The following is a 120,099-nucleotide window of genomic DNA, read 5'->3' on the forward strand; positions in this document are numbered from 1 at the left end:
CCGCACGCTGTACATTGTCAACTGAGTTGATCCCCCCCACCCCCTTGTGTCCCCCCTCCAATCCACCCCCAGCCCATTGACGCACCTAAACCGTTGTCCCCCGCCCTCTCTCCATCTCGACACCCTCCACCTCCTTTCCCAATGCAACTTCCAGCTCCTACCCCTCCCGGAAGACATCTACCACTCCTACCAACTCTAACCCCTCCCCTCCCCTCCCCACTATGGGTTCTGGATAACCTGACTGTATTTGGTTACACATCCTGTTGTCAGGTTACACCCGAGGCAATGGGGAAAGTTATTTTCAAGGCCACCCCCACCCCTCTGGGACTCCCTCCCCCTTCCTTCCCTTCCCCCTTTCTGGACTGGTAAGATTCAGGCTCCCCCCTTCTCATACTTCGTAACTACATTAACTGTGTAGGATGCATCATTCAAGGTTTATCACCTTAATGAGGGGATCAGGTTTGTGTGGGATCAGGGCATGGGTATTTGTTGTAAATAATGATGATAAATTTATTATTATTCCAACTACACGAGTTTCTTCAAAATCATTGTTAACTTCCAGAGTTTCACTACATACTTTCGTTATTGTAATTTTTCTGTAGAAGGGGACATACAGTATTAACCGATTAACCCACTAATTAAAAATTTCATGTAATTATATTTGATTTCCAATATTGTACCTATTCATGTAAATGAGGGGAATCACAATGTACAAGAAAAATAGTGTCAATGGATTTTTGTAATTCCCAAGCACCATTATTTGCTGTAATCCAGAATTCTGTTAATTCTTGTAGGTCATCAAAAACAGTAAATTTCAATCTAGCCATTTTTTCAAAAACACTGTATATTTTTCAAAATAGCAATTTGTTCCTACACCAGAATCTATAAGTAATCTGACATGACCCAAAATAGTCACTGTGTGGTTTGAGAGCAAATGATTAACACCTCATTGTCTGACTTGTGTTTCCATTACAATTACACAGTTGGGTGAACAGCTCTCACATTAAGTAGAGCACCGTATTTGGAGCAGATCTTATGACATCGACTCAAGTTATCAATTGTTTTCTTGGGCATTGACACTGTAGACAGTGCCCCTTTCTCTCTGCCATCCAAACAACCTTTCAGCCATGTGCCAAAGCGTAAGCAATCCTTTTACAGCAGGTGGAGATGCTCAATGGCTGCCGCACTCTGCCGGTGTCCTGTGTCCACACTTATTTAATTATCTCTGCACATATATCAACACAAAGCACACACTCTTGAATGTTTATCTAGTGGCTAACATACATTTTCAACTTTAATGAACATATTTCATCAATTAAAGAGGGTAACAGTGAAACACGTTATTCCGGAGAATCTCAAGTTACGCTACAATACTAATCTTAACTTGTGATTGCTTCCAAAATACAAACCACAGTTTTGTAGTTGCCGTGGTGCGCACAGCCACACAAATGCAACGGTCGGCTACCGCGGCAGAGTTAAGCGGCGCCTGCAACTTAGTGCCGGTGCGTTCTGCCAGCCGGCGCTAGAGGCGTTCCCACCAAACATTCAATCAGCCGCGAACTACGCACGCGCACCTGCCTTTTTCCGGCGCGGATGGTCACACTATGATATTACTATCCACCAGTCAGGGATCGCCAATGGCTGCCAATAATCACTCTGGAATCTGCGGAGGAAGACTGGAGCCATGGAGCCACCGTGTTAAATAGCTGGAAGAAAAGGAAACAGGCGTCTTTCGACCCGCAGCGGACTGTCGCCAGGAAGATACTTCGACGCAGAAGGAAAGTCCAGGTGCCACGTCTTCACTACGCCGGCCATCGACCCCGAACTCTGCGCCCTTCTACTTCCTCGGCACCCGCCGGAAAGCGTAGAAAACCCGACAAAGGAATGTAAATTCAGTTCAGTTGCTAATATTTCAATTCGATAAGGTCACATAATCTTTGGCTTGTTATAAAATTTTGGTAGGAGAACAAGCCTTTTGTTTTCGAAGAAAGTTTATCTGTTTGTAAAATTAAGCAGTGGCCTTGCTCCACCTAATAAAAATTTTTGTTCGCACATGGGTGTTAATCTGTGGATATAACAGTAGTCCTAATTTTTCAGATTACAAAAATACCTCCCTTCATAAAATAAACTTGTTAATTCACTAATTATACAAATTAGGGAATTTCACCTTGTCAAAAATTTTTCCCAGGTTTCATGAATCCTAAAGTAAATCATTTTCATAAAATAACACCTATACTTTGTCATTTTTTATTTCTCCACACACAGTTACACTGATTTGCTTCTAATATGTTTGTGTCTTTATGTTCTCTAATATGTGTCAATATTTAGAACTAACAAATTTTGATATTTACTCTCATCCATATCTGTATAAGTAGGCATTTAGTATTGTGTGTCAGTCGCTAGTTTGCAACATGTATACGCTGCATCAGCCTGGGTTAGATAGTTAACTGTGAACATCTATGCGTAATTATCAGAATTTTACTTAGCAATGTGACTCATTTAGTACAGTAACTATAACCATCAAAGGCGAGAGGTTGAACAGTAAAAGTGTCAAACTACTATGCAACAAACTTGAATTTCATGTTACCTGTCTGTCACAACACAATGGTGAAAGTGTGCTGTAATTATGTTGGCGCACTCCTCTTTGCTCCAGACATCCAATCACATAGCAAATTTCATAGCTATTCATTTTATGGAATTGTAAGAGCAATTAGGTGTGAAGTCTTTGATGAATACTGCAACTGCCTAGCAAGCACATGCTTATATTGGTCTTTATAGTTTGAACTGGCAATACAAAAATACAAGGAAATTTGGAGACCATTTTGAACAAGTTTTTGACCTTCTACAAGCATGAAAAACTCTTTTGTAGCAAAAATTTGCATTAACTGATGTGGTATGAAGACTACTCTAATCTCTGGCTGTTGTCGCACTGCTTCTCTGGGACAGTAACCTGTGTCAGCTACTACAACTGTCGGCTGCTTTATAGAAATCATACACACACATCAAAAAAAAGTTCTCAGAACTCCTGAAGATAGACGTTGACTGTGGATACTGTATCACAGACACAGTCTCTCTGGCTGTTCAGAGGTGTCACTAACCCTGCCCCAAGATGTAAACAACCATGCATGAGCAGCGCCTATTAGACAGAGGGGTCCGACAGCTGCTCAGTTCCAGTCATTCCACGAGAAAGGAGGTATACGGCTCGTGTTGTCTGTAGTTCAACCATGTCTAGATGGTCAATACAGCAGATGATCACATCCGCATTGTTACTTTGTGCCAGGAAAGGCAATGAATGACCGCTACCTATGGATTATGGCTTGGAGGAACCCTGACAGCAATGCCACCATGTTGAGTAATGCTTTTCGTGCAGCCACAGGACGTCGTGTTATGACTCAAACTGTGTGCAATACGCTGCATGATGCGTAACTTTACTCCCGATGCCCATGGCGAGGTCCATCTTTGCAACCACGACACCACGCAGCGCGGTACAGATGGGCCCAACAACATGCCAAATAGATCATTCAGAATTAGCAACATGTTCTCTTCACCAACGAGTGTCGCATATGCCTTCAACCAGACAATCATCGGAATCGTGTTTGGAGACAATCTGAATGCTGAATGCCTTGGACACACTGTCCAGCGAGTGCAGCAAGTTAGAGGTTCCCTGCTGTTTTGGGGTGGCATTATGTGGGGCCGACGTACGCCACTGGTAGTCATGGAAGGCACTGTAACGGCTGTACGATATGTGAATGTCATCCTCCAACTAATAGTGCAACCATATTGGCAGCATATTGGGGAGGCATTCGTTTTCATGGATGACAATGCGCACCCCCATCATGCACATCTTGTGAATGACTTCCTTCAGGATAACACAATCGCTCAACTAGAGTGGCCAGCATGTTCTCCAGACGTGAACCCTATCAAACATGCTTGGGATAGATTGAAAAGGGCTGTTTATGGACGACGTGACCCACCAACCAGTCTGAGGGATCTACGCCAAATCACTGTTGAGGAATGGGATAATCCAGACCAACAGTGCCTTGATGAACTTGTGGATAGTATGCTACAACGAATACAGCACGCATCAATGCAAGAGGACATGCTACTGGGTACTAGAAGTACTGGTGTGTACAGCAATCTGGACCACGACCTCTGAAGGTCTCGCTGTACGGTGGTACAAGATGCAATGTGTGGTTTTCATGAAAAATAAAAAGGGCGGAAATGATGTTCATGTTATCCCCATTCCAATTTTCTGTACAGGTTCCAGAAGTCGCGGAACTGAGGTGATGCAAAACTTTTTTTGATGTGTGTGTTTAGATAATGCAGTCTTCACTACCCGAGTTTTCACACACTATGCTGTCACACAATCACATCACCAATAACTGGACACTGTCACTACATAACATTCCTGCTTTCACTTTCCAATGAACAGTGTCAGCAGAAGTTAGGGAAATGAAGGTGAACCTAGTATCATATGATTCAAATGGGCTGCAGAAGGTGATTTGATACTTATTCCCTACTGTGTATTTCACCTTAACACTTTTTTCTTCCCTCACACTATACCTTACTTCCAGATTTAAGTTTTCAATGTAGGCTGCATTCATCTTCGGAATTAAAGGCCCCTGTTTTTCTCATGCACAATGTTTCACCCTCATACCTTACAGTTATTAATGAGGAATACACAGAGCTTATTCTAATAGAAGACTGGTGGGAGTGACCGCTGCCACACTCAGAAACTCAAAGTTCAGCAACCCTGATCACAAATATTGTTGGCTGATGTCCCTGAAACGTTTGCTATTTGGTACAACCTATAGTAATTTATGGAAAGCCAAAGTATTTCAGTTATTATTCCAACACCCCCACTTCTACTTTCATGCTTGAGTGTTGTCTGGGACCATACATGATCACATTTACTGATGAAACTGAAACGGCTCGGAGAAAAGCCATATGATTTTTGAGAGGATTATTTTTTCGAGTTTTAGCTGAAATACACAGTTAATTCAAAGTGGATATCTTACAAGCAAGGGATCAAACAGCTGTTAAGATCTGCTCTTAAGATCTGAAGAATCTAGTGTCATTTACACGTTCGAAAACATAGTACACCCCTCTACCAGACATTATACAGGAACAGTAATGAAATACATAAGATAATTAGATTTCATATGGAGTTGAAGGTAAGTGCAACATACCTTAATGCAATGAAGTATGGCATAAATAATACTTAGACAAGGTATCCTACACTACAATCATGTAGATGTAGATATAACTCTGAATGGACACAGGGCAAGAGCACTATTCAAACAGAATATCAAAAGGGGTTGAGAACATTTGCAGAGTGAAACAAGCTAGCTTCAGCAAGAAACAATATCAAATAACATTATGTGATAGTAAAGAAAAATACAAATCAAAACATGTCAAAAAGTAGCAATGAAAATAGAGCTTACAGAAATTTGCAGAAACGGAATGTATGTAAAATTAGTGCTTATTTACCTCAAAAAAGAACGTCAGACCTTGACAGAGGTAAGGGAGTAGGGACCAGAGGGTTTACACTGAACATATTTCTTCACCAAAAAGAAAGACAAACAGAAATAAAGTAATATTTTTTGTAGAGGTCTACTAAGACTTTGTTACATCATGAGACAAGGCCAAAATAGCAAATTGTAATAAAATGTTCACCAGTTAAAACAGACACTGTCAAATTTATTTTGGTTAAAAATAAGTTTCATCACAATACAAACTTAATAATTCTTTATAACTATATCAAAATTATTTTGGACGATAAGGTTGTACAAGGTTCTCAGAAAATTCCTTTACTTGCTGCACCCCACGCACTTCATGGTCAAGAAGTGGAAGCTTTGTTACATGGAAGTCTTCATAAAGATCAGCTATCTGGAACAGAAAATAATCACTGTACCAATGATGGCTGCAATATTGTAATAGATAATTTATAGGAAGATGTGCTTTTGCACACATTATAGTACACTCATGAAGATGCTCTGTACCTTGTGTACACTGTAACTATGGGCTGGACACACACTATAGTCTTAGGGTAACATCACTGCCTTATAGGGGTTGGGGTTTCAAGGGCCACCTTCGACATTCAAGATGATTTTAAATGTTCTATTAAACGGGGTATCCACTGTAGTGATACCATTAAATGACATACATAACTACATATGCATGTGGGTTTTGAGTAAACTAAAGAAAGGGCACAGAATTACAGTACTCTCAAAACATGATTCCTGATTGTATGGGTAATTTATATTATTATTATTATTATTATTGTAAAGCTTTATAGATGGAATTCATAAATACTTTTTCTTACAAAATTCTGAGTCATCTGTACAAAGTTCTACATTTGCACAACCAAATTCTGGGGCTTCCCAGTTTTGTAAAATCTGCAGTGCTGCATTCATCAAGTCTGTTACATATACTGTGTTCTAGTGTTCTGAACAAAAATTTTATTGTGTGTATTGGATTTTTCTGAATGATCAATGATTCTCACTAATCCTTTGGCGGGGATGTGTGTTATACTGGTTTCCTCATTCTGCTCAACTCTCAAGCTTCTTACAACAAACTAAACTGTTTGTAATTATCTTATACCTCAGGAGAATCTTCACAAATTTTTTGAAGTCCTTTTTTCACATTATAACTTGTGAGCAGGAGGGACAGTTAAGGAAGGGTAGTTGACAGCTGTGGTGGCTGGGAGAGATAACAGGTGCATGGGATAGGAATGCTACAAGGAAAAGCAGAGTTGCATGGGACAGGAAAGCAACATGGCACCAGCAGTGGTACATTTGTGTAGCCCATGGTGACCATAATATGGAATCACATTGAAGACCCATAAAAATCATGTTGTATTGGTGCGATTTGTTGTAATTCAATTAATAAAATAATTCAGTTAATACAATATCAGAAATTAAAGCCTTCACGAGATGGTAACATTCAAGACATGGTCGTATGTTACAGAAGTGCAGTGTAGTGTAATGAACAGAGATGCGGAGTTACGAAGTGGTGTGTCGCTGGTTCCACCTCGCTCAGGAGTGAGTTTCTTCAATTGGCTATCTACAAGAGAGCTTGCACTACTAGCAGATATATATTTTTTAGTCTTTCCTGTTTTAAGTCTTATAATTCACTTGTTCTATAGAGTCTGCTACTGAATATAAAAGTTATCAACTAAGAATGACCTTGAAGTTTTACTAAAAAGTGAGAATGACAAAATACTTTTTATCTTCTGGATGTTCCTGTGCAGTTGGTTTTAGCATCTGCATCTACGTGGATGTCAGCTGCCTTGTTCCGTGTGAGGATGTCAAAGCTATCACAGCTAGTTTCAAGAACTTGTGGGCACTAGTCTTGTTTTCAGAGCATCACCTGCAGTCGTGAATTGCCACTTCAGTGCACTGCGGACACATATACAATGTTAAGGCACATGTGCCATATGCCCAATCCGGGTTTCTTCTGAATATTTAGCAGCACAGTGGAGGTCATCGCATTTCAAATTCCACAGCCCCTGTGACAAAGCTTTTACAGTCATTCCATGTAAACTCTCATATATTTTGGTAGATCCTAAGCTGACCATTTCAGAATTTACTCATACACTGAAGACCCAAATAAACTGGTACACCTGCTTAATATTGTGTAGGGTCCCCTGGAGCACGCAGAAGTGCTGCAACAAACATGGCATGACTCAACTAATATCTGAAGTAGTGCCAGAGAGAATTGACACCATGAATCCTGCAGGGCTGTACATAAATCCATAAGAGTACAAGCGGGTGGAGATCTCTTTTGAACAGCACATTGCAAAGCATCCCAGATGTGCTTAATAATGTTCATGTCTGGTGAGTTTGGTGGCCAGCAGAATTGCTTAAACTCAAAAGAGTGTTCCTAGAGCCACTCTGTAGCAATTCTGGATGTGTAGGGTGTAACATTGTACTGCTGGACTTGCCCCAGTCTGTCAGAATGCACAACTGACATGAATGGATGCAGATTATCAGACACGAGGCTTATGTACATGTCACCTCCCAGAGTTGCATCTAAATTTATCAGGTGTCCTATATCACTCCAACTGCACACGCCCCACACCATTACAGAGCCTCTACCAACTTGAACAGCCCCTTGCTGACATGCATGGTCCATGGATTCATGAGGTTGTCTCCATACTTCTACATGTCCATCCACTCGATACAATTTGAAATGAGACTCGACCAACCAGGCAACCTGTTTCCATGATCAACAGTCCAATGTCAAGGTTCAAGGCCCAAGAGAGTTGTAAAGCTTTGTGCTGTGCAGTCATCAAGGGTACACGAGTGGGCCTACAGCTCCAAAAGCCCATACTGATAATGTTTTGTTGAATGGTTCGCACGCTGACACTTGTTGATGGGCCAGCATCGAAATCTGCAGCACTTTGTGGAAGGGTTGCACTTCTGCCATGTTGAACGATTCCCTCCAGTCATCATCGGTCCAATTTTAGCAGGATCTTTTTCTGGCCACAGCAATGTCGGAGATTTGATGTTTTACCGTATTACTGATATTCACGGTACACTCGTGAAATGTTCGTATGGGAAAATCACCACATCATCACTACCTCAGAGATGCTGTGTCCCATCACTCTTGCACCAACGATTATGACAGCATGTTCAAACTCGCTTGAATCTTGATAACCTGCCACTGTAGAAGCAGTGACCAATGTAACAACTGCGCCTGGCAGTAGTTTTTTTATACAGGCGATTCCGACCGCAGCGCTTTATTCTGCCTGTTTACATATTTCTGTATTTGAATACGCATGCAACGGCCAAATAGCACTGTCTTAACTCCAACCATTGACGATAAATTCAGGTTTGAAAGCTCAAGGATGTGGATTCTTTCATTATTAAGGCACCAATTTCCCTATTTTCCGAGACGTACTACTTGGTAATGAGTTGTCCTACAGACCTCATTTTTTTATGGATCTAGTACGTAAGCTACTCAGTTGATATAATGCTTAAAACATAGGTTAGACCATGATGGGGGCACTGTTGCTATGGAAGTTCATGAAAATGCGTTGTGGGACCACCTGCAATTCAAGCAGTATTTGGCTTTCAAATACAATAAAAACTGGTGCAAAGCACACATTTCCCATGTATCATACAAATTCAAAGGTGTTCACATTAACTGCATGTCTCCTGCTGAATCACAATTCTTTTCATGGCACAATAGGAAAGATGATGTTTGGATTCCCTTAGGTGGGTGTTCCACCATTACAAAGTCACAGTGCACAATTGTATAAACTTGACAATAAGTGCTATGAAAAAATTGTATCCCTCACCTTCAAGTGAACTCATTTCATTTTTGGATCAAGATGTCAAGAAAAACGAAGTTGTACGAAAGGTGGAAGAGTTTTAAAAACACAATTTCCTTCTTTATATTTGAATTTACTTGTGAAACAATTTTTTGGAGAATTTTTATGTCTATATATAATGGCATAATTATATGTAAAAAGTTATTGATGTGTCTCATTTCTGCTTACATTTTGTGTTTTGATTTACTGGAGTTGTCTTTAATTTACAGTAACAGAGTAAGTGTAGATCACTACACTTGTGCACCCAGGCTTTTCAAGGAATGCACATCATTTTTATTCACCAATTCTCTGTAGTGGTGAATGTGGATGGTGTGTAAAAGTGGCATTTTTATTTCACTCTTTGACAATGAATAAAGTGAGTTAGGATATTCTTCTCTGCACCTAAGATTGCTACAAGATATGTAAACATTCAGAAAAAAAGTAAAGATTCAACCATCTATGTAACCCACTGACAGGTTGGCATACGAGGGAGCCGCATGGATGCCCGTGGTCGTGTTGTGGATTTATTTGTATACTTGCCTCCAGGATTAGTTGTTATGTGTGAAGATGTACTCTGTTAGATGTATAAGGAGTAAAGTGGTGTGGTTGTAGTCAGAAAAGATGTTGGGTGAGGTAGTGTTTGGCAATGGCAATGCTATGGATACGAGGGTGGTTGTTGGCATCAACAGTGACAAGTAGGGATCCAGGTAGTCAGCTCTCAGCCACACTACCCCAACTCATGTCCCATTTCTTGTCTCCTTCCTCCCCTCTACCAGTCCACCTGACAGAACCCTAAATCTTAGTCAAGCTACAAAACAGCTGTCCCAGGACAGTCTGTTCAGCTGGCACAATGTAGTTGTACAGGTTTTGTGTGTGTGTGTGTGTGTGTGTGTGTGTGTGTGTGTGTGTGTGTGTGTGTGTGTGTCTCTCCCTTTTCAAGTCAGGTACCTTATAGTGCATGGCTTTCTCTACCTCTGGAACTGTAAAACCACATGTAGGGTTTCCAGAACGAATTTTCACTTTGCATCAGAGTGTGCACCAATTTGAAACACCTGAACAGATTAAAACTGTGTGCTAGACAGAAGACTTGAAATCTGAGACCATGGCCTTTCATGAGCAAGTGCTATACCAACTGAGCTGTCTAAGCATGTCTTATGACCTGCCCTCACAGCTGGATGTCTGTCAGTATTGCATCTCTTATCTTCCAAACATTACAAAAGTTCTCCTACATACCTTGCAGGACTAGTACTGGAGGAAATGCTAATGCAGAGGCACGGCTTAGTCACAGCCTGGTGGATTGGTTCCAGAATGAATTTTCATTCTGCACTTCTGTGAAGTTTGGAAGGTAGAAGACGCGGTACTGACAGAAGTAAAGAAGTGAGTGTAGGTTGCATACAATAGTTCATCGAGCACTTGTCTGTGAAACGCCATGATTCCCAAGTTTGGGTCACAGTCCAGCACATAGTTTTAATCTGTTAGCAGTTAATGTGTGTGTCTCGTAAAACCCAAGGTTATTTTTCTTTCCTGTGTAAGTTTTAGACAGAGTTGTTTCCAATGGCTGAATTCTGTGTCATTTCTTCATATTTGTTTTATTTTCTGTTTTTTCTATTTTTATGTCAGATTGTCATAAGGGTCCAATATACCTCCATCTAAATACTTACTTGGCAAACCACTGCAAAGTGCGTAGCAAATAGTACTTAGCATTGTATAACATGTTAAGGTTTTACCCATCACATTCCTTGGGAAAAAGGCAGGGGATAGCTTGAGAAAAATTAAAAAGGAAGGCTATCTTACCCATGGATGATATAGACCCACCTCTTGTGAGGAGAAGAGTTTACAAAGATGAAGGGGGAGGTGTTAGAGAGAGAGAGAGAGAGAGAGAGAGAGAGAGAGAGAGAGAGAGAGAGAGAGAGAGTAGTGGTCAGATATGGTAAGCATTGTGCCAGCTTCAATCCAGAGAAAGAGAAAGATGAATTTTGAGGAAGAGAAACAGTAATATCAAGAACCAAAGGGTGAAAATAAAAATATGCGAAGCGAAAGTGGCAGGGAGGACAACAAAGATGAAAATGTAACAGTAAAAAAGAGGAAAATTAACCCTCCAGCCATGGGAAGTGCAGAAGTATGCGTTCAGCTCTAGTCTTTCCAGACAATTTTGCAGGCCCCACTTATCACACTGGACATAATTTTAGCACTGTTTGCATCTCAAAAGTTGAAATTTTCTATCAAACACTTTTCTGTTGCCCTGGATCATCATCATAGGTTGCCATTTCCTATGTCTCTTTCTGCAGCTCTGGAACATCAGAGGTCACTATTCTCCTGCTGAATATTGTATCTTTTGGTCTGAAACATGAGGAGTCACATTTTACATGATCTCCAGTTTCACTTGCATAGACCTTTTTGTGCCAGCAAGTTTGTAACCAAGTTCCCAAGCTCGTGTAGGGATCCTTAATTCAAAATATACGACACTCACAAAAAGTATCATTAAGTTTATTTTGCAACTCTAAATTAAGTTTCTTGTTTCCTAGTTACTTTCCTTTAATTTTATTCTTACAACTATTCTAATTATTGAATAAAAATGCCTTGCAATTCTTTCGGAAAAAATGGGAAAATTACCTGCAATTAGAGGGTTAGATGAGATACATGTATTAACATATGATTAAAAATGGCCATCATAAAGAAAAAGTAGAGGGGGTGTTGGAAGGCATGTTTCCATCTGCAGAGTTCAGGAAAATTAATATGGGATCAGAGGATCCAAAGAGCCCATTTGGTGTAGCAGGCACTCAGGTCCCTCAGAGCATGTGTAGTAACTGGGTACTGAACGTTTCCAAAGTTACCCAGCTTTTAGAATGAGATTTTCACTCTGCAGCGGAGTGTGGGCTGATATGAAACTTCCTGGCAGATTAAAACTGTGTGCCCGACCGAGACTCGAACTCGGGACCTTTGCCTTTCGCGGGCAAGTGCTCTACCATCTGAGCTACCGAAGCATGACTCACGCCCGGTCCTCACAGCTTTACTTCTGCCAGTATCTCGTCTCCTACCTTCCAAACTTTACAGAAGCTGCAGAGTGAAAATCTCATTCTGGAAACATCCCCCAGGCTGTGGCTAAGCCATGTCTCCGCAATATCCTTTCTTTCAGGAGTGCTAGTTCTGCAAGGTTCGCAGGAGAGCTTCTGTAAAGTTTGGAAGGTAGGAGACGAGATACTGGCAGAAGTAAAGCTGTGAGGACCGGGCGTGAGTCGTGCTTCAGTAGCTCAGATGGTAGAGCACTTGCTCGCGAAAGGCAAAGGTCCCGAGTTCGAGTCTCGGTCGGGCACACAGTTTTAATCTGCCAGGCAGTTTCTTTACCCAGTTTTGCAGTGGTCATTCCCATATAAAATGCTACGCAGTGGACACAAGTTAATTGATAAATATGCATGGTTTCGCAAGTTGGTCTGCCTTCAAATATGATGTACAACTTAATGGCAAGGATGGAGCACATTGTTATGAGTGGACGCACTGTGCAGGTTTTATATTGGGGACCATTGCAGAGATAGGAACCTTGCAACGGGGCAATGGTACGGGGAAAGTAATACTGTTTAACTAGGATACTACGGAGATTAGGAGGGTGAAGAAGGTGACAATGGATGGTGTGGGGAGGGTATCAGGGAGGAGGGCCACATCTGAGAAGATGACAGCCTTGACGGATTAACAATGAAGCATTCAAAGCGAGTACTGAGTGACAAAGAGGAGGCTCCTGAGGGTTTTGTAACTCGTAGTTGTTTGTGAATAAGATTTGTGGGGTAATTGCAGGGGAGGAAAGTCAAGGACAGGCTGTTGGCATCAGTATAGGTGGTTTGCTGCAGTTGTCTAGGGTGTAGGGAAGTGACAGTTTGATGTGGAAGGGGTGACAACTGTCGGAGTGTAGGTGCTGTTGCTTGGTTGTGTGTGGACTGACGTTTAGATATGGGCTTCAGTGGGATGGAGATCAATGTCAAGAAAGGTAGTTAGAATTAAGTGTGGCAGTAATTCTCTATCTTCCTATGTAAAGAAAAGTCTGCTGTGCTATCATCAGTTTATGTAGAGATATGGCCTTATTTTGAAACTACCTATATGTCATCTATTAGTAATCTATTTATCATTCTGCACAAATGGAGGATGGACATGTAAAAAGAAAAATTAGGTTGGGATGGAAGGATTAATACAGGAAGAAGAAAGACAGTGTAGCCACATTATTGGTATGGTGCAGTTTGGCACCACATTGGCAGGCTGGAAAGTTGTGTGTTCAATTCAATGGTCATATTACGTTTTCTGGTACTTAATTTGACACACACACACACACACACACACACACACACACACACACACACACACACACACACACCTCCATAAACAATACAACTTACACTGTTTTGTTAAATCAAGATTATCATTTTTACCTCTGAAAACTCCACCTGCATTTCTTGCTGTTACAATAAAAACTTTATAATAATTAAGGTCCCAATGTAACTCCCAAAAGGATGATATTAATTAAATTTGTTTTCAACTAATTGTGCTTTAAGGCAGCTCCTTTTAAGAAATAAATATGAAAGAGTCTATCAACACTCAGCTTTTGTGAAAGTCCTAACACAGAGTTTGTGGCTTTTGCTAATTTTTTGAACACATTGTGCTAATAAAAATAGGTCTGCAAATGATAAATGACAGCTGGTTATTTTAGTCAATGGTCTACCCAAAAAAGGTAGATAGTGTTTGTTGAAAATCAATATTACTGTGCTCCAAGTCATATCATCAAACAAATCAACTTTGTCATCAGGGTGAGGTCCTTATGCTAGATCCATTCGCACTTGGGGTTACAATACGTACCTGTCTTAACAGGACTTTGATAACATGTTGAGCAAAAGCTTGAACTAATCAGGAAGCAGAAATTGTGGCTGATGATTTCCATCCAAATATGATTAGCTGCCCTACGAAGACATCAATATGATAACTAACACTGCGTTAGTCAGTCAAGTGTTGAATTGAGTACTGCCAGTTACACCTAAAGAAAATTATGCCCTGAAAAAGGAGGAAACTTCCAGTTCAGCAGGAGCTGAATATTATTTACGACATCGAAGATAACTGACATTTTATTTACTGACATCTTCAAGAAAGGTCTTTTCGAGCTGAATATGGAGTAGCCGTTTTTACACAGGTCAATTTCATTTCTGAAGAGAAATTAAATAATGACCCTAATACGTTGCTCACTGGGATGCCGTGACACAACTGACTGCCCTGAACTGTTTTGTGAAGACTTGCTGTTATCCAGTATCACTCACTGTTGTTGAAGAAGTCACGTCCCTGAAGTAGGAGCAGCAAGTGTGCCACTTCAGAACTTCCATTTCTTTCAATGATGACACCCTCACTTCCACATCCGAGTTGTATGTGAGTAAGCTATGTTGAACGAGCACTCTGCACTAGATGATAGCGACAATAATAACAATGATGAGGAAGAGGGTGAGGAGTCACTTGCACTAAGTTTCGCTGCAGTTGTGCAAGGACTTGATATTGTTAGGGACTATTTTCCTCTTTCTGTGCAGATGATTCAGTCCTTACCAGCATCAACCTGTAGAAGTGATATCTGTCACTGCACTATGTTGGAAGAAAGAAGCAAACAACTCTTCTAAATAAAAAAAAAGACTATTTGTTGAAAGATAATGCTTTTGCATATGTTCAGTTTTGTGAAGGACAAGTTATATTAATGTTAAGATAGATTTTCGTCTCTAGTACCTGAGTTTTATTATTAAAAATTTCTTATCTTGCTTAATGTTAAAATTCAGGTTGTGGGTCACCACTTCCGTGTTCTTGGGCTAAAGCCCACTTTACGGAAATTTGCAGCTTAAGGGAAAAGTTATGGGTTCTCCGATGTTAATTGAAAACAGGTTTTACTATATTAGAATAGCGAAGAATACATGCTCACCTGATCCAAATATTTCTCCTGGACTTTGTGTCTTGCTGCACACATACGACATGGCACTTCTCCTGCAGAGGGAAACAGCAGCTGGTTCACAATAATATTGTGTGTGTCAATTCCACACTTTGTGAGTTCCTGTACAAGTCGCTCTGTTTCATATAGTGACAGGAATTCTGCTATGCACACACAAACAAATGTTGTCTGTTCCTGGAAGAAAAAATTTAAAATAAGAAAAAAACATTTTAAATCATTTACATAAGACAACATGCGCGGGCACACATGTGGTTACTGCAAGCATGCCATACTAACACAGATGAAACATGGCAAGAAAGAAAATTTCAGCTACAAATTGTAACATATTGAAATATAGTTGGATGGCCTTGTTAAGAAGGTGACAAGAAAATTAAAAATTGTAGAGAAACAAGAAACTAAATAACATCTCATCCACTCATTTATAAATTTTCTGCAGCTTTCACTGTCATTCCCATCTTACATCTCACTTGTCTCTCTCTGTTTCACATTTTGAGAACTGAAACTCCACCAGCCAATTTTAACAGTTAAAACAATATAAAAATATCTTCAGACAACTGTTTTATGCTATTTGTATTCCCATGTTCTTATGTATGTCTGAAGCATAAATACTATATGTTTACAGAAGTATGAGATTGTGATAAGTGTGAATGGCATCATATATATGGTTATTCTTTTGAATGGAGCCTCTACCCAGACATTCTAGATAACACAGGAGCTGGTAAAGAACTTTCATTGTATATGTCTAACTGCATTCCTATGCTACTTTTCAACATAGTTATTGAAAAACACAAAGCACATGAAGTAGATTATTAAACATCACCCAAAAAAAAGCCTAGTCATGAAATCCTGACGTTATCCCTATGCAGAATCGATGTTCTCTACTGATGGGACAACCGACTGGTTTTAACAACTGATTAGCCAGACAATTGTTTTTTTTGTTCAATCTGTTTTTCAGATTGCCACATCAGATATGTGACTTTTTTGCACTCTCCAGCAGACTGACGATTTCAACATTTTGATCCAGGCATAAGTAAATACACAGGCACAAAAAACTGAACTGAAAGTTACTTATTAATACTAAATACAAAACAAATATCTGAACAACAACAACAACAGTGAAGAGAATGACAATGGACATAAGTCAACAATAATTATTTAACAACATCAAAGCAATACAATTTTTTTGTTCAGAATTGAATGTGCTTGGGTCAGATGAGTCCAATTGCCACTTCCAACAGTTTAACTATGAAACTGAAGTTCCAATGAGTGAAAGTGAACAGCACTTCTTCATACACATTAAATACTAGATTTGCTACTTTTCAACAGGCTACGAAATGTAAAGAGGTTTGTGTGCCTGGATGTGATATGCATGTGTGCAGCCAGTGTCAAATTTTTGTACAATACATTTACCTCCCACACATCTAAATGGTGGAGTGAGTATTTAAGGGCTAGATTCATTTTTTTTTTTTTAATTTATGGAGGCCATCACACCTTTTCAGTAAAATGCATTTCAAACTTCCATTAAAATTTGGCACTGTTCCTTTTTTCTTCTCATACTCATAAGGGAACTTTCACACTAACTCTGTACTGCCAATAATATGTCAGCTTATTAGTTTTGTGTTAATTGCATCCAAAACAACTTAATCCACAGCAATAATCAATTTTAAATGACAAAAAATAATTAATCTATTCATTACACAATGAAATGAAGATCTATACTGCTTATTTTAACTTGGTTGCACCCTCAGATCTCTTCACATACCCGGGGGTAGTGTTACCTCCCGTGGCAATGCATACCCCAGTTTATACCACTGCTTTAGTTCAACCAACTACAGACAGGCTTTATTCAGAAGAATTATTGTGTAACTCAGTGAACTATATCACCAAAGAGCAGTTTGAACTGAAAGAATGAAGACATGGTTATAAAAACACTGGTTTTAATTGGGAAAAAAAATTCAGTCAATATGCTGAATTACACTGGACTGTGTCAACCATTTTCACAGTTTGATTTCATTGGAGAGAAATGAATAATAATACCAACAACACTTAAAACTACAACCGAATGAGTAGATTGTTTTCCAACAACTGACGGAATCAAATGTCTTCATTCAGCTATACTGACAAGTACGATAACAAACAGACTGATACTGGCATACACGCAACACAACACAGTAACGTGGAAGATAATCTTACCACACGGGAAGGACTTCCTTTAGCACTTGTACTCAAAAATAACTTAAGTTACTTCATTCAACTATGAAGAAAGACTATTTACCATTTCGCAACTTTATTATAAATTATCAATGTTTTCTAATTCCATTAATGTAAATTATGGTTAATGATGTGAGAGGTACTTACAGGATCTCTGAACTGCTCATTCACTTGACGGATGATTGCCAGCATTTCCTCCAGTTTCCCAGAAAACGAATCTGCATTGAAGTCAGACAAACCAAGGAGTGCACCAACCTATATGTATCATTAAGTGGCTATATATGTATACATATTCACAGTAACAGAATGTGTTATGTAACTGATAAAGAAACTCAATATAGCATGACGACAAGCATGTGGGGGAAGCACAAAAGAAAGAACATCAAAAGAATATGACTTGTCTAGGAAGCTTAATGAATCTCTACAATTACATCGCTAATACTTTATATTGAATGTTTATTTAGTCCTGTCTAAGTTACCATCCCCCAGTAATCTATACTGTGGAAACAACTATGTTTAACAATACAGTTTTATCTGCAAAATATGGAAAACATCTGTTCAGTCCTAATTTTGAAAACAGTTTGGATTAAGTATACATTCTTATTTCCTCTTTTCAAACACAATGATTGGCCAACAGATTTATACAGATACTAGTCTACTCATAAATCTACAACTGAGTATGCAACTGGAATCAGAACAATAACAGTTGCAAGTCAATTTATCTCAGCTTACGAACTACAGGCTTCAGCTTGAGAATTGCAAAATTTCTAGTTTAACCTTCAGCCAAGTGGTTTATCTTAATTACCTCACTATAAGACAACCTTGAATAAAAGATGATCCACTATTTGAAAATGGTTCTTGTGAATTTTGTTATTTGGACAAATCTTAGCTAATGAAGATTACAAACTGTTTTACTGATATAAAGATCCTCCAAAAAACTAACATTACTTACTGTAAACTTACACCATTTATTGACTGTCCACATTTTTGTACTGTAAGAAGAAATAAACAAAAAGAAATACTTTACTTGTATTTTACCTTCACAACCTCTGTTTTGCTTACTTTCTAAGCCAGTAACTAGTGTTATTATACAAGAGACATTTCAAGAATTAGAGAGACAAACTGATGTATTAATGAAACATTTGGGAGAAGTTTTGTACTTTCAAGACATTAGATTGGCAACAATGAGACGAAAAGAGACACGCTGACAGATAAAAATTGTTTTCTTTCTAACCTCAACATTGCATGTAATAATGGCATGTTCACTTGAAGTTTCCACATTTGTTGAACAATGTTTAGTGATCTGTTTTTTTGCTTTCTGAAGATGAAAAGCCACCTAAAATCTTTTCTAGAATAATTTTACAGTATGCTAAAAGTAGTATGAACTGCAAACCTTTTCATAAGTGAATATTACAGAGTTTAAAGATGGTCAAACGTCAGTGACAGAGCAAGATCCTGGCTGGCCAATTGATGTGTCAGCTCCTTTGCTTGACATCTGCATTGACAACAGTATTCATGAAGACCAACATATTACAGTTGCACATATAGCAAAAACAGCTGCAGCAAGTGTTAGTTGAGTTTCTAATGATTTTAAGTATGTACAGATTGGTTGTTGGTTGGTTGGTTTAGAGGCGGAAGAAGGGACCAAACTAGGAGGTCATCGGTCCCTTGTTCCCAATAAAACAATGCCACAAGTGTGAGAATAAAATGGGCGAAACGTATAAAACAAAACGGAAAGAAAGGAAAAGCCACAAGAACGAAGGGACGGCAACGAACACTCAAAGGAACAAAAGAGGACAAGAAAACAACAGAGAGACGCTAGAAACAGAAGAGAATAAAACATGAAAGCAGATTACAGTGGCTGGTCAACCACAAGAATAAAAAGGGAAAGCCAGCCACTCTGCAATACATTAAAACCTCCACCCTAAGAGCTCTAGGGAGAAGGGCACAGAGGGACAAAGGACATGCGCTAAAACCTACATAGAAGTATGAAACCCGCTCTCACGAATAAAACTTAAAACTAAAGCTGCTGTGGAGGCATTATCACCCAACACTGGAGGCAGGGTGCTGGGAAAGTTAAAAGTCTGCTGCAGAGCGGCTAAAAGTGGGCAGTCCATCAAGAGGTGGATGACTGTCATTTGGGAGCCACAGCAACACTGAGGTGGGGCCTCGCGACGGCGTAGGTAACCATACATTAGCCACATATGGCCAATTCAGGACTGGCAGAGGACAACTGATTCCCTGCGAGAGGCCTGCATGGAAAATTTCCACACATTCATAGTCTCCTAAATGACTTGCAGTTCGTTGTGTGTGCTGTTATGCCATTCCGTCTCCCAAAACCGGAAAACCCTGTAGTGTAAGACAGAACGCAGGTCAACTTCGGAGATCCACATCTTCAGTAACGGTTTCTGCGTCTCCTATTTGGCCAGCTTGTCGGCAAGTTCGTTGCCAGGGATTCCGATGTGTCCTGGCGTCCACACAAACACCACGGAACAGCGGGACTGTTCCAGGGCATAGATGGAGTCCTAAATGGATGCTATCAGAGGGTTGCGAGGGTAGCACTGATCGATAGCTTGTAGGCTGCTCAATGAGTCAGTACACAGGAGAAATGACTCCCCAGGGCATGAGCAGATGTACTCAAGAGCACGAGATATGGCCGCCAGTTCTGCAGTAAAAACACTGCAGCCAACTGGCAAGGAGTGCGGCTCAATATGTCCTCCATGAACATATGCAAGGCCTATGTGACCATCAGCCATTGAGCCATTGGTGTAAACCTCTTCAGAGCCCCGGAACATGTCAAGAATCTAGAGGAAGTGACAGCAGAGAGCAGCGGGGTTAAGGGAGTCCTTAGGGCCATGCAAAAGGCCCAGACGAAGCTGTGGCCGAGGCGTACACCATGGAGGCATATGTGAACAGACCACAAGCAGAGTTGGTAAAGGGAAGGACTCCAGTTCGGAGAGAAGGGACCGCACGCGAACCACAATCGTTAGCCCTGATCTGGGCCGCCAATGCGAGAGATGGACTGCCGCGGGTGGGAAAAGGAGACGGTAATTCGGATGCTCACGGGAACTATGAATGTGTGCTGCATAACTGGCGAGCAGTTGCGCATGTGTGATCTGCAGAGGAGGGACACCAGCCTCCACCAGTACAACGGTCACCGGACTCTGTTCTAAAAGATCCTGTCACTAACTGAACCCCACAGTGGTGCACAGGGTTGAGTAAATGCAATGCTGAAGGCGCTGCTGAACCATAAACCACCCTCTCATAGTCAATTAGGGGTTCGATAAGGGCTCTGTAGACCTGCAGCAGTGTAGATCAATCTGCAGCGCGATTGGTGTTGCTCATGCAACGGAGGGCACTGAGGTGCTGCCAGCACTTCTGCTTAAGCTGACGAAGATGAGGGAGCCAAGTCAATCAAGCTTCGAAAACCAGTCCTAGGAATTGATATGTCTTCATTACAGTGAGTGGATCGTCATTAAGGTAAAGTGCGGGTTCTGGACGAATGGCACGACGCCGACAGAAGTACATGAAACATGACTTTGCGGCTGAAAACTGGAAGCCATGGGCTAGAGCCCGTGACTGCGCCCTGTGCATGGCTCCCTGGAGGTGCTGCTCAGCAACAACAGTACTGGAGTAGCAGTACGAAATGCAGAAGTCGTCTGCATACAGAGAATGTGAGAGGGAGGGCCTGAAGCTGCTGCTAGACCGTTAATGGCCACTAAAAATAGACACACTCAATAAAGAGCCCTGCAGGACTCCATTCTTCTGGATATGGATGGAACTATGGGAGTCACCAACTTGGACACGGAAAGTATGGAGCGACAGGAAGTTTTGGATAAAAATCAGGAGTGGTCCCCGGAGACCCCACTCATACAATGTGGCATGGATATGATGTCACCAAGTCCTGTTGTATGCTTTACGTAAGTAAAAAAAGACAGCAATCAGGTGTTTCCATCTGGAAAAGGCTGTTCGGACGGCAGACTCGATGGACACAAGATTATCAGTCTTAGAGCGACCCTGGTGGAAGCCACCCTGACATGGAGCCAGCAAGCCATGTGACTCCAGGACCCATTCCATCTGCCAACATACCATATGTTCCAGCCGCTTACAAAGAACATTGGTGAGGCTGATGGGCCGATAGCTATCCACAACAAGCGGGTTTTTACCAGGTTTGAGCACCGGAATGATGGTGCTCTCCCACCATGGCGATGGAAAGACGCCATCGCACCAGATCCGGTTGAAGATGACAAGAAGATGTCGCTTGTAGTCAGATGATAGATGTTTAATTATCTGGCTGTGGATGCAATCAGGCCCAGGAGCTGTGTCGGAGCAATGTGCAAGGGCACTGACGAGCTCCCACTCCATAAATGGGGCGCTATAGGATTTACTGCAGCATGTAGTGAATGAGAGGACGTTCCCTTCCAGCTGCCGTTTGAGTGTGCGAAAGGCTGGGGGTAATTCTCTGATGCAGAGGCTCAAGCAAAGTGCTCTGCAATCGCGTTTGCATCGGTTCATAACTCGCCATTTATGGTAACACCGGGACAGCTGCTGGGGCCTGGTACCCGAAAAGATGTTTGATCTTTGCCCAGACTTGGGAAGGTGACGTGTGACACCCAATAGTGAAGATGTATTCTCCCAACACCACTCCTTCCATTGTTTGATATGGTAGCAAACACGGACACGAAGCCGTTTAAAGGCTATGAGGTGCTTCAGGGAAGGGTGCCGCTTATGTCGCTGTAGAGCTCGCGGGCACTTCTTAATTGCTTCAGCGACTTCCGGCGACCACCAAGGGACTGCCTTACGTCTCGGGCACCCTAGTGAGCGAGGGACCAAGTTTTCTGCCGCAGAAACAATTGTGCTAGTCACCTGCTCAACCATCACATCAATGTTACTGTGTGGGGGAGATTCAGCGGTGACAGCAGAGGTGAAAGTTCCCCAGTCCGCCCTGTTCAAAGCCCATCTGGGCAGGTGTCCGTGCGTCACCTGACGCTGAGGTAGTGACAGGAAGATGGGGAAGTGGTTACTACCACACAGGTCATCATGTGATCTCCAGTGGATAGATGGGAGAAGTCCTAGGCTGCAAATTGATAAATCAATGGCCGAGTAACTACCACGAGCCACACCGAAATGTGTGGCAGCCCCAGTATTTAAGTGGCAGAGGTCGAATTGCGACAGTAAAGTTTCGACACCTATGCCTCGGCCAGTAAGCATGGTACCACCCCACAGGGTGTTATGGGCATTAAAATCTCCCAGAAGTAGGAAAGGTTTAGGGAGTTGATCAATCAGTGCAGCTAATACATTCAGGGGTACTGCACCATCTGGAGGAAGATATACATTGCAGACAGTTACTACCTGTGTCATCCTTATTCTGACAGCCACAGCTTCAAGAGGGGTTTGAAGGGGCACATGTTCATTACAGGCCGAGTTTAGGACATAAATGCAAACTCTACCTGACACTCGATTATAGTCGCTACGGTTCCTGTAATATCCCTTATAGCCACGGAGGGCAGGGGTCTGAATTGCTGGGAACCAGGTTCCCTGGAAGGCACTGCAGATAGCAGGTGTAAAGCTTAACAGTTGCCGTAGCTCAGCCAGGCGGTGGAAAAAACCGCCGCAGTTCCACTGGAGGATGACATCGTGAGACTTGGAAGGCATGGAACATTCAATGAGGCAGTTTACACCTCAGAGTCACCTGCTGCCACCAATTTATTGCCTGAGCAGTCTATATCCATTATGTCTGAGGGTCTGGCGAGATCTAGGTCCTCAGCAGACGCCAAAACCTCCACCCCATCCTCAGACACAGAGCTTGTAGGTAGTGGTGGTGTGGGTGCCACCACAATTTCCTTGGTCTTAGGTTCCCCCCCCCCCCCCCCCCCTCCCCCTTGGGTTTCCCTGGCTGGGAGGACTTCACTGACTCAGTGTCCGGGACTGAGGATGTGCGCGACTGCTTTTGGACTCTTCAGCCACTGGCAGTTGTCATCTTTCCCACTAGAAGAAACCTGGGAAGGGAGTGACCCAAGGGACCCATACCTAGCAAGAGAAGCCGAAGAAGACTTTTGTTTCTTCAGTTTATAAGTGGGGACAGGCGTCCCCGATGGTTGGGGGGCGGTGGGGGGGGGGGGGGGCAGGGGGGGGGGCGTGTTGCTCCCAAAGTAGGTGGTGCAGGATCAACAGGGAGGGAAATGCCGCCCCCCCCCCTCACCACCACCACCACCACCACCACCATCAAGAGGGAGGTGTAGTCTTCTGGCTCTGAGAGGTGACCTGGGTTGACGGAGCTGATGGTGCCAGAACTGTTGTAGCGGCGGCATAAAACAATGTCAAACGCACTGGATGCAGGCGTTCAAATTTTCTCTTAGACTCAGTGTAGGTCAGTCTGTCCAGGGTCTTTTACGCCACAATTTTCCTTTCTTTCTGGAGAATCCTGCAGTCAGGCGAGCAAGGCAAATGGTGCTCTCCGCAACTGACACAGATGGGAGGCGGGGCACATGGGGTATTGGGATGTGACGGACATCCGCAGTCTCAGCATGTGACACTGGAAGTACAGCAGGAAGACATATGGCCGAACTTCCAGCACTTAAAGTACTGCATCGGGGGAGGGATATAGGGCTTTACATCGCACCAGTAGACCGTCACCTTGACCTCGGGCAATGAATCCCTCAAAGGTCAAGATGAAGGCACCGGTGGCAACCTGATTATTCTTCGGGCCCCAGTGGACACGCCGGATGAAATGTACACCTCACGTGTCTTCCACCCTGATGCCATGCACGCCAAACAGGGGCCCTCCCACGGACGCCACCCAGTTGCAGCAAAGGCCACCTGGCAGGATGGCCACTGCCGGGAGTCCCAATGCTCCAGGGGGATGGGCATCCACCCCTTGGTATACGTGGGGAGTTAACTGCACAGGCATCAGCAGAGTGGTCAGGGGGCTACAACCAACAGGGTACATGGCAGCCCCACCACAACGGACTGGCTACAGCGCTGGATATCAGGTGCAAAGAAGTCCGTGGTCATTGTCGATGCAGAAATCGACACTGCATAGAGCGTGGTGGAAAACGCACCCAGGAAGGTGTCCTTGCCCAAGAGATGGAAAATGGGCACAACTGCAATGCGACGACAAGAAAGTGGGCTAAAGATCTCAATGTACGATGGACACGATGCACATTGTAAGGCGCCCTTTCCCAATTTGCTCGCTCTTCGGGAAAATTTTGAAGAATGGAGGTCAAACCCTACAGGGGACCATCACATAAAGGCCAAAATGTGGAAACTCCTTTTAGTTGCCTTGTATGACAGGCTGCTGCATATGAATCTTGAAAGGCCTGTTCACAACAACATCCATTACTTGAAGTTGTGTGGTCATTGCACCAGTAATGGGTATTTGATCATTTTCTGGAAATTGTCTTAAATGGTTAATTATGTAATTTTATGGTCATAATATGCTTTTTCCCTCTTTTAAAGGAATGGAAATTAAATTCAAATGATTTGAAATGCCACTAAAATGCTCCTTTCAAGTCATGTGATGCACATGACGTCACTGGCTAACTCGCTGCTCCTACTGTCATGAAGCTATTTGTGTTGTTTTGGAATTTACATTACAGCAAACAGTTTACAAATAGTGTGTGGTACCACTCTGCACAAATACAGGTACAAAAACTCCTGAAAATTTGTTTTTAAATGTGCCAAAGAATGAGAAGATGCGTACAATGTGGTTGCACTGTACCAGCAAAATGCCACCACGTTGATGCAAAAATTCTTGTACTCTGAAGATAACATCAATTTACCTCCGAGAAATGCTTTCCCACTATTACATGGAAGGATAGAGTCATTCAACAAAATTAAACTGTTAATAAAAATTGTCATTATACCCACTATCTTGCACATCACTCGGGAGCTCAGTTGGTAAAGTGGTAGTCCATCAAAATTTATAAGGTGATAAATCGTTCACTCAAATACAACCCAAAAGAATGTTTTAACCTATTTGTAAAACGACTCAACAATCCTTTTATGTCAAAACCAAACCACTATTACAAAACTTCACCACACCAATCAGACATTTATTATGTTTTCCTTGCTGTTTGCATGTGTTTACATTTTCATTTTCTGTTCACACACGTCATGTCCAAAAATATATTTTTCGGTTGATTTTACCACACACTTTTTACCTTATTAGAAACAATGTTTTTATCTTTGTATGACCAGTTAGAGTCCTTATTGTTTAAACTTTTGAAGTTTCATGATCTTAAATAAAGATGAAGTAAGTCTGCTTCCGACACAAACATTAGTTTACATCACAAACATCACAGCCCTTACATTAGTGTTACCTGCATGTCGTGAACGCTTTACGTATCTCTTCAAACAAAACCTCATTGTCCTACACCTCGTTGTACTGTGGGCATGTGTTGATATCTTCACTACAAGCAATGCTTTTCAAAAAGGTGTATTGTTTGCATGCAAAGTAAATGCATTTATCCTCAGTTGTCCATTTCTCAGAGACAAAGATTAATGTGTAGCTATATATAATACATCCCACCATCGAAACAGTGGCTGCAGTGAATTCTTGCTAACAGTATTTTCATATTTTGCGTAACACTTCTAAAAAATATATGACCCTTCCAGTATTTGAACCTGTTTTCTCTTTAAGCATAGTCAGATACACTATCCACTGCGCCACAGAGCTGGACTTCTCCAGAGTTTGCTGTATAAGGAAATCAGCACTAATATTTGCTAAGGATAATTTTACTGTACTTTGAGTCATTTCATGACTGCTAGTCTACAATCTAGATACTAGATATGGACCCATTTGCAAAAGTTCTTATTTTGAGAGTTAAATGATGTTGCAGGAAGCAGGGAAAAGAATGTCTGTCCTTGCACATACCACCGCTGTAAATGGGTGGAACATAAACGCAGCAACTTTTGGAAGGTTTCCACTACCAGCATTCACAAAATTCCTTTCTATTGTAACTTAAAAATTGTAAATGCATTTTCCATCACTAAATAGCTAAACTATTTGCAGAAAAGTATGCAAGAATCTAGTAACTTTGGTTAACATTCCTATAACACATGTATAGCTTTGTCTTGCTTCTAATCTGTGACATCACCAGAGCTTCAGCCAGTAACGGAGCCTTTTTTATCATGTCAGCATATCTTTATACTTAATGATTTTTAAGCTTTAATCACATGAACAATATATTTTGTAGGAATCTTGGCCATAAATGCTATATGATTATAACAATCACTAATAATAATAATAATAACCACATTTTAACATAGGAAAACAGCCTATTATTACTAACACTCTGTTGTCTTTTGATATCAGAACCTTAGCTTCCCTGGGAAGGTGTTACCTGAAAGAATCCAGCACCACCATTCCCCTCCTCTTAATCAAGTAGACTAGTGTTCTGCTCCAAACAACCATCAACCAATTTGAGGTTTCTTTTTTGGTATGGTCCCCTGTGAATAACCACATAGTGGGGCGGCTGACCATCATCATCATCATCAGAGCTCCAATCATTACTGATCTTCTGGCCTTTTCATTGCCAGAACATCTTATAACAACAATATATCATTCTACATCGTGCCAAAATAAACAAGTGTCTGCTTATTGTTCCCTTAGGCCGATTCCATAATGTTGAAGTGCCAGTAGTTCTTCATTCTGTGAAGTGGGAACTCACTGAGCTCTATTTGGTCTTTACTGAAATGAAGCCCCATTCACTCTACCATTCTCATACAGCAGCCTACACTAATTTTGAATTCCATGCTGCCTGCTGTTGCAATCTTCCTGTCTCCACCACTTTCAGTTTGGAAATTTGAAGTAATCACGAAGCCTTCACTGTGTTTCTCACGTGCGTGGCACTAACTACTGCTTCAATTATGAATCCTTTCCTGGTTCAGTCTCCTGAAAGTTAGGAATTTACAACTGGTGTTCTTTAAGTTATTCTTCACCTAAGAACTTTCACTTCTTTCACAGTAAATTTTCTTCTTGTTTGTACTGTGATTAACTTAAAATTGGCATTATCTTGGAAAACTTAACAATAAAAATCATAAACTGTCTCTTTAATAGCATATTTAATTTGTTAATGTACATTTCAAACCACAGCTTTATCATTATGGTTTCAGTTAGTTATGAAAGGGCCTGCACTGTGATGTCAACACACCAGAAATGCATATCTGTAAATTTTGCTGATATCTGTGCAATGGCACTGCAGTGAAAAAGCTTCCCCAAGTTGTTAGAACGAGTATATAAACGTACACCATTTTCAATAACAACACTGATTAAGTTTTACTTCGAAGCGTACATTGGCAAATTAAATATGTATTGAAAACACAATATGCAGACTTTATTATTAATTTTTCCCTTCATTTCACCATGTCAGACTTGCCAAGAATAGTCATGATGGCTACCACGATGAAAATAGCATTATATTGTCTGTATGAACTAATTATAAAACTTGAACACTTACATCCATGTACCCCAACAAAGACACAGTTCTCATTTCAGTCATTATTGATCGCTTCAATTTACTGCTATTACAGCGTTGACAATGAAAGCACAGTGAATACTATTGTTACTTTTACTCTCACAAAATTTGCATGCTAACATGAACGTGATGGAAAATGCAACTAAATTCAGAATAAAAACAATAATATGTTGGTCTCTTGGCTCCCTGGTGTTGGAGCAGCACAAAATATGAACACATTGTGCCTGATTCAGCATTTGTTGCTAACCTTGGAAATATACCCTGAAGCAGTACAAGCCAAAGTGGCATTGTTGTACCCTGTGTTTTGTTTCTTGTGTCACCTTTAGACAAAAACAGTAAAAAGTTCAAGGTAGCAATTGACATTTTTTATGCCTAGTCAATTGTCTGTAGCAATGTGTACTACTGTTGAATATCTGCCCATTTGTACTACTCAATTCCAACTACATTATGATTCAGGAAAATGTCAGTTGTGTGGTAAAAGTTCACAAATATACTTAATACGATATGCATGGTCACTGTTGACAGCACGACTCAGTACGAAGCCTCCTCACTACTCCTCTCCCCATGCTTCTCCTAGTTTTTGTTCAAGCTGCTGCCTCCAGTCCCCTGCTCACATTTCTGAAATTGTTTGAACTTGTGCTTCATCACAATTACCAAGCCTTCATCTGCAAATGTAAGACAACTTTTATGTGTTGCTATAACATAATGTAAAAAAACATTGACTCAGCAACCAAGGCTTAATTTGTCAATGTAACTGCCCATATTTTTCGAATGACGAATTTGGGAAAAACTACTACTTACAGTCAGATAAATATTGCAGTTGATATTATATAACCTTCTATAAGTTCGCAAGCTTCTGAGGTCACTCTAAATATATGTCAATCTTTGGAGTGACTATGTCACACCATTTTTCCATTCTATTTCTTCAACAATGCCAAGTTTTGACCCCCCTCCTGGGTTGGTCTTCAGATGTCCACAGGTCAGTGTCATGTTCCATTACATAAAGGCATTCTTCCATGCTTTTTCTGAAGAAGAGGAATTAAGGGGTAAACATTTCTCAGGCTCTTATCGGTAGACCATAGCTACTGGCTAGATACTAATAGCAGGCATTCCAGAGAGAAAACAGAAAGAAAGAGCGTGTTTAGTACTGCTTGCTTCCGGGCTGGATGGTAGATCAAATTGGTGTCTAAATACCTATTTGTGCTACGACACACCCAGCATGCCCTGTTCTCAGAGTACTGTTAGATCTGTAAATCATACATCTACGGATTTAACATTTACAGAAGGAAAGTATGGGAACACTGTAGTGACCAAGTATGAGTATGAGAGGAAAAGAGATTATGGTTACATCTTGTTAATGTCAATTATTTCAGCAATCAAGACAGTGAATAATATGCTGTTAGGAATATAAACAATTCCAAGGAGGCCAATTTGGCAGCACAATAATAATTTTTCTGTTTTTTCTGACATTTTGGAAACATCCCTCCAACCCCATCTTGTACTGACTCCTATCAATACCTTTCTAAAAATAACGGGCCACCCATAACACCCCACCCTTCTTTAGAAAAAAAGTGGGAGAACATCCATTTACATATGAATGCATAACCAGCTTTCAACATTCTTGAGTCACTGGTAAACATCAGAACACACCTTAGAAGACCCCAGTAGAAGGTTTTGAAAGAGTGCATTGTTAAAGTACCAAAAGAGGAAAATGATGGACCTAATCATCCAGAAGATATTACTTTCACATAGCTTTCTCCTTTTATATTTTTTCATCCTGTACATGTGACGTTTTTCTGAAAGCGGTGATATTTGTATTCCATTTTAAACTGTATATTCCACTTCAGGGCATATTTCAGAAACTGCTAACCCGGTGCACTTTTCTGTCCAACAAAGTGATCATGTGAGGTGAATAGACAAAAAAAAGTTCTCAAGGTATCAATCGACATTTTTTATGCCTAGTCTGATTCATGAATGACGGAAGTTTATCCCAGTCAAGGCACAACAGAGTTCGCATCGTTGCTGGTTCTAAGCAACAAGTGTGGTATGCACATGCATGTGCTTTGCACCTGAAGAAGCATGTACCTTGCAAATAATATCTCTCGCTTGCTTATGTAGAATTTGTTGCTTACCACCACCACCACCAAAGACAACTCACAATGAACTGAATAAAACCTCACTAAATAACTAACTGCAATGATGTTTAATGCTTGCATTGGCTATGACAGAGTACTCAGAATCCTACTGAATGTTCACTGGCTGTCAGAGAATGCATTACGCAGGTGCACAGAACAAGCTTAAACTAACCCACAATTATTCATGACAGCATCTGTAGGATCCTACAGCACTCTTACCTTGCAGTAGAAAGAAACCAGTGCATGAAGAAAGTACAACAGCACTAAAATATCCTTGGGCTCTAAAACTCAAAAGATCTGGTTTCCAGTAAGAATGAGAAAATGGAACTGCAATAGCCTGCAATCATTCTTTGACAGTTCTATTTTTTTTTCTCACATTACTTTATTATCTTCAGACAAAATTAAGTAGCAGTGAGTGAAAGCTATAAAGAGTACTTAAAATGTAATTCACATCATTATATAAATTACATTAAGACATAATGCCTGCTGGCTTCTGTCTTTGATTCTTCTCTTGACATTTGTTTAGTGACTTTTCTGATCTTCCACCAGCATAAATGGCTGGCATTGTTAAAATTTCACACTCCATTGCTCATGATGGACTGGCAATATGCTTACGACCACAGATCATAAGTACCTATTGTGTCAACATCTGAGGGCTTTTCCCTGGTCATTACTGCTGTGTTCTCTCCTTGCTACCTGCAATGTTCGTTCACTGCAGTACAGGAACCCATGCTCCATTTAGCTTGAGGCATTCCTCTTTTTTGTTTAAGCTTTCATCATTTTTGTGGATTTCTATGGCTTCCCTGAACGAGCAGGCATGACAGCTCTTCTCCACCATGAGCAGTTCCATCCTGGTGAGTTTTATTATACTGTCAGCCTCACACAGCACATGCTTCACCATAGCCAATTTCTCGATATGTCGCAACCCACAGTACCACTTATGTTCTGTGATCCTGGTTTAGATGGATTTGTGGATTCGTCTTTCCCACATACACTCTTCCAAATGTACAGAGTATGCAGTATATTCCTGACATTGCAATTGGGCCCTGGGCCCTTTTGTCTTTTGTAGATCTGAGACACATTTTCATATTTGGTTTGTATGTAGTCCATACACTTTCTTTGAGCAATATGAAGTCAGAAAATGTCAAACAATCACTGGCCGAAGAACCCGAGACTGAAGCCAATAGGCAATATGTCAATAAGTGGCCACAAAAGCCACAACGATTTTGTAAATTAAACTATGTTCAACATTTGCTGCTGTTCATTTAAAATCTTGCCCATAATGGAGAAACTGACAAAGCTGACAGTAATTTTCTTCCACAGCTTTGGAATGAAAGGTTCTTCACTGTAGAGGGAAGCACAAAAAATACCATGAAATTGGCCTATTTGACAAGTTGTGTATCTGCCTATCGATGACTCAGAATAACTATCTGGTGAGTTGTTACCTTCACTCCTAAAATTATTTACTGACATGCATAAAGAAATTATCACAAACACATGGTGTACTCAAAAAGTAAGGGGCATTTTCTTTTATTTAAATGTTGGCAACATAGGTCAAAGTTGCCCAAATGCTCTTCTATCTATTGCTCATCTATAAAACCATGAAGTCATTTGTTTTAATTCAGTAGTCATTTGACTATGGGTAACTGAAACGGTGCCTTTTACAAAAATTCCTCCTGATACTTGTGAAATCCTTGCTATAACTGTATTTTCATGTGCATATGGATTTTCAGCTGCTTGAAACCATCAACAGTTGAGCTAAATTTCAATTCTTTTATCTTGGCGGTTTGTGCATGCCTGCCCAGACGCGGGAGATTGCTGTGTTGCCAGTTGTACGCGCCAAGAGAAGCAGCGCCATAGTATAGTTCGCAAACTTATGTTTAGGGGGCAGTGCGCAGTTTATGACGTAAAGCCACCACGGCCGGATTAACCCTTTTGCTGCTACAGAGACGTGCTCCCCACATTCCGCGATGTGCGTGCAATTTTGTCATCATTGCATTGCTCGCCTGTGCAGACACATGGTGTTTCGACTGCTTTGACACACTTTATCATTCGAGTTCATAAAAACTATTTGGCCCAAAAATTTGATTTTTACACATCTTCTTGACTGATCCCTTCCCCCCCCATAAATGACTTAAGTTTGTTTCGATGTTCAATGCAGTTATTGTGCAGCATTAGATGTAGTAAACCACTGCACGAAATTTTGAAGAGTTTGCAGAGGTAAAAGTCCATAGTGTATACTTTCCATATGGTCGATTTTAGTTGCCACTAGAAAGTTCAAAAAATTACATTCAAAAGAATAAAATTCATGAAGTAAGACACTTCGATATTGTTTTTAAATAAAGAAAATATTAAGCACCGAACAAGGTTTGAACTCAGAACCTTTGGCTTAGCAGTCATACACTTTCACCATTACGCTAACGCAGCTCGTCATTCAATGCATCCCCCGGAGGACTTTAAAATATCACACAAAATACCGACAAACACTGTTGGTATGACTATGAATTACGTTTCGTCGAAGTACAATAGGAAATAACAATTACCGCTGTTCTTTATCGCGAAAAAGCGGTTAGTGAGAATGATACAAACATCTTTCCTTGCTATCGCCTGAATTAGGAAGCTTATTGGTTGTTTGGTTTAATTAATAGAATATGAAGCAATTGGTACAAAGAATGCTTTTTCCAAACTTTCTATAAAAGAAAGTCTGCTATCAAGACATTGCTTTTGTTCAATTACTTGATTTATGACTGAACATTTCTAAAACTGAAGACACTCGTCCATGCTCTGCACTGCAGTCGAGCTCTGGCAACGTCATTCTCTGTTCATTGGCTGATTGTGTTTTGTGACGTCAGATGCGCAGAACGAACCTAAACTCGGCCGCCGTCATAAATGATGCACACTTTAGTTTCTGAGCCTACACTAATGATTGAAGAATACATTAGACAATGGTATCAAGACTTCAAAAGTTGCCGTACATATGTGTCCAATGGGGAGTGGTGTGGTAGGCCCAGTACCCAAACCAATGAAACTGTGGACCGAGTGGACCAAAAACTGATGGTTGGAGATGTGGCTGATGAATTTCCTGATGTTGGACACTCCACAATTTACACAACTGTCACAAAAAAGCTCGGACATCATAAATTGTGTAGAAACATAAACTTCCTTCATAAGAAGACATGTTTCCACTCCATTGTCCATACCAAGAATAAGATGCATCACTTTCATTGAGAACTTTTTGACCACTCTCCGTACAGTCAAAACTCCACACACAGCACCTATATGTCTTCCTGTACCTGAAACAATGGTTTGATGATCGAGGAACTCAAGACTACAGATGTACGTTGTTTCCATTTTCCAGGTGGAGAAGTTTTATGCGAATGGTTTGAAATATCTAGTAGATTAAAACTATGGAAAGAGCTTGGAAATGAACAGTGACTATGTGGAAAAGTGAAGTAAATCTTTGGGCACAAAAACAACAAAAAAAAACTGCTTCTATCTAATACCCTTTTTAATGACTGAAAGGCCCTTTCTTTTTCAATATGCTTTGTACCTCAGTACCTTTACACACATCTGAAAAAGACGACAACAACAACGACGACAATAATAATTATGATGATTAAAAAAAAAGCATCAAAAAATGTGAAAAGAAGTGAATGTATGAACCATGATCTATTTGCAGTTGCGTAACATGGAGACATACTGCACTGCAACCTACATTTACTTGTATTTGCTTCAGATCTCTGACTTTGTAAATGGTGTAAATAAAGCAAGTTTTTAAAATGTTGCAATAAATTTTATCATTATACAATGTTGCAAAATTACAGAAAAAGATGGGATCTTTGATGGTCATTCTGCTAAAAAATATGCTTAGTATGACACTAAATGCTACCAATATTATTGAAAGCATTCATATACACCTGTAATTTCACACCAATGTCGAAAAAAGGAACTGACATACTATGTATAAAAGCTGAAAAAAAAAAGAGCTGCTGTAGTGGATATATAATTTACATACATGTATTAAACTTTTCTTTCTGTTGTAGTTCTTAAATTTTCTTACTTTGCTACTGCTAACAACACATTCTTTTAATTACACATACCTGGGAAACGAAAGGGCTAATTTTCATTTTCAATCGTATAATCTTGCCAAGTCCTTTTTCAACAACTTGAGGGAATGACAACAATCTAAGTGTGTGGCCAGTTGGTGCAGTGTCAAACACAACTGCAGAGAAGTTCATACCCTTCACAAGCCTGTGCAGAAAAATCTCCATTATTGAACTTTTACAATAAATAACCACCTAAATTAATACTTGTCATCAATCATGATTCAGTACTTTTAACAAGAAATAATATTCAGAATAATTACACTAAATATTATCTGTTGTAACTACAGACTGTACAGACTGGCACTAGAGCAAAATAAAGATTAATATTGTAAATAAATTGCAGGACTCTAGGAGAGAAAGATAGGTTAATGACATTCGAAGAGGAGTCAAATAATCTCAAATGGTAAGAAGTAGCATTATCAGAAATGTGAGAAACAATTCTAATCAATTAATGTGTTTTATTACAAGGAGGAAATGCCTTACAGTAAATAAGAAAATCAGAAACAGCACTGCACATATTGGAAGAACAACAACATTAAATGATGGAACAGAAAACTCTGATGGAAAGCCGATCTTCTCCGCACTCGCTCAGCGAGTCTAGAACTGCCCACTGAACGGCCAGGCACTGGTTATCTAGATCCAGCGGAAAATTATTTCTGGCACTATTTGCACACATGTGATTGCCAGAAAATAGTTCGTTGATTGTAGCGTCCCCTTCTTCTGCTGCTGGTTGATGCCCTCTGATGGACTTTGGCCGCACGTATGTGTTTGTGCTCAACTGTGGTACTTGCTTGTGAACACTCAAACACTCTTCCATTAGCCAGACTTCGCAGCGGAGTCGGCAATTCGCATCGCTGGTCTGTCTGCGGTGTTCCCGCTGCAGTAGGCATCTGTGGTGACTTGCAGCTATGGTTTCAGCAAAGGACACAGTATGCAGTACCAAGAAGAATCAACCCAAGGATAAAATACCAAGAAGAAGCAAGTCCAGAAGATTGCAGCAGAGGAGTGGAGGAAACAGATGGGACAGTGAACAGAGGTGATAGAGGAAGACAGCAAAGACAACAGAAAATTGTTGTAAAGGATGATGAAGGGAAAGAGGAAAGGTGAGAGTAAAAACACCACTATGCTGGATGAAATGGAAAATAAGTAAACAATACAAAAAGTTGAAAGTAATGTGGGAATACCACTTCCCATCGCTCTTAAATTCGCATTGGATAACTGACTGGGAGAGGCCACACGGGGAGAGGCCAATTGAAAAGGATTTGATCTGGGCAGAACTAGAATCCAGCACTGGGCAGTATGAAAGGAGGAAAGGCACCAGATGTGTATATAAAGTCAGCAGAAATGGTACAAGAAGTTGGAATCACAGGGAAAACAGTGACTATACTCGTTATGAAGGTAGTTTGGAGGGAGAAAACAACCTCAAAACACTGGAACAAACAAATGATTGTCCCTGCCTTCAAAATACAGTATAACAACTAGAAGGGTGACACTGATGTGCTGGCAACTGTGCAAAAATATTTGAGAAAATACCAAGGAATAGAATAAGGGACAAAAAGTCAAGAAGAAAATGGAAGGAACGGCAACATATCTTATTTCTGCAGTATGGCAGCTGCAGGACAAACAATGAGCATCGACAAGATCTGTTGTTGATCTTCCCGAATCTTAAGGAGCTTGACAGTGTGTGCAATAGTAAGTTAAGGAAAGTCTTTGACAACAAAGGTGCACGAAACTGTGCAACTGACAAGGTGAAAGAAATATACCACAGACGTAGAAGATACATTAACATAGAATATGAGGAAACTGACTGGAAAAAAGAATTGTGCTTTAAAAAAATAGGAAGTGCACTTGCATAATTACATTTTCGTTGTTGTCCTGGGTGACAGAATGCACAAGATAGCAGACAGAATTACAGAGAATGATGAGAAGTCACTGGGCTTTGCTGAACTGAGGAAACAAGGAAGATGAAGTTCAACAGCAATAGATGGATGGGCAGGGTTGGTTGGATTGTGTGGAGAGTTCATGACCCTGACCAGGAAGAGGCAGGGATCTACAACAGAACTGAGTCTGGCAGGGGAACAGCTGAAAAAAGTTGATGTCTTCAAATATGTTGGAACCGTAGTGGAAACACACACAGAAGTGATTTCATTCCATATCAGATAAAAAGCTCCAACAGACAAAACAACACACTGGTTGGTGCACCACTTTCTGTGATACTGGCTGTCTGTGTGATGTGGGGAAAGCAGGCTGGCCAAGATTGTCTGTATATAAGGTGCAGTGTGTGTGTGCAGGAATCAAGTCAGGAGCCCGAAGAAGTTGTTGATACATGCGAGCAGAGAACGGCAGATACCATAGTCAACTGTCTGTAGCATTCTACGCACACATCTGCATGTAAAACCATACCAGCTGCAGTTGTTAATGCACTGGCAAGTCAGCGGACTGAGCTTTGTTCTGACTTTTATGATGATTTGCAGCTGCTACTGAAGAAAGACAGTTTCCGGCAGAAGTTGATTTTCAATGAACAAGTGTCTGAAAAGGTGACTCCTCATAACATGTTAGTCTGGAGCACAGAACACCCACACATGATCGTGATCACATTAGTGATTTATCTAAAAAAATTTTGTGCCAATTCCTCTTCACAAGTTTATGGATAATTTTTCTTTGTGGAGAGAAAAGTGGTTGATTTCGTGCACATGGGCATGCTTCAGCAATAGCTTACGCCACAGTTAACAGTAAGACAGTGGAGATTTAATTCTGCAACAAGCTCACACTCTATCACACTTTCTATCAGATTTTTCTGATTGCCTGAATACTGAATGTACTGCCTCAGTGTTGGATTGGATGTGCTTCCCATAATGGGCCCCCACAGTCACTTGACTTCAAGAGATTTCATCTTATGTGATTATCTCAACGATAATGTAGTTCAGTGTGTGTGTGTGTGTGTGTGTGTGTGTGTGTGTGTGTGTGTGGTGGGGAGGGAGGGGGGAGGGGGGGGCAGTATGCATTTTGCGCTCTAGCTCATCAAAGGATTTATTCTGAAAACTAACAAGTTCTCTTTGTGTTTTGTGTTTACCTGTCAGCGATTCAACACTTCTCTTGTAGTTTGCATGGTACATGTAAATAACCCTATATTGCTTAAAATTACTGCATTTTATTTTGCTATTAAGAATGTAACTGCTTTGTATTTCAACACTATTTAAAACCCTTCCTACAAAAGTCTTTAAGAAGGAGCTGTGCACAATGCGACAGTCAACTCAGTAATATGATAGTCAAGTTCATTCAGTCTGTTGTGTATTCCATGCATTCAGTTCCATTAAATCAATGGCCTGTATTAAGAGAAACTGTCATGTATTTAAGTTAGACTTCTTTACATCTTCGAGAATTGCTGACCAATTTTGAAATAATACTGCAACTTATTATCTGCAAGATGACCATTGTGGAACTGTCCTCTGACAATAAACGCCATTAACAGAAATTTAACTTCAACAGCATCACCTCGATTACTTAAAAGCATTTAAAGCACCTATTAAATCATTCACAAGGCACATGTGGAAACACTCATCTAGGCAACTAAGGTCAGTCAAGTCAGTCAGTCTCATTACCTCCCCTTACATGTTTTTCTATCGCTTCCACACAACAAATGGATCCATCTCGATTTGGACGTCAGCGTGTTCTGTCCCTCGTTTCCAACCATCCTCCATGAGAAAAGAACTACAGTGTTATGCATGTAAGAAATCATATGGTGGCACAATGCACAGTAACAAGGAGCAGTTTACTATGTGATGCTCCAACCAATCAAATCTTTCTGTTGTGTGTATGTAGTGTGGGCTTCAGGGCGCAAGTGGAGCATTTAGTATCGATTTTCATGTTAAGAACAGGTGTGGCGAGGGTACTTAGTTACTGTAGGGCTCATCGCAAGTGATATAAAGCATAGTATTACATTAAGAAATGGCAGTGAGAGATTTCTAGACATTTTAATTTTTTCTGGGGAAAGTCAGGAGCAGAAACAGTGGCACAATGTGGTGCTCCCCCAGACTTGCTAGTTACCAGGGTAAACAACTGCTGGAGTGTGAGGCATGGAACAGAGACAGAGCGCACAGTGGTGATGCTAAGCCATACTCCTCTGCAAAGAGCACACAATGCATGTGCGTATCACTATAACAATTCTGAAATCTAGGTATAGTTTTTGTCTTGGAATTTTGCTTCAGGGTAATTACTGAGCAATTTACTGATCAATAAGGTAATTTACTGCCAGGAATTCTGATAAATTACAATATGAACTGAGGATGTAACTTTGTTTGAATTTAGCTATGGCTTATGTTTAAACTAGTTAGTTAGTTAGTTAGTTAGTTAGTTACATGTTACATAAATCATCTGAATGATTGTTTCATTGAAACGATGTACATTTCATCCTTAATCAGTCACAATAGCAGTAACATTATCAATTTAGTTTACCTTCCACTTTTCTATCAATGCTGCAAGTGAGAATTACTCGTGTAATTCATGAACTGTTCACATGCATGTGAGCCAGTAAATAGCTAGCATTATACTAGTGAAATACAGGTATTTCAAACATGCAGCAAAAGAGACAACACAATAACAGAGGCCACTTTCAAGTACCATCATCTGTAAAAAGGAAGACAATGCTGCTCGCTTTCAATGGGAATGCTGTTTACAATATCACTGAGCAATAAGATTTTTGTAATTTTAGGGTTTTGTGTCTTTTGTCAGTAAAAATGGAACCCTTACAGGATCTTTTTGCTGTCCGGCTTGTCCGTACGACTGTTAAGAACCCTTTTTCATACAAATGGGTAAACGTATCAAGTTCAGATTTGTCATACACTAAGGTCTACATTTCCTTGGCAGTGTAATAAATTTAAGCCCCTGAATCAATGTATTGGAAAGATATAGCCATATCTGTAACATATTTTGATGCTCACTAAGTCACTCACCGAAACCTACAGGATACTTCACATTGGCCTAGATTCATGAAATTTAGCAAGAAAGGTTTCACAGTACAAATAACGAAAAATCTGAAAATTGCTAACTTGTCATCATGCTACTATACTCAAGAGGATTCTTAACACAGAAATGAAGAGTGGCATCACAAAGAATAAAATGAAAGGAGTTACTTCTACCTCTATCATTTTAATTTTAGTATTGTTAATAACGATACATTTAGTCATTGTAATGGTTGATTTACTGTTGCTGTTGTAAGAACTGGTGGTAATGCTACTGGTGCTGTTGAGTTGGAGAGTTTTGATTCTTGTAATGTGACTGCTTATCGCACTTACGAGGGTGGTTTGAAAAGTTTTTGGAACGGAACAGAAAAAAGTACTTGCATCACTGAAACGTTTTTATTTTTCGATGTAATCTCCTTGTAGGTTAATACACTTGGTCCAACAATATTCTAGTGCCTTGATCCCATTTCAAAAATGAGTTTCCTTCAGGCCCGCAAAATAGTTGTCAACTCCGGCTATCAATTCTTCGTTTGGTTAGTTGGATTGGAGAAGGGACCAAACTACGCGGTCATCAGTCCCTCTGACCTTGGAATAACTAAAACCAATAAAACCTGACACTGTAAGAGGGAACTAGAACGGCCCTAAAATTACAAGCTATTGACAGAGAAGGAAGGAAGAAGGCAGAATAAGAGAGGAGGGAAAGAAAGTGACTAATGACAGGGGCATGAAGGAAGAAGCACAGGTAGACAAGACAGACACTCAAGATAAAACAGACCCCATAAGGAAAGGAGTGGGAAGGCAGAGGGCGGGGGTGAACCATGAACCACCAAGCCCAGTCGAAGCTAGTCCAATGGGGGCAAAGGGGGAAGTAAGACAGCCTGCCATCCCCTCCACCCACTGATAAGGTTGAAGGTCCCACCCTTAAATAAAGCGATAGAAACCCCCATCACAAAGAAATCGTAAAACTAGATCAGCCACTGAGGCATTGTCAGCTAACGCCAGGGTTAGCAAGTTAGGAAAGCTAAAATTCCATTGCAAGGCAGCTAAGTTGGGACAGTCCAGTAGTAGGTGAACCACAGTCAACATTGATCTGCAATGACAGAGAGAGGGGTCCTCACAACGGAGGAGATAACCGTGAGTCAGCCAAGTAGGGCCGATGCGGAGTCAGCAGTGGTCGACAGAGGCCTTACGAGAAGCGCGTAAGGAGGACCGCCACATAGTTGTAGAATCCTTTATTGCCCTGAGATTGTTTGGCGAAGAAAGAGTGTGCCATTCTGCATTCCAAAGTTCCAAAACCTGATGATGTAATGCCAAGGGAAGGTCTATTTCTGGAACGCCAATAGCAAGAGATGGCCTGTTAGTAGCCAATTTAGCCAGTCGATCAGCAAATTCATGCCAGGGATGCCAATATGGCTTGGGGTTCAAATGAAAACCACGGAGCATCCACATCGATCAAGGAGAGAAAGGGAGTCCAGGATAGCTATGACCAACGGGTGGCGAGGGAAGCACTGGCCGATAGCTTACAAACTGCTCAAGGAGTCACTACAGATAGTGAAGGACAGTCCTGAGCAGAAGTGGACATGGTCCAATGTGCGCAGGATGGCTACCAACCCTGCAGTAAAAACAAGGAACGAAATTCCATGTGTCTCACAGAGCTGTAAGCATAACCAGTGTAACCAGCAACCATGAAGCCATCAGTATAAATCACTTCTGAAGCCTGGAATAAACAGAGGAGACAGTAGAATTTGTGGTGAAGGGCCTCCAGAGGGACAGAATCGTTTGAAATGACAGAGAAATCAAGACAGAGTTGTGGCTGAGAGACGCACCATGGAGTGATACGCGCGCGAGTGGAAAAAAGAGGTGGTAAAGGGATGTGCTGGAGCTCAGAAAAGAGTGACTGAATGCGGGCAGCCACGGTAACCCTGCATTGTGGCCGCCGCCTCAGGAGGGGGATCTCCGTGTCTGGATAAAGGAGACCATAATTAGGGTGCTCTGGGGTGCAGCGAATGTGGAGCGCATAAGATATCAGCTGTTGTTGGCGCAAAATTCGCAGCGGTGGAGAGGCTAATCACGGGGCTAGTCCAGAAGGCACCAGTTGCAAGTCGTACCCCACAATGGTGGATGGGGTCTAGTATCTGCAATGTCAAAAGCAGTACCATAGACAGGACTCCTGAAGTCTAAACGAGACTGGGCCAGCACTTTGTACAATTGCAGTAGAATAGAGCGGTCTGCACCCCAGGTGGTATTGCACAGACATCTAAGAACATTGAGATGTAACCAGCACGTCCTCTTCAGCTGGCGAAGATGAGGGAGCCAGGTCAACCAGGCACTGAAGACCAGACCCAAGAAGTGATGGGTGTCCACCACCTCGAGGGATTGGCCATCGAGGAACAGGTCCAGATTAGGATGGACTGTACGGGAATGGCAGAAATGCACAACATGACTTGGCCACCGAAAACTGAAAGCCATGGGAGAGAGCCCAAGATTGCACTCAGTAGACTGCCCCCTGTAGACGGCGTTCTGCAGCGCCCATGATGGAGGAAGCAACGTAGATACAAAAATCGTCAGTATACAAAGGGGGACGCTGTCAGCCCAGCAGCCACCACCCGTCCATTAATGGCTACGAGAAAGAGAGGGATGCTCAGCACGGAAACTTGTGGAACCCCATTTTCTTGCCGATGGGAAGTGCTGTAGGAGGAACCTACTTGGACCCGGAAAGAGCGACAAGAAAGGAAGTTATGGATAAAAACGAGCAGAGTGCCACGAAGGCCCCATTAGTGAAGAGTGGTGAGGATGGGGGGGGGGGGGGGGGCAGGTGGTGTCGTAGGCTTTGTGCAGGTCAAAGAAGACTGCAATGAGGTATTGCCGATGGGCAAAAGCTGACCGGATAGCGGACCCCAGGTGGACCACGTTATCTGGCGTAGAGCGGCCACAGCAAAAACCACCTTGAATCGATGACAAAAGGGTGCAGGATTCAAGGATCCAAAACAGCCACCAACTCACCATGCGCTCAAGGAGCTTGCTGAGGGTGCTGGTAAGGCAAATTGGATGGTAGCTATCCAACTGAAGAGGTGGCTTCCCAGGCTTCAACACCGGAATAACAATGCTTTCCTACCACTGGGTAGGAAATACCCCCTCACTCCGCAGACGGTTGGAAAGGGTCAGTGGCCAGCCACTGGTAAGTTTTGGAGCATTTGGTTACGTATCTGATCCAGTCCAGGAGCCGTGTCGGGACAAAGGGCAAGGGCGTTGGCGAATTCACACTTGCTACGTGGGACATTATAAGGCTCCAAGCAGCGAGAAACGAAAGACAAAGGCCTAGCGCTCTTTCAGGAGCAAGAATGTGGGCAGATACTAAGTCGATGCCAGCGCTTGAGCAAAGTGTTTAGCGAAATGTTCTACGACAAAGTCCGGATGGGTAAGGACAACACCATGCAAAGAAATTCCTGCAATGACCAAAAATTCGCCTGAGTTTCACCCAGACTTATGAAGAGGGTGTGGTCCTATGGCAGCCGCACATCGTTCCCAGCATATCCATTTCTGAAATTTGGTTAGGTAACGGGCCCGGGCACGGAATCGTTTAAAGACCAGAAGCAGAGCAGTAGAAGGGTGCTGCTTGAAGTGTTGAAGAGCATGGTGGCGGTCTTTTATGGCCACAGCAATTAATGGGGTCCACCAAGGGACCACCTTCCTACAGGGGGAACCCAAGGAAGAAGGGATGGCTGAAACAGTGGCAGAAAGAATGCTGGCAGTCAAAGTCTGTGTAGACTCATCAACACTGCTGTGTGGTAATAAAGGGGGGATGGTAGAAGAGAAAAGGGCACAACAATCAGCTTTAGAGAAGGCCCACCTGGGAGGGTGATGGAGAGAGAGACACTGAAGGAAGATCAGAACAATCAGGTAATGATCGCTGTCACATAAGTCATCCTGGACACCCCACTGAATGGAGGGAAAGAGGGGTGTGGGCATTAAAGTCCCCTAGAAGCAGGAAGGGAGAAGGGAGTTGTTGAAGGGTGGTTGGGCAAGGGATGTGGGTGGCCTGTCAGGCAGGAGGTAGAGATTACAGATTGTGATTGGAGTGGCCAGATCGACCCTAACAGCAATTGCTTCTGGAGTGGTATGGAGGGAAACCCATTTATAACAATGTCCTTGCAGACCAAGGTGCAAACACCATTACAAGACCGCAAGGGGCCAATTCGGTTCCGACAGAAAGCGTGGAACCCATGAAGGCTGGGTGAGTAAGAAGTGACAAAATGGGTCTAATAAAGAGCAAAGCAAGCAGCACAGGAGGAGGAAAGAAGGGGCTGCAACTCCAGGAGGTGACGCAAATATCCATTACAATTCCACTGGAGGATTCTCAAGCTGTAGTCCAAATGGGAAGCGAATGAACCAGAGCCAGTCACGCTGCTGAGTCGCCATCCATCACCAATAAGGATGGGGTAATGTCCATATAGGTGAGGTCAGACTCTGTTGGTTCATTGGCTGGAGGAGGGGAAGGTACTGGAGAGGCCTTGCCCTTGTTCTTGTGTTTGTGCTTCTTCTCTTGTAAAGGTAGAAAAGGGCAGACTGCAGTGAGGTCGGGCACAGAATCTTACCTAGCAATCTTAGTGCCCACCGGCCGTGGATCACGCGGCCGATGTGAAGCTGCAGATTGCCTTTCAGTGGGATGCCAGGAGGAGGAGTCCTGGGAGGCAGCTCCAGTGCCGGCAGTTGCCAAAGAAGGGGAGCGCTTCTCCAGTGGGGGAGGGGGAGCAGCACTCAAAGGGCACTGATGGGGAAGGGGAGGGGTAGTGAGAGAGTGAGGATGAGGCAGAAGGTGTGGGGCGAATGGGGCGGGGCTGGGAAGAGGAGGTGGTAGGAGGGGGAATGGACGTAACTCAAGCAAAAGTAGAAGTTGTACGCACGGGATGGAGCTGGTCACACTTTCAACAAGCCTTGCGGTAGCTAAGTCGATCTAATACATCGGGCATGCTGGCGAGCATGGAGAATGCTGTGCATTACAATTTACGCAAACTGGCAGGGGAGCACAGGCACTCCCCTCATGAAGGGGGTGCCCACAGTCACCACAGAGGGGATCATTGGTGCAGTGGGAAGACGTGTCCAAACCATAAACATTTAAAGCATCTCATCGGTGGTGGAATGTTGGAAAGTAAGGTTTTACATCACATTGATACACCAGCACCTTGACCTTCTCTGGGAGGGTATCCCCCTCGAAGGCCAGGATAAAGGCAACTGTATCGGCGCAATTGTTTTTAGGGCCTCGCTGTATATGGCGGATAAATCAAACTCCTCGCTGCTCGAGGTTTGCACGGAGCGCCTCATCAGTTTGGAGAAGAAGATCCCGGTGGAAAATGATGTCCTATACCGAGTTCAAAAATTGGTGGGGTGCGACGGAGACTGGGTTGTCACTGAGATGCTCACAAGCACGCAGAACTTAAGATTGGGCAGTAGAAGATGTCTTTATGAGCCGCATTTTACTCATGGATTCCACTTCACTATACTTATCTTCAATCATATCTACAAAAAACAAAGGCTTGGTCGTGGCAAAATTTTCGCCATATGTCCTGGAACAAACCAGGTACTGAGGGAAAGATTTCAACCCAAGCCGGCGAGTTTGACCCTCTTCCCAGGGGGTGGCCTGTGGAGGGAAGGTCGAAGGATCAGAAGAAAGAGTGTCATATCTTCTATCACTCTTAGAGATGACCACAGAATGGCCAGGATGGTGAAGCTTTTGTCGCTTCATGTACAAGGTGTCCGCCCTAGTACGATGCACTCCGACCAGGGGCTCACCCCGTGGGCACTATCCAGCCACGGCAAGGGCCGTCTGACACGGCAGCCATAGCTGGGAGTTCTGATGCCCCAAAGCGATGAGCACTGACTCCTTGGCATACACGAGGCGTTAACAGCTCAGGTACTAGCAGTGTGATCCCTGTGTTGCAAGAGGGCTCAGCCAAGTGGGTACTTAACTACCACACCACACGGACTGGCTGCTGTGCTGGTGACCTAGCAGGAAGGGGACCAGGTGCAAGGGGAAAAGGGAGGAGAGGGAAAGAGGATCCTGCACCATGGAAACTAGGTTGGGATTTCATCCCCAAATGGCTCACACTGAACGGAAAATGTTGTAAATGGTGAAAACGTTGGAAATGGAGGTCAAACTCCAAGGGGAGCAAAAACGCCAAAAAGGAGATAGAAACAGCAAACTAAACAATAGCACATACCAAAACAAAGCCGAGAGGATAGCCAGGTCAATATAAAGAAGTCCACCAAGGGGGAAAGGAGGAGGCAGGGAGAAAGGAGCAAGGATAGGGAGGGAGAGGAACAGGGATGGTAATGTAGTCTGCAAAAAGGAAGGAGACTGCAATAGCTCGGGGCCCCGTGTGTGCCACACACATACCCACAAAACAGACTGTGGGCCCTCTGGGGGTGAATTCTTCATTTGAAGTGATTCTTTGTCCACCAGGAAAAATTTTCAGTTTTGGGAAGAGATGGAAGTGGCAACAATTCATACATTAGTTTGTGTAATTTTGCCATGGCAACGGCACTTGTGGGCGGGCGCGCATTGTCTTGATGGAAGATGACTTTCTTCCTTTCTAAACTTGGCCTTTTTTTTGCATATCTTTTGTTGCAATTTGTCCAGGAAGTTAGCACAGTATCCTTCAGTAATTGTCTGGCAGTGGGGAGATAACCTACAAACATAATCCTCTTCGCATCCCAGAACACTGATGCCATGACCTTTCTCGCCGAAGGAATTGTCTTTGGTTTCTTTGGTGATGGAGAACGAGCATGTTTCCACTGCTTTGACTGTTTTGTCTCTGGGGTATAGTAGTGCACCCAAGTTTCATCTGTGGTCACAAACTGGCACAAAAAATCTTGTTTGTTTCTCCTAAAATGGGCCAAACATTGTTCCGATACATTCATTCTCATGTTTTTGATCCAGCGTCAAGAGTTGTGGCACCCGTCTTACAGATAATTTTTTTCATTTCTAATTCTTCAGTTAAAATGTGATATACCCTTTCGGATGACATCTGGCAAGTGTGAGCAATTTCACACACTTTCAATCGGCTATCCTCATTGACCATTTTGTGTGCTTTTGCAATGATTTATGGAGTAGTGACATCTTGGCCAACCACTGCACCGATCATCATCTAAGCTCTCCTGACCAAATTTAAATTCATTTGTCCACTTGGCAACAGTTGAAAATGGAGGAGCAGAGTCCCCTAGTGTATTCTGGAAATCAGCAAGAATGTCCTTTGCTTTCATACCTTTCTTTGTGAAGTGCTTAGTCACTGCTCGAATCTCTATTTTTTCCATCTTCACACATCACTACACGACAGCTCTCTTCCAAGAACATTGACATAGCTCGTGTTTACAAGCAACAGTCCAATGAATATCACATGAACAACTCGTTGCGCTAGCGCTGACCTCTCGTGGTGATTCCGAGAACTTTTCAAACCACCCTCATATGATATTGGTGAGGTAGCTAATAAAGATATTGGGTAGTCTCATTATTATTCTCTTATAAGGCTTTCACTGTGTGCCCATGGCAAATGCAGGGAAGAGAAAGGTTTTTATTTGGTTTAAGAGTCATGAATGTTGTGAAAATTTAACAGTAATTGGTGATTGTACTGTTTATCATCATCAATAACGGTGAAGTTGAACTCCATGACTTAAAAAACACTGAAACCCAAAAGCCGAGAAGCAATTCTTCTTGGTGTTTCAGTCCTCTGGGCTGCCCTGGAACAATCACAGTGTGTCCCTCAGTGACTCAATAGCTCCATGTTGTTCAATTACGCAACACAGAACTGCTATGAAGTCAGGTCCACTGCAGGCTGACTGCACATTTGCCCTAATATCACACGAAAAATATATTTTTTTGTCATGTTATCCATCTGCCAAGATCCCCTTTCCTCAGGATTAGGTAGACTTAAGAATTTTAAGTTTCCACATCAACACAATAAAACGAATACAGCCATTTATGTCACTTTTTGATATTTTGCCCGTACTGATATTGACAACAGAAAAAAACTGTCGAAATTCTAAACTCCCAGGATGGATGAACCACCCATATACATCATTAAGTCGTACAGAACCTTCCGTGCTTGAGTCCTACTTCACTTATCTGGATCTTATATATTTATAGTATGTGAAGTTCAGAACTCGAGTACCTATGACCTAAAGGTGTTTGATACACCTCTCAGATATTCAAGAAAACGAGACTGGAAGTTTTCTGAACAACATTAATGAACTGAAGTTAGGACAAGTCTTCAAGGGGTTGCGTGGCTTAATCAATGGGGCTCAAAACCGATAATCGCTGGATTTGCTCATTTTTCCTTTACCTCTGTACAACTCTATCACCAAGGTCATTTAAATATAAAATTCACCATACATTGCTAATTAACACATATATAATTATTGCTTTATATGACAAATGCATGTGAGTGCAAAGAAAATGCAATACTGGAGCACGCCTATAGAAAGAAAATTAACAATACTAATTTTTACCTCTGTGTGTAAAGAGTCTTTGCAGTACATATTTTACTATTAGCTGACAACGGTTGCCCTGACTACTTCACTTTATGATCAGTCCCAGCACAGTAACTCATGAGAGTAGCTGTGCGATACGCAATTAGAAATAAGATGACGCATTTTTCATATTAAATGATAATTAAAAATGTTAATTATCATATATTTGATGAGTTAAATTTCGACCATGTAAGTATCCAAATTGAACAAAATGAAAAAAAGAAAAAATAATCACCAAAAATGAGACTCAAACCAGTGATCTAACGATTACCAATCTTGAACACTACTGATTAAGCCACACAGTTCATCATAGAATCATCCTAAATTTGGTGAATTAACATTTCTTGGAACACTTCAAAGTCAATTTTCTCGAGAATTTTTTTAGACCTGCATTGAACTGCTCTGGCAGATTCATATGCGAGTTATGAACCTCACGAAATAGAGTGTGGTCTCCTTGTATGTTCTGAAAGTTTTTCAACTGAAAAGTAATTATAAAAAAATCTGAATTATAATTTGTTAATGGCTACCTGTGATCCATATCGACCCTACTATGTTTAATGTGAAACATCTCTTAACATCAAATTTTCTTTCTTAAACATGTTATTGAAGTTTCGTTGTTATTAATTTATTGGCACCATAACTATGAGGTGTATTTAATAAGTAATGCGACACTTCTTTTCTCAGACAACTTTAGGTGACAAAACACAGAATGTGATGTGGGACACACTGGAATGTTCCTGCTATAGTCTCTGTACCTTCATGAAGTTACAATAGGTGGTGGCACTATATGTATGGTGTCTGTAACGGAGGCGAGTTCCAAGCAGAGAGCTATCACCGAGTTTCTTTGGGTGGAAAACAAGAGCATTACAGTTATTCACAGGTGTACACACAGGTGCGTGCAGAATGTCTACAGAGACCTGGCAGTGAACAGATATATGGTGAGTCATTGCGTGAGGCATCTCATGGCAATAAGATCGTGCAACCTGACCTATATCCCGCATGCCCGCCGGCTGGCCGGCCACACACAGCTGTGAATCCTGCAATGTTTGAATGTGTGGACACACTCAGTTGATGTGATCAATGGGTCACAAACACCTTACTGCACAATGGACATCTCTGTTAGTAGTGCTAACACACTTGTCCACCAGTTCGGGTGCTCAAAGGTGTATGGTCACTGGGTTCCTTACCGCCTAACAGAAGGCCATGAGAGCAACAAAGGACTGTGTGGAATTGCTTGCACATTACAAGGCTGATAGTGACATTTGTCAAAGATTGTAATAAGCTATGAAACATGAGTTCATCTTTTTGAACCAGAAACAAAATGGCAATCCAAGGACAAGGAGTGGCTCCACACCATCTCTCCTCCAAAGAAAATGTTCAAAGCTGCAATCTCAACCATAAAGTCATGGTGACAGTCTTCTGGGACTCTGAAGGGGTTATTCTGTTTGATGTCCTCCAACATAGTGCAACAATCAACACTGAAGTGTATTGTGCTACCCTCAGAAAATTAGAGGGGAAGAAAAGAAAACGAGAGAGAGAGAGAGAGAGAGAGAGAGAGAGAGAGAGAGAGAGAGAGAGAGAGAGAGGGAGAGGGAGAGGGAGAGAGAGAGAGAGAGAGAGAGAGAGAGAGACTTCATAGTGTTTGTAGACACAAAAATGCAAACTAACATCTCTTTCTTCATGACAACACAAGGCCTCAAAAGTCTATGCACCTGAGAGAAGCTCACAAAACTTCACTGAAGTGTTCTTCCTCATCCACCTGTGTTGCAGTCACCACAGACACCTACTATAGCGGCAACACCGAAGACAGACCAGAGATGTGGGTTGCCGACTCCATTGGGAAGTCTGGCTGACACAAGAGTGTTTACAAGCAAGTACCACAGTTGACAACAAAAACATAGGTGCGGCCAACATCCATCAGAGGGCATCAACCAGCAGCAGAGGAACGGGGCACGAGGATCAACAAACTATTTCCTGGTGATCACGTGTGTGCAAATAGTCCCAGAAATATCCTTCCCCACAGGGCCAGATAAGCCAGCGTTCAGCCATTCAGTGGGCAGTCTCCATTCGCCGAGTACGGAGAAGATCGGCTGGTCCAGCAATGTGCCACCTCAACCATTCTCTCTTCCGCAACAATTGTGATATGTCGCTTCTGTCATGTTAGGTTATCTAACAGCTGCTAACAGCCGACTTTGACGAACAGTTGTACGGGTATAGAGTCAAATGGAACTCTCATTATAGGAATTAGTTGTTATTTGCTGGATCTGTAGAAGGGATCCTTATTGTTTTCGGATTTGAAGAGAGTGTTACTGTTGGTGGCTCATTATAGTTCCCTACATAAAAAGTTGACAAAACGAGTTGGTTCTTGTTCTGTAGATCTAGCAGTGAAGACGAGTTTGTTCGAATTCCTGCATTGCTCCATTGTTTGTTGACATGGCTGAAGGTATTCTGGGTTTAGATGTGCCATTGGCTTGTGTCCTTGAGCTGTTGGATCATATGCAATACACAAATGAACTTCTGATTCAGCGTCGGCAGGCTCTGACTAAAGTTCCCCTGGGGATTCTGGCATTAGCTGCTTCTGCCGCATTCCTGCTGTTTGCCAAGTCTATTGAACCATGGAGTGATTATGCAGCTCGCTTGGAACAACATTTCCTTGCACATGGAATCGTTGACACTGGCCAGCGTCGTGCATTTTTTCTTCCTGATGTGGGTTCTGACATTTATCGTTTAGTGCACTAGTTGCGTCTGGAGTTAGAAACCCATGCTCTCCCTTACGTACAGTTTACCGCCAGTTTAGCAGAGTATTTTGATGCTCAGGTCCACGTCGCAGCAGCTCACCACACATTCTTCAGCTGTCAGAAGCTTCCATCGCAGTCTTACAGGGAATGGATAGCTTGCCCAGGATTGTCAGTTCTCTTCAGCTTGCCCAGGATTGTCAGTTCTCTTGTCCCAATCTGGGATGCAAGCAGTCGTATGGTTCAGCCCTCATTCGCGAAATGATTCTAGTCCCTGCTCGTGCCAATGCCCTGCGAATGGATCTGTTAAAGCTGAAAGATCCCTCCTTGGGCACACGTCTTGACAGTCACTCATGCCCATGAACAGTCTTCCCGTTCGTCTGTAGCACTCCAGGCCTGACCACAGGTCTTTGCCACACTGCAGTCCTGTTGTTTCTTGGAGCTACGGTCGCCAGAGCAGTGGTCACGCCGACAGCAAGCGCCCCACCACTGCCTCCTCCTCCTCCTCCTCCAGAAAAGATTACAGGTTCTTGAGCTCAGCAATGTCAGAAGTTGCCCTACTGTCGTCAATGCTTCATTATGCATCAGCGCCGTGATTGTTGTATCCGGCAGGTGGTATGTTCTGCCTGCAGGACGAAGGGTCACTGGGCCAACATTTGCTGCTCCTTTGTCAATGGAACTGGACCTCATGGTGTTGGATCCTCCAGACTTGGTTTTAGAGGATTCTGACTAGCTCTCATGCATCTCCTTTGTCCAGATGGTCCTCCCACACACAGTGGGATCCATCTCTCTTAGGGTCCAGCTCAACAGGACTCCTCTGTTAATATTATTGACGGCGACTCACCGCCGCATGGGTGCTCCCATGCTCCATCTGTTAGTGACCCCCTTGAAGAGCTATAGTAATGACCTTAACCGCGTCCAGGGCTGGTTCCTGGTGCAGGTACGGTATCTCTCTCAAGTCCTCACCACCCAAGTTTTGGTCGTAGCTGCCCCCACAGCCACTAATCTGTTAGGGATGGATAATTCATTCTCTTGGCCTTGAGATCCATAATTCAGCCCTGGCGGTCCAAACTGTGTCTCCTTATGCTCCTTTACAGGAGCTTTGTGATCCTTTCCCTATCGTCTTCTCTGATTCTTGCCCGGGGATGTCCAGTTTTGAAGCGCACATCTAACTACCTTCCTCAGCAGTTCCGAAGTTTCATAAGGCTCGTCCATTGCCTTTTGCCCTGTGGGACACCCAACACAAGGAAAGGAGCTGCCTTGAGGAGGTGGGAGTTCTGACATCGGTTCACCACAGCTGCTGGACTTCGCCCATTGTCATCCTCGAAAAACCTAATGGCTCCCTCTGTGTGTGTGACAATTTTACACCCACTGTCAATACCTGGTCTGTTACTGACTCTTACCCTGTCCCGAAGGTCGATGATATTCTTTCCAAGTTGGCAGGTGGAAAGATCTTCGTCAAGATTGATCATAGGGAAGCATACCACCAACTGCCAGTCAAAACTTCCTTTTTAGAGGTTGTCATCATCAATACTCCCTTTGGGCTCTTCCGGTACAACCACCTGCCCTTCAGGATCGCCAGCACTCCAGCCATTTTTCAATGCTTTCTGGAGTCTGTGACTAAGAGGTCCCCGGCACTGCCAATTACTTAGACATCGTCTTAGTCACACGGATCTTGGCCCCCGACAGTGTGGAATCTTCGGAGACTTTTCGAGGTTCTGCAGGCTGCAGTGCAATAGGGCCAAATGTCAATTTTTTGTGTCACAAGTGACATATCTCGACCATGTCTTGAGTACCGCAGACATTCACCCAACACTGGATACTTCGAGGCCATTCAGCAGTTCCTGACACCGAAAAACATCTCCCAGCTAAAACTCTCCCAGCTAGGGTCAACTCACCTATTACCAGGATTTCATCCCACATGCTGGGCTCTGGCGGAGCCTCTACTTCGCAAGAATGTTCCCTGGACCTGATCACCGGAATGTGACCGGGTTTTTCAGCATCTCAAATCTGCTCCTCTCACTCCACCATGCCTCGTCCCACATGACGCTGCCAGGCCTCTTCTTTTGGCCGCCGATGCGTTGGATCACGGGCTGGGGGCTACATTGTCTCATATCGCTAATGGTGTTGAGTACCCAGTGGCTTTCGCCTCGAAAACCCTAGCACATGCACAGCGCAACTGTAGCCACATTGAGAAGGAGACCTTAGCCATCATATTTGGATTCAAGAAGTTCCACAACTTCATCTACTCCGCCGGTTCACGCTCTACACGGACCACAAGCACTTGGTCCCAGTGCTCGGTGCTACATCCGCCATCCCAGCCCAGACCGCTCGCCACCTGCAGTGCTGGGCATTGTTCCTTGCAGGGTACACCTACGACATCCATTAGTACACCATGGCCCTCCATGCCAACGTCAATCTCCTTTCTCGACTTCCTGTGGGGGCGGATTCCGGCTATGATGCTGATCTGGTTGCTCGTTTTCATCCAGATGACGCAGCCTCTGTCACCGTGTTGCCACTGAATGCCCAGCACGTCGCACAGCTCACGACCTCGGACCCGGTTCTCCAGAGGATTCTGCACCACGTTCAAATCGGGTGGTCCTCCAATCATCGTTAGGTGTTGGACCCAGAGGTTGGGGCTTACTGGCCTCGCTGCAATGACTTTGCCGTTTGCGACAGGGTGGTTCTTCTCTTAGGGGACACTGATCGTTTGAATGTTGTGATACTGTCCTCCCTCCATCAGCAGGTCCTCGCACTATTATTACTCTGACACTGTGGTATTGTCCTGATGAAGCACCTTGTCCGCCAACATGTCTATTGGTGTGGAATGGACAGCGAAACTACCCACATGGTATGTTCCTGCTCCTCTGGTCAGCGTCAGCAGTCTGCGCCATCACTGAGGCCTTCGATCGCTGCCCCGTGGTCCCAGCTCCAACTGGATTTTGCAGGTCCATTCCTAGGATCCTACCGGCTCATTTTGGTGGACGTCGGCACTTGTTTTCCGTATGTTGCACACATGTCCTTGATGACCACCGTTCACACCATTCAAGCCTCCCGTCATATTTTCCCCATCGTGGGTCTCCCGAAGATGACTGACGGACAACAGCCCACAGTTCACGTCGGCCCAGTTTACTTCCTTCTGTGCTACATCGGGCATCCAGCTGCTCCATACGGTGCCGTTCCATCCCACATCCAATGAGTTGGCTGAAAGGTTTGTCCGCACGTTTATATCACAGATGGCCAAACTGTGCCAGCATAACTCTCAGGCGGCTGCCCTCGACCTCTTCTTGTCTACTTATCATTCTTCTGGTCACAATGGGTCCTCTCCAGCGGAGAAGCTGCATGGTCACCCTCATTGGATGCCCTTGTTATTCCTGTTTTCTGCTTCTCCTTCTACAGTTGCTCCAGTCTCAGTGCAACTGCTGTTGTCTCCGCAGGATCCAGCCTGGGAGTTGGTGTTTCCCAAGGGGCCATCCCTGCTGGCATTCTGCCAAGGTCTCCATGCTTCTCGGCCGCACCATGATAACTGTCATCCTCGACGATGGTTCCCTGTGTCAGAAGCACCTTGACCAGCTACAGCACCATCGTGGGCCAGGCCCAGCACTAACATTATCTCCAGTGCTGCGCCTTCGATCTGAGGTCTTCCGGGAGGCCACCGGCTCATCGGATGTCTCTTTGCTACCACTGCCGTCATAGCAACTGCAATCGTCACCGCTGCCATGCCATCGCAGAGTCTCTGTCGACGGATCCATCGACTATGGATGTCGATGAGGTTCCCCCGCCACCAGCACTTCCGCCGCCACCCGTGGTCTTGTTCCACCAGTGGAACCTGGGACCAACATCGAGATGTGACTTCGCCTCAACCCTGGGAGAGTTGGGGGGAGGACTGCTGCAGTCACCACAGATGCCTACTGCAGCAGCAACACTGCAGACAAACCAGCAATGTGGGTTGCCTACAGCTGCGAAGTCTAGGCGACACAAGAGTGTTTACAAGCAAGTATCACAGTTGACAACAAACATGTAGGTACAGCCAATGTCCATCAGAGGGCATCAACCAGCAGCAGAGGAATGTGGCGCGACTATCAATGAACTATTTCCTGGTGATCACGTGTGTGCAAATAGTCTCGGAAATATCCTTCCCCTTGGGGCCAGATAAGCTGGTGCCCGGCTGTTCAGCGAGCAGTCCACAACTCACACCGAGTGCAGAGAAGATAGCCTGGTCAAGTAGTGTGCCACCTCAACCACCCTCTCTTCTGCAATGATTGGGATATGTCGCTTCATGTTAGGCTATCTACCAGCAGATAACAGCCGACTTTGACATGGAACAGCTGTACGGGTATAGAGTCAAAGGGAACTCTGATTATAGGAATTAGTTGTTATTTGCTTGATCTGCGGAAGGGATCCTTACTGTTTTTGGTTTTGAAGAGTGTGTTACTGTTGTTGGTTTTTTGTAGTTCCCTCGATAAAAAAAAGTTTGCGAAACGAGTTGGTTCATGCTCTATAGATTTAGCAACCTGGATCTCACACCTCACTTCCACCTGTTTGGCTCAATGAAGGATGCACTCTACAGGAAGTAGTACGTGGATGATTGGGAGGTCATTGATGCATCAAGACGTTGGCTCTGATGTCAACCAGTAGAATGGTGCCGTTTGGGCATACTGGCCTCCCCAGTAATGAAGAGTAAGGCCACCACATTGATTGGAGATTATGTTGGAAAAAAAATGGGTTTTGTAGCCAAATGAGTGGGGAACAATATGGTTATTAGAATCCTGAGTAAAACCAACTTGCTTTCAGCAAAATATGTGTTGATTACTAACTGAATGCCCTTCATATGTGAACTTTAGTGCTGTTTTGTACTCCGATTCGTATCTATATTAATGAAATTATGCAATGCTTTCAAACCCATTAAATTACAGAGAGACATTTAGCAGAAACAATAAAGGCGAACACACCTCAAATTACACAAGATTTGTAGAAAATCCACAACTGAGGAGCATGATTAACAGAATGACAACCGCTTTTGTTGTAATAATGATATATTCAATTTACAAACAGTTTTGGGATGTCAAAATCCCACCTTAAGGTGTATAAAAAATAACTGTACTTGGTCATGCATAATAAATGGTCAGGCATCTTAGGCAGAAACTGCCACCATCGAGAAGTGGCACACTACAGATGCCAGCAATGTTTCTAATTGTATTATGTTAACATACTGAAACACACACAGTTGTGGGCAAGTGGTAATGTACCAAAAATGCTGTTAAATGGGATACTAAACGCCATCACAGGCTCTGGAAGCTCAACACGTATTTATCAAATAAACACACAAAATTACAGCTAAACAGCTCAAAATTCTTTTGCTTCGACGTATGTGCATTAGATACTTCAACAAAAATCGTAACCAGTTTGTTCCTAAGGGTTGTCAGCAGCTCATGGTCTTGTGGACACCATTGCTGACTCTCAATCACGAGGTCCCAAGTTTGACTGCCACCTGGTCAGGAATTTGCTTTGCCCAGGACTCTCTCTCTCTGTGTGTGTGTGTGTGTGTGTGTGTGTGTGTGTGTGTGTGTGTGTTTTCCTCATCTTCTAGATGCGTAAGTCGCTGAAGTGGCGCCAAGTAAAGACTTGCACCAGGTGGTTGAACATCTCAGATGGGGTCTCATGGCCAATAGTGCCGTATACCTATTTCATTTCATGTAAGCGTTAACATGTAAATACATGAACCAATTCACAAGCTTGGAAAGATGGCCAAAATAAATTCTGGAATCAATCACAGGGGAAATATGTCCCTTTATAAATTAAAGTCTGTGCAGCATAAATTAAAACTGAACATGCCTGTATGCGAAATAACTGTAGCACTGTACATATAAATCATCGTCGATGGGCTTGGAGTGTAGTCTTACCTTCTTTTAGCCGAACGATTTGCTTCGCATTGATGTGAAAAACAAAGTGCGCAGTCTGCATTATAAATAATATTGCAGTAACATACTATGAATTTAAATAATACTAGTGCATCTCCAACATTACAGAAACTTACTTCATAACTTCTGCATAGCTCATGGCTTCATCAATTCCAGGAAATGCTCCAACTATTTCCTGCATAACACTCTTACTTAATTTCATGGCTTCATTGTCCCCCTCAAAATATTCTTCTGGGAGTTCATTGAAACCTACATTTGGGTCAATCTCCTGGAAAGCAAACAAGAAACACATAAATTAGGAAGAGTACAAGATCTTACTGAGCACCATACACATTATTTTCCAAACGTACAATATAAAATGGTGTCAGAACTAAATTAGTTACATAAGTAGCTTCTTTAAAAAAAATACAAAATTAACCACTGTTTTAAAAGGCTTCTGCTGAGTGCCTTCAATAATGGTAAGAAACAATTCTGAGCCAATGTTACTAATGTTTTGGCATGTACTTGAAGATAATTGCCAAATAGAGCTAGTGCATGCTCTGTGCATCGCCTAACAACATTGAGGTACTTTGTAATTAAAGTTGAAACAAATGACCCCTCTGTCACAATTTTTAGACTTATGAACCAGGTTTCAACATTTCTAAGAGTGCCTTAATCAGAATTTAAATGTTTAAAGTGGCCTATAACATCAATACAAATTTATGGGAAAAGAAATTTTTTATATAAAAGTGTAAGTACTGACTAACAATACAAGACAGAGGCAGTACTTACAAGTAACATATAAAATAAGTAACAGGCCAGAAGGGCTTTAGTCACAATTTAAAAAAGACTGCATGAAGGCCAGCCACTATGGGCTGCTCATATCCATAAAGCCACAGGTAGCAATGGGCTATAAGTAGGCTATTTAACATTTAAAATATAGACAGCTGAATGTTAAAATGAACAGTATTTAGTTGCCGCTGCCCCTGTACTGTGCACACGCAACTATTTGTCTGTGTGCTCCCACAATGTAATAAGGACTGCAGAGAAAATGGTGGGACATATAGCCATGTAGAACGAAGGGTGATGGATGGAGGAAGTTCCTTCTTGCATTACAAGATGGTGGTCGAGACCAGGGTGACAACCTAACGGAAAGCTGTTAGATGATATTACAAAACACAAAAGAGCAAGATGGATTAGCCTGGAACATGCATTTATATTGCACCAGGTGTCAAATGGCAAGTGCTGCTGCTGCTGCTAACAATGATGATGATGTACAATTGCATTTTAGTGTAAAAGTCTAACTTTGTATAATTATTGTCTTATTCTCTAGCTTTCTGAACTGTTTCCCCCCCCCCCCCCTCCCCAGACATGGACATGTATTAAGTACAGTGAAGGTGGAGGGGTCAAGGGGGAGAAAGGGAAGGAAAGTAATATTTGGTAAAGAACACACTAAGCATGACAAGAAGGTATTTCTGACACTTCCTGAACAGTATTTAGATTGAAACTGTGTGCAAACTGGGATTTGAACCTTGGACATTTGCCTTTCATGGACAGGTTATCTACCAACTGAACTATCCAAACATGGCTCATGACCCAGTAGGGAGACAGAGATTATGTCTGTCTTCACATCACATAGGTCCTTATCTTAAATTTCTGCATTACAACTATGGCCACTGTTTCACTATAGTACAGTGAACGTGGAGGGGGGAAGGGGGAGAAAGGGAAGGAAAATATTATTTGGTAAATAACAAATTGCGAAGGTGCCTTGTGAAGATAGGAAAGTTTGGTTTTCCCTTTCCCACAGCTTTCCTAGTTTTCTTTGAGGATGGTGCCACAGCATCGGTATGATGTTCCAAGTGTGTGGCATCAGCACATTCCTTTCAGCATGTGCAGGGCCAAAGGCTTGAGATTTCTGCCAACTAAAAGTTAGGATGAGAGCACAAGATGGGGAACATGCAGAAAAGGTGGAGAAGATATCTTCATTACCTGCCTTGGTTTATTGGGGGTTAAGGGACTAAACAGCAGATTGAACAGCCCCTCGGTCAAGAGATAGTTCATCTGGAATTAGTGACATTAGCCAGAAATTTGATCAAATTATTAGAATATGCGCAAGTGGAAAACTTGAGGACCTGAAAGCAATATTGATGTCAAACCCGAGGGATAATTTAGAAACAAGTAAAAGAATATGACTGAGGCCTTTACACAGGTCAGAGCAGACAAGGGGTCTCCCAGGGCTCATCTGTGGCAAGATAAAACCCACCTTCATCTGACCTCGGTACCAATTCAATTAAGGGTAAAGACAATACTACAATAAAGAAAAACTTTCTAACATACTGGATATCAGTTGGGCCACCAATAATACACTACTGACCATTAAAATTGCAACACCACGAAGATGATGTGCTACGGATGCGAAATTTAACCAACAGGAAGAAGATGTGTGATATGCAAATGATTAGCTCTTCAGAGCATTCCCACATGGTTGGCACCAGTGGAGACACCTGAAACGTGCTGAGTGAGGAAAGTTTCGAACCAATTTCTCATACACAAACAGCAGTTGACCGGCATTGCCTGGTGAAACGTTGTTGTGATGCCTCGTGTAAGGAGGAGAAATGCGTACCATCACGTTTCCGACTTGGATAAAGGTCGGATTGTAGCCTATCGCGATTGCGGTTTATCGTATCGCGACATTGCTGCTCGCATTGGTTGAGATCCAATGATTGTTAGCAGAATATGGAATCGGTGGGTTCAGGAGGGTAATACGGAATGGCGTGCTGGATCCCAACGGCCTCGTATCACTAGCAGTCGAGATAACAGGCATCTTATCTGCATGGCTGTAACGGATCGTGCAGCCACGTCTCAATCCCTGAATCAACAGATGGGGATGTTTGCAAGACAAAAACCATCTGCACAAACAGTTCGACCATGTTTGCAGCAGCATGGACTATCAGCTCGGAGACCATGGCTGCGGTTACCCTTGACGCTGCATCACAGACAGGAGCACCTGCGATGGTGTACTCAACGACGAACCTGGATGCATGAATGGCAAAACATCATTTTTTCGGATGAATCCAGGTATTGTTTACAGCATCATGATGGTTGCATCCATGTTTGGCGACAGCACGGTGAACGCACATCGGAAGCGTGTATTCGTCATCACCTGGCGTGATGGTATGGGGCGCCATTGGTTACACGTCTCCGTCACCTCTTGTTCGCATTGACAGCACTTTGAACAGTAGATGTTACATTTCAGATGTGTTACAGCCCACGGCTCTACCCTTCATTCGATCCCTGCGAAACCCTACATTGCAGCAGGATAATGCAAGACGACACGTTGCAGGTCCTGTACGGGCCTTTCTGGATACAGAAAATGTTCGACTGCTGCCCTGGCCAGCACATTCTCCAGATCTCTCACCAATTGAAACTGGTCAATGGTGGCCGAGCAACTGGATCGTCACAATACGCCAGTCACTCCTCTTCATGAACTGTGGTATTGTGTTGAAGCTGCATGGGCAGCTGTACCTGTACACACCATCCAAGCTCCGTTTGACTCAATGCCCAGGAGTATCAAGGCCGTCATTAAGGCCAGAGGTGGTTGTTCTGGGTACTGATTTCTCGGGATCTATGCACCCAAACTGCATGAAAATGTAATCACATGTCAGTTCTAGCATAATATATTTGTCCAATGAATACCCGTTTATCATCTGCATTTCTTCTTGGTGTAGCAATTTTAATGGCCAGTAGTGTAAAATAGGGCAAAAGAAATAATCAGGTCAATAGGTGGTTGGAGCCCAGGCGAGTCCCCTAGGGCTTTGCATACGACGAGGGCTGGCCCACCCTCGATCTGCTATAGATAAAGTGTTAAAGAGGGTAACAGCACCAATCATTCACTGGAGTGCTACCCCTTAAAAAGAAAATAGAGTTGCAGTAAAAAGGGACTAACACACCTAAAAGTAATTAAAACAGAATTAAAGAGGGATAACCTCATGTGAACACACACACACGCACGCACACAACCACGCAGACACTGACACTAGAACAGCTATGATAAGACTCATAAGTTGTATCTGAGAATAAAAACAATTTTTACAGAGAAAATGCAGAACAGTTCAACTTCACTCACTCCAATCATTCATTCTTACTGTGTCTGCTTAGATATCTTGCCTTAGCACGAAGTCACTTAAAAGTTATGAGGGTGGTCTGTGAAGGGTGTCACTTGAAGTGTTCCAGGGTCCTTCAGTGATCCTTAATAGCTATTGCAATATCTTTAGTGTACCACACTGGCCAGTGACAATGTGCCTGCACAGAAAGGGGAACAACAGACCGAGTGGCACAAGTGATCACGTCAGAAGTCTTCCACAATCTTGTTGATGCAATCTAGCAGAAAGTGAAGGTGGCAGCAGATGTAATACATCACTCAGCTGGCCCTTTGAAGTGCCCAAAGTGGTAAGGGTTCTTCGGACAGTGGCAATGAAGCAACAGGTTCATAGGAAAGTTGTTGCCGTTACAAAAATAGTTGTGCAGTGACCTTTGCAGTGAAGCCATTATACCAGGGAGATGATGATGATGATGATGATGATGATGATGATGATGATAGGTCGATAGCTGCTGTAGGCATCACCAGAATGGGTAGAGTACTGTCATTGGGAAGAGGAAGATCAAGATTAGAAAGAAGGTGGTCAATCAGAAGGCCTCTACCAAATGAAGTGTTACATCCCCACAGGAGGTGGTATGTATTCATACATCAAGTAGAAGAAAAGCAGAGAGGGGGCAAGGGGAAGTGGTTGCAATAAGATGATCATCTGAAGAAAATGCCCCCTGCCGGGAGGTAAATAAATAATACAAAAGGTGATTTCTGGGGTTGTCTGCAGTCACAATGCTATTGCTTCCAACATGGTATGGAGGAAAACCCACTTACTAATTACATCTGTACAACCCAATGTACAGACCCCTCTCCACATTCTCTCTCCGGTCTCTTGTCAATGGTGCATGTGGAACATCATCAATGAACATTTACCAAAGTAAAATGCCAAACAACCATATTAGTTGTCAAGTCTTCAAAGTAAACACTAAAAACTGAATTCATGGAATCCAGATGTTGATGGCTCCAGTTATGCAAGTATGATATATCTGATTATCTGTACATGGTGTGCATAGGGGTCTGAAGATGTTAATGGGATGCAGAAACTGGCTGCCTAAATAAACTAACTTCTCAAAACATATGGCTGTTTGGCAATTTCCCTTGGTAAGTATTTGACCAGCTGCTGTCCTAGATCAACAATGAATCAACTGAGTTTCAATGAAAATTGATTCCGAGTCCACCAACATGAGAGATCTGGTCCCTCTGGTGTCAGAGTAGCCTTCTCCCGAGATTTTTTTTCTTTCTCTTATTTACAACTTTTGACAGTTGACAATCTTATGATGGCTTATCGATTATGGGTGTCAGAATAAAAGGAGAGTGGGTAGCCCTGGGATCTTCCGCTATTGGCTGGTGTTGGGTTACTGATGTGTGTATTTCAGAGGAGAAAGTTCCCAAAAGGGAGCCCTGTCACCAGTAGACAATGGAGGATGATGCTGCTTCTCTTGCTGGACGTGGGAAGCAGTTCTCAAAGATCGTGCTGCAAGGACTGCAAGAGGCGAGGGCCTATCACCCCCCTGGACAAGTTTGTGTGACTAATAGAGATCGACATCAAGTGCGTAAATATGCGAAGTATTGCCATTGGTCTGACCGGAGTAGCAACAAAAGTCAATATCACTGAGAATGGATACAAAAGATAGTACACTTTCCAAGCTTCAAATTAGGAGAGGTGATCTCAGAGGTTTAATTCCTGGATTTTACATTCCTTAAATTAGGTGAGCACACTTCATGGGTAGAGAAGTGTAGTCATTCCCACACTGACAGTGGTGGTGGTAGCCCACAATACGAATTTTCATGAAATTGTTGGCCACAGTCTCCACAAATTGGATCACCTGTTCACTGGGAAGAAGAATTTTTTTCCATCAGTGTATTATCCACATACACAATCCTGTGCAACAAACACTTTCTTGTTCAATGAGAAGATACTCCCAAAATATGACGCCATAAGACATTAGGGGATGAGTTTGGAAGTATAAAAAGCTCTGCAGCATGTTACTTCCAGTTCAAATTCTTATCAATATGAACATGTAACAATCAGAAAATTTTGCTTCATTTACTGATTTACTCTTGTCCATTATTTCTAATGGTATGCTCAGCACTTGTGCAGTACAGAACTGTATATACAGTGTTTCATCTAAATGCAATGACAGTCCACTTATAGAGAATCAGTTATTACAAGAAAATTTTATTTATATTTTCCTGTGCTTGAGTTTTTCTATTATTTAAAATAGAATGCAGGGGCATACAGAGAAAATATGGAAGGATCCTTTAACAAACTCTCTTAATATTCCTTTAACTTCTCACTACGCAATAACACCACTGCCAATAAGCACTCACTCAACATCACAGTTCATCTCATAAATTCTATTTTTCAGCTGTAAACTATAAAGCCAACAGCTTTTTAAAGATCAAGTTGCACTCCAACATTCAGTCATACTTTCTCCCTTCACAATTTTCTCTGTAAATGTTTCCTATTTTTCTTTAAAGTTACGAACAGTTACTTAGTTATTATTGTGCATTGTTTGACAACGAAAGTTCTCTTCCCCCAGTGTTATCATAACTAATACAGTTGCACTAGAAGAATTTTACACAAACAAATATGTTTTGCTTCAGCTGAAAAGGTCTTTTGATGTTCTATCTGGAAATTATACCTCAGTTAAAGCATCATTTGCCTTGAAAAATTGTTGGAATAGTAAAACTGTCATGCAATATCAGAAGACAAAATCACATAAACCACATTCAATGAGATGCACATACTCTTGAATTATCTGTCCCATGGTGTTACATTTTCTTATTACCATTGCGAACAAGTTGTCAAATCCTTTAACCTTGGTGGGAACTTTAGAGAACTTCTGATCAAAAGCATCTGATATATTATGTGCAGGATCTGTAGATATGATGAGAACACTTTCTCGTACTTTGGAAAGCTGAACAGCCAGGCTGCAACTGCAACAAAAAATTGAAGTACATTCAGAGATGCTTGACATTTTATTACAGTTTTATTCCTAAAAACTGTATGTAGGACTGATAGTGCTACTATGGTAAGTCAAGTTAATAATCAGACAGCTAACAGTATCTCTTCGATGAATATGAATATAGGGAATCTAATGTCGGTCTATATAAAATAGAAACATTGCTCTGGTGAAGTCTGCTGTTAATAGCAATGACATGACACAAATACAATTTTCACAAGTTTTCTACAGACATTACAAGCAATAGAATGGAATCTTACACTGTGCAATAAAATATTTTAATAACTGAGACCACTATAAGGCACTAGAATAACAACTTGTAGGTATTTGAAGACTAACATTTTTACAGACAATACCTTTTACGAACTACACCATTTTTTAATGTTTTGTTGTTGAAAAAGACTAGAATATACTTCCCTCCAAGTTAATTTGAAGGTAACATGTTATTTGTGGAAAGTATATACTTCCCTCCAAGTTAATTTGAAGGTAACATGTTATTTGTGGAAAGTATAACACCAGCAAAACAAGAAGAAAAGCTAAAGGTCTGATGCTCAAATATACAATCAATTAGAAAAAGACGTGCCTCTCTAGTCTCACACAATGTTTATGTTTGTCATTAGTGTTCTGAATTCAGATTATGTGTCGATACAGTTGCAAAGTTGGAAATATCCAGTGACCACATTTAGGCTGGTGTGTACACAGACCACAGTAGTAGACAGACAAATAATACATTTTCCAAGAACACCAACTACATCAGAAAATGTGTCACCATTTTCTGCTGCCAAGGGCTCTTTGGACGTCAATTGCGTACAAACCAAAAAGAGTTCACTAAAGATCATAAGCAAAGATAATGAAACCCAAAATATGCTAAGATGTGATCAGTCCACTTCATCCAAACTGACGTATAAAATTATTTAATTGGATAGATAAAAAATCTACTCACCAAGCAGTAGCAGAACACACACATAAAAGACTGTTGTGATTAGCAAGCTTTCGGAACCAATGGCTCCTCCTTCAGGCAGAAGGGTTGAAGGGGAAGGAAGAAGGGTGAAGGAAAAGGACTGGATCTTGGGAAAGTCACCCAGAACTGCAGGTCAGGGGAGACTTACCATATGGGATGAGAAGGGAAGACTGATTGTTGGGGACTGCATCAGACGAGATTTGAAAACTTGAGAGCTTAAAGGTGGAAGACAGGGTAATAGGCAAGACAGAGATTACTTCTAAAACATCGTGCACGAGTTAATAAGAGTGAGAAGCTAAGTGCATTGTGCATAACAGAGGTGGGAGTGGGCGGTGAAAAATAGACAGGAAAAACAAAGATGCAGAAAACTAAAATGGAGTGAAGCAAAGAGTAGTTTACAGTGAAGAAAAGCTGAGACAGAAGAAATTAATGTAAATTACAGCCAGGTGGGTGGTGAGAACCAAGGACATGTTGTAGTGCTAGTTCCCACCCAGGGAGTTCTGAGAAACTGGTGTCTGGGGAAGAATCCAGATGGCACGTGTGGTGAAACAGGCGCCGAAGGTCACGAATGTCATGTTGTAGAGCATGCCCTGCAACAGGATATTGCGAGTTGCCAGTATATACACTCTGCCTATGCCCGTTCATCCTAATTGATAATTTGGTGGTAACCATGCCAATGTAGAAGGCTAAAAAGGACAGCAGAGACTGGTCAGCAATAACATTTTCCCTTTGTAAGGGAAGAGTGATTATTTGGCACTGAAATTGGGGGTAAAGGCACCAGCACACAAGGCAGTAATCACTTCTTTGCACCCCAACAGAACAGAGTCATTGCTCCAAACACAATATACAATGATGCCATGACTGATTATAAGGACACAAGGGTGCACACAGTGCAGCAACATAATGGTGGACCAGCAATTCAGCTCCTTACTTTTGACATCTGACGACTTCATTACAAACTATACCAATTAATGGATGTTTAGTATTTTTCCCAAAAAATCTCAACTAACTCCCATATTATTTGTGTCTTTCAAAGAGTAACACCAAATTCACAGCATTACACTTCAAATATCTACAAAGGAAAGATTTAATTGAGACAGAACTGCCTGTACAATGAGAAACACAGTAGAAAAAAAATGGTGATGCCTTTAGCAGTAAAACAGAAATTAGATATAAGATATTGTTGGTTAGCAGGAATATAACCTCAAGAAATTCACTGAAGGGAGTGGAACAAAACAAATATTACTTGTCGATGCGTAACACTCAGATTAGCTCATTGTGGTCATTTATGATTATGAGAACAATGAGGGAAAAAAGGGGGGGGGGGGGGTCTCTGAAACATCTGTGACATGGAGAAACTGTTGTCCAGCTGTTGGTCACACTGTTGTGATTCCTCCAATCCCAAATGACTCCCTGTTCACTTCACTTAGATGCTCTGTCTTGGCTGGGAAGCCCTTCAAAAGAGTTCACATTTATTGTTACCACCAAGTTTAAAGTTCGTGCAGTTATTTAATTTTTTTAACGCAAGGGGTATTAAACCAGTTGAAGTTCATTGCCAACAGACAGAAATGTATGGACAGATGTGTACAGCTGTCAAAAACATTCACAAGTGGTGTAGAGATTTTATAGTCAGTTGTACTGAAATTCATGATGAAGAAAGGAGTAGCAGGCTATCAATTTCCGACAAGACAGTCACAAAGGTTGAGGAAATAATGCATAAATATCAGAGGATCATCCCGGAGGCTCTCTGCATTTTACTCCCTGAGGCTCCCCGAAGCACCATCCACAGGTTTTTAACAGAAAAAATGTGATACGGCGAGGTGTGTGCAAGATGAGTACTTTGTATACTGACAGAAAACCAGAATCAGCAACAAGCTCATTCCTACCAGGAATTTCTTCACCGTTATTCGGACAAAAAGGACAACTACTTGGGCTATATTATTGCAGGCGACAGAAGCTGGGCATTCCACTTTACATGTGAGACAAAACAACAAGCACATGAATGACACCATCACTCTTCACCCAGGCAGCAAAAATTCAAACAAACACTGTCGGTCAGTAAAGTCATGGGAATTGTGCTTTTGGACCAGGAGGAGGACAACTTTTTGCCTGCTGGGACAAAAACAAATGCTGACAGGTACTGTGAAACATTGAAAAAACCCAGGACAATTCAGAACTGGAGAAGAGGCGCATTGAGCAAGGCCATAAGTATTCTCCACAACAACACTTGCCCACACGCTGCCGGTCAAACTGTATCTCCTGCAAAACTTTAGTTGGATCATCACCCACACATCACACAGTGTGGGCCTGGCACCGAGCAACTACCACTTGTTCCTTAACTTGAAGGAACATTTATCTAGATAGAGGAGGTGGTCCATATATGAGGTGAAAGGCAAGGTTCAACATTACCTGAGGGAAATGGCAGCAAGCTTGTATGACGTGGGCATTGTAAAAATGCCATAGCTGCCTAAAAAACTGCATCAACCAAAATGGGGATTGTATAAAAAATAAAGCATTCTTCAATCTTTAAAATGATGTAACTATTCTACAAAATTAATGGTTGTTTGTGCAATTAAAAATACAAGAGAGAGGGTGACAGAGTGCCCTCGGAGAATAATGGATGAACTAATGCCATAATTGGTGAGAACTGGTTTTGCCCAAGGAACTGAATGTCAGTGTTAGATCAACTCTTATCGCTGTCAGGAAGCTTTCCAATGCTGCAGATTACAAGTGTGCTGCGTACTGGATGCTAGCTCTGTGACAAAAGTGAGAGGATACATACACAAAATTGCATTACATAATGCTGAAAGAAGAATTCCTGAAATGTGTAATCAAAGCACATCATTATGGGACAAGAAACAAAAGACATACTTCAGATCCTTTTCACTATCCTCTGTGATAAGTAGGCCAATTTTGGAGCATTACCAGGAGAGATATGGCCAGTAAGTACATTGTTCAAGACGGATCTAAAGCCAGTAATACAATGTTGTTTCATTGGCTGTCTTGAGGTTGATCTCTGTCTTGTGCAACGCTTGATCCCATATGGCAGCTGCAGCTTTTGAGATAACTCAAACTTTAATTTCAGATTCTACAGCTTTCCACACACAGTTCTTACTCCTTCGGGTTATCTTGAGTTTAGATATATCAATGATGCTTCAGACAGACATCGATTTGAGGCCACTGATGAGATGTGAAAGCCTAAGCTGAAAATATAGTCTGTCGGTAAACTGAAGAGCGAGTGAGTCCCCACTCTGCCAACCCAGCTACGTCACAAGGCGCTTCTACAGGCTGGTTCACAACATAGTACCAACCCTGCCACGGTATGCGCTTCAAATCTGTGGCGATGCCATGTATAAGATGATCCTCTGATCTTTACGCATTATTTCTCAGCTGTGTTTATTTTCAAATGCATTACAACCATAAGGAATACAAAAAACGATAGCCTTCTATAGCCTTCATCTTGTTGAAGCTCACATCCACACCTCTGTCCACATCAAACCCACATACAAACAACAGTACCTTCGCTTTGATAGCTGCCATCCATTCCACATCAAACGCTCCCTTCCCTACAGCCTAGGTATTCATGGCAAACTTATCTGCTCCAGTGACGAATCCCTCAACAGTTACACCAATAACCTGACCAGTGCTTTCCTCGCAACTATCCTGCAGACCTTGTCCACAAACAGATCTCCAGAGCAATACATTCCTCCCCGTCCAACAACAATGTTCCTACCCCCAGACCTCACAGAAGCATCCCCCTCCCCTTGTCACACAATATTATCCTGGCCTCGAATACACCGACAAATTACTCCGCCAGGGATACGACTTTCTCAAGTCAAGCCCTGAAATGACATCATCCCTTGACAATATTCTCCCCACACCACCCAGAGTTGCCTTTCGTCGCCCCCTAACCTCTGTAACATCCTTGTCAAACCCTACAACACATGTCATTTATCAGCTAACATGCCTGCACTGCACAGCCTTTTACATCGGTATGACAACTACTAAACTGGCTGAGCGCATGAATGGGCACAGACGAAGTGTCCGCCTAGGAGATGTCCAATACCCAGTAGCACAGCATGCCGTCCAGCATAATTCTAGGGACCTAGGAACCTGCTACAACATACGTGCCATTTGGCTTCTCCCACCCAACACCAGTCCCTCGGAACTGCGGAGATGGAAACTTGCACTCCAACACATCCTTTCATCCTGCCATCCCCCTGGACTGAACCTTCATTAACCAACGTCACTCCCATTTACTCTCCAGACTTCTTCTTTTTCCCTCTCCTCTTTAGCCATTCACGCATCTTTTCATCCTACATAGTTGTGTTTATCTTTATACTATATACCTCTTTACTTATGTATGCATCCTCTTTGGTTTGAAGCTGGCACAGTACTTAACAGTAGAATATCTTTGGCTTCCCTCTGACAACCATGCCTCCATCCTTGCTACCCTCCCTGTTTACCTTTCCCTGTTGCTTCATATCCTGGGTTGTGAGTAACTAAATCCACTTTCCCTTCTTCCCCTTTTTCCCCCCTCTCCTCCCTGATGAAGGAACAAAGTTCCGAAAGCTAGGAATGTAAATTTTCTGTTCTGTTTTGTGTTATCTATCGGCTGTACTGAGCTCAGGTAAGCACTGGCTAGCCCCTCTATCTCTTTGTTAGTATTTGTTTCACATCTTTGTATGAGATTTTCCATTAATCATTTAGTATATCGATTATAGATGACAAATTTAACGGTGATTTAAATCTGTGATTTATTTGGCTACGAATACACAAGTAGTCACTTTTTTGGATTTTTGATATGATTTGTTGTTTCAGAAACCAGTTTTCAAGCCACTGCAGGCTAATGTGATGAAAGTGGTACAGGAATATTATATCATGGACTAAGTTTAACAACCCTATCTGATGAGCCTGCTGCAGCTTGAAAACTAGTTAACAAATGGTTCAAATGGCTCTGAGCACTATGGGACTCAACTGCTGAGGTCAGTAGTCCCCTAGAACTTAGAACTAGTTAAACCTAACTAACCTAAGGACATCACAAACATCCATGCCCGAGGCAGGCTTCGAACCTGCGACCGTAGCGGGCTTGCGGTTCCAGACTGCAGCGCCTTTAACCGCACGGCCACTTCGGCCGGCACTAGTTAACAGTACAACACACTGCATCAAAAATAAAAATAAAAATTGACTGATTACATACTTATATCCAAATCAATCGCTGATACTACAAACATGTTTTACCCATTCACTGGAAGATGCAACAAGGACAGCTTCCATACATTGTCATGGCAAATGATTTACAGAAATGTTTTGAGCAGAGGACTGCATAAATGATTTGTGTGGACTTTTTGAAGGCAGTCACCACTAAGTGACTGTGTTACTTAAATTGGCAGCATCAGGTTTGCTTCCTTTTACATAAGACATACACAACGAATTTTGGTAGATTGCACAAATATACCTGAAATCAACTGTTTATTCACTACCAATGACTATCAATTTTTATGAATAACAGTCTAATGATACAGTTCAAGATAAAAACAATTTCATAACGTCATGATAAACAGACTCTCAAACAGACTCAATCTTGTTTTTTAGTGTAGAAGTAGTGCATTTGAAAGGAGGACATTTATGTCAATAAATTATATAGTTTCCATTTTTCTAACTAAAATATGAATGTCAGTAAGTTTTAGCCTTATGCTATGCACTCAACTCAAAAAACACTGTTCATTCAATTTGGTACAAGGCATGATATATCAGCAAGAATAACAATACTGTACAGCATACGTGAGAGGAAATACGTAAAACTGACTGTCCAAAATTCCACAGTACGGATACTGTTCGGAACTGAATTGGAAATCAAATATCTCTTCATAAATACTTGATTTCAGAAATATTTGCTCTGTGCATAATTTCTGATATTGGTGATGAAATTATTAGAAAATTAGTTTACTCTGGATACTTCTGAAGAGTATTACGTGATCTGGGCTTCCATTCACTGTTGTCATATGGAATCATTTCCTGGGGCAATTCCACACACAGACAGAAAGCATTCGTGGTACAGAAATTTGCAGTAAGGATGATAATTTGTGTCCATCCCCAAACTTCCTGTAGCTATTAGGCACAACAACAACAACAGCTTTACAATATTTTTACTAATTCTTTATGAAGTTTACTGTGAAGAAATACAAAAAAAAAAAAATTAAGTCACAAAAATATCTGACCACTTCCATTGTTAATTAAAGGTGGTGGAAGATAGGCATACAGAAATAATTTGTGCCTGATGTATCCTTTCATTTTACTGGTGACCTTCTGAATAGATAGTATCTGTAGGGGGTTGGGGATTATATTTATAAAATTTTACTTTAGATTATGATTTTAAAAATCTAATTGTGTAAATGACAGAATTTAGTCACGTCCACACAAACAGAATTGATCTTATTTGTGAACCTATTGACATATTCCACATCATAGCAAGTTGTCACAAATATGGTCCACATCAGCACATGAAAAAAGAAGTACCTAAAACTGATATTTGCAACTGCTATGATACTTTCTCACTATCTTCTGTGACAATACTTCAGGGATTTCTGTATGTCTTATACAGTTTCAACATATTTCAGCTAATAAGAGCCTTTCAAATGTAGACACTAACAAAATAGTGTTAAGTCATACATATTTAAGGACATCCAAACATAATGTACATGTCCTAAATTTCTGTGACACCAGGAAAAGGATAGTGTATCTCACCTATGAAACAAATACTTGTGAAAACTAGTGCAGTTTTATAAATGGTCTAAACAATGAACCCTGGTCAGAAATGCTACCACAAGCCATTTCCAATAATTTAAAAATCTCTGCTGTCAAATTTGCTTTCCAGAGAAAATGAGCAAAGCCCAATCATGAGAGCCACTCAACGCAGTACCTGAATCACAACAAGCATTACAAATTACTGTGAAACCTTAAAATGACTCAGTCATCAACTAGAAAGATTGACAAAAGCTCAATCAATACAGGACTGGCCATTAACATTTCAACACTAGGAAGGATAGTATTTAACAAAATTTTACTTATATTGTGCACACAGCATAGTGTGAATAATATATAACTAAATTTGTATATAATTTGAAGGTGTACAGAATGCAAAATTTAGTACACAGATCAACCACCTCAGACATCAAACAGTGGTTCAAACCTGGCTGAGCATCGAGTTAAACCTAGCTTGGTAACAGATACAGGCAAATCATTTCCTAGGCCACCAGAGTTGACAAATTGTAGTGCCTGGTGAGCACTGCATGCTAGTCCCTCGGTAACCCATGGCCAGATGGTTTCAACAGCTGAGAGCTGGAGAATATGTTGGCCAGCTCAAGTCAAACACATTTTGCATCAAAGTAGGTCCAGAAATCATGAGAAACAAGTCGTATTGCAGTATCTTCAGAGAGAATGTAACGGGGACCTCAAAGATAAGAGACAACCATAGACATGAACTCACCAGGAAAGTAAGTGATATCCAAATTACCAGCTAAGTAAACCAGAGGCGATGCCTTTGTGTACCCAATGGCACTACACACTATCAGACCTGATGCTGTGCCTGTATGACAATGACAAATGCAGTATCGCAATGTTCATTCTCATCGGAGCCTCTACACAGGGATGTGTGTTATCGCGATGTGTTTGTAGAACTGGGACTTGTCCGGAAAGACAACAAGGTGCTACTTCTGTATGTACTTCTGTTGTCACTGTGCTAATGACTGTCAATGTACCTTTTTCTGCTGCTGCATCAAGAAAAGTCTTAACAATGGACACAGTGCTACCATTTCATGGTACTTCAGTGTCCATGTGGATACTTATTTCGATGCAAACGATGTGTCCTGGCTCAAGATATGTGATGTGACAGTACAATCTTGCATGGCTGAGCAAACTACGTCTGTCATCTCAAGTGCTACTCATATGGGGGCACTGACCATTGCCATTAACATTAATGTGGTATAGGATATGACCATGCTGCAGTCAACATCCGACACATAATGATGTTCATGCCTCTTTCACAAGGCATAAAACAATCTTCTCAACAAGCAACAAACATTCCAATGTTATTTCTGAAATAAGAGGTCTGTGTAATCTTGCATTACACACAGAATACAGATGGTGTTGTTCCTACAAATTTTATGCAATTGTGTTGAACTGCTGATCATGTGCATATCCAACCATGTAACACACTTTATGGGGATTTGACATTTGTTGCATGCGACTTTCATGGTGTTGCAAGTGTGAATGACATCAGAGTAAAATATGTAAAGATTTACAAGAAAAAATTTCAAAAAATTAAGAGCAAAGACAAAATTGCTTAGAAATGATCACTTAATGTGACTGTCAGGTAACTGGTCGAACTCTATAAGGGAAACTGTAAAAATGAAACTGCAGTGACAAAGAACAGGAAATCATACTAACAACATAGACACCATTGATTGTTTTTGTTTCTGTCCTCAGTCTGAAGACTGGTTTGATGCAACTCTCCACACCATTCAATCCTATGCCAACATCTTCACCTCCAAAGAAACACTGGTGAATCAGCTTACTGTATTCAACTCTTGGTCTCACTCTACAAGTTTTATCACTCAACAATTTTTATCGCTCACACTTCTCACGATTATCAAACTGATAATTCCTTTATGCGTCAGGATCTGTCCTACCAACTGATCCCATCTCTTAGTCAAGTTTTGCCATAAATTTCTTTTCTCCCACAATTCCATTCAGTGCCTCCTCATTAGTTACCCAGTCTACCCATCCAATCTTCAGCATTCTTCTGTAGCATCACATATCGAGACGCCTCTATTCTCTTCTTGTCTGAATTGCTTATCATCCACAATTCACTTCTGTATAAGGCTACATTCACAACATGCACTTCAGAAGAACTTCCTAAAACTTAAATTTATATTAGATGTTAACAAATTTCTCTTCTTTAGAAATACTATTCTTGCTATTCCAACAGTGTACATTTTATATTCTGTCTACAGTGTGATTCAAAAAGAAAAAATGAGACATTGGACATATCCCAGACAGAGAAAGGTTCAACGATTTTAGGTTCACACACACACTATACCATACACTCAATATGAGCACAGTGCGTTGCTCGAGAAACATCAAAACAGTAGTCCATTTCATACCACACATGAATCAACAGGTCTTTGTTTATGGAATCAACAGCTTTAACAACCTACTCTTCAAGAGTAGCAGCCATATGTAGGACAACAGCTATCTCACAAGATGTGAGGTCTGGTGACCTTGGAGGAATACTGCACTTGAACAATGGATGGACTTAACGCATATTCCAACGCACAAAACTATTTCTCTTGTGGTGTAGTCACCATGTCACTACAAACAAACTGCAGTGCAGCTGTGTCAAAACTTCGAACCTTCCTCTATCTTGTGATGCACCTAATGTGTTTATCTTTTATAGTTTGTCTGTATGTAATGAACAACTGAAATCTGTTCTTTATTTTTTAATCAACAGGTACTCCAGCAACCGTCTGACAAAATAGCGAAACCCACAGACTATTTTTAGTGTCTCGTTTCCTAATCTAATCCCATCAGTATCCCCTGATGCAATACAACTATTTTCTAGTCTCCTTGATTTACTACTGTCAATGTTCACCACCTTTTCCAGACACTACCAATTCCATTCAACTGCTCTCCCAAGTCATTTGCAATTTCTGACAGAATCATATCAACACCAAGCCTTAAAGTTTTTATTTTTTCTCTCACTACTTCAATTCATTCTCCAAATTTGTAATTGTATAGTAGGGTCAGGATGGCTTTAATGTTAATGACCAGGCTAAAGGCCACAATGCTGGTGCAGGATCGTCAGAGTGTAGAAGATACAATGAACGACATGGTCAGCCATCGTAAAGTCACAGGAGCAGTGAAAAAGCAATGGGCTATTCATCTCTATCAATACTTCAGTCAAGAGTATCTATTTGCTGCAGTCAGCTCCCAGCAGTGGGAGCCAAGCAAGGCGGCTGAGCTGACAGTGGCAAAACCAGGTGGTAGCCACAGTAGCCCCACTTACCAGGATGCAGTGGCACGGCCTTGTGTTGTAACCATGTCCCAGCAGTGCCCCATCAGATGCCACATCAACACAGCCAGCCCAGCCCTGGTCACATCAAATTGAAGCAAAGAGGAGAGGCACACAGCACCCTATGTAAGATGCAGGGACAACAGTCCACAGATGCAAGTGTGCCATAGCAGAGGGTGTGCATGCAGACAGGTAGTGGCTCAGCAGCAAGTCAGGTGCAGGTGCTAACCCTGGACCCCAAAGTAGGTGCCTTTAAGTCGGTTGAAGTCAGCCAGCAAATAGTCTCCTGTTGGAAGGCACCAATTCAGATCCTGGCAGCATCAGGACTAGTCACAGTCCATAAGACTTGCAGCTAGTGAAAGCTGAGTCTAGTAGCAGTGGATGACCCACATCAGATTGTGTAAGAGTCATGGAGTATGTGGTAACCCAAAGTGCTTTTGGTTTGCAGAACACTTCCATTTTATATTACAGACCATGCCACATGTAGACTCATCTATATAGTCTTCAATAAAGCGCGCACTTGCATCTCCCGTGATGCTTCACCAATCCAGTCTATCTCTCCACTGCTGATTCTTTTTAAGTATTACTGCTATACAGATAATACTGTGCAAAATCTTCTCTTATTTGATTTCAGTTTCTCATTAATAGCAAACAGAAAGGTTCTCTTGAAGAAGTAGTGTGACTGTGCTAAATATTGCACAATCTTCACATTATATGAGTTTTGTTATATTCCTGTGCCCCTGTTAACTGTGAATAGGTTAAATAATTCTTCAGATATCAAGTATGGTCATTAATCTACATAGAAGAGAACAGACCGTGTCACAAGGTTAATGCACGTCGCCGTTGAAGGGTAAAATTGTAAGCATTCCCTTAAGTACAATGACGGTTCACATCAGCAATGGAAAGAGCACAGATTCTGCTTAACAGAACTGCTTTATTCTTCCTCATTAATAGGTTTCAAAATACTTCTGAACATTAATACAGTTATCAGAAGCCATCCACAGATTTCCTGATTCATTGCAAACTTTATGTACACACAATTTTCTAAGATCAAATGGTTTGTGCACGATTAGTTTCAATTTCTAATTTGAATCTTGAACTGAATTACTTTTATGGGACTGACCACCGACTTACACCTACAAAAAGTAAATATCACTGCTTACAATGTCATTAATGCAACATAAGCACTTCATTCAATGCAATAAATCATAAGTCACTTCTAAAGAATCAATACACTTAACAATATTATTTGAAGTTCGTAACAGTTTGCAAATTAATATTTTCTCACTAGCAGTTTTTGAATGTTGATTGTTCACAGTAAGTTCCTGAATAAAGAAATGCCTTTTACAATCACTCACTGATACACTTGGGCCATATTAATCACTTCCAGTAAATACAAAAAATATTTATTTTCTTGCTCTACTCAAAGGACGTGCTTGACACAAATTAACGAAGGCATACTTGTATTATGCACACACTAATAAATACTACATAGATCATTACATAAGATTTTTTCAGAGCAGATATAAGATTGATACATAATTCACAATCTTTTTTGAGCATTTTGCTATCAATAGACAGCACAGTAGTTCTTGATAATGATTCCAAGCACTTCTCTCCATCAAGAACCTTTGGCACTCTTTTTTTAAGTGACCTGCACTGCTGATCACTGCATCGGTAAAACACCATTGGAGGACCTCGCCAAGAATTTGCTCATTCGACACGAAACCGACAAAAAGAAAGAGATGTTTTTAATATACATATCAAATACAATATATGTGAATGGACAATTAATGCTTTTTACTTATCACCAGTACCTCTCAAAGCTGCCTAATAACAATGGCAGATAATGCACTGCTACAATGGACAGTATTTACAGTTGCACAATCCAACCCTGTTGTGACAGGACAATGTAAGATCGTGTAGGCCATGGGAGTGGCATAGTGCCAGGCTCAGATGTACCATAATCTGGAGCACCTCGGCAACAGTCTGTCCTCATACTATTCCATATCCACAGTGTTCCAGTTATGGGGACTGGGTGTGTGGTAATTAGTCTCGCTTTAATTCCAAGGTGGCGACTCTACAGCATCTTGCACCAGAATGTGGGGACAGCTTTCTGTTTGCTGCATTGCAGGTTACAGATGCCAATCTGAAAGGCAGTCGAGTAACACTTTATGGTCTTTCACTGCTTGTTCAATGTACAGAGTGAACAACATAGTGTACAGGCTACAAGCCTACCTCACTGCCTTCATGACCACTGCTTCCCCTGTCTTTAGTCTAATCTTTTAAGATAGGTCATAGGGTCAAATATTGCCTGAAATGTTCCTAAACTTTTCCAGAATCCAACCCGATCTTTCTCAAAGTTGACCACAGTTTTTTATTCTTCTCTAAAAAATTTGTGTCAATGTTTTCCACACCAGTCTGCATCTGCCTTCTTTGGGATTGGAATTACCACCTTCTTGATGTCAGAAGGTATTTCATCTGTCTCCTGTATCTTGCACACAACGTCAAATAGTTTTGCCATGCCTGGCTCTCTTGAGGACCTCAATAATTTTGAAGGAATGTCATCTACTCCAGAGCCCTTGTTTCTACTTAGGTCTTTCAGTGCACTGTCAAATTCTTTTAACACTAACGTACCACCCAATTTATCTTCATCTACTTCCTCTTTTCTTTCTACAGTATTTTCTTCAAATTTTTTCCCCTTGCAGAGATCTTTTGTATACTCCTTCCACCTTTGCCTTTTTTGTTTTAATTGGTTTGCCATCTTGATATTCACACAACTGCTTCTCTTTTCTTCAAAGGGTTCTTTAATTTTTCTATAGGCGGTGTATATCTTTCACCTAGTTACACACGCTTCTACATTCATTTCTCCTATAGACATTTCGCTCTCCTGTCAGTCTCATTCTTTAGACTAGTGCATTTGCTTTCATCTGTTTCATTTGCTGCATTTTTACACTTTCTTTTCAGCAATTAATTTAATATCTTGTGTGTTACCCAAGGATTTCTACTGGACATGAAGCAACATAATGCTTTGACTGAGCATTCCATGCCCTACAGCACCAATCTTACTCTTTCTATAAGGGAATCCCTTCACTGGAATGTTGTCACCCTCAAGGATATTATAAAAGCTGTGGCAAGATTCTCCAACTCCAGAAGAATGGACATTTATCAGTTCCGAAATTGTGTAAAAGAAAACTAATCTGTCATTCTGACAATATTAAGAGAAGGATATATTGCTACTCACCATATAGTGGAGACATTGAGTCAGACAGGCACAACAAAAAGACTGCTAAACAAGTAGGCTTTCGGGCGAAAGGCCTTCTTCTGAATTCGACAACATACACACACACATTCACACAAACACAACTCACACACATATGGCCATTGTCTCTGGCTGTCAATCTGGCCTTGGCAACCAGAGTGAGTGGCCGTGGCCGTGTGTGTGTGTGTGTGTGTGTGTGTGTGTGTGTGTGTGTGGGCGCGCGCGCATGTGTGTGTACTTTGAAAAAAAGTCTTTTGGCCAAAAACTCAGTCTTTTTGTTGTGACTGTCTGAAACTCATCTCCACTACATGGTGAGTAGCAATCTATCCTTTTCATAATACTGCCATTATCCCATCCTGGATTTTCCATTGTTTAATCTGTCATTCTCTTTCTTTCATTTTTAGTACTTGTTTAGAATCTTGAGCTTTTCCTGGTGCACTATAAACTGCTACAGTTACACCAATCTTTCATCCATTTATGCCCATAGGGTTGACAATGACCCTGTTGTTACATGACAAGGTTGCTTGGATAACAGACTAACTTTACCATCAGGCAGGCGCATATAGCAACAGAAAAGGAATATAAACAAGAAGGATTGCAGCAATATGTGGCCTAATTCTGTATGCCAGGAATGTGACGGAAATAGCCCCAAGCTAGGGATCCTTGCCCCAACTGGGTACACAAATAACTTTGACTAATAGTTATTAGTGCAAGTTTGTACAAGTCCATTTTTGGAAAAAAATGTGTGACTGAGTGCATACAAAAGCAAGTATTCCACATATATTATGTTATTTCTTACTAAACTTTTAGCTGTAGTAAATTATTATGTGATTTAGAGAAATTCATACAAATTATTTTTATAAACTTTATTTTTCAATTGTATTTTTGTGGGTCAGCAATGATCCTGTGGGCATACATTATGCTCAATGTTCTTATGTGTATTATTTTCTTTTTGAGTTCCTGGTACGCACCTATTACTCATGAAATAACAGAATTAAGTGGGGTGTTTGGATGACAAACACATCCATGGTATCAGTATTTACATAGACTCACCTTGTGCCCATCATCAGATGGAGACTACAGAGAAAAGGATTGTGACACCATAAATAGGTTGAAAAGAAATCAATTAGTACTCAATCCCAGCTGAGGTGGTAGAACTACAATGCCAAAACAATTAAAAAACATCAAAGACGTCAGTCCTACTAGTACTTCTCATTACTGTGAACCTATTCCAATATCTGGATCAGCTCACACAGGTCGTGTCTACGACATCATCATATGGTGAACAGTCTCCCTCACTTCAGCAATCTGACAGGGCTGACAATGATTCTGGTGGTCCTTCTTTACAACATGGAAGACACGAGCAAAATCAGGCCATGCAAATGGATGAACAGTTTGCTTCCCCAGTAGGATGAACAGCCACTGCCAAGCCCCATGAGTAGCAGTTACACTCAAACATAGTGAACTAATCGAGTTCTTTGAGAGATTTCTCTACGATGATGTCATAAAACACATTGTAGGGCACAGCAGATGAGATGTACTGTTGCTCGGTATACCGATTCTCAGCAGCTACACACCCTTACCAAGACACTGCTTGTATTAGGAGGCCAATGAATATACCCAACAACATTTTAGTGACCAAATCAGTGCGATGTAACTGGTTCAAAGAGTTATTTAGATATTTTCATGTCATAGATATCAACAACTTATGCACAGGTGACAAAATGACTAAAATTCAGCCACTGTTCGATATCATGAACAAAAACTTTCTTATGTATGCTTTCACTGAAAGAAACTTTAGTAACCTACTGACGAATCAATGATATCCTCTTACGAACGTCATGGCTCTAAACAGCATATTCATGGAAGGCCAATTCATTTTGAATTCAATACACAGGCTGCAGCAACTCATTTAGTATATTGTTTGCAAGTTGACTTGTATGAGGGGTGACCTAAGTGCGAGATATAGGCCTTGGAGAAAATATTATACCAAAGTGACTAATACAATAAAGAATAACGTCCCCAGGATTAATAGTTACTTTGCAAAGAAACAATGTGAAAATTACTGGAATTATTCATCAAAACAGAGTGGACAACTCTCCACAAATGGATGTCAAATACTGCAAAACATAACCGAGAGGATTTTATGACTTCAGGTTGGACACAAACAATAACATATGCACCATACAATGGAATCACAGCTGCATGGTTACACTGTTGTCAAATGGATTTAGAGTATATCCCATTCAAAAAGTACACCAATACTCAATTGCTGCTAAAAAGAAAACGTATTAATAAGCCACACATTGTACATCAATACAACTGATTTATGAGTGGAGTAGACAGACTAGACGCTAATGATGGAACTTACCATATTGCTATAAGAGGCAAAAAATGGCATATTCCCATTTTGATTAGTCTAGTTGATGCCATAAAACTCTTCACTGCTTGGCTGATCACCGGGAAAGGACAGAAACACTGGAATTTGGCTAATCTATTGCAAGGTATTTACTCTGGAAATTTGGCAATGCTAAAACTGAGCCTGGGCCATAGCAGCAAATGACGACAGCTATCTGTTTCTGTAAGAAAACATTCAGCTCAACATATGAGGCATGTCCAGAAAGTAAGTACCATTTTGGAAAAATCTCATGAAAGCATTTTTTTTACAAATCAAAATTTATTTTTACAAGACAGAACACATCAAACTGTTTTTCTACATAGTTGTCACCATTGTTCCGACATGTGTCACTGCAGGAAACTACCTTTTCTTTGTCATCATCATAGGAACATGGCTCCAGTGAAGGTAGCCACTTCTGAACACAGTTTTTTTTGCATTGTCATCACTATCAAACTGCCTTCCTCCAAAATCGTGCTTCAAGTTTAAGGACAAGTGATAGAAAGAGTAAGATTGGTGCTGTAGGGCATGGAATGCTCAGTCAAAGCATTATGTTGCTTCATGACAATGCACATCCCCATTCTGCTGATCCCACTCAAAACCTTTTTCAACAATTCCATTGGGAGCAGTTCGGTCACCTGCCATACAGTCCCAATCTGATCACCAGTTCTTTAACATTACATGGATTTTGAAGGAAGACATCTTGACAGCGATGCCAATGCAAAAAAAGAAAATGGTGTTCAGCAGTCAGAAACATTGGTTTCCCATTATGACAATGTCTGAACAACAGTGGCAACTATGTAGAAAAGTGATTTTTAAAAAAATTCTGTTTCTTGTAAACATGAATTTTAGATTGAGAAAAATGTTTTATGAGGCATTTTTCAAAATGGTACCTACTTGTGGATATGCCTCATTACTATCACTAGTCAGGTCAGAAGACGATGAGCACTATGTAACAATAAGACTGCCAAAATGTGCTGCAAATTTAACACAAATTTGCATCTCAAATGCTTAGCAGAATTTCATGCATAATATTATGTTTCATGTTCCTTACCTACCTAACATGATTACTTAATAGCCCACAACTTGAACTAATGAAGACTGATTATCAAATTCCTAATAATAAATTGATTATTCCTGTTCCATTGTAGTGTACAAATTTATATACGCATGGGGTCATTATCAACCCACTGTGGAAAGAGGGAGGGGAGGGGAGGGAGAGCAAAAAAAAAAAAAAGAGAGGCCTTTCAGAACTGACAACTAAAAATTGTTTCAGTTGTTATCTGTGGTCACTAATGAATGGCATGTAACAAAAATTTGCATTAAAAAAGTTCTGGGAATATATGGGTTAGAAGGAAAATAAGGATATGCCTCAAAACTACTGAACAATTTCTGGCCTTTCAAACCTCTGACGTACAACCAGCTAAATAACTCTTTCAAACATTATCTCCTCTTCAACAGATAGTCTGGATTTCAATATTATAGAACTACTACTACTACTGCTGCTGTCACTGAAGATGTTAACTGAACTTGAAAATATGAATCTGGTATCTGATTTACTTCGCATCTCAGCAAAGCTGTTGTATATGCTCTAACACCCTTCTTGCACAACTGGAATTTGATGTTATGCGAAATCGACAACTACAATCACATCATACTCTGCAAGCAACCTAATGATGTGTGGCGGGGGGGGGGGAGGGGGGTACTTTCGGAACCACTATCTGATCCCTCATACCCTGTTTCACTCGCGTACGGCACAATAACCGGAAAAAGGAAGAACCAGAAGAATGACAGAAGGGCAACAACGACCACAAAAAAAAAAAAAAAAAAAAAAAAAAAAAAAAAAAAAAAAAAAAAAAAAAAAAAAAAAACCACAGACACACGCAAGAAACAGGGAGACAAGATTAAAAACAAGAAAGCAGATTAACAATGGCCAGCTGACCATGAGAATAAAAAAGGAGAAGCCAGCCACTCTGCAACACATGAAACCTCCACCCTAAAAGCCCTAGAGTGGGGGACACAGAGGGACAAAGGACATGCGCTAAAACTCAGATCAAATGATAAAACCCACCCTCACGAATAAAACGTAAATGTATATCTGCTGTTGAGGCATTGTCGCCCAACACCGAAGGTCGGGTGCTGGGAAAGTTAAAAGTCCACCGCAGAGCGGTGGAAAGTGGGTAGTCCAGCAAGAGGTGGACGACTGTCATTTGGGAACCACAGCGACACTGAGGTGGGTCCTCGCAAAGGAGGAGGTAACCATGTGTGAGACATGTATGCCCAATGTGGAGCTGACAAAAGACAAATGATTCCCTGTGAGAAGACCACAGGGAAGACTTCCACACATTCCTAGTCTCCTTCATGATAGTTTGTTGTGAACACTGTTATGCCACTCCGTTTCCCAAAGCCAAAAAGCCTTGCGGCGTAAGACAGCACGCAGGTCAGTTTCAGACATGCCCATCTCCAGGAGCGGTTTCCACGTAGGCTGTTTGGCCAGCCTGTCGGCAAGTTCGTTGCCTGGGATTCCAATGTGTCTTGGGGTCCACACAAAAACCCTGAATGACTGGACCATTACAGAGTAGAGATGAACTCCTGGATGTTCGCTATCAAAGGATGGCTAGGGTAGCACTAGTCTATAGCTTGTAAGCTGCTCAGGAGTCAGAACAGAGAAGAAACGACTCACCAGAACAGGAACAGATGTACTGAAGTGCACGAGATATGGCCACAAGCTCTGCAGTGAATATACTGCAGCCAGTGGGCAAGGAATTCTGTTCAATATGGCCTCTGTGGACATAGGTGAAGCCAACATTACCATCAGCCATAGAGTTGTCGGTGTAAACAACTTCAGAGTCCCGGGACACAACAAGAATTGAGAGGAAGTGACAGTGGAGAGCAGCGAGGTTGGCGTAGTCCTTAGGGCCATACAAAATGTCCAGACGAAGCTTTGTCTCCTCATGGTCAATACGCCAGATGTATGTGGGGGCAAGTACTCCTGAAAAGTGCTGCTCTGAAATTTGAATAGTAAATCTCTCCGCGATGCACAATGCCTCTCTTTTAACATCCGCAAGTGGAGTTTGTTTAGCATCTCTATAACGCACTCTCGCCAGTTGGACGATACCATGATGAAACATGCCACTCTTCCTTAGATGATCTCTATCGGTCCTACCTGATAAAGATCCCAGATGGATGAACAATACTCAAATATCAGGCGAACAAGCACTTTATAATCCATTTCTTTTGCTGTTATTAGCTCACAGTTAAGCAACAGAAGACAACCTGTCTCAATTAAAAACAGGCATTCAACATTTTAGGAAGTTAAGACTGTGGAATGCTGCAGAGCTCAGTCCTTTGTCCATTTCTGTTCTTCATTGCAATTCATGATTTACCATACCATATAGGAGCTAAATATATTAATCAGATGACACATCACAGTTCAGTAAACATAGTGACACGGCAGAATTGCATCTGCTAACATAGAAAAAATAGAACTAGTGATAAATTGGTTTTCTCCTAATGAATTCTTTGTAATCCTGATAAAACACATGAACTAATTCTGAAGCAAATTAAAGCCTGTGGGAAGCAGATGAGTGAAACTGTTAGGCTTTACACTGATTCCAAATTAAGCTGGAAGGACATTTTAGCCACGTGCGCAAGAAAGTAGCAAGAGTGTGCAACCTCACCTGGAAATTGACATGAATTCACTAATGAGTAGCCTATTTGAAAGTAATACCACATTATGGCATATTTCACTCACACATTTCCTATGGCATACTGATAAGGAACATTCTTGTTATGTTAATGATATATTTAAATTTAAAAGGAAAAAAAGTAATAATCAGAACAATAAGCAGAACTGAACCTAAAAGTAGCTAAAGTTACATATTGGAATCCCTCCACCTTTAGAAATCTTGGTTGCAATGACAGTGATTCGTAGTGCAGCCTGAGGTATAGGTTAGGTTGGAAGCTGACAATTTGGTTGAGTTGGGAAAGCCAACAAATGTGAAAGCAGAAGATATGACTGCGGTAAAAAATGGATCAGTAGCAAAGCCTCACGTTTATATCCACGTCGTATTGAAAAATGCAAGGGGGTGTCAATAAGTAACTTCTATCCCGAATGGATACTGTAGGGCCACTTTATCAAGCTCAAGATACTGACTGTTTTAAACCCTCACATTTGTACTGCATTACTTTATGTCAAAAACAACTTAAATTAATTCGACATCAGGAAGAACACAAGCAGATTAAACACTATTGTCCTATATCCACCCTCTCCACAAACCCATTGTATTTCACAGATTACTGACACAGCTGCCAAACCACTTAAATAACCACAAGCTGCTGAATAGCAATCAATAAAGTTGTCAATCAAGCAAAACTACACAAACATCAATAACAGTTAACACCGATGGCACAAGCAGAAACCTACAAAATATAATAAAAGTTTTATGAAAGTCAAATTACACACACTTTTCTTAAGTTTTTGTTACTGTTAGTTATGAAATTCTTTGAGATATAACTGAGAGCACAAAAAAGTGGTTTATATGTTATCTACAAAACGGATCGAGGCTCAGTCTAGTCAGCATCAGCTTGGAACCAGTATATGATGAAAACGAACTTGGCAGAGTATCATCAGCAAAAGTATCTGTGACAATCATACTGTGACGTATGCTAACGTATTGTTATTCTTACACTAGTGTTGCAAATTGCATGTATGCACTGTAATCCTATATGCCCCTAACTGTCACGAGTTACGAAATGCGGATATATTTTCGACAGGTACCATCGACCTTATTAACGTTGGTGTACAGGGTCGCCGGCGGACTGTCGAGTGTTGTAGTTACTATTAACTCTATTTGCTCTGTAAAATCGTACACATCTTAAACCACTCACTTGTAGCAACTGATGCAAAATATGATATTGGACTGTACTGCAGCTTGAAGCACTTTCTGAAATTCACAATGTTCTCCACGTTAGATCAGTTTACACAAATGGATATTTACTAATCTGCGCAGACACATGATCAACACCCAAATTATAAGGCACTGATATAGTTTTCTCTCAAGAAGACACAAGAAATGTACAGAGCTGTAACAATGACACTAAAAATCTGGGAGCCACCATCCAGTTTTTATACAAGAACCTCCGGTCACCAAACAACAACAAACAAATGGAATAACCAATAAATAACTAATCATAAACGTCTACAGTATCAACGTAACTTAATACCTGCAGGTAGTTTTTCCTACACCGCCTTTACCACCAACAAATATCCACCTCAAAGACTTCTGCTCCAGGATATTCTGAAGCGAAGGCTCAAGAGGCTCAAAGTCATCAGATTGCATGTTTACATCACCTTCGCTGGCCATCACACGCGCAGCCATTCTTCTCCAACCATACAGAAAACATCACATTCTCTGACGTCTACATCACAACCAAAGTTAAGTTATGAAGTCCGTCCAGCGAATCTCCTACGATTACAAATTATCAATGTTATATACAAAACCAAAGGAGCATTCAAAAGGGAGAATATAAAGTATTATACATTTTATAACGACCATTTAGCAATTAATAGCGCATGCTTAACAAAATTATAAGTAATCCTTTTTCTATATGACTTCTTCATCGGCCATTGCAAGAGACGTACTATGCAATTCGATTCGATTCGTAAAGGCCCGTCCACACGCAACGATCTGTCTGCGCAAATATCTGCGCACATCACATCTGCGCAGACAGATCGTTGCGTGAGGATAGAAGATTTGCACCAACCTGAGGTGTGTGCAAACCTGGAAGTTGGAGTTGGAGGTTTGAGCGAAACCTCTCAAATCTGTGGGTTCAAATCACATCTGCGCAGACAAGTTGGAGCGTGTGGACAGGAGATCGTCGCAAATCTGGCGCGAAACAGCTGTTAGCTCAATCTAGTGTTTGTATTTGAGCGCACAGGGCATTAAAATGGCTGATACTTGTCAGTGTTCTCGAGAGTTTGTAAGTGAATTCATGGAAATAAATAGAAACCACCCATGTTTGTGGAAGATTAAAAGTAAAGACTATAGTGACCGAGACAAAAAGACAGCAGCATACAATGTTCTAACTGAAAAATTGCGGGCAGTTGACGCCTCGGCAAACAGAGAAACAGTAATAAAAAAAAAATTCGTTGCGAACTGTTTACCGAAAAGAGTTATCCAAAGTTCAAAAATCTAGAAGATCTGGTGTAGGAGTATGTCAAGTATTTTGATCTGCTTGGCTTTCTTAGTGATCAAGAAACGCCAAGACCAAGCAGGAGTACAATTGAAGATGAAATTGGAGTGTCAATGTGCGAGGAAATGGAACACGAGGTAATGTAAAACAATACATTTCACATACGTTTATCAAAGGTTTATTCAAAATAATAAATTTGTGTGCAAACATAATAGAAAATTAACTGCTGTTATAAAAAGAAACATGAATATACTTGTCCATGTTTTAGGTTCGCCCTGCAACTCTCGCAGTAAATTTACGTGAGAAAACTGCTTTCGCTTTAGCAGCCACTGTCTACACTGTTTTGGCCGCTTTCTCTGCTTCCTGTGGTTGGTTTGAATGTTTCTTGCAACACAAGTTGCGAACACAGACCACAACAGAACTTCCTCCATTTCTATATTTCAAAATAACTTAATTAAATTTTTGACGTTTGCCACAGATATTTCTTTTCTATACCGACAGATGGCGGGCGAGTAGTAGATTGGGGTTTGGGGACTAGTGCAGCAGGGGATACAACCCGTCGGCTTTGAACAATGACGTCACAAGTCGCCAGAGAGCATGTATTACAGAGATGAAAGAGCTGAGGAGAATGTTGAGAAACAAAGGAATGCGAGAGAGATAAACATTGATCTTGTCAAAAGCATAAGTGTTTTTTGACTTTTTAAAAAAAAATCTCACGAGATAGAATAAACTGATCCTACTTTATTAAGCAATATCTTGTCAAAAGCCGAGAAGCGATTGTTCTTAATGTTCTAGCTCCCTTCAGTACGTAATAAGTGTTTTTTGACTTTAAAAAAAAAAATCTCAGGAGATAGAATAAACTGATCCTACTTTATTACGCAATAGTGTTTTTTTGGCTTTTTTAAAAAAAATCTCACGAGATAGAATAAACTGATCCTACTTTATTAAGCAATAGTGTTTTTTTGGCTTTTTTAAAAAAAATCTCACGAGATAGAATAAACTGATCCTACTTTATTAAGCAATAGTGTTTTTTTGGCTTTTTTTAAAAAAAATCTCACGAGGTAGAATAAACTGATCCTACTTTATTAAGCAATATCTTGTCAAAAACCGAGAAGCGATTCTTCTTAGTGTTGTAGCTCCCTTCAGTAGCTAATAAGTGTTTTTTGGCTTTTTAAAAAAAAAAAATTTCACGAGATAGAATAAACTGACCTACTTTATTAAGCAATAGTGTTTTTTTGACTTTTTTTTTTTAAAAAATCTCACGAGATAGAATAAACTGATCCTACTTTATTAAGCAATATCTTGTCAAAAGCCGAGAAGCGATTCTTCTAGTGTTGTAGCTGCCTTCAGTAGCTGATTAGTGTTTTTTGGCTTAAAAAAAATCTCACGAGATAGAATAAACTGATCCTACTTTATTAAGCAACCAGTAAAAAAACGAAATTGAAACATAACAGCAAAAGTTTATTAGAACACAGAACTGCTTTATTATCTATGCCTCGAAGTGAAGACATTTAGATCTATGACTAAGGAATGACGTCATTGTTCAAAGCCGACGGGTTGTATCCGCTGCTGCACTAGACCCGGGGTTTGTGTCGTGTGAACACACCACATTTGCAGCGATCTTTTGCATGTACAGACATCTACGCCGATGTCTGCGCAAACAGATCGTTGCGTGTGGACCGGGCTTAACACAAAATTTTAAGAAATATTTCTGTACTGGAGAAAATTAAGCAAGTTGTGTTTTTTGGTAGTCAATGAATGCTAGCTGTAGTGATCTCTTGTTGACATGCGCGTTTCGCCAGAGGCTGGCTTTACGCTGCCGATTCGAGTAAGATCATGACGTCTTCACAAATACAAGTAAAGGCCCTACATGCAACAATCTGTCTGCAGAAATATCTGTGCATAATAGATACGCACACACAGAGAGATGCAGTGGAAATCGGCACAGATATGAGATGTGTACAGCACTGGAAATTGGATGTTTGAGCGAAATTGCTAGAGCGCAGTTCATATATGTACAGACAAATCGTAGCTTGCAACTGGTAATTGCCGCAGATCTGGCAGAAGAAACGTATTTCAGTCAACTGTTTGTTCTGTCTAGTGCTTCTCGTCTGCGACCACAATGAATTCTTAAATGAATGATGCGTGTCTGCGCAGTTCATTTCTGAATTTATTGAAACTGCTGATCATGTTACATGTTAATGATCTTTCGGACAATAATAATAGGAATCACAGACATTTTGCAGCTGATGCAGTTATCTGTAAGAAGTATTGTCCGAAAGAAGCAGCACTGATATTCACTCATATTTCGTAAGATTTAAAATTGGTCCAAAGATTAGCAACTTGCTTTAAATGTGCAGAAATGTTAAGTTTTGCACTTCACAAAACGTGAAACCGTAGTATCGTATGACTAAATATCAGCGAATCACAGCAGGAATCGGCCAGCTCATACAAATACCTGGGTATAGCAAACACTTAGTAGGATATAAAATGAAATGATCACACAAACTCATTCGTGGGTGAAACAGGTGGCTGACTTTCGTTTATTGGTAGAATATTGTGAAAATGTAATCAGGTCACAAAGGAGATTGCTAACAAATCACTGCATCAAGCCATTCTAGAATATTGCTCAAGTGTGTGGTACCCCTACCAAACAAGACTAACAGGGATTATTGAATATAAGCATAAAAGAGTAGTACAAAAGTCACAGGTCACACTTCCTGTGGAAGAGTGTCACAGAGATGCTAAAGAACATGAACTGGCAGACTCTTCACAATAGATGTAAACTATCCCAAAAAGTCCTACTTGTAGAGATTCAACAACTGGCTCTAAATGATGATTCTAGGAATATGCTATAACCCCTACATATCACCCTCATAGGGATTGTGAGGATAAGATTAGATTAACAGCAGTGCATGCAGAGGCATTTAGACAGTAATTCTTCCTCACCTGATAAGTGAATGGAATAGGGAAAAACAATAACAGGTACAATGGGACATACCAGACCATTTCACAGTGGTTTGCAGATTGTAGATGTAAATGTAGAAATATACATAAAAAGTGCAGGGCCCATGTTACACTATGGAAACACAGAACGACTGGAGCACTCCTAGTGATCTGGCATCGAATATGGGAAAATACAGCATGACAGTCTGCAAAATATGGGTATTAGATGATAATAGTCTTCATTTATATTTTATGGGTGGCCTCCTAGTCTGGTGGTGCCGTGTGTGGCTGGAAAAGTTTGTGTGAGCTTGCAACTTAATACATTCGTGAAATTCCAGAAAAAAACGAATATCAGCTTTTCTTAGCTAGGGTTCACAGTCACGAAAAATTTGTAAATGACATCGTAGTCGCCTTTTGACTATAAAAATATTTATTTGCAAAACGCAGTATTCTAATTCCAATCACGTGGCCATTAGCAAGTTGAGTTAATTGCGCTTTAGCACATGTCAAAAGCTAAAAATCAATGACATGACATGACACAGAAGCTGGTTTCATCATAAGGTAGATAAAGGTACATAAAGAACCTATCAATCATAGAATAGAAACAGCATTAATTATTTACTTCATAGCTGGTCTTTGCCAACATCAGCACACTACTCTGTCGCTGCTGTAAGGAAATTTTTCCACATACTCTTATGTGTGTTGCACAATGAACTTTTTCAATTGCATTGCAAATACTTTGCTCATATTCTGTTTCATTTTTGCTCACATCTATAATATTGACTGTGATATATAATTCTATGTTTGTTTTGTTTCATATAAAACAGAAGCAGGTTATGTCACATCTTCTGTGGACTCATTTATGTTCGTCACAGGTTATGAATCTGTGTGTAAACTGCTTGGTTTAAGTACAGTATACGTATTTTGCTTGTACTCCACTTTACTTTTGTCCACATTTGTTTTTTGTACTTTCTCGCATTTAATGGAGAACTCCGAAATTTTTGTTGGAGTGGCAGGATGAAACTAATTGTGTCATTTGTAGTACCTGTTAATAACGTATGGGCACATTTGTGTAATTACTGTTGAATGTTTAGCATTTGCATGGAAGACTACTCTAGTCACTAAGACAACAAAGTGTACTCATCTACTCCTACATCCATATTCTGCAAACAACTGTGAAATGCGTCATGCTCAGTGGGAAGTTGCAACACCATTCAAAACCGAGTTACATACTCAATCTGTGACCAAATGTGATAAGTTGAATACTAATTCTGTCAAAAGCTGCTAACATTGAGCTCTCAACTAAAAAGTGAGAAAGTACAGAAAATGAATGTGAAAAATAGTAGAAGATGAGCAATGTACTTGCTGCACATTGAAATCGACCAGTTCACACAAGGATTTGTACGTAGTAACAAATACACATAAGTCCACAGAATACCATGTGATGACACCAACATTTGTTTTACATGAAACAAAAACAAATATTGAATCATTTACCTTGCCCAATATTATGAATACAAACAGAAATCAACAAAAACGTATTTAAAAAGCAATTCAAAGAGTGCAGTACACAGCAAGAAGATGTAATCACAAACACTGTGCAATGCAGCCTGGTTCTTTTCACTATGAAACGAAAACAAATTTGGAAGACGTCAAATCACCCAATAACGAACTAATACGTGGAAGAATTGGTGAACCTGTAGCATGTTGAATGGTCTGGCAGTGAACCAAGGTAGCATAACTGGAAGTCTCTATATGAGCCTTACCCTTGTGACACATTAGATTTGCACAGATAAATATGAGCATATTATTCGGAAATTGCTAGAAAATTCACCCATTGGACATGTCATATGTATATGGGCTGACTGTAGAGATTTTTTACTTTTTCAGAAACCACCCATATTACAGAAAGATGAATGAATTGAAAATATTGTAATTGTGGAATAATGGCTTTGCTAGAAATTCAGTACCTATAATTTAGCACAATGTTACAAGTTGAAGATGTAATTTTTAGTTAATTCAGACATATTACACTAAATTTTAATGTTTTACTTGATATAGACAGCTGATGCTGTTATCTCAAAATCAGTAAAATTGCATTATGGCTTAATATGAAGATATAAATAAAATCAGTATCATAGTATGGCAGTGTAAAGATGGGTACACACATGCAACAGAAGTTGCATCATTGAACTCCCAGTTTTCAGTGGCGCAACTTACAAGACGTAACTTTTGCAATGCCACAAAAAGCTCACTTGGTTCCAGTTTGTTACTCTACTGCCACTGCTCCCTGGTGACCATACATCAAAACGCTATCATTCTGTCGCAGTTGCTGTAGAATAATTACTGCTGTGGTCTATTCAGTTTCAACCTGTTTTCATTTTATTGCTGAAAAAAGTCAAAACAGTGGTTGGCAGGTACACTTTCGAAGCTTCTGGAACAACAAGAACAACAACCTATGTGTAATTTTATGTAACAGTGGTTGTGTGTGTTCAATATTTGCAAACCAATGATGTAGACCATCCCATAATCTTAAAAGACTTTTGGATGAATAAATAAATAAATGAACTTGATACTTTACCAAAAAAGAAGAGTGGTATAAGCTTCCTGACTTGTGAAACCAAGCACTGTAAAATCGTGGGTCATATGCAAGAAATGGGCCAGGAGTGTGATGTGGCAGCTGTTAAATTAATAGTTACTTATGATAAATGCATACATTAACGAACACAATAAGATTCTTGAAAGAATGATGGGTCTACAGATGATATTTGCGTGCCAGCTGTCATTTAGTTTGTCATAGCAGACAGCATTTTCAACTTTGAGTGTTACATCTTTTGTCAATGTGTTTGTGACCCGCTGCACGAAATATATTTTCAGGTATAATATCTTGATTTCTTCCTTGTATTTAACTCTAGTAACAGCTCTAATGCCATAACCTGAACTGTACCATAACACCCTCCCATATGTTTTCATTTGCCGCCATGTTGAAAGCTCTGCAACTACATAGATTTTGTGGCATTCTGTATGAACGGTAGCTCACGTTGCCACAACAGAAAGTCACAACCTGTGGCGTTGTTGCATTAGTTGCACATCTGAAGTCGGACTAAGAAAAATAACATCGACTTTTCTTTTTTTGAGTAGAGGTCGAATGACACTGGACGTAACAGAACAGAACATTAAAACATTAGACAACATTCCATACTGCATAGATTGCGGCAGCCACACATATCGTCAATGGAATGGAACATTAATTATTCTCAGGAAGGAAATTTTGTTGGAGATGTTCATGGGACAGGGGTGGCGTCGTCTCCTAATATCAGAAGGTAACAAATACTCGCCATGCTTTGTCACGTTACATTAATGGATTTTATGTCTTCTTGAACTTTATTTCATTAGGTGCTTTATTTTCCTTGCTAAGTACGAAGATTCCAAGAGGAACAGGTATTTTTCCTGTTGTGCTCTTCCACAAATTAGGCCAAATATCTGAGAGTGGTAAATGATTTAGATATTGCAATACCTTGACAAAGAAAACGTTTACACTCTCCATAAATAAGATCAACTACTGGAACAAATTTCATTAAATAACCCTCTTTGTACAGTGAAAAATAAGTTTTTTACGTTATTTGGTACTTCGAAAAACCACACAATGGGCAAGGCAAAAAGGTTCTATGTTTTGCAAACTAAATATTGTCTGCTATGTTTGTATGTAGATACTGGGTGGAGGAAACAAATGTCTATGTTTTGGAATAGTTGTACATTGTATCTTCTGTTGTATCACTCCTCAGCAGTGTGGTGAGTCTTCCAAAAATGTCCATTATGAATTATTCTTTGGCCAATTTAAAAAACTATCCTATTATTGTTAGCTCCATAATTCTGATACTACTGGGTAGTTATGATGAAAGTGCAGCTACTCATGGGGGTCCAATGTGGGTGAAACTTGGTAGATACACAGAAGAACTAATTTACACAAGAAAAATTAGTTTCAATTTTGGTCACCAAATGCAAATCTGTTGTTGAATGCTGTATGATGATATGACATCCATGCTGTTATTTGACAAGCCATAACGTGAGTGAACACTATGGCTATGGTCACAAGAAGCCCTACACTATTAGTGAAATTGTTTTAGGCGAATGGCAGCAAATATAGTGCTACATTGAAAGAGTATTGCTGACTGAAGTGTCTGAGGATAGGCCCAATGTCATTAAATGCTTCGAAGAAGATGATGAAATTCGAAAACACGGTTGAGCTTTGTGTGGCACCTGGAAGAGGAAGGCATCCTGTCCCACAGGAAATTATTGACGAGGTTGCTGTTGCTTGCTCAGGCAGTGTCACATGAATTGTGCACAGCATGGTCAACAGTACACTGGCACCTGTACAACATCCAGATGGTGAAGCAACTGAAATGTCATTGTTTGCAGTAACATAGTAACATTCTGAATTTGATCCTCGGTTTCAGGTATGGATCGAAGTTGATGGCATGTGGCCAGGCCATATTCTATGGGGTGACGAGGCAAAGGGTGCAGTGAACATAGAGGGATGCTTGTAAACTGCGTGTTGTTCACGAAGACCCATTGCACTCGCCATATGTGGCTGTGTGGTGTGGATTCACAAACAGCTTCATTGTTAGTCCATTGTTCTTTGAAGATAATACACCCAGAGGGCCTGGCAGGTGTACTCTGATGTCTACATGTTATCAATACCTTCTTGTACATCATGTGATTTCTGCTTTGGAAGAGTACAGTTGTGTGTAAACTACTGTTCTCATGTAAGATGGGGCAACTCCTCTTGTTGCACATACAGTGAAAGTTCTTCTTAATGCATCATTCCACAAGCATGACATCTCCAGATGTTTCTCAGATACGTGGATTGCAAGATCATGTGATATGAATCCATGTGACTTTTGGCTCTGGGGATATCTAAAATAAGGCGTTTACTAGAGACACATACGGTCGCTTCTTGATATGAATGGCAGTTTACAAGAACACATTGGCCAGATTCCATCTGAACTGCTACGAGAAACTGTTAATCGTACTGTTTTACGGATGCAGCATCTCGTCAACGTCTGTCGTGCTCATATTGAACAAATTGTGTGGTTAGCAGTTACTAATAAAATCAAAATTATGCCTTTCTCACTTGTTTGACCTTTTTTTCCATGTTCCATTCCTAATGCATTACATATGGATACACTTCTATACATCTTTCTTGCATTCATTGCGCCAGATTTACAACTAGTGACCAAAATTAGAACTAACTTTCTTCCGGTGTAAATTGGGTCGATATTAACACATTAGAATATCTACAAAATTTCGCTGCCACACGGTAATTACAGCCCACTCTGGACCTCTGTGAGTAGTTGCACTTTTATTATAACCACTGGAAATATTCTGACACTTTGTATGACATATGGTATTTCATAAATTACTTTCAAAATTCAGTAGTAATTTCACAGAAATAGTCAGCAGCGGCTGTATCGACTCTGTAAGCCACTGTGAACTGCTTGACAGGGGGTGCTTAGCTTCTTCCTGATTCACATGCATCTGGAGGATAGCAAGAATGTTTGCTTAAATGGCTTTGTGCACCCAGTAATTATTCAAACGCTAAGCTTATTTCACAGTTTATATTCTGTGATACACATGGTTTGTAGCATATTCCTCACTTAATGCTGATTCTTACACGTTCTGTAAGAGGCTTTTTAAAGTCAGTTGGCATCTGTATTCGAGCTTCTGCCACTGCAGGTTTTTCAGCATCTTTGTGATGTTGCACCATGGGTCAAATTAGCCTGTAAACATATGTACTGCCCTTTTTTGTATATGTCCAATATCCTCATGAAGTCCTATTGCTTATGGATCCACATACCTTTGTAACATTCCAGAATATGTCACACCGGTATTTTGTAAGCTATCTCCTATGTAGACAGATTGCATTTTTCGGTATCCTTTCAACGAATCAACATGTGCTACCTGCTTTATCTACTATAATTGCATTTTATTTAGTAGTTCTCTTCATATAAACCTGTGTATTGTTTGACAACTAGTTTTACAGATGTCGTTGTTTCTTTACCATTTACTTTACTAACAGTGTAGGAGGATCCTTCCAAACATCAACTGTTCTATCAGTTATGTATCCAGTGTATGGTCAACTATTCTTCTAAACGTCAGCCACAGTTCTTGTACACAGGTGTAGATGTAGGGGTCATAGTTTGTTACTGCCATCCTCTCCCCCCTTGAAATATAACGTTGCACCACCTCACTTTTAATGAGCTACAGATGTCTAACATTTGAAAAGTAATTACAATGCATTATAAATTATTTACTAAAACATTTTGTGTAATTTTTTTACATTGGTGCTTAGTACATCACTTCAACATCTCTTCCAAGGAACTGCATTTCAGATAAATATATCATTTGGAAAGCATTTACCCAAGAATTTGATAAGTATCTATGTTATGCAGTTTTTTTAAGAATAATAATGGCAACAAACTTTCGCAACTTCGATAATTTAAGATTTGATAGAGAATGAAGTTGAAGGGTACACACTCCATTATCATCATTTTGCTGAGCTCTAATAGTATGAACTGAATACTATAGACTAAGGTTACATGAAACTGTGGGGAACTTTGTATCTTTCTGTCATTTCCACCTACCTATGGGAAAGTCAGTCTTTCTGTTATTCTTTCTTAGGGGAGTATCTTCCTCCTTCTGCCTATCCTTCTGTCAACCGTCTGTAATTTGTTGTTTCATCATGTTGACTCATGAACTGTGTGAGGTTTGTTGTGGATAGTACATATGGTCAGCCTGTAAATCGACGCCTATTCCCAGCTGGAATGTTTTCTTCAGCCAGTCAGGCCACAAACCAATCCACATGGGCTAACTCACAGGAACACAACAGAAAAGTATCCTGTTTTCGACGAAGATTCAAATTTCTGATAATTTCTTGTCATTTATGACTCTTAGTTTTCTTAGTACTGTACTCAATGCAAGTAAGCTGAAATTTGTGGCAATCTGTACATGCATAAATACAAACGCTTTCAGTAAACATTTGGAGGTCATGGCCCCCATGGCTCTCCCATCCATGTCTCCAATTGCTTCTACATGCTCTTGCCCAGAGCTAAATGTTTCAGGTTGCTCACTAAGATATGACACTACTTCCTTTTCAACAAATTTGTTGAATATTCAAATCTTTCTAATTTATTTAGCCATCTTTGTACTGTGGTAATCATTGTTGCCACAACTGCCTCATCGTCACTGACACCCATTTCAATATGGACATCCCAAAGAGGTCACATCTATTTGCTGCCATTAAATTTATTACATTTTCATTATGAGTGGGTTACTGAACTATATGTTCTAGGTTGTTTTTGGAGAAGGCATTTAGTATTGGTTTTCAGACTAACCTATCACACCAACCACTTTAAAAACTGTGATTATTCCAATCAAATGCTAGGATGGTTCTGACTCTAATTACTACATAACTAGTTCCACATCCATTAAGGCTCTCTTTATATCTGGATGTACAGGATATTGTGCGTGAGAGAAGTGCAAAAAAAAATGATAAAATGAAATCTATTAATCTTGTGGTAACGAGAAAGATAAAGGCTTTGAATATAATAATTTGCAGGAATATGCCCAAAATATCAATCTCTCATGCTGGGTTTCCACAGGCAATGAAAACGTGCATCCACCAACACCTGCAGAGGCCATATGTGTGATAAAATTTCCACTGGAACTGTTTTCAAGACGGATAACTCACTTAATTTGCAGAGATGAAAGTAAAGTTATGCAAATCTTAACTCAAGAACTTACAGACATTAACAAAACGAAATGAGACTTTCAGGTTATATATATTCTTGATTAGTCAACATTTTGAGAGGTAACATGTCCTATAATTTTAAATTTTCCTGTATTTTGTTTTATAGCCAAACTCGGCACTATATACTGATGACATAAAAATTGTAGCAAGTAGAACTACTGCTAAATAAAAAGCCCTGTAGTATACAGAAAAATTTGATAAATACTACAACAAGCGCAACCTGTTTTTAAATGGTAATAAGACAACATACATGGAATTTCATAACATACAACAGTTTCAGCAAAGACAATTTTTCTGATTTGACTACTGACTTGATATTACAGAACAATATATCAAGTGGTAACCACACAGAAAATATTGCTCATAAATAAGCTCTAAAATATGTTTCTAATAATAATAATAGTAACAATAATAATAATGATAATAATAACTTCATGTGGCTCAGTGACCTTTTGTAAGTCTCTCTACTGGAGCCATTGCACTGACTTGTGTGTCCTGTCAGTACAAGCTGTGCAGACTGTTATAACCTACACCTACTTGATATGATGGAACCAAACTACACAAAAACTCACACAAACAAACAACAGTATCTTCATCGATTACAGCCAGAGGAGACAGCGAATAATACAATGGCTTGTTCCATGGATTCGAGATTGCAATTCAATATATCGCAGGGAACAAAAAACACCAGAGTTATTATGAAACTAAGCACAATCTAATTTCATGAATGAATGATGCAGAAAGCATAATCAAAGAATAATAAAATCAAAACATGTATCTGTAAAAAACAGCACCTCTAGTGTTTAGCGCAACATGTTTGACAGCATGACGTTTGTAAACACGTACACATGGCACGTACGACATGGCCCTACATAACTGAGAAATGTCGCCACATCATCCCCCATGGTGTGAGTGGAGCGTTATTCCAAATAGCAGTCTGGTAAGTGGACATAGTAACTAGATCTCGAGGTATGTGTTCGCAGATCCGCTGATGTTGTAACCTGCGCCAGTGGCTGTAGTGTCGTTGATGAAGCAGTTACTGGGCGAGGCTGTGGTCTTGGAAGCTCTGACATTGTCGCTTCTTGGAAGAAGTCATTTTAAAACTAATTATAGAAACAGTGGTCGCCTCTCCGTTAATTGAAACATCAGTTGTCTTGTCTACCATTGCAACTACATGGCAGGGTTATGAGTATGGTGGCTGTAAACAATGACGAAGATGGTAGCTGTACCACGTCTGTGAGGCTGATGTAGGCGGACTTGGGCCACATGCTCTCGTAGTCGGCATAGGAATTCTGGTTGGTCAGTCCTTGGTTGTGACAGACCGTTGGTTTCCACGAATTCTCCTGAAAGCCTCAGCATCTCACCGTACACCATTTCCGCCAAGAAGCATCCATATATGGTTTGAAAACGTTTCTGAGGCCGAGTAGTACCATTTGAAGGACCTTAGTCTATTCAGTGTCATGCCACACTAGTCTACGTTAAGTGAGCAGTGCCATCACTCGATCACCTCGTTACTGGCCGGGTAGTAGCTCGTCTTTTTGTGGTGAATTGTGCCGTAAAATTTCGCGAGATGATCGAACAAATCGGATTGAAATGGTCATCCTCTGTCTGCCGTGACGTGTAATGGACAGCCAAAACGCAACACCCAATACGACGCGAGAGTGAAAGTCACAGTATCTGCTGTAACATTGTCCACTGGTGTTGCTTCTGGCCAGCGATTGAAACGATCTATATTCGTAAGTACGTAATGTTGGCCGTAGGATGATGGGAATGGACCAACGGCGTGGACGTGACTGAAATGGGTTGTTGTGATTGGAATGTTCCCTATCGGTGCCAGAACCTGACTGTGTATATTGCTGCATTGGCATTTAAGACAACACCCCGCCCATTCAAGGCGAATCGTTGATCGAATACTGGGGTGACATGAGACGTTAGCATATTGAAGACGTCCCTTCTGAAGGTAGTAGGTTATAACGCCTGTGGTTTTAACGTGATGATGTCACAGTACAGCTTGATATCATTCCCTTGAATTTGGATAAGTTGGAGATCGAACCCTAATGTTCCTGTACATAAAAGTCCTTGTAGTTCTTGATCTGATTGTTGAGCGGCTGCGAGTTTGGCGTAATCGATCGTGCTAGTAACGCTTCCGAACCAAGAAAAAAATCAGTCACCCATATTGTCGGTGGCAGAGATGTGCAGGACGCACATGCTGAATAGTGAGATGGACATTAGCTGATTGTCTTGCTTAAGTGAGCAGTTCGTGTTGTTCTGGCAAAAGGCGTTAGTTAGTGGTTTGTGGTCGGTGTATATAATGAAGTCTCTAGCTTCTAGGTGAGGCCTGAAGTCTTTGATGGACTCATAAATGGCAAGAAGCTCTCTGTCTTACATACTCCACAGATTTTGTGAGGGTTATAGCTTGCGCGAGAGAAACGCGAGTGGTTGCCATATTTCACTACATTGTTGTTGCAACGCTGGAGTGATCACCCTCTGGTTATCGTTACTATTAGTGCCAAAGATGCAGTAGGTTCAGAGTGCGCCAGTAGTGTGGCGTCTGAGGTGTCCTTTTGGCTGGTTCAAAACCACACGCATACTATCAATCTATGCTGTAGGCGAGTTATCGTTGTTCTTCGGGCCGGCGAGTGCTGCAGTTGACGGCTCCTGTAACTCGACAGTGTGTGGCAAGTGGTGGTGATAAAAATTTAATATGCCGAACGCAATTTTCTGGACGTATCTGGGCGTGAAATCCGTAAGACGGCTTCCAGCTGACACTACTATCCCGTGCCCTACGAAATACACTTGGGGCTGGCCAAGCGCACATTTAGTGGTGTTAAGGAAGACATCGTGGTATTCCAGCAGCTTGAACACTTCCGTTAAATGCTGTCGACGTGCTTCTGCCGATGCGGGAAAAGCTAAAATATCGTCCGAGTAGGAGAAAGTTAAGCCCTGTAAGACTGAGTCAATGAAATGTTGCGATGTTTGAGCAACTCTACTGTGTACAAATGTCGTAAATTTGCTGTCAAATAGACCAATCGCTGTCTTGGGGAAGTCTTGTTCAGCTACAGCGATCCGTGTGTACGCTTTTGCGCAGTCGAGGACGCTAAAAATAACTACACCACTCAAAGCATAGTTATAGTTGTGGAACAACGGTACTGGACATCTTTCCGCTAATGTTCTGGAATTCATGGCTGTGTAGTCACCACAAAGCTGCCAAGAACCAGACTTCATCAGGAACAATGTAACGGTGAGGGCCATGGACTGTTGGAAGGCGCAATTACTCTTTCACGACTCACACTGTCGAACTCTATCTCCGAAATTTTAAGACGGTTCGGAGCCAAACGTCGTCATCTGCTAGACTTGGGGGCAGTGAGCTGTGTCGTGCCTTATATTCTTAGGCGTTAGAGGGGGTCCTGTAAGAGCCAGCAATCCATGCAGCAGCTCCGCGTACTCGCCGTCCGCCAACCGAATTGCTTTGGCAGTATGAACGGCTGCATACCGCGGAAATCCGGACGTCGCCAAGCCTGTGGTGTTGTCAACAAGGAGTGAAGTCCTCATCTCCGGCAGCAGATTATAATTGGCGGAGAAGTCCGCTTCGATGATAGGTTCAGCAATGGCTGCAATGGTAAAATCCCATACGAGAGCTCGTTGCAAACCCAGGTCCAGTTCCAAGCACAGGGTTACGTATGTTGTTACGACCGACTTGTTTGAAGCTGTTAGACAGAATAAATTGGTTAGTCGCTTCGTGAGCAGCGTACTCTGTGGATAAATGGACAAACTGGATCCAGTGTCTACTAAATATTTCCAGTCAGACCACCGATCACTAACAAACAGGTGCAGAGACACTCATCACTCATCAGGAATTGGAGGAGGCGCCTACTTCCGACTTTCGTTACTATTTGAGTAAGAGCAGGGGGTTGTGCATCTGTGAGCTTGCTCCCTGAATTTCCTGTCATACCAGCAGATACTGTACTGCTCAGGCGTAGTTGCAGAATAAGTCACCGACGATCTGCTGCACGAGCGTAGGTGGTATCAATTCCGGCCTCTGTCATTTCTCAGATTGCTTGGAGGTAACAGTTTCAGATCTGCTGCCTCAGAACTCGTAGATCTAGCTTGGCCGACAAGGCGTCATAATCTGCGGTAGGAACAGTTAATGTCGCGCTAGCACACTGCGTGGTCATTACACTGACAGAAGTCAGTGTCGTCGTGTCCTGGATTTTACATGTCAACGCCGCTACTAAATTCTAGTTTGTGCCAGCCTGTGATGCTATGATTGCTTTGATGACCAATGGCAAATGATTACTCCATACTGTGCGAAGTAAGCTGTTAGGAATCTTAGGTGTCACAAGTACTGCAAAGGCTTTTTGTCTCTGATATCACCCTGAGTGAGAATGTGACGGTTTAGCTCATCCTGCGATGCTGGCACTCGCTGGATCAATTCTGCTTTAACCCCATCGTAGGAGTTAGCTTCTAGTGGCGAGTTAATTATATCTTGTACTTTCATGGCGTACTGGTGCTCTAATTGACTTACTATCAGTGCAAACTTGGTAGCGTCTTCCGAAGTTCCAGCATAGAAGAAACTGGCCTCGCATGTTCAAACCAAAAAGTTGGACTGTTTGGTCAGAAGGGTGGTAGACTTACAGCCAGTTGAGACACGGTGAGATAAGCGTCGGTCATTTTGCAGATCTCTCTCGTAAGTGCTCATTAATCCCAAGATACTCCGCAGGTATGTCAAGTCAGGGTCACCACCTGGTAGGTACTATTAGAACCTATGTCTACTTGATACAACGGAACCAGACAATACAAAAACTCCCTGAAACAATTAACGGTAGCTTTTTTAACCAGAGCCATAGGAAATGTAAAATGCAACGGCTTGTTCAGTAGATCTGAGCCTGCAATTTAATATTACATAACATGCAGGGAACGAAAACATAAGAGTTATCTTGTAACTATACACAACCTAATTACATGTATAGAAGATACAAAATACAAAAGGCATAATCAAAGAGTAACAAAACCAAAACACACACACACACACACACACACATCCTGTGTCTGGTGCGAAATGTTTGACAACATGGTGTTTGTAAATATATACACTGGCACACGCGACACAATACTACGTAACTTCATGAGTCACATCAATCCCTAACCTACTCCAATTACTTAACAGGAAAGGGGACCTTCAGTTTAACATCGAATCCAAACCACGTGTTGTTTCTGGTGACTCCTCACACTGTTGAGAGGTGAAGACTACTTTAAAACATAGACTGAAAAATCTGTGGCTCGACCAAGGCTCGATCCCGCGACCTCAGTTTCATAACATATGCTTTACCTAAATGTGATCTGATGTGGATATGAGCTGCAAACGATAATTTAAAAACACTCTGAAATCTACAAAAGAATGCCATTAGAGACTTCTTAAATCTGTCCCCACAGGATTGTCTCAAAGTTATCGGAATAATACTCTTAATGGTCTTGTTTTGTAGAGTTAAGCATCTGTTTACATAAACATTTGCAGCATAAATCGACATCGGAGTACAGCATATGAAGTGTTCGTACACACACACTGGTGCACAATCCTCAAGTACAGAAGCAAATTTTACATGATGTGCCATTACCAAGAAACATAGTTTGATGAAACTTGGAGCATAAATGGAAATAACTGCTACCGTATAATACAGAGGGCAACAGAAAGAGATACGGTACGAAAGGATCAGAAATGACACTTTTATTCAAAGACAATAATTACACTGAAGTCTTTATGGTTTATGATGGTTCCCTGGACATTGTGAAAGGCAGGACACGTTTCTTAAGAAGGTATGTGGTCACCACAGATGGTAATGCATGCTCTGCAGTGTGGCTGGCCACTAAGTTGTTAAGGAGCTCCTGTGGCAGGACGTTCAATTATCCAGCCAGTGTGGTTGACAACTGCTGGAGTGTACCGTGTTCAAAGATTTGGAGGTCAGTACTCCTATGCAATGTTGTCTCCCTACAGTATAGCATCTGGACCACCAAAATGTTCATATTACACAACGTTCCTGGGTGCATTATGTGATCCCATCTCCTACAATATGACGGTACATCCAGAATCACTACCAGCAGCCAAGTGCAGTAGCCTCAGTCAAAAGGCAGGATAATCAAGGTACTGTGTTGTTGTTGTTGTTGTTGTCTTCAGTCCTGAGACTGGTTTGATGCAGCTCTCCATGCTACTCTATCTTGTGCAAGCTTCTTCATCTCCCAGCACCTACTGCAACCTACATCCTTCTGAATCTACTTAGTGTATTCATCTCTTGGTCTCACTCTACGATTTTTACCCTCCACGCTGCCCTCCAATACTAAATTAGTGATCCCTTGATACCTCAGAACACGTCGTACCAAACGATCCCTTCTTCTAATCAAGTTGTGCCACAAACTTCTCTTCTCCCCAATCCTATTCAACACCTCCTCATTAGTTATGTGATCTACCTATCTAATCTTCAGCATTCTTCTGTACCACCACATTTCGAAAGCTTCTATTCTCTTCTTGTCTAAACTATTTATCATCCATGTTTCACTTCCATACATGGCTACACTCCATACAAATACTTTCATAAACGACTTCCTGACACTTAAATCTGTACTCGATGTTAACAAATTTCTCTTCTTCAGAAACGCTTTCCTTGCCATTGCCAGTCTACATTTTATATCCTCTCTACTTCGACCATCTTCAGTTATTTTGCTTCCCAAATAGCAAAACTCCTTTACTACTTTAAGTGTCTCATTTCCTAATCTAATTCCCTCAGCATCACCCGACTCAATTCGACTACATTCCATTATCCTCGTTTTGCTTTTGTTGATGTTCATCTTATATCCTCCTTTCAAGACACTATCCATTCCGTTCAACTGCTCTTCCAAGTCCTTTGCTGTCTCTGATAGAATTACAATGTCATCAGCGAACCTCAAAGTTTTTATTTCTTCTCCATGGATTTTAATACCTACTCCGAATTTTTCTTTTGTTTCCTTCACTGTTTGCTCAATATACAGATTGAATAACATCGGGGAGAGGCTACAACCCTGTCTCACTCCCTTCCCAACCACTGCTACCCTTTCATGCCCCTCAACTCTTATAACTGCAATTTGGTTTCTATACAAATTGTAAATAGCCTTTGGCTCCCTGTATTTTACCCCTGCCACCTTCTGAATTTGAAAGTGAGTATTCCGGTCAACACTGTCAAAAGCTTTCTCTAAGTCTACAAATGCTAGAAACGTAGGTTTGCCTTTCCCTAATCAAGCTTCTAAGATAAGCCGTAGGGTCAGTATTGCCTCACATGCTCCAATGTTTCTGCAGAATCCAAACTGATCTTTCCCAAGTTCGGCTTCTACTAGTTTTTCCATTCCTCTGTAAAGAATTCGCGTTAGTATTTTGCAGCCATGACTTATTCAACTGATAGTTCGGTAATTTTCACGTCTGTCAACACCTGCTTTCTTTGGGATTGGAATTATTATATTCTTCTTGAAGTCTGAGGTATTTCGCCTGTCTCATACATGTTACTCACCAGATGGTAGAGTTTTGTCAGGACTGGCTCTCCTGAGGCTGTCAGTAGTTCTAATGGAATGTTGTCTACTCCCGCAGCCTTGTTTCGACTCAGGTCTTTCAGTGCTCTGTCAAACTCTTCACGCAGTATCATATATACCATTTCATCTTCATCAACATCCTCTTCCATTTCCACAATATTGTCCTCAAGTACATCGCCCTTGTATAGACCCTCTATATACTCCTTCCACCTTTCTGCTTTCCCTTCTTTGCTTAGAACTGGGTTTCCATCTGTTCTTGTAAATATGAGAAATGTCGGCTGCCACATAAAAGAGGAAGTGTAGAGAGTATCGTTTCAGTGAGCATGGTTAATAGAAACTGCATTTATAATGTCTCTTCTGCGCACCAATGTTAATCGTGAATCAGCAAATGGTCGTCAGCCAACCGTGCATTTGATCACAGTTAACTCCCTGTATTGCGATCCAAGGTGCCTTCCACTTGCACAGATGTTAACAGGGGTACGAATCTGGACATAGACGTCTACATACATAAGTCTTCTGTACACTGCTGATAAGTGATATCATTGTCACATGCTCTCACATTCGTCAACAACCAGATGTGTGTTTGTAACTCTCCACTAGTTTGTCCGTTTATGTTCAGCGAAATGGACAATAAAAGAAAAACCAAGTTTCCAAACTATGAGATTTTTACACTTCTCGAGTTCGTAAGTGCGAACGCAAAAGGTCTTGTAAATATGAGGAATGACGGCTGCAGAATAAAAGAGGAAGTGTAAAGAGTATCGTTTCAGTCACTATTTTGTCCGTTTTATCCAGTTCAGTTCGAATATTTACATCATTTATATACGAGAGCATTTCGGAAAGTAAAGATACAATGGCTCGCAGTCCTTAAATAGAACATTTATTTAGAAAACGTCAGTTACATCTTATTAACTTGATTATTTGTTATTTTTCGACATAATCACCCCCCTTTGTTAAGTCGCTGCACAAGCTTTTGTATCCCACAGTCATAGAAGGTTGTCGCCTGTTGTCGGAACCAGATTTCAACTTCGTCTTTGATCTCTTCATCGTCGTGGAATAATTTTCCACCAAGATGTGACTTCAGGTAACAGAAGACATGGAAGTCGGTGGGCGCAAGGTCCGGGATGTGTAGTGGATTGTCCAATATGTCCCATTTGAATTGTTTGAGTAGTGCTTTGGTTACGAGCGCTGTGTGAGGCCGAGTGTTGTCATGAAGCAAGCGGACTCCACTTGTCAGCATTCCCCTGCGTTTGTTTTTAATTGCCCTTCGAAGACGTTTCAAAGTCTGGCAATATGCAGTAGCATTAATTGTCGTTCCAGGAGGCATAAATTCCAACAGAAGAATGCCTTGTCTGTCCCAAAAAACAGAAGCCATGATTTTCTTCGCTGAAATCGACGTTTTACCTTTCTTGGCTTTTGGTGAATTCGAATGGCGCCATTGCATTGATTGTTGCTTGGATTCAGGTGCATGGTGATAAACCCATGTCTCGTCACCTGTCATAAGGTAACCAAGGAACTCATCACCTGCTTCAGCAAAGCGTGTGAGTAAGTCGAGTGCAAAGCCCACTCTTTTCTTTTTGAGTTCTTTCATTAACAGTATTGGATCCCAGTGCGCACACAATTTCCTGTACCCTCACTTGACAGTCACAACGTCATAAAGAGTTGTCATTGACACGTCCGGTATGATCTGAAGCAATTCTTTCAATGTGAGACGTCTATTCGCACGAATTGCTTCCTCCGTTCTCTGAAGAAGGGCATCAGAGATCACAGATGGTCGACCTGTTCTTGGTTCATCATGAACATCGGTCCTACCTTCAGAGAAATGACGACACCATTTCGTTACATTTTGTCGATTCATAATGTTCCCATAAACAGAAACAATTTCTTTGTGAATATCCGCTGGTCACTGACCTTTTGCGTGAAGAAAACGTATGACGGAGTGCACTTCACATTTGGCGGGATTCTAAATTGGCGCAGCCATTTTAAACACGACCTACTCCAAATAGAAGCAACGTTCAACTGCCGAACGACCGCGAGGAGAAAGCTAGCGGTTCAAGGTTAACACCAGTGTTGCCAACTTGCTCGCCAAAACGCTTCTGTTTCTCTGGCGTACAGTGTATCTTTACTTTCCAGAATGCCCTCGTATACTAATTAACACATTTAATTGTCATTTTTATGAAAAGGCACATCTTTTTCTAAGTTGTAATGTAGTAACTAAGTTACATGGTACTGTGTAAATATAACACCCTCCCCCTATTTTTCAGTTTCAATTTCATTTAAAAACTTCAAGAATAATATTTATAATAACAAAAATTGTTTTATTTGCTTTATTGTCCAAACAAATGTGAACATAAAGTGGTCGAGTGCTTGTAAAGGAATTCCGATTCATTGTTTCGTGTATGAATTTGTACGTGAGCAAGTGCAATTGTAGTTTCATTATTAAAAGACCCACACTGCAGTGCAAAATTAACTATTTACAGTTACTCTGAGTGAAGCCAGCATCCAAATTATGTTCTTCCAGTATAAATGTACTGTTCCAGAAATGGCTAACGTACATACAATTTGTCGAAGCAGTAGGGCCTGACTGATAGTGAAGAATAATATGTACACGAATGGCTGATATGTCATCATATCACACACAACGGAAGATGTTAGCCTGATACTCTGTCATTCGAGTGGTCTCGGATTCAACAATAGGTGCCAAGTACTACGGTGATAGCAATCCTTTGCAGATGTCATTTGTGCTTTTTTAGAGGACAATGCGCCTCTCAATTACATTTCAGTTATCAAGGTAGATCCGTTTTCTTATATACAACGAACATTTTCATTCCCAGAATTACTTTATTTATTTGTTTCTTCTCAAAAGAGACGATAGTGAATACATTGAGAGCGGAAGAGCGGGACTATCTTTCAGGGCAACTATTGTGAAGTAAAAAGGTTGTGGTCTGTGGTGCCCACCGATAGCCCACTGCTCGCCCTAATTAATGTAACTTGTTTCGCACGCCTGCTATCTAGTGACTAAACCCTGCCACTGATACATAGCAACAACAATCAAAATTATTGTGAACCGTATTACAGGATTTGGTTTAACCACCATGATCGTCAGGTGGAATAAGTTTCAGAGTGACAATATCTCCACCCAACCTGGTAACTATTAATGTGGCTACCGATCGAGGTGGCGCAGTGGTTAGCACACTGGACTCGCATTCGAGAGGAGGACAGTTCGAACCTGCGTCCGGCCATCGTGATTTAGGTTTTTTCTGATTTCCCGAAAACACTTCAGGTGAATGCTGGGATGGTCCCCTTGAAAGGGCACAGCGGACTTCCTTCCACATCCTTCATTAATCTGCTGCGACCAATGACCTCACAGTTCGGTCCCCTCCCCCAAATCAACCAACCTTCCAACGTGGTACCATCATCTGGGAAAAAATTCCATTGTGACGCCGAAGCACAGGAAAATTTCATTGCCTAATGTAATGCTGAACGCACCCAGAAAAAGAAGTACCTAAGTAAAACCGGCTAGAGAAATGAATCCAGTAATTTTAAAATTTTAACTTTAGCCAGATAAAGAGCAATTATTAATTATCAGAGAGTTTGAAGACAATTATCGGAATTCCTCAGTGTGAGCCATTGCATGGAATCATTGTCCTATAGTGAGAAATATATGAACCAGCAGCTGTAGTGGAGAAGAAGAGATTGCATGCCATATAACAGTATGCGAGAGTAGTGACAGTTATGGACTTTGGCACAGGTAGCAGCAGGTGGCTGAATATGTCACAGGAAGCCGATGCGAGACATGGTGTCCTTCAACTAGAGCATGTTACCACAGCCTGCAGAGGGGCAGCCTCGCCAAGAAACATGCATTTCAAGCAGTACGACAGACCACAGGGGTCGACCACTTTCTGCAATGAGTTATTTCAATGCAGCGCAGTGGACTGCTGCAGGACAAAGTTAAATGATAGAATTGTTTTGTCAGCGGAAAGTTATTTTAGTTATGAGTAAGAGAATGGCTGGGCGAACAGACAAAGATAGGTCCTCACCTCTTGATGAGGTGTATGAACCCTTCAATAGTTTTAAAGATATTCAGATTAAGCAGAAGCCACTTGATGACAGTGTAAAGAATATGGTGAAAAATGAAATGAGTAGTTTTTATGAAGTTCAAAATGTTCAAATGTGTGTGAATTCCTAAGGGACCAAACTGCTTTGGTCATCGTTCCCTAGACTTACACACTACTTAAAGTAACTTATGCTAAGAACAACACACACAGCCATGCCCAAGAAAGGACTCGAACGTCCAGCAGGAGTGGATGTGCAGTCCGTGACATGACGCCTCAAACCGCATGGCCACTCCTTGCCTACAGTATGGAAGCAAAGGAACAGATACGTTTAGTTATATTTAAGGGAAGATGCCGTTATATGGACAAATGGTACCAAAGATACTTGCAAGACAGTACAACAATTTCAGGCAAAGTATTTGCAAAACTATTGGTCAAAAGGAATATAGGAAGATTTAATGAGGGATTTCCTGTGTAGAGAGCGATATTAGTCATGATATGACTCATTAACTGATTTCTGCAAACGCTGGTGAGCGAAAGTATGTATGTACTCAATAGAACAGCTCACAAAGGGAAGGAATCTCCACGGTATACAGTCACTGTAAAAAAAAACTTAAAAAGAAAAGGAGATTATTGAATAACAGGTGTAAAGCAAAGCATAAGGCTACAGATAGAGAGATTCTGAATGAAACGCACTTGGCTGTCAAGAGAGCAGCATGATAGCTTCAGTGACTACTGTAGCAGCATATTGACAAATGACGTTTCACAAAATCCAAAGAAACTCTGGTTGTATGTAAAGGCTGCTAGCAGCACCAAAGTTAGTGTCCAATTCATAACGAATGCCGTTTTCAAATGTTCTTTGCAAAGGAAAACCCAGGAGAATTGCCTCAATTTAATCGCCATACCGCAGAAAATTTAGATGCAATAAGTATTTCTGTCAGTGGTGTTCAGAAACAGCTGAGATCTTTAAAACTGAACAAAACTCCATATCCAGATGCAATCCCTGTGAGATTGTATACTGAATTGTGGCTGAGTTAGTCTTTCTTCCAACTATAATCTATGGTACAGCCCTGAAAAAATGCCCAGTTCTTGGAAAAAAGCTCAGTTTACACCTGTCTGCAAGAAGGGTAGTAGAAGTGATCTGTAAAACTACCATGCAGTATCTTTGACATCGATTTGTTGTAGACTCTTAGAACATATTCTGAGCTCAAACATAATGAACAAATTTACCTCCTCAATGCCAACCAGCATAGATTTTGAAAACATCGTTCATATGAAAACCAGCCCGCACTTTGTTCGCATGACATTCTGAAAGCTTTGGATCAAGGCAACCAGGTACATGCAGTGTTCTTTGATTTCTGAAAAGCATTTGACTCAGTACCACACCTACGCTTATTGTCAACAGTACGATCATATGGGGCATCAAGTGAAATTTGTGATTGGATTAAGGATTTTTTGGTAGGGAGGACAGGGCATGTAATCTTGGATGGAGAGTCATCGTCAGATGTAGAAGTAAATTTGACTGTGCCCCAGGGAAGTGTGCTGGGACCCTTGCTGTTCATGTTTTATATTAATGACCTTGCAGACAATATTGATAGTAAAATCACTCTTTGTGCAGATGATACAGTTATCTGTAATGAAGTACTATCTGAGAGAAATTGCATAAATATTCAATCAGATGGTGATAAAATGTCAACGTGGTGCAAAAATTGGTAACTTATCCTAAATGTTCAGAAAAGTAAAATTTTGCACTCCACAAAACGAAAACAACGTGGTATCCTATGACTATAATATCAGTCGTGGGTAAAGCAAGTGATAAACTTCGGCTTATTGTTAGAATACAGGGGGAAGTGAAGTCAGTCTACAAGAGATATTGCTTACAAATCACTTGTGCGACCAGTTTTAGAATATTGCTAAAGTGTGTAGGAACCCATACCAAATAGGTCCAACAGGGGATATTGAAGAGAAGGGCAGCATCAATGGTCACAGGTTTTTTTGATCCATGGGAGATTCTCACTTTGATGCTGGAGGAACTGAACTGGCAGACTCCCAAGAAAGTCTGTTAACAAAGTTTCAAGAACCAGCTTTAAATAATTACTCTAGGGATATGCTACAACCTCCTATGTATCGGTGATGGTTGGTTGGTTTGTTGGGGGAAGGAGACCAGACAGCGAGGTCATCGGTCTCATCAGATTAGGGAAGGATGGGGAAGGAAGTCGGCCGTGCCCTTTGAAAGGAACCATCCTGGCATTTGCCTGGAGAGATTTAGGGAAAACACGGAAAACCTAAATCAGGATGGCCGGACGCGGGATTGAACCGTCGTCCTCCCGAATGCGAGTCCAGTGTCTAACCACTGCGCCACCTCGCTCGGTGTATCGGTGACATAGAGATCATATGGATAATATTACAATAAATGCAGCACTCACAGAGGCATTCAAACATAATGAATGCAGCACTCACAGAGGCATTCAAACAATCATTCTTCCCACATTCCATATGTCAATGGAACAGGAAGAATCCCTAATAACTTGTAGAATGGAACCTACCCTCTACCATGCATCTAACAATGGTTTTAAGAATGTAGATGTAGATGTAAAATTAATTGAAAAAGGAATGAATGTCAAATCGTGTAGTTGCAATTTAGAGAGACTTTTGCCATATGATCTACAGGAAGCGATGCTATGAACACCGCGAGACACTAGCGAGAATTATTGTCACTATCTTAGTACAGTAGAGCGAACATGACACTACAGATCGAATATGACTCTATAAGAGTGAATACATAAAACCATATTTTTTGGTAAAGTCAGCTTTTAATGAAGAACGCCTTGGATGAACGAGTTAAAAGTACCTACCAGCACCATTACACTGCATTTTGAATCCAAGTAGGAACAAGTGGCTACATTTATTTGTCACTCTGCAAATAATTTGTACTGGCTTGCAGTAAGTACTGTGCAACTGCAAGAAACGTTATATTGACCAAGTATAGTAACAATAAATACTACAGTTGTGAAACCACTATTATTTGCTGCAAATTATTCTTTGGGCAGAATTACTTGTTCGCGGTGATAAACTGTGCTCTCCACCAAGTAAGAGACTCAAGTATAATTTTGTTTGTGAAGGTTAGTGTATCATGTACTGTGGGATAGGAACCCATCTACATCTATGTACACCTGCATGGTTACTCTGCAATTCACACTGAAGTGCCTGGCAGAGGGTTCATCGAACCATTTTCATACTACTTCTCTACCATTCCACTCTCGAATGGTGCATGGGAAAAAGGAACACCTAAGTCTTTCCTTTAGAGCTCTGATTTCTGTTATTTTATTCTGATGATAATTTCTCCCTACGCAGGTGGGTGTCAACAAAATATTTTCACATTCGGATGAGAAAGTTGGTGATTGAAATTTCGTAAATAGATCTCGCCGCAAAGAAAACCGCCTTTGTTTCAGTGGCTGGCACCAAACTCACATATCATATCAGTGAAACTTTAACCCCATTGCCCGATAACACGAAACGAGCTGCCCTTCTTTGCAATTTTTTGATGTCCTCCACCAATCCTACCTGGTAAGGATCCCATACTGCACAGCAAAATTCCAGGAAAGGATGGACAAGTGTTATGTAGGCTGTCTCTTTAGTGGGTTTGTTGCATCTTCTGCCACAATATTATCTATGTGGTCTTTCCAATTTGAGTTGCTTGTAACTGTAATTCCTAGGTATTTAGTCGAATTGACAGCCCTTAGGTTTGTGCGATTTACCCTATTCTCAAAATTGATCAGATTTATTTTACTACCCATGTGGATGACTACACACATTTCTTTGTTTAGTGCCAATTCCCACTTTCGCACCATACAGAAATTCCCTTTAGATCATTTTGTAATTGGAATTGATTACAATGTCATCTGCACACAATCTAACAGGGCTGCTCAGATTATCACCTAGATCATTTATGTAAATCAGGAACAGCAGAGGGCCTATGACACTACCTTGCAGAACGCCAGATTTCACTTCTGTTCTACTCAATGATTTACCGCCTATCAATACAAATTGTTATGTCTCTGAGAGGAAATCATGAATCCAGTCACACAACTGAGACGATACTCCATATACAAGCTATTTCATTAATAGTTGTTTATGAGGACCGGTATCAAAAGCCTTCTGGAAATCTAGGAATAAGGGATCGATCTGAGATCCCTTGTCGACAGCACCCATTACGTCATGGGAATAAAGAGCTAGCTGTGTTGCACAAGAACGATATTTTCTGAATCCGTGTTGGTTATGCATCAGTAAGTGATTTTCTTCAATGTGATTCATAATGTTCAAGTGCAGTATATGCTCCAAAATCCTACTGCAAATTGAGGTCATTCATGTGGGTCCATAATTCAATGGGTTATTCCTATTTCCTTTCTTGAATATTGGTGTAACCTGTAGTATTTTCTAGTCTTTAGGAACAGACCTTTCGTCAAGTGAGCGCTAGTATATGATTGCCAATAAAGGTGCTATTGTGTCTGTCTCTGAAAGTAACCTGATTGGTATACCACCTGGACTGGAAGACTTGCCTTTCTTAAGTGATTTGTGTTGTTCTGCAACACCTAAGATATCAACTTTTATGTCACTCATGCTAACAGCTGTTCTGGTTTCGAATTCTGGAATATTTACTTCGTCTTCTTTCGTGAAGGACTGTTGCTTGGTCGATTCTCGTCGTTTCTTTGCCCTGTACCGTTTGAGACTGGAGCCCTTTTTGATCTTTCCCGAGACTGTCTAACCTAAAAAACCGCCCAATCCACGCCACACAGACCCTGCTACCTGTGTAGCCGCCTCCTGTCTGTAGTGGACATCTGACCTATTTAGCGGAACCCGAATCCTCACCACCCTATGACGCAAGTCGGGAATCTGCAGCCGACACAATCGCGTTTGACGACTTTTTTCTCTCAAAGCTATAAAGTGCAGGCTTAAGCGACTGAATTTCTCGAATGTATAATTGTTTCAGTACAGGTTACTGGTTGCATAAAAGATTACATCTGAGTAGTTAGTGAAAATTGACTTCAGACTAATGTAAGCAAATTATGTCAAAGATATGCTACATTTATATCCAATAGCTGTAAACTTTTCAAAATCTACCACCACAGTGGCTAAGCATCTTCATTGCTTAGTAGGTTTTTACAAAATGGCTCTGAGCACTATGCGACTTAACTTCTGAGGTCATCAGTCGCCTAGAACTTAGAACTAATTAAACCTAACTAACCTAAGGACATCACACACAGCCATGCTCGAGGCAGGATTCGTACCTGCGACTGTAGCAGTCGCGCAGTTCCGGACTGAGCGCCTAGAACCGCTAGACCACCGCGGCCGGCGCAGGTTTTTACATTGAAATAATATTTCAGTGTACTTCTGCATGACTAATATATTTTACCATCGAATATATGTTTTGATGGAATCTTTGCTGAGTGATTTTATATCTGTTGCCCATTCATATTAGTCACCAAACTGGTAAATGTCATCTCAAAGTTAGTTAGAAGTAGTTGTGCGTACATTGGTTAGAAGGAGTTGAATGTACATCTTTATGGTATTAACTTCACAACAGTAATTATTTTGTGCCTTTTCCAACAATTATTTTTGTGTGGTAAAGTACTTGCTGTGGTTTTGGTAGAGCGATTAACTTTGGTTGTTTACTGAGTACTCTACAGGGTGTTTCAAAAAGAACTTTACAACTTTGAAAATTCATATAAATTAATTCATACTACCTATAGAGGTAACTGTAATGTTGATTTGTAGGGAAATACATCAAGTTTTGTCCCGCCCAGTTCGCTAATGCCGAATCGCACTGCCAGGAGCGCTACCGGTAGTTGCATTAAAGACGGCTGCCCTAAGTGGACCCGACCATGCTAGTTTGAAGAGCATGCTGATTTGAAGAATCGAAGTCGGCGACAACAGTTCAGCGTCATTTCCATATCAAGTACCCTACAGATCCTCCTAGTAGTCCTACAATTTATGAGCGGCATAAATGTTTTGTAGAAACAGGGTGCTTGGTAAGACATGGGACAGGTCGATCATGCATATCTGACGATGTCGTTGAGTAAGTGAAACCACGTTTCGTCAACAGCCCTACAAAATCACCTCAATTTTATAAATGAGGATTCATCAAGGATATTGTGTTTGTATCTCCTGTGCAGGCTTCTCTACCTGAACTTAGAATTTACGCCGCCACTAAACAAGTCACACCTACAATGCTACAGCGTGTTTGGAAAGAAATTGACTTCTGATGGGATGTGTGCAGGATAACCAACGGAAGCCACATGCAACATCTTTAGTTTGAGGTAAAAAACTTGATGTTTTTCCCTACAAAAAAAACCACTAAACCCAGCTCTATGTCTTCTTTCAAAAAATTTAAAAAAAATTTTAAAATTGTAAAGTCTCTTTTCAATCACCTTATACTACACATGATTGTCTGGTCATACTTATGAATGAATCCGACCATCACTCATCATCACTTTAAGGAGCAAAACAATTATCCACATTAGGATAAAACTGGGTAGGGCATCGCAACACACTGTCCTTTCTCATTTCTTCAACTGTCATCTGTCATGGCGGCAGCCCCTTTTGGCGCTACAGTCACACTGACCTCATGCCATGTGACTTCCAGCGTTCTGTGCATGACTGGGAGATCTCAAAAACATATTTTTTATCTATCATGTCGTTAAGTTTTGCAGAGCAGTGGGCTTCAACTTGAGAAAGAAAATTTGAAAATGTAAGTCTGTAGCATTGCATTGTAAGGAAAAATCATGGACCGTGGAAAAACTGCAAAAGATCACAATCGAAGCAGTTGAGATAGGTTGTTGTGGAAGGATTTTGACAAATAGGTGGGATGATAACCAGAAATGAGGAGGTTCTAAACAAATTCCGTAAGAAAAGAATGTGTGATGAACACTGAGAAAAAGAAGGTACAAGATCATAGGGCATGAATTAAAAAGTCAGTGAATAACTTCCATAATACTATTGGAGATGCAGAAGATAAAAACAGTAGGGGAAAGCAGAGACTGGAATTTTTCCAGAAAATAACTGAAGTTGGGTGCAAGTACTACTCTGAGATGAACAGGTTAACACAGCAAAGGAACACATAGTTGGATGCATCAAACCAGCTGGGAGACTGATGACCCAATGAAAAAAATTCCTCTGCTATGCTAACAGCAAAGGGATGCAACTAATGAATTAAGTATCCATAGATGTTAGTTGAATTTTATTCAACAAGCTGCCACAGTGTCTGAAGAGCTACAAGGAAGTTCTAAACTATAGCATACAAACTGAGACTTGACTGCTGAAAGAAATTAGCACATTGAGCAAAACTTTTATTTTCGGAAGGAACATGTTATTTATTTATAAATCGTAGTTCACAAAAGCTATAATCACTGTTTTCGGTCGTTATTAGGACAACCAAAGATGATGTTTGATCTCTGAACGATTGGGATCTTCAGCTTGTGAACAATTGATGTCATCTACATCACATCTCAACGTCAATGGACGTTATCAAAGCTTCAGTTTCGCACAAAGTAACCTATTATGCATGCGTTCACTTAGTCATTAGATATAGCATATCTTCTGTGGCAGAAACAGACAAACTTCAGAAAAATTTTAAACTTGAAGAAGAGGGCAATTAGAATAATAACGAAAAAGAGTAAGTGGGTTCACTGCCTGAAAATATTTAAAGAACTGTGGATCTTGAATATCCACTGTGAATACAATTTCGAAATATTACCATATACCAGGAACAATATTCCTCATAGTGCCACAAACTCTGTAGTCAAGCATAAAATAAGACCAGTAAATTCCTGCACCTAGAATGAAAAGAGACACTCAAAATAGTAGGCATATCAGCTACCAGGAACTGAAACTATATAATGCATTATCTCAAAACGTTAAAGAACAAGGTGAAATGGACAGTTGCAAAAAAACTGTTAAAATATAGTGCCTCAAAAAGCCATTGCATAGTTAAATATTATTTAAATAAAATCGAGCAAAAGTAGCAATTGATACAAAAGTGCAAAACAGATGTACTGACAACATTTTTTGTTAAATAGGAAGCTGTACATTAGTATAGGTAGTATACTGTTATGTATATTTTCATTCCATTGAATTCTTTACCTAGTTATTAATATTGTGTTGTATATATTATGTATACTTGTCAATTACACACACACACACACACAGATCTGTGTGTGTGTGTGTGTGTGTGTGTGTGTGTGTGTGTGTGTGTGTGTGTGTGTGTGTGTGTGTGTGTGTGTGTGTGTGTAAGTGACAAGTATACATAATATATACAACACAATATTAATAACTAGGAAAAGAATTCAATGGAATGAAAATATACATAACAGTATACACCTGTGTGTGTGTGTGTGTGTATCTAAGCATATATATTTGTTATGTGTAGGTATCACATTAAATAAATCACACATGATGAGTGATTGATAAATCAATATGAATATGAATATCGTAATTTATATTTGCTGCTGAAGAGGTGGTCTACAGTTGAGACAGCTTAAGAAGATCCCTGACAGAACTCAGTGTCATTGCCAACTTTCAACTGTAAGTGCAGGTGAAAACAGTAGCCATCTACAGAACTGTTACAATGCTGTGGCGTTGCCATTCACATATTTACAAAATTACATTACTGGTTGAGGTATACACACAAAACTGCCATACCCAGCCTACTGCAACTGTCGGGGTTCAACTTATGACGACTGGACTACAGCAGCAGGCATTTTCTGTTGTGCATTTAGCACTCTTATAACATAACTAGTGGGAGGGCAAGGAGGAAGAAAGTGTGACATTCTTTTGGACAACTTCTATTTATTACAATTTTAAAAATAGCAAATGTTTTTAAATTCTGAGATCACCAGTAAGAGAAATAGTTAATATAATCATTGACGCAATAAATGATAATATTGATGAAATTACTAATAAGCACTCAATTTCAAACAACTGATTCCAGTGACATAGGTCAGTTGAACACATAGTTGAATGAGTTGAATGCTCCAACTAGTACACAAATAAATGATTCTGAGGATGCGCCACCATGAATCACAAAATATTTAACACTCCATTCATGAAGAAGACTGCCACAAAAGTTCTGCACCAAAGGCAGCCAACATTACATGTCTGTTTGCCAAAAGAGCAAATTTGCTTGCATGAAATAGTACCGGTACAATAAACTGACCCAGTTCCCGCCGAAATACATCCGCTAAGTCTTTCAGAAGCGCCCCACAGGTTCCAAAACCAGCAAAAAGTCTTCCCTAACCGCTTATAAAAATATAACGAAGATCAATAGCAGCAGCACTGACACCAATACTGACCCAAAGGCTAACGCGGCGATGCGGCAAGTGGCATGCTGCAAAGAAGGCAAGCCGACTGATCGACCCTTCCAGGTGGACACCTGGACCACAAGAGAGCTCGCTGTGTGGCCATCAAGGACAAGCTGTAAGCAGACGGCACTACAGTGGCACCGCTCTCGGCGCTGCGCTGCAGCAAGTCCTGACGAGGTGGTGCGGGAATTCAAGTCGCCGCAACTCGTGACGACTTAATGTTGGAATAACTCTGTAGTATCGCTGAATGACTTTCCATGTCCTCAATTCGTTTCTCAAGATACTCTCTACACCTTGGTTGTTTTTGTTACACCCTGTATATAAATTACTGAAAGCACAGCGTATAGCATTCTAAGTACACATCATACCAAGCACAGAAATATGGCGCAGTTTCTGTTTTTTTTATTTTAGAAAATTGTAGGCATTGTATATACATTGGATGATATTCAGACGACGTAGTTTCTCTAAGAATTAATACATAAAATTAAATGAAAAACAGGTCTCTTGAAGTTCAACTCATAATGACCATCATGTCACATCACACTGTCAATTTAGTGCCAGTAAGCTTCGTAACATACATTCTTTGTCAGATTTGTGTGGGAAAGACCTATAAAGTGAAACATCATTTCAGAACATCAACATTTATTTATTATCGAAAACATATATATACAAACCATAAAACCACATTTATAAGGGAAAAAATAGAGCCTGTTTACCTTATCCATTGGGTTTTTTCCGCACATAACAGATAGTATCACAAACAACATCTTTATCGCCTTAATTAGCGCTGACAGTACAGAACTTACACAGCGACATTCACATTGGATGACATAAGTCACTGACAATGGACATAGAATAGTTTCAGCTGCTGCAAGATGTTTAATACTGGATGCATGGTGAGGGAGCTCTAGCACCAGACAGCATATGCAGAGGACAGCAACTTACCGGTGGCCAACATCAACTAACGGCGCCAGCGTGTTGCAACAGATTATGTAATCATTGACTTCACAGAGAAATCCAGAGCACAGGATTAAGGCGAGAGACCAGGCCAGCTACAAAATGAAAGAAGAAATCGCTTCTTGGCTTTTGACAAGCTTAATGTGTAGTTCATTTTACACATTGTCACATCTCTAATTTATACAATTTCTTGATGCACTATACTTAAATACTGTTATAGGTAATGATATCACCAGTCAAACCAATTTAATAAAATTTAAATTTGTTGGTGATATGACTGTTTATGGCAGTATTTAAGTGTGCCACAAATTTAATGAAGAATCAAAGTGTGTTCACACATGCAACTGAAATGATGGCACAGCATGTGGCATTCTGTTGTGGCAACATGAGCTACTGTTCACACAGAACACAACTAATTCTATGACCTTGCACAGTTTTCAATATGGTATTAACTGAAACCATATGGGCAGATATTAGTGTTATATTCCATGTTATGGCATTACACTAGATGGTGAAAATGTTGTGTGCTATGGCAAACCAAACAACAGCTGGCACATGAACAAGATTTTAGAATTTTATTGTATTCTTTAAGGTAGGAATTTCGAATACAGTATCTCTAATTTTTAGTTTAATAGCAGCCACATCACATTTAGCAGCTATTTCCTGCATGCAATCCACTATCTATATGGTGCTTGGTGTCTCAAACTACAAGGTTTATACCACCGCATTTTTGGTTGCAGTACATATTAAGTTTTTTTTATTTACTCATTCAAAATTCTTTCTTCTTTGTGCGACACACACGCGCACACACACACACACACACACACACACACACACACACACGCACACACACATAGCAGCTGCTACAAAAAAAATTACCATTAACATCAGGCTATTGTTGTAATTCCAGAAGCTGCAGCAGCATACCTGCGGACCACAATATGACAATGAAAACACACTAAAATCGAAAGGAGTGTAGCAGTAGTTATTCCATGATAACTACTACAGAGTACTGATGTTTCGAAATACAGCCAGTGTGTAGCAGTCAAATGATGCTATTCATTTGTGGGGGAAGGATAACTGCGCCGTGACTGAAGCCATCGGC

The 120,099-nt window shown here is 41.1% G+C and overlaps 1 protein-coding gene across 1 annotated transcript; it reads right to left on the bottom strand.

The window, feature by feature from the left end:
* Positions 1–5,679: 5,679 nt before the first annotated feature.
* Positions 5,680–85,555, bottom strand: LOC124616170 (ATPase ASNA1 homolog). Its single transcript, XM_047144452.1, has 7 exons — positions 85,354–85,555; positions 63,264–63,411; positions 56,462–56,613; positions 34,200–34,350; positions 17,634–17,741; positions 15,249–15,449; positions 5,680–5,889 (listed from the first exon to the last, which is right to left on the bottom strand). Exons 1-7 carry the CDS (start codon positions 85,506–85,508, stop codon positions 5,767–5,769), a joined length of 1,038 nt encoding a protein of 345 aa, XP_047000408.1. The 5' UTR covers positions 85,509–85,555; the 3' UTR covers positions 5,680–5,766.
* Between the last annotated feature and the right edge of the window lie 34,544 nt (positions 85,556–120,099).

Source organism: Schistocerca americana, chromosome 5, assembly GCF_021461395.2.
Source record: "Schistocerca americana isolate TAMUIC-IGC-003095 chromosome 5, iqSchAmer2.1, whole genome shotgun sequence".
Classification (NCBI taxonomy): domain Eukaryota; kingdom Metazoa; phylum Arthropoda; class Insecta; order Orthoptera; family Acrididae; genus Schistocerca; species Schistocerca americana.

Bases quoted from the DNA above. Each gene is read 5' to 3' on its own strand.
- LOC124616170 (XM_047144452.1), bottom strand. From the start codon at position 85,508: ATGGCTGCGCGTGTGATGGCCAGCGAAGGTGATGTAAACATGCAATCT. The intron at 63,412-85,353 runs GTATTAAGTTAC...TTTTTGTTGCAG, and splicing joins GTAGGAAAAACTACCTGCAG to TTGCAGCCTGGCTGTTCAGC. The intron at 5,890-15,248 runs GTGAGCATGTAT...TTTCTGTTCCAG, and splicing joins AGGAGAAATATTTGGATCAG to ATAGCTGATCTTTATGAAGA.